Source organism: Ahaetulla prasina, chromosome 16 (genome assembly GCF_028640845.1).
Source record: "Ahaetulla prasina isolate Xishuangbanna chromosome 16, ASM2864084v1, whole genome shotgun sequence".
NCBI lineage: Eukaryota > Metazoa > Chordata > Lepidosauria > Squamata > Colubridae > Ahaetulla > Ahaetulla prasina.
The window spans coordinates 7,181,999-7,317,500 of NC_080554.1; the positions used below are offsets into that span (position 1 = coordinate 7,181,999).

General features: G+C 43.9%; 1 protein-coding gene across 5 annotated transcripts; it reads right to left on the reverse strand.

Annotated features, from left to right (window-relative positions):
• Window positions 1–40,471: 40,471 nt before the first annotated feature.
• On the reverse strand, window positions 40,472–121,429 carry TNC (tenascin C). Of its 5 annotated transcripts, XM_058159705.1 has the most exons (26): window positions 121,092–121,429; window positions 98,543–99,115; window positions 94,588–96,180; window positions 93,610–93,873; window positions 92,475–92,590; window positions 91,862–92,018; window positions 90,484–90,753; window positions 88,069–88,254; window positions 86,999–87,088; window positions 78,725–78,988; window positions 74,122–74,394; window positions 71,480–71,752; window positions 67,417–67,593; window positions 65,537–65,809; window positions 63,408–63,680; window positions 60,734–60,856; window positions 59,913–60,056; window positions 56,343–56,462; window positions 55,194–55,337; window positions 54,777–54,907; window positions 52,146–52,278; window positions 49,598–49,749; window positions 48,375–48,471; window positions 45,671–45,832; window positions 42,904–43,067; window positions 40,472–41,485 (listed from the first exon to the last, which is right to left on the reverse strand). In XM_058159705.1, exons 2-26 carry the CDS (start codon window positions 99,003–99,005, stop codon window positions 41,375–41,377), a joined length of 6,153 nt encoding a protein of 2,050 aa, XP_058015688.1. In that variant the 5' UTR covers window positions 99,006–99,115; window positions 121,092–121,429; the 3' UTR covers window positions 40,472–41,374. The 5 variants fall into 5 exon arrangements, with proteins under 5 accessions (XP_058015688.1, XP_058015690.1, XP_058015691.1 ...); XM_058159707.1 differs by lacking the exons at window positions 65,537–65,809; window positions 67,417–67,593 and having other exon boundaries at window positions 121,092–121,428; XM_058159708.1 differs by lacking the exons at window positions 65,537–65,809; window positions 67,417–67,593; window positions 71,480–71,752; window positions 74,122–74,394 and having other exon boundaries at window positions 121,092–121,426.
• Window positions 121,430–135,502: the final 14,073 nt, after the last annotated feature.

Sequence of the window (135,502 nt, forward strand, 5' to 3'; positions counted from 1 at the left end):
TGTGTTTGAGTTGGACCTGTGCTTATATCCTGCAATAGCTTTGTTTTATTTTCTGAGCTTCCTTTTACGAGTTTGTGGTGGCCACCGATAAAGAAAGAAAGGATCGAACTGTAGTTTTCATTTTTAATATCTCTCTGTTTCCGTCTTTCTGTAGGTCCCTTTCTCCCTGTCTCTCTATCGATAGAAGGATAGAATAACAGAGTTGGAAGGGGACCTTGGAGGTCTTCTAGTCCAACCCCCTGCTTAGGCAGGAAACCCTACACCACTTCAGACAAGTGGTTATCCAACATCTTCTTAAAAACTTCCAGTGTTGGAGCATTCACAACTTCTAGAGGCAAGTTGTTCCACTGATTAATTGTTCTAACTGTCAGGAAATTCCTCAGTTCTAAGTTGCTTTTCTCATTGATTAGTTTCCATCCATTGCTTCTTGTCCTGCCCTCAGGTGCTTTGGAGAATAGCTTGACTCCTTCTTCTTTGTGGCAACCCCTGAAATACTGGAAGACTGCTATCATGTCTCCCCTAGTCCTTTTCATTAAACTAGACATACCTAGTTCCTGCAACCATTCATCATATGTTTTAGCCTCCAGTCCCCTAATCATCTTTGTTGCTCTTCTCTGCACTCTTTCTACAGCAGTGGTTCTCAACCTTTATAGTGCTGCGACCCCTTTAATACAATTCCCCACGATGTGGCGACCCCTTTAATACAATTCCCCACGATTATTTCCGTTTTGAATTTATCGCGCCTGAAGCCATATTGGCTAGCGATCTGAACTGCTTGCGATTGCCTTGAGGACGGAGGCATTAAAGCAGAGACTCCTCCCCTATTAAGTTTATCGCGCCTGAAGCCAGATTAGGCTAGCGATTGGGGTGATTGCAGCTGGCTTGAGAGGGAGACATCAGAGCAAAGATTTCTCTCTTTTTTAATTCATCATCACGCCTGAAGCCGAATTCGGCTAGCGATTTGAAGAGCCTGTAGCTGGCTTGTGGAGTCAACCGTTGGAGCGCGATTCTTCGACTCGCAAGTATACTTCCCATATTTCCGATGGTCTTAGGCGACTCCTGGCAAATCGTCATTTGACCCCCAACGGGGTAGCGACCCACAGGTTGAGAACCGCTGTTCTAGAGTCTCCACATCTTGTTTACATCGTGGCGACCAAAACTGAATGAAGTATTCCAAGTGTGGCCTTACCAAGGCCTTATAAAGTGGTATCAACACTTCACGTGATCTTGATTCTATCCCTCTGTTTATGCAGCCCAGGCCTGTGTTGGCTTTTTTTGGCAGCCGCAGCACACAGCTGACTCATATCCTCTCCTTGGTTAGTTTCCATCCATTACTTCTTTGCCCTGCCTTTCGGTGCTTTGGGCTACTGTATTTCAGCAAAAGTATTTACACTCCCTTTTTCCAAAGAATGATGCCAAAAAACCATGTTTTGGAAGGCATGCCCCCCCGCCCTCCCCTCTCCCGGAACATGAAGTCAGTTGCAAGTACATGTTTCCAACATAAAAGTGCTATTTTTGTTTTGGTGAGAAAAAAAAACACACCATAACACAATAGGCTGATGTGTTTTTCTGGGCACCAAATTAATAAGTCGTAGGTTTGGTGAGCCAATTCCTGCACGCTGAGTCACACGCAGGAAGTTCGGATAGATGGTGACATAAATCTGGCGATGGGAACGGAGAACTTGACATTGAAAACATGGACTCTGCGTGCAATTCAACATGATCGACTCGAGTAAAAGATTCTTTTGGGGGGGGGCAGAGGGGGAAAACCACCTCTTTAGCAGAGCAGTGGTAGAAATGTCTACATACCCACCCCCAAAAATAAAAAAAAAAGAAAAAAAAAGAAAAAATAACTGCTACCAACCTGCCTTTCATTGAGGACCTGTATACTGCACGAATCAAGAAGAGGGCCATGAAAATATCTACCTCTCACATCCTGGACATAAACTGTTTCAACTCCTACCCTCAAAACGACGCTATAGAGCACTGCACACCAGAACAACTAGACACAAGAACAGTTTTTTCCTGAAGGCCATCACTCTGCTAAACAAATAATTCCCTCAACACTGTCAAACTATTTACTAAATCTGTACTACTATTAATCTTCTCATCATTCCCATCACCAATCTCTTTCCACTTATGACTGTATGACTGTAACTTTGTTGCTGGCTATCCTTATGATTTATATTGATATTTTTTTATTATTATTATTTTTTTACATTTATATCCCGCCCTTCTCCGAAGACACAGGGCAGCTTACAGTGTGTAAGGCAATAGTCTCATTCTATTTGTATATTTACAAAGTCAACTTATTGCCCCCCCAACAATCTGGGTCCTCATTTTACCTACCTTATGAAGGATGGAAGGCTGAGTCAACCTTGGACCTGGTGGGACTAGAACCTGCAGTAATTGCAGGCAGCTGTGTTTTAATAACAGGCTTCTTATAGCCTGAGCCACACCGCGGCCCCTATTGACCATCATTTGTGTTGTAAGTGTTGTACCTTGACGAAGGTTTCTTTTCTTTTGTGTACACTGAGAGCATATGCACCAAGACAAATTCCTTGTGTGTCCAATCACACTTGGCCAATAAAAAAATTCTATTCTATTCTGTTCTATTATGACTGTATGACTGTAACTTTGTTGCTGGCAATCCTTATGATTTATATTGATATATTGATCATCATTTGTGTTGTAAATGTTGTACCTTGATGAACGTATCTTTTCTTTTATGTACACTGAGAGCAGATGCACCAAAGACAAATTCCTCGTGTGTTCAATCACACTTGGCCAATAAAAAATTCTATTCTATTCTAATTCTATTCTAAAATGAATCCTGCTGAGTTCAATGAGTCCTTGGATATTATTATTTCATTATTATTATTATTGGTATTATTTCAATTTCCATACCGCCGGTGGTTTATGACATTGTGATCTAAAAAAAAAAAGCCATCCGTCTCGGCACAAGCTTGAATTGAGGTTGATCCAGCCGGCTGCTTGCCCGCTTCTGGAGTTGATGGATGGCGTTTTCTGTTTCACGGCACCGAGGGGACAAGAGGTGTTTTTCCTTTTCCTTTTTCCACCCTCGGCCAAGGCTTCTCATGCGACTTCTGTAGAAAAAGCATTGCATGAATCACTTTCACCAAAGGGAAGATCACGTCCACTTGAGTCACTCACGGGGGAGGGGGAGGGGGGAGGGACACACACACACACACACACACACACGAGTCACTCGGGATGACCACAGTGCTGACGATGTTGATTTGCAGTTTGTCCTTATAGTGAATTGGAGAGCTTGCCGTCAACTCTTTTACAATTTATACGCGGATGAAATCAGTCTTTCCATAAGTTTAGCTGTTGGGTTGAAAAGCAAGAGTTCTTTGCATTGAATAGTTATGAATAACATCTTGATCTATCTATCTATCTATCTATCTATCTATCTATCTATCTATCTATCTATCTATCTATCTATCTATCTATCTATCTATCTATCTATCTATCCTCAAAACGACGCTATAGAGCACTGCACAGTAGAACAACTAGACACAAGAACAATTTTTCCCCGAAGGCCATCACTCTGCTAAACAAATAATTCCTTCAACACTGTCAAATTATTCACTAAATCTGCAATTAATCTTCTCATCGTTCCCATCACTCATCTCCTCCCACTTATGACTGTATGACTGTCACTTTGTTGCTGGCAATCCTTATGATTTATATTGATATTGATTGTTTCCTGATTGCTTATTGTACCCTATGACTATCATTAATTAAGTGTTGTAAGTGTTGTACCTTGATGAAGGTCTCTTTTCTTTTATATACACTGAGAGCATATGCACCAAGACAAATTCCTTGTGTGTCCAATCACACTTGTCCAATAAAAAAAAAAATTCTATTCTATTCTGTTCTATTCTATTCTATTCTATTCTATTCTATTCTATTCTATTTTCTATATTCTATTCTATTCTATTTTCTATATTCTTTTCTATTCTTTTCTTTTCTATTCTATTCTATCATGACCTATTATCATCTATCTATCTATCTATCCATCCATCCATCATGATCTATTATCTATCTATTATCTAAGATTATCTATTATCTATCTATCTATCTATCTATCTATCTATCTATCTATCTATCTATCTATCTATCTATCTATCTATCTATCTATCTATCATCCAGCTATCATCATAATCATCTTTCTATATCGATCTATTATCATCTCTGTGTGTGTCTATCATATTTCTATATTGATCTATTATCATTTATTATCATCTGTCTGCCTATCTATCATCATCTTTCTATATTGATCTATTATCATCTATTATCATCTATCATTATCTGTCTGTCTCTCTATTATCTATCTATCTTTTTTTTTTATTCAAAAAGTTTTTATTAGTCAAAAAATAGGTTTATACAAATACATATCAGGTATGGTAAATTTTCATTTTTCTTATCTAAAATAAGAATTTTACTCAAATTTTTTAACACATACAACAGCCATATGGCAAGCAGGTAACACGAAGTAGCTAAGTTTACAAATTTTAAATACGTAATAAAGAAGGGTCAAGAATAAACAGAATATCGTACTAAAGAGAATAAGGAAAACCAACACAATCCCAAATATCTTTATCACTTCCTAGTTTTGGATCTCAGAACTCTGGGTTCAGCCTGACCCAACTCCAGGGCCGCAACAGCGGCAGCCGCTTCCGCCCCATGATCTATAACCTTCCCTTCTTCAATTCCTGGGTCATCTGATTCCAGGAGGGCTTTGTGTTCCTCCACATAGGCCGTAGCCTCCGCAATTGTACTGATTTTTCTCGTAATGCCCTCCCGGAAAATCATCAATCCCTCTGGCATCAGCCATCTGAAGCCCACTCCCTTCTGGTACAATTTGCTTGACAAAAAATAATATTTCTTTCTTTTTTCACGTACCTGTCTGGGAATCTGCCTCAGAATGGCTATCTCCTGCCCCTGTAAATCAGTGCCCCACTCCTATGTTTTCTAAGAATTTCATCTCTCGTCTCTCTTCTCACAAATTTGACATGAACCTCTCTGGGAACTGCATGCGTGCGTGCATATTGCGAATTAACTCTATAAACTCGATCCACATCCCAATTCATGAAATCAACACCTCTCCCAAGAAATTCTCCCAACAATTTAGTCACAACATCTCTCAAGTCTTCTTGGTCCACTTCTTCCAAATTTTGAAACCTAAGGAAATAAGACATTTTATCCATCTGTAGTCCAAGCACAGCATTGCCTGTCGTCTCCTCTCTTTTCTGCACTGCCCGCATCTCACCCTCCAAACCTTCCACTTTCTGCTTGTTTTCTGCTGAAACTTGTTGAGTATCCTTTAAATCCTTTTGGATAGTCACAATTTCTGCTCTTATTTCATCCAATTTCTTGTCCATATTAGATAACTTTTCCAAAATTCTCCATCTCTCCAGCAGTTGGTCTCTGACCTTTTGCCATTAAGGAAAAAAAAAATACAAAATCCTCAGGCAGGCACAGTATCCTTGTAATTTCCTCCGGATCCACCAGGGGGCACTCACAGGAGCAACGAGTCCAGAGTACAGTTAGTCAACCAGGAAGCCGAAGGGAAGTGATGTCATCAAAATTCTCATAGTGAAGGCGGAAGCTGGACGCCACCACTGTTCCCCAGAAGGAGGGGGGGCCTCAAACCTTCCCTCCTAAATTTCTCCATCACCTCTTCTCTCCAGAGCTCCACAAAACCGGTAATCTTCTTATTTTAAGTTCTCCTCTCTCCAGAATAACTCGTGCTCCTTCCAACCGCAGGGGAGAAAACCCCCGCACTCGGAGCACTCCACTCACGCCACCGATATTCCCTTCCCTTCTCCTCCTCAATTCTTCTCCGTTCCCTGTTCACCACCAGGCTGCTGCAGTTATAAATCCAATGCCCCGGTGTCACCGGGCACAGCGGCCCAGGCGACGACCAAAATAAAGGCCGCGGCCTGTGGCCTCCAAACCCCGCCAAGCCTAGGACGCGCCAGCATCGGTCCCCACAGTCCTGTATGTCGGCTGGGAGACCCCTGGCGAGCCGTCCGTGCGGCAGGTGTCCTTTTCGGAACACCTGGCCCCTGAGGGCCTCGGCGGCGGCCGGATTCGGGCGCTGGAGGCAGGAGAAGCCTTCCAGACGTCCGTTGCCGCTGGACACCGGAAGTCGTCTCTATTATCTATCTATCTATCTATCTATCTATCTATCTATCTATCTATCTATCTATCTATCTATCTATCTATCTCTTTTCCTGCATTCGGAAGAATAGAATAGAATAGAATAGAATAGAATTTTTTTATTGGCCAAGTGTGATTGGACACACAAGGAATTTGTCTTGGTGCATATGCTCTCAGTGTACATAAAAGAAAATACCACCAAGAATTCTAAGGTACAACACAAGAGACTGCACCTGTTTTCTGCCTCCTGGGGTTGCATGGTCTTTTTTCAAATCTCTGACTAGGGCATTTCTCACCAGTCACCAGAGAAAACTATAAATCATGTGGATCAATGCTCTGACCTCAGCGACCATTGCTCCGTAATAGTTCCCCAGAACCCTTTTTGCTTCCTTGCCTCTTCCATGCTCTCACAAAGACATGCCTGGCCCATTCATTAACCTTTTATGAGGAACCTCATATTACTTAGGACCTAATAGCTGCTGTCAATCAAGTGAGATCTCCATTTAGCAAGAAACATTGAACCCAAAGCTCCTATTTTAACATACATACCCATCAGGTGGACTCCTGATATTTATCTAGTCATTCATTTATCCACTGGGGTTTATCCACTGTTCTCCTGCATGAAGATGCTAAGCAATTCCCCTCTTACCAGACGAAACTTCAAAACCAAGGATAAACCATATAACCGCTCACATAGAGCAGTGGCCAGAATTGTGGAAACCTTTTGGGAAAAGTGTATTTTATAAAACTAGCGAATAACACCACTTTTGTTTTGGAATAGTACCATAAAATTATATATCAATGGAAAGATGATTTAATCAAGACTTTGAAGGGTTTGCTTTTAGAAGAGTGGTTACAGTATGAAGAAGAAAAGTGAAATACGTAGAAAAAATGAGATTATACAAAACTGATCACTCTAGAAAAAACGAGATATACAAAAATGATCCCCATGTCAGTGAATACTTAGTTGGGTAACCTTTAGCATGAATGATGGCCTTACAACATCTTCCCATGGAGTGAACCAAGTCTTTGAGTTCTGCAGCTGTCATCATGTGAAACCAAGATTGAAGGATGGCTTCTATTAACTGGGTTTTATTGCTGGGTCGCTTCTGACTAGCAAGTTTCTTTAGTCGGCTCCATAGAATTTTCCATTGGGTTAAGGTCTGGCCTATTCCCAGGCCATTCCAGCAGTGGAATAGGATTCTTTTGAAACTCCAGAAAAAAAGTGGTGTTATTAGCCATCAGACCTCAAAAATACACTTTCCCCAAAAGGTTTCCACAATTTTGGCCACTACTGTATATCATTTCAAAACTAACCCCCCAAAAATTGTTGGAACTGAGACACAGCTAAGCAGAAAACTCTATTCCTAGCAAGTTCATTGCTGGGGGCCTCTTAAGAAGCCAGTTTATCCCAGGGGTGAAATGCTACCAGTTTGCCCTGGCTCAGGCGAACTGGTAGCGGCGGTGATGTGTGATTCGGTGAACTAGTAGTCGCGGCAGCGCGAAGATCCGCCCACCCGCCCAGACTCCATTATTTCCTCGTTTTAACCAGGAAGTAACTTGTTTTTGATTGTCTCCGCATGTGCAGAAAGCTTTGCGCATGTGCAGAGGGTCCAAAATCAGATGTGGCGATGGCGCGTGTGCAAGTGGAGTGTGCGGCGTGTGTGCGGCGTGCATACTTCCGAACCAGTAGGGAAGGTAAGTAGATCTACTTAGAATTCACCCCTGGTTTATCCCCAAGGTAAAGAGGATGGCTAGGTGGCTCAGTGGCTAAGACACTGAGCTTATCGATCAGAAAGGTCGGCAGTTCGGCGGTTCAAATCCCGAATACAGGTCTCTTGCGGGAGCAAGAGGGGGGGTTGGACTAGATGACCTCCAAGGTCCCTTCCAGCTCTGTTACTGTATAGAAGGCCCTCTGTTACAGAGAAGGTAGGTTTGAGGTGACATACGAAAAGAACGCGAAAGCAAATATTAGGTAAGTTAGGAAAGGAAAGTGGATAGCAGAGGAAAGCAAAGGAAAAGTGGGGGGAAAAATCGACTTCCGACTCCTTTGGTGCAGTAAAATAAGGCATTAAGATCTACCCTCAACTTTTTTACTTTTTCACAGTAATAGAAACTAGCCCTGTCTATAACAAGGTCTACGTAATTGGTAAAACCCAAAATAAAAGTTTCATTTTATTTTTCCACCTCCAGCACAAAATCCAGAAGTGGTTTCTAAGGAGAAATGAAAGTATCTGTATTTGCAGTCGACGTAGCCGTCTCTGCTAAAAGCCGGATAGTTCCTGAAGATGTCAAGATCTAAGAGAAAGGACTGGAGTGAGGCAATTCTTCATCCCTGGAGGCCTTCAAGAAGAGACCGGACAGCCACTCATCTGAAATGATACAGGGCCTCCTGCTTGAGCAGGGGGTTGGATTAGAAGACCTCCAAGGTCCCTTCCAGCTCTATGATTCCATGTCAGGGATCTCCAATATGTTCTGGTGAATAGAACAGAACAGAACAGAACAGAATAGAATAGAATAACAGAGTTGGAAGGGACCTTGGAGGTCTTCTAGTCCAACCCCCTGCCTAGGCAGGAAACCCTACACCACTTCAGACAAATGGTTGTCCAATTTCTTTTTAAAAACTTCCAGTGTTGAAGCATACACAACTTCTGGAAGCAAATTGTTCCGCTGATTAATTGTTCTCACTGTCAGGAAATTACTTCTTAGTTCTAAATTGCTTCTCTCCTTGATTAGTTTCCACCCATTGCGGCTTCTTCTTCTTCTTTATTTATTTATTTGTCAACAAGGAACAAGGAAACAAGACATTGACATGGACACATGAAAAAAATTGGCACACAAAAAAAGGATATAAATAGGCAAAACATAGCCATAAACACATAGAATGATTATATATAATTGGGAACAGTAGGACAGGGACGGTAGGCACGCTGGTGCGCTTATGCACACCCCCTTAGGGACCTCTTAAGAAACATGAAAGGTCCACAGTAGACAGTTTAAGGTGAAAGGTATGGGGATTAGCGAGACTAACAACAGGATCAGGTAGAGCGTTCCAGGCATTTACTACACTATTGCAGAAGTCATATTTCCTACAATCACGATTAGAGTGAATTACATTGAGTTTAAATCTATCGATAGCCCTTGTGTTATTGCAGTTGAAATTAAAGTATTCATTTACCGGTAGAATGTTTTGGTAAATAATCTTATGAACTAAGCATAGGTCGGAACATAGATGATGTATTTCAAGGCTACCTAGACCTAAAATTTCAAGCCGTGGGTGGCTCAGGCTGGTAAGACAGCCTGTTATTAAACACAGCTGCTTGCAATTATTGCAGGCTCGAGTCCCACCAGGCCCAAGGTTGACTCAGCCTTCCATCCTTTATAAGGTAGGTAAAATGAGGACCCAGATTGTTGGGGGGGGGCAATAAGTTGACGTTGTATATAATATGCAAATGAATGACGACTATTGCTAACATAGTGTAAGCCGCGCCCTGAGTCTTCGGAGAAGGGCGGGATATAAATGTAAATAAATTTTTTTAAAAAAAGCCTGGTGGCATAGGGAATTTTATTTCGAGCAGAAGATTTGCAAAATCTCCATTCCCACCCCCACTCTGGGGCCAGCCAGAGGTGGCATTTGCTGCTTCTCCGAACTACTCAAAATTTCTGTTACCGGTTCTCTGAATTACTCAAAATTCCCATTACCGGTTCTCTAGAACTTGTCAGAACCTGCTGGATTTCACCCCTGCCCCTAGTCCTTCTTTTCATCAAACTAGACATATTGGATGGAACAAAGCCCCCGGCAGTCCTATAATTTTTACGACCTCTGCTTCCCTGAATCCTGATTTTGAAGGCCACAGCAGCCATGAGTTGGTAACCCTCTCTCTTCGTTCTCTTCATCAGTCTATGCTGGCTAAAATATAAACCTTTGGTTCGATGTATCGAGGTCCTTCTGAAATTCTGAGTTTCAAAGGATTATTCCACTCTTCTGAAACTAGCTGCGTGTCTTACCCTGATCCTAGCCTCGGGTGAAGTTGCAAAACTCATGCGATGAAAGATTCCTTTTGCTCATCCAGCGAGTGTAAAAGAGCAGCATCAGCGTTTTGAGCTCAGAGGTGGGAGGAAGCTCCATAGGGAACGAAGGAACATCATCCAATGGTTGACTAATTCTTCCTGCATGGAAACACTGCAGAAAGCCTACTTTGAAGTTGTTATTCCACTTAGCGCTTTCATAAGGAAATCTTGCTCGGATTGATCTGGAGATGGCAGAGATAAAACTGAAATAATTGTCACCAAGGATTATGTCGCAATGGTTTTACTGACTCCAACATAGCTCCCATGTGACACCTCTCCTGCGCAGACTGCACTGGCTTCCCGTTGCCTTTCGGGTGCATTTCAAGGTTTTGGTTACCACCTTTAAAGCGCTCCATGGCTTGGGACCTGGGTACTTACGGGACCGCCTGCTGTTACCTCATGCCTCCCACCGACCCGTACGCTCGCACAGAGAGGGTCTTCTCAGGGTGCCGTCTGCCAGACAATGTCGGCTGGCGACCCCCAGGGGAAGATCCTTCTCTGTGGGGGCTCCCACACTCTGGAACGAACTTCCCCCGGGTTTACGCCAAATACCTGACCTTCGGACCTTTCGCCGCGAACTGAAAACATATCTGTTTGTTCGTGCGGGGCTTTCTTATATTGTTTAGATTTTAAATTTTAAATTTCATTTAGTTTTAATTTGGGGTCTTTTAGATTTTTAACTATTTTAATTTCGGCCACACTGTATAATAAGTTTTTTAATTTACTTTTAACTGTGCATTGTTTCTTTTTTACCTTGGCTGTACACCACCCTGAGTCCTTCGGGAGAAGAGCGGTTTATAAATCTAAAAAAATAAATAAATAATAAATAATAGAGCAGAGAAGATCTTGACCTATTTTCCATAGCACCTGAGGGCAGGACAAGAGACAATAGATGGTAACTTATCAAAGACATTTCCTGAGTGGAATGGCTTGCCCCCAAAAGTTGTGGTGTTCCATCACTGGAGGTTTTCAAGAAGAAACTAGACAGCTATTTATCCAGAATGGCATAGGGTCTTCTACTTAAGAAGGGCATTTGATTAGATGACCTAGATGATGGTTGCTGGAACTGGATATGTCTAGTCTTATGAAAAGAAGGATTAGGGGAGACATGATAGCAATCTTCCAATATCTCAGGGGCTGCCCCAAAGAAGAGGGAGACAAGCTATTCTCCAAAGCACCTGAGGGTAGAACAAGAAGCAATGAGTGGAAACTCATCAAGAAGAGAAGCAACTTAGAACATAGGAGGAATTTCCTGATAGTGAGAACAATTCATCAGTGGAACAACTTGCCTCCAGAAGTTGTGAATGCTCCAACACTGGAAGTTTTTAAGAAGAGTTTGGATAACCATTTGTCTGACCTGGTATAAGGTTTTCTGCCTAAGCTGGGGGTTGGACTAGAAGACCTCCAAAGTCCCTTCCAACTCTGTTGTTCTATATTCTTCTATATTCTACCTCCAAAGTCCCTTCTAACTCATACAATGATATGACCAGGCTGAGCTGGACAGAGATGTCAGAGGAGTCATAAGTCATGAGTCTCTATGCACCCGCAAAAGATCTAAGTCCAGCCCACCTAGAATGCCTCTCTTATCTCCCGCTCCTTTCCCTTGACCGTTAGTTGGCCAGATTCTTTGTACAGAGCTGTGACTAAAAGTCTATGGAGATTCTCAGTCATCCAGGTTGTCCCAAAGGTGCTTTTTTTCAAGAGACAATTGGACTTTCTTTCTTTTTCTTTGAAGACGTTTCGCTTCTCATCCGAGAAGCTTTTTCAGCTCTGAGCTCTGTTATTCTGTGAGAATAGTGATTTTCCTCTCATTTCAACAGGGCCGCGGTGTGGCTCAGGCTGTAAGAAGCCTGTTATTAAAACACAGCTGCCTGCAATTACTGCAGGTTCTAGTCCCACCAGGTCCAAGGTTGACTCAGCCTTCCATCCTTTATAAGGTAGGTAAAATGAGGACCCAGATTGTTGGGGGGGCAATAAAAGTTGACTTTGTAAATATACAAATAGAATGAGACTATTGCCTTACACACTGTAAGCCGCCCTGAGTCTTCAGAGAAGGGCGGGATATAAATGTAAATTAAAAAAAAAAACATTACCCCTAGAGTGCCAAATCTAAGGTTTGTGAGCTAAGAACTTGAAGAGAGGTCAGGAGAGAGGAGTAATTAGGACTAGAAGCATGAAAAGCATCAGCAATAGGAGGAGAATAAAAACTCTCTCATGTTATGTCATCTTTTTCTGTTCGCTCAAGGCTGGGTGGATGGAAGGGCCCCAGGATGGAAAGGGACAAAAAGGAAATAATAAAGAATTTTTATCAGGGACTCTTTTATTGCCCTTCAGTTTTATAATTCCACGTAATCCAGAAGGCGGAGTTCATTTTGGACACCTTGCCTCGATCAGCAGAAACGTGGCCTTGCAAACCCTTTCCTTTCTACCTTGTCTTCATCTCATCCCCAATTTGTGACTGAAGGTGGCTGAAATGGGTAGAATAGAGTAGAGTAGAGTAAGTAGAGTAGAGTAGAATAGAATTAGAGTAGAGTAGAATAGAGTAGAGTAGAGTAGAGTAGAATTAGAGTAGAGTAGAATAGAATTAGAGTAGAGTAGTGTAGAATAGAGTAGAGTAGAATAGAGTAGAGTAGAGTAGAATAGAATAGAATAGAAAATACGGAATGGAATGGAATGGAATGGAATAGAATAGAATAGAATAGAATAGAATAGAATAGAATGCATTTGAATTAATAGAATAGAATAGAATGAATTAGAATTAGAATTAGAATACAATGAATTAGAATTAATATAGAATGAATTAGAATTAATAGAATAGAATTAGATTAGAATAGAATGGAATAAATTGGAATTAGAATTAGAGTTAGATTAGAATAGAATACAATATAGAATAGAATCAATTAGAATTAATAGAATTAATTAATTAATTCATATATAAATATGAATAATAAATAAAATAAATAAATAAATAAATAAATTAGAAGAGAAGAGAAGAATGTAAAAATAGAATAGAAATAGAATATGGAATGGAATAGAATGGAATGGAAGAGAAGAGAAGAGAAGAGAAAGAGAAGAGAAGAGAAGAGAAGAGAAGAGAAGAGAAGAGAATAAAGACAGTTGGAAGGGCGCTGGAGGTCTTCTAGTCCACCCCCCCTGCTCAGGCAGGAAAACCTGTGCCATTTCAGTCAAATGGCTGTCTCTCTAAGGCCAACCTCATGATGTGTAAAACCTGTTTGGCTTTGGCCCTTGTTACCTGCGAAAGAAGTCAGTGATTTGTCAGCTCCTGGAAAGAGAGCCAATAGAAACAGAAAGAGCCCACCTAAGGATGAGCAATAGGCAAGGTGGATTGACAACTTCTCATCAAGCAGTAGTTTCACTTCACCTTGTTTGGAAGGTGAAGTGAAATTCATTGTTGCTGATTGCTGGGTTTGGTATCATGCTAGGCACATTTCTACTGGGTAGGAAATAAATAATTTACTTGTTTCGAATTGCTTTTTTTTTTTTTTTAATAATCCCCGGAGGGGAAGAAACTATAAGTGAAGGTGCTTTTTCCAAGAGGCAACTGGACTTTCTGGTTTTTTCTTTGAAAATGTTTCCCTTCTCATCCGAGAAGCTTCTTCTAGGATGAGAGCTGCAAAAGCTTCTTGGATGAGAAGAAGCGAAACACCTTCAAAGAAAAACCAGAAAGTCCAGTTGCCTCTTGGAAAAAAAAGCACCTTTTGGACAACCGTGACCTGGATGACCGAGAATCTCCATTATTTATTTTATCACATTTTATCACATTTATTTTATTTTATTTATTTTATTTATTTTATCACATAGATGCTGAGTATGAGACTCTCCTGTTTTTAATTGTACGACCTTCCCGCCAGTGATCTGCATGCTGTATTTCTTACATTCTTCTATTTGATATCCTTACTGCCTCCTTTCCTTCTTTCCTTCTTTCCTCCCTCCCTCCCTCCCTCCCTCCTTCCTTCCTTTCTCTCACTCTCGCCCTCCCTACTTTTCTTTCTTTCTTTCTTTCTCTCTTTCTTTCTTTCTCTTTCTCACCCTCCCTACTTTCCTTTTCTTCTTTTCTCCCTCCCTCCCTCCCTCTTTCTTTCTTTCTTTCTTTCCTTCTTTCTTCCCTCCATCCCTCCCTCCTTCCTTCCTTTCTCTCACTCTCTCTCTCGCCCTCCCTACTTCTTTCTTTCTTTCTCTTTCTTTCTTTCTCTCTTTCTTTCTTTCTTTCTTGCCCTCCCTACTTTCCTTCTTTTCTTCTTTCCTCCCTCCCTCCCTCTTTCTTTCTTTCTTTCTTTCTTTCTTTCTTTCTTTCTTTCCTTCCTTCCTTCTTTCTTCCCTCCTCCTCCCTCCTTCCTTTCTCTCACTCTCTCTCTCGCCTCCCTACTTCTTTCTTTCTTTCTTTCTTTTCTTTCTTTCTTTCTCGCCCTCCCTACTTTCCTTCTTTTCTTCTTTCCTCCCTCCCTCCCTCCCTCTTTCTTTTTTTCTTTCTTTCTTTCTTTCTTTCTTTCTTTCTTTCTTTCTTTCTTTCCATCCTTCTTTCTTTTTATCTTTTGTCCTCACTTCTTCTTTCTTTCCTTCTTCCCTCCCTCTTTCTTCCCTCCCTCTTTCTTTTTTCTTTCTTTCCTTTCTTTCCTTCCTTCCTTCTTTCTTTCTTTCCTCCCCTCCCTCCCTCCCTCCCTCCCTCCCCCCCTCTCTCTGAGCAGGATATATCTAGGCTGTTGTTGAAAGCTTAAGTATCCTGCAACAACAGTTATTTTTAAACAGGGAGCTTACATCAGGGGTGTTTCTATTTTAAAAGTCGGTACTGAATAATGCCTGAGTCACTGAATGTCAGCCAGAAAAATCACATAACAAAGAATTACTTTTGCACAATTGCATCACTCATGTGAACTTGCAGCACTCGTACTTTTTAAATCTGTGGATAGCAATAGTAAAATGGGCTAAACTCTCTACTATTATTGACAATAATGTGGGCAGTTGTGGGCAGTTTTGGGCACTTAGCTACCACACGCCACCTGTTATCACATGCTACGTGCGAACTCTTTGAACCAACCCTTATGCCAGGACCAATATCCAATTATTATTTCTTCTGGCTTTGCTTTTTTTTTTTCCTCCCCAAAATCTTTGCTTTTCAGTAATTCTAAAGTAATGCTACTATTGATAGCAAAAAAAGTTTGGATGCAATTTTTGGATGCAAGTGCATACACAGTTAGAAAAAAAAAAGTTAAGGCAGCCTTTAAAGTATAAGCCGGAACTATTTTTGTTAGGTATGATACCAGAAAAATATGATAAATATATTTAATATTACATGTTTTGGTGCGTAATATTTGCACAATACTGGAAAAACACTTACAGAAGAAGAGATAATTAAAAAAATATTAGACCGTGCAGAAATAGACTAACATTGTCTAAATGGATACACGAACACCGAAGATAAAAGATAAAGAAGAAGAACACGGAATATTTTCGAATTTGGAACTTGTTTTATCAATGGTTGGACAACAGAGGTAGAAATTTATATTGCCACACCTACCGGTATTCGTCCATGGCGACTCGAGGCGCCTTACGGAATATAAAACCACATTTAATACAATAAAACTAATAAAAAGAACCAAAGAAAATAATATAGTATAATATAATAAAATCAGCCCACTCCATTCTGCTCTGGGTTCCCCAGGGCCGCTGGCAGAACCAGGTCTTCAGCGCCTTCCGGAAGAGTATTAGAGTGGGGACCATTCTAATCTCTGGGGAAATGATATTCCAGAGAAAGGGAGCCACCACGGAGAAGGCCCTTCTTCTGGGTCCCACCAGGTGTATCTCCCTCGAGGATGGGACCCGCAGCATTCTCTGCCTCCCCTATATATATAAAATCTATGTATATATAAATGGGTCTCTCTGTGTGCGTGTGTATGTTCCAGCATAACTCTGGAACGCCTTGAGCAATTTCAACCAAACTTGGTACACAGATGACTTACTCTCTGGAAAAAAAAATACCGTGGGGTAAAACACCCCTAACACACCTTGGTGTGTGTCTGTGTCTCTGTGTCTCTGTGTCTCTGTGTGTTCCAGCATAACTCTGGAACGCCTGGGCTGCTGAAATGAAAAGGAATAAATTATATCTATAGTGTCAAATCACAGTACTTTTGACGGTGATAGTGTGCATTTTGGATTCAAGTTCTGTTAAGATACAGCCTGTTGTGCCTTAAAAAAGGCTTCTACTGTACAGCACAGTGGAGTTGCCATGGTAACGGCTTCACAGTAACTCACGAGGGGGCTCCCTCTGGTAAGGGGGATGGGTTCTTAAATATCTGGGCAATGCCGGGCTATCAGCTAGTATATACTATGTTTCCCCCAAAATAAGACCCTGTCTTATATTTTTCTGAACCCTGAAATAAGCGCTTGGCCTTATTGCCATGCGCTCAAAAGCCTGATTGGGCTTATTATCAGGGGATGTCTTCGGTGTAAACTGTGAACAGGTTCTTATTCCCCTTGTTGCATCTCTACTTTTAGATGTTTTAATTGGTTTTAGCAGAACATTTTCGAAGCTCAGGGCTGGAGGAGAAGGGGAAAAGAGAAACACCTGTTGTGTGAACTTTACACTCTTTCGGGGGCCGCATTACATGTTCTGTGGTTCTTTGGAATGAGTTCAAGACAACTTCCGGCCATCAAAATTGACTTGAGAGAAAATATGATATAGTCTGTTTGTTCAGCTCTAGAAAGCAAACAATTTGATTGGGAGGACTGTGATTATCTCGTAAAGCTGGAGAGTAAACTGGACACAAAACAAACCTCTACCTAAGTATCAAATGACTTTTTAGGGCACCCACTGATGCTTTTGAACCAACAGGCAATCCTTGATTTATGACCACAATCGAGCCCAAAATTTATGTCGCTAAGTGAGTTTTGACCCGCTATACAACCTCTCTTTTCACAGTTGCATATCGATTTGGCCAAAGGGAAGAAAAATCCCGAATCTCCCTAGCTATTCCACAAGATGTCCCAATAGGTGCTTTTTCAAGAGGCAACTGGACTTCCTTTGTTTTTCCTTGAAGACGTTTCGCTTCTCATCCGAGAAGCTTCCTCGGTTCTGACTGAATCAGAAGTGAAGAAGCTTCTCGGATGAGAAGCGAAACCTCTTCAAGGAAAAACAAAGTCCAGTTGCTTTTTGAAATATATTATATATAATAAACTAATTATGAACTAAGATAAGAGCCGTGGTGGCACTGTGGTTAGAATGCAGTACTGCAGGCTGGCTCTGCCTACTGCCAGCAGTTCGATCCTGGCCCTCAAGCTTGATTTGTCCTTCCATCCCTCCGAGGTCGGTAAAATGAGGGCCCAGATTGTTGGGGGCAAGAGGCTGACCCTGTAAACTGCTTAGAGAGGGTTGCAAAGCACTGTGAAGTGGTATATAAGTGCTATTGCTATTGCTATCATCATTGCTACTCCTTCCTTCCTTCCTTCCTTCCTTCCTTCCTTCCTTCCTTCCTTCCTTCCTTCCTTCCTTCCTTCCTTGGTGGTGCAGTGGTTAGAATGCAGTATTGCAGCCTAACTCTGCCCACTGCCAGCAGTTTGATCCCCAACCAATTCAAGATTGACTCAGCCTTCCATCCTTCCGAGGTGGGTCAAATGAGGACCCAGATTGTTGGGGGAAAGAGGCTGACTCTGTAAACCGCTTAGAGAGGGCAGTAAAAGCACTGTGAAGCAGTATATAACGGGCTATGGCTATAAACTATAAGCCGGAACTCCACACAGTCACTAAATGAACTGCTAGCTATACGGCACCTGCATTAGCCAGCCAGCTCAAGTGGCTTTGGGAGCAAAGAAAGGCACTGAACAGTTGGGAATTCAGGTGGAAAAAGAAAATATTGGGTGTGATCGGAAAAGAAACCAGATCCTGTATCTGAAGGATGGGCAGGTAGCCAACCACTCCTTTCTCCGGTTGTTCTGAATTATTTTGTGTGGGTGGTTTATGATTCCTCAGTAGGAGCTCCTTCTCAACATTGGGCAGAGGAGATAACATCAGTCTGTGCTAAAGTTGTGGAGTAAGAACAAGCCAATTTACAAGCTGGTGCAGGAAACTGCACCTCTGAGAGGTGAGGAAGAGCACAGAATCACACGTCTGGAAGGGACCTCAGAGGTCTTCTAGACCAGACCCTGCTCAAGGCAGGACCCAATAGGGCAGGAGTCAGCAACCTTAAACACAAAGGTCCTAACTGGAAGCCCCCCCCTCCCCTGCTCAATTCTGGAGCCAACCGGAAGTCCGGTTCACCCACTATAGAGTCTCCTCCTAGCACAGCGTCCTTTTTCCTCTGCCAAAGAGAAGTCCGGTTTCCCTCACCATAGAGTCTCCTCCTAGCGCAACATCCTTTTTCCTCTGCCTACTGGAAGTCCGGTTCCCCCCTCCCCACCATAGAGTCTCCTCCTAGCGTGACGTCCTTTTTCCTCTGCTGACCGGAAGTCTGGTTCCCCCACCATAACCAAATTTGTAGCAATGTGTTCCTTAATATGTGCCTTCTAAAATAGCTGTGGGTTTTGTATTTTTCATCCCAAAGGAATGCATGCCATCCTACTTGTAGGTCGTGAATGAATGCTTTTACCGTATCCCATACATTTTTATTTACCACGAAGAATAGTGTTAGCTCTTTTTTTAAACATTTGGCTATATCCTTTATCCCTACATATACCTTGATACATTGTCCACCTTTTAAGCCGTATTTGTCCTTTCCATTTTATAATTATTGGATTGTGGTTAGCCGAGTCATTGATTCCTATCTCGAGCTCTTCTAGTCCTGTTCTAATTTCTGCTGTCATCCAGACCATATCTATCCTGGACCAAGATTGATGTGGATGCGAATAAAATGTGTACTGTGCTGTCTCTCCATATGTCTAGAAGTTTTAATTCTGTTGCCATATCAATAAAATTTTTTGGTAATATCTCTTTCTTCTTTTTATTTTTCTTGTTACTTTTATAATCTTTTTTAATGTCCACTATTGCGTTATAGTTCCCAATGAGGCAAATATTTTCTTAATCTAATTCTATTATTTTATTATGTACCTTTGTGTTGGTTTTTATTAGGTGCATATATTACCATAAGCAAGATTTTTTTTGTTCAACTTCTAATTCTACCATTAGGATTCTACCCTTTTCGTCCGAATAGATTAATTTTGATTTTATTCTTTCTTTTAGATATATGGCGATTCCTCTTTTCTTTTTTTGTATTAGTGCTGTATACAATATCCCTAACTTTACATTCTCTAACAACTTGTGGTACTCCTTTTTAATATGTACTTCCTGCAGACATATCACATCTGCTTCTAGCTTTCTCAGTTTGATAAATATTTGTTTTCTTTTTCTTGGTGAATTTAAACCGTTTATATTTACAGAGAAGAGTTTGATTGGCTCTTCCATTTCTTACTGAGTTTGTTTTTTTGTACTTCTTGTCTCTATTTGTACTCTCCCTTTCACATCCTCTCTTGCTTCTCGTTCTTTTTCTTGCATCTTTTTTATTTCTCTTCCTCTTTCTATTTCCTCTCTTTGGTCTTTGTCTTGAATTTTACTCTCTGATTCTTCCTTACTTTCTTGTTCTTCTTCCTGCGTAAAATACTGTTCATAGAATTCTTTTGTTTTCTCTACTGAATCCACCTTATATTTCTTCTCCTGCCATGTTATAAGAATGCCTTCTGGTGTCAACCATTTAAACATGACTTTATATCGTGGTAGTTGAGTCGTCAAGAATTGATATTGCCATAGTTGGTTCCGGATCCTGCGTGGTATTTGTTTCAGAATTATAATTTCTTTACCCTTATATGTTATTGATTCTTCTCTTGATTTTTTTGTAAATTTCATCTCTAATTGTTCGTTTGGTGAACCTTACATGTACCTCCCTTGCCAGCCGGTATCTTTGTGTATAATTTGTGTGTACACAGTAAATTTTATCTAAATATTCTCTTAAATCTGTCTTATCTTTTTGAAATAATTCCGCCAAAATCTCTACCATCTTCTCTCCCAATTCCTCATCTTTTTCCTCCAAAATATTTTGGAACCGTAAAAAATACAAAGCTTTCTCCATCTCCAAAAACGCAATAGATTCTGTCAGCTCCCTATTCAATTGCAAAGCTTTCTGCTGCATCAATTCTATGTTATTGTCCACTTCTTCCATTTTCATTTCCATTTTTTAAAATTTTTTGTTCATTTTTCCATCATTGCCTGTTGGATAGTCCCTATTTTATCATTCATATTTTTAATATCATCTTTCACTTCTCCAATTTCATTTTTAATGTCTTTGTGATATAGTTTTGTCTCTTTGTGATTATCAGCTATTTTCTCTTGTGTTTTCATTAATGTTTCTTGGATCATTTGTAGCATAGTTTCCATATTTTGACTGTTTATTGTCAGTTCGGATTTTGCTTTTCCCAGCATACTTTCTATCATTTTCTGGTTTGATGGTGATGCTGTTATAGATTTGTAGCTGGTTTTTTATGTCAGCGCAGGAAGCTATTCTATTCTATTCTATTCTATTCTATTCTATTCTATTCTATTCTATTCTATTCTATTCTATTCTATTCTATTCTATTCTATTCTATTCTATTCTATTCTATTCCACTCCACATTCTATTCTATTCTGTTCTATTCTATTCTATTCTATTCCATTCCATTCCATTCCATTCCATTCCATTCCACTCCACTCCACTCCATTCCACTCCACTCCACTCCACATTTTGTTCTGTTCTGTTCTGTTCCTTCCGTTCCACTTCACTTCACTTCACTCCACTCCACTCCATTCCACATTCTATTCTATTCTATTCTATTCTATTCTATTCTATTCTATTCTATTCTATTCTATTCCATTCCATTCCATTCCATTCCATTCCATTCCATTCCACATTCTATTCTGTTCTGTTCCGTTCCATTCTGTTCCGTTCCAATCCATTCCATTCCATATTATGTTTTATTCTATTCTATTCTGTTCCGTTCCATTCCATTTCGCTCTGCTCTGCTCCGCTCCGCTTCACTCCACTCCACTCCATATTCTATTCTATTCTATTCTATTCTATTCTATTCTATTCTATTCTATTCTATTCTATTCTATTCTATTCTATTCATTCCATTCCATTCCATTCCTTTCCATTCCATTCTATTGGTTATGACTTTTAAAACCTTTGAGGGTAGGTTACCTGTGGAATCATCTTCGCCCCATTACATCATCCCTTCCCACCTGGTCAGGTAGGGATGAACAGGATAGAACAGAATAACGGAGCTAGACGGGTCCTTGGAGGTCTTCTAGTCCAACCCTCTGCTCAAGCAGAAAACTCTGTACTATTTCAGACAAATGGTTGTCCAATCTCTTCTTAAAAACCTTCAGTGTGGGAGCATCCATAACTTCTGGAGGCAAGTCATTCTACTGATTAATAGTTCTCACTTGTCAGGAACTTTCTCCTTAGTTCTAGGTTGTTTCTCTCCTTGATTAGTTTCCATCCCTTGCCTCTTGTCTTGACTTCTGGTGCTTTGGAGAAGAAGTTGACCCCCTCTTCTATGTGGCAAGCCCAACGACATGGACAACATGTTGCGGACCCTGCCAGTTAAACAATTAAACAATTCCAAAGTAAAGAAAGAAGAGGGAAGGAAAGGGGGAGAGGGAAGAAAGTGATGGTAGAGCAGAGAATAAGAAAGGAGGAGAGAAAACACAGAAACAGAAGGAGGAAACAGTAAATAGAAGAGTAAGAAGGAAAGTAAAGAAAGAAGGAGGGGGAAGCAAAAGAAGAAGAACGTGATGGTAGAGGAGAGAATGAAAAGGAGAAAGGGAAGGAAAAACCATAGATATAGAAGGATAGAAGGAGAAAAGAGTAAACAGGTGTAAGACATGTGAAAAAAATAAAAACAGAATAGAGAAGGAAAGCAAGAGGAAAGAAAGTTATCATAGAGGAGAGAATCAGAAAAAAAAGGAGGAAGAAAAATATAGAGATGGAAGGAGAAAAGAGTTAATAGAGTAAGAAGCAAAGAAAGAAGGAGAGGGAAGGAAAGGAAGGTGAAAGAAAGGGATGGTGCAAGAAAGATGAGAAGAAAGGGGATAGGAAAAAAATAGAGAAAAAAGGAGGAGAAGAATTCAGGTAATCAGTTACAACAGTTCATTTAGTGACAAGTAAATATTCGAAGTTACAACAGCACAGAAAAAAGTGTCTTATGACCCTTTTTCACACTTGTGACCATTGGCAGCATCCCCAGGCTCACGTGATCCAAATTCAGACGCTTCGCAACCGGTTCATATTTATGACGGTCACAGTGTGTATATGTGTGGCACGTGATCCCCTTTTGTGACCTCCTGACAAGCCAAGTCAATGGGGAAAGATGGGTTCGCTTAACAACCGTGGCCAGAAAGGTCGTAAAATGTTGCAAAGCTCACCTTGATGAACGTATCTTTTCTTTTATGTACACTGAGAGCATATGCACCAAGACAAATTCCTTGTGTGTCCAATCACACTTGGCCAATAAAAATTCTATTCTATTCTATTCTATTCTATTAAGCCAACGTCTCCGCTCAGTAACAGACATTTCGGGTTGTGGGTTATGGGTCAACTTTGCTAGACGAGTGAGGAAAGCCAGAGAGCAAGGAATGCTGAGTAAAGAAAGAGAACGAAGGAAAGAAAAAGGTTTGAGTTATCAAAAAAAAAAAAAGAGTCGAGCAAAGAGGAAAACACCGAAACCGGCATAAAGAAGCTTCAACTTTCATTTCCCCTAAAATCCTTCTCTCTACACACCAATGACTCCATCTCAAAAGATCCATCTGTTAAAATACTGAAGTTTGCAGATGACACAACTGTAGTTGGTCTCAATGAAGTCAATGATGAATCTGCAAAGAAACGGGAGGTTGAACAACTAGCCTCGTGGTGCAACCAGAACAATCTTGAACTAAATACATTCAAAACCGTAGAAATGGTGGTGGATTTTAGACGAAAACCTCCTATACTACCACCTCTTACAATACTAGACAACACAGTGTCAACAGTAGAGTCCTTCAAGTTTCTAGGTTCTACCATATCACAAGACTTAAAATGGACACCTAACATCAAAAACGTCATCAAAAAAGCACAACAAAAAATGTTTTTTCTGCGCAAACTCAGTAAGCTCAAACCGCCCAAGGAGCTGCTGATCCAGTTCTGCAGAGGAATTACTGAGTCTGTCATTTGCACCTTTATAACTGTCTGGTTTGGTTCTGCAACCCAACAAGACAGACACAGACTTCAGAGGATAATTAGAACTGCAGAAAAACCAATGGCTACCAACCTGCCTTCCATTGAGGACCTGTATACTGCACGAGTCAAAAAGAGGGCTGTGAAAATATTTACAGATCCCTCACATCCTGGACATAAATTGTTTCAACTCCTACCCTCAAAATGACTCTATAGAGCACTGCACACCAGAACAAGTAGACATAAGAACAGTTTTTCCCGAATGCCATCAACTCTGCTAAACTATTAATTCCCACACCACCGTCAAACTATTTACTAAATCTGCAGTACTATTAATCTTCTCATCATTCCCATCACCCATCTCTTTCCATTTATGATTGTACGACTGTAATTTTGTTGTTTGTATCTTTATGATTTATATTGATATTGATTGGTTCCTGATTGCTTATTTGTACCCTATGACTATCATGAAGTGTATCTTAGAATTCTTGATGATCTTTTCTTTTATGTACACTGAGAGCATATGCCCCAAGACAAATTCCTTGTGTGTCCAATCACACTTGGCCAATAAAGAATTCTATTCTATTCTATTCTATTCTATTCTATTCTATTCTATTCTATTCTATTCTATTCTATTCTATTCTATTCTATTCTATTCTATTCTATTCTATTCTATTCTATTCTATTCTATTCTATTCTAATTCTATCCTATCCTACCCTCTGCTTAACTAATTCCCACAACACTGTCAAATAATTTACTAAGACTGTATTGCTATTATTCTTCCTTACTAGTACCTATCTCTTCCCACTTATGACTATAACCATGTTGCTTGTATCTTTCAATTTATACTGTTTTTATTTGATTCCTCATATGATTTGATAGCTTATTAGTAACCTATGACTATCACTAAGTGTTTTATCTTTTTATTCTTGATGAATGTATTTTATTCTCCTTATGTACATTGTGAGCATAGACACCAAAGACAAATTCCTTGTGTGTCCTATCACACTTGTCCAATAAAGAATTCTATCTTCTATCTTCTATTTTGCTCAGGTTTCCAAGGGGAGTAGGAGACCTTCCCCATGTCTGGAGGCATCTGAGGGATTCAACCCAAGCTACCCATGTGAAAATGGACTATGATTTACCCCATAGGGTTCTTGAGCCATCTACCGCCTTGCTGACGTCTCCACCCGTTGCAGCTTGTGGTAGACTTCCTGCATCATCAAGTGATGCAACTTCTCCGTTCACACTTCCATCATAAATCGAAACTGAGATGCTGCCAGTGAAAATGAACCTCTCTCATCTTCCCTTCAGATAGCGAGAGTGACGAGGAGGAAAAGGAAGAGAAGAGAAAAAAGAAAAGAAAAGAAAAGAAAAGGGGAAGAGAATATTTTAGGAACGGCATTCAAATTGCGTGGTTGGCTAATACATTCTTTGCATGCCATCGGAACAAAAAACTCTAAAAGGAAGACATTTCCTCCTCTTTGTCAGATGGTTTAAGGTAATATCATAAAACCTCAGCTTTTCACTTTTATAATAATACATGCTGGCCATTTCTATAATGATGAATCTATCTCATCAGCAAAACCCCAAATCAAAGTACTGCATCCAGTGTCAGCTTTAGAAGCCATATTAGGCTGGAAGCTTCCGTGCTGCCATTTTTTCAGTCCAAATCACCTTGTTCCCTCCGCTGTCATCCAGCTTTGGTCACCACACTATAAAAATGAGGTTGAGACTCTAGAAAGAGTGTAGAGAAGAGCAACCAGGATGATTAGGTGACTGGAGGTTAAAACATACAATGAATGGTTGCAGGAACATGACCTGGCTAGTCTAGTGAAGAGAAGGACCAGGGGAGACAGGATAGCAGCCTTCCAATATTTGAGGGGCTGCCACAGAGAGGAGGAAGGGGGTCAAGGAGAGGTTCAACCTAGAAATAAGGGGAAATTTCCTGATGGTGAGAACAATCAACCCATGGAACAGAAGTTGCCTTCAGAAGTTGTGGGAGCTTCATCCCTGGAAGCTTTCAAGAAGAGACTGGATGGCCATTTGTCAGAAATGCTGTAGGGTCTCCTGCTTGTGCAGGGGGTTGGACTAGATGACCTATAAGGTCCCTTCCAACTCTGTTAATCTTTAAAGGATATTGAGATTCTAGAAAAAGTGCAGAGAAGAGCAGCCAGGATGATTAGGGGACTGGAGGCTAAATCATATGAAGAACGATTGCAGGAATTGGGCATGGCTAGTCTAGTGAAGAGAAGGACCAGGAGACAGGATAGCAGCCTTCCAATATTTGAGGGGCTGCCACAGAGAGGAGGAAGGGGGTCAAGGAGAGGTTCAACCTAGAAATAAGGGGAAATTTCCTGATGGTGAGAGCAATCAACCCATGGAACAGAAGTTGCCTTCAGAAGTTGTGGGAGCTTCATCCCTGGAAGCTTTCAAGAAGAGACTGGATGGCCATTTGTCAGAAATGCTGTAGGGTCTCCTGCTTGTGCAGGGGGTTGGACTAGATGACCTATAAGGTCCCTTCCAACTCTGTTAATCTTTAAAGGATATTGAGATTCTAGAAAAAGTGCAGAGAAGAGCAGCCAGGATGATTAGGGGACTGGAGGCTAAATCATATGAAGAACGATTGCAGGAATTGGGCATGGCTAGTCTAGTGAAGAGAAGGACCAGGGGAGACAGGATAGCAGTCTTCCAATATTTGAGGGGCTACGGTTAACGGTTCAAAGACGCTTCAACATCCGTAATAAAGTTTTCACAGATGTGGAATGCAACATCTAGAAATATTGGCTAAAAAGAAAACAACAAGTAATAATGAACAGGCTGAAGAAACTGTTCCAAAACCTGAACAAACTAACCAACCAGTGGAAGAAACCAACTTACAGGATGAAAATATCGAAAGTGTAGAGCTAAGTGATCTAACAAAAATGCTGAAAAAAAAATTGAAAACCACATCAAAGAAAACATAGAAAGAAAAAGACGACCTACCATTCGCGAAGTGCATAGCAAACGAGTGAAAGATCTAACAGATGTGAACAGCATTTTAACATCCATCCCATTCAGTACACCATATTAAACCAACCAACTAATGTGTAGCACAGCTGCCATTATAACTGCAGAACTGGGTTATAAAATGCCAGAAAAGAAACCCACTAGAACACCAAAGTGGAAAATTCGACTTAAAAATAAAATTAAAAAAAAACTACAAGGGGATGTCAGCAATCTGAAGTACTTGAAAGAAGGAAAACATAACAAAAAGCTGAAAAATAGTTTACACGATAAAGACAACCTGGAGGAAAAAACAATAACGGAAACCATGGAAGAACTAAAACAACGTGTAATAGCAACAGCAAAGAAAATTGAAAGATACGAAGGACGAATTAAACGATATCGTGAAAATGTCCAGTTCAGAAGAAACCAGCATCTCTTCTACCAGTCCCTTGATGAAAATCGAGTCCAAACTAATGTTCACCCATGTAAAGAAAAAAACTTTGAAACTTTTGGAAAGAACTGTGGGAAAACCCAGTGGAACACAACAAAACTGCCTCCTGGATCAAAGATCTTCAACAACAAACAACACGAAAGAAAATGGAAAATATTGTAATAACAACTGACATGGTTGCAAAACAAGCGAAGAAGGTCAAGAACTGGAGTGTACCTGGCCTGGATGAACTGCAAGGATACTGGCTAAAACACCTGACCAGCCTCCATCATCATGTGGCCACTCAATTTGATCAAAATGCTTCAAAATGCAACAAGCGAAGAATGGTTAACAGCTGCTCGAACATACTTGATAATGAAAGATCCAGAAAAGGGCACAGAGCCAAGCAACTATTGCCCAATTACTTGTCTGCCAACAGCATTCAAACTTTTTACAAGAATACTGGCGAATTCAGTATTCAATCATCTGATGGAAAACAGTTTGTATCCAGTAGAACAAAAAGGAAATTATAAAAATCAAGAGGAACAAAAGACCAGCTGCTCATTGACAAAATGGTACTAAAAAATGCAAAACGAAGAAAAACAAATTTAAATATGGCATGGATTGATTACAAGAAGGCATTTGACTCATTACCCCACAGCTGGATTAACACCTGTCTGGAAAACTTTGGAATTAGCAAAAATATGTGTACATTTTTGAAAGCAAATATGCAAATATGGAAAACAGTTCTAACAGCAAATCGGGAGAATATTGGTGAAGTCAACATCTGATGAGGAATCTTCCGGGGGACTCACTTTCACTACTACTGTTCAACATCGCACTAATTCCATTGACAATAATCCTACGAAACACAAAACTGGGATACCAAATCTCAAGCCAAGATGGCAAGATAAACCATCTACTATACATGGATGACTTAAAAAGGTATGTGAAAAACCCCACTGAACATAAATCAGTACTCAACGCAGTTCAACTGTTCAGCAGCGACATCAAAATGAACTTCGGACTTGAAAAATGTGCAGCAAGGGAAAATGGAAAAAATAGAAGGAATAGAACTGGGAAACAGAAACATAGTAAAAGCATTAGCAAAGGATGCTAATAGGCATATTGGAAGCAGATAATGTCCACCACATGTGGAGTCTGATGACATTGCCAACATTTTTCGAACACATCCATAAACATCTTTGCTAACCTTGAGGGTGGAAAATAATTAAAAATTAAAACCACCATCCAGAGAAAGTTGGCCTTAAAAATGAGGTTCACCAGGAATTAACTCCATCAATGGAGTAACATTCTTACGAAGAATGAAGGAATGAAGGAATGAATAAATATGAATGCAGTCGGAAGTTCAGGCTATGGAAAGGAGAGTAGGCACGAAAGGAAAGGATTCTGAGAAAAGGTCGGACAGGTTTTGGCATAAGGTGGCAATTGGAAGCCGGTCCTGAAGAGGAAATTGCAGTGACATCAGGACTCGGAGAACTGAATCTGACTCAGTCTTGTCAGTTGGCATACTAGATAATCAAACGATATTAGCTCACTGTGAAGAAATTTTCAGCAAGTACACAGCCAATAGGAAACTATGATTGTGTGCCTGGTTTTTGGCTTCTCCTTCCTTTTCTGACTTTATCTTGACCGTTCCAAAGATTCTATCTTGGTAGATTCCTCCTCCTCCTCTTCCTTCTTATTCCTTCTCCTCCTTCTCTTCCCCTCCCGTCCCCCTTCCTCTTCTTCCTCCTCCTTCTCTTCTTCTTCCTCCTCCCTCCTCCTCCTCCTCCTCCTTTTCCTTCTTCTCTCCTTCTTATTCCTTCTCCTCCCCCTTCTTCTTCTCCTCCTCCTCCTCCCCCTCCTCCTTATTCCTTCTCCTCCTTCTCTTCCCCTCCCGTCCCCCTTCCTCTTCCTCCTCCTCCTTCTCTTCTTATTCCTCCTCCTCCTCCTCCTCCTTTTCCTCCTCCTCTCCTTCTTATTTCTTCTCCTCCTCCTCTTCCTCCTCCCCTCCCCCTCTTTCAATGGTGAAATCCAATTTTTTTATACTGTCGGTTCTGTGGGCGTGGCTTGGGGGGACAGGGTAGGGGAAGGATACTGCAAAAATCCCCATTGCCACCCCACTTCAGGGGGGAGGAGATTGCAAAATCTCCATCTCCACCCCATTCCTGGGGAAGGATACTGCAAAATCCCCCTTCCCTCCCCACTCTGGGGCCAGCCATAGGTGACATTTGCCGGTTCTCCAAACCACTCAAAATTTCCGCTACTGGTTCTCCAGAACCTGTCAGAACCTGCTGGATTTCATCCCTGCCCTCCTCCTTCCCTCCCTCCCTCTTTTCCTTCCTTCCTTCCTTCCTTCCTTCCTTCCTTCCTTCCTTCCTTCCTTCCTTCCTTCCTTCCTTCCTTCCTTCCTTCCTTCTAGTTGGGGAGGCCACACTTCCAAGAAATGAGCCTGTGAAAAGCAAAACTGGTGCGTCAGCTTTCCTGATCTCCTTTTCAAGAGAAATTCACGATCCCAAACCGAGGCCAAAAGCAGGAGAGGAGAGAGATACCTACACAGGAGAAAAGGCTGTGGGACAGACATTCTTGCATTCCTGCTTGCAATTACTTCCTCAATGGAAGAATGCTTTTGCCAATGACCAGCTGCAACGCCTGTGTGGGAATGACCTTGTGGAACAGGGTGAGCCAAAGAAATGCAGCGGATCTGAAGCTGTATCAGGAATGTGGGTAGGGCAAGCAGTTCAGAAGGCATCTTCCCTAGTTTCTTGGACTGTCATAAAGGGATGACAGCCGTGAGAGTTTAAACTTTCATCTTACTTTCACCTTGCAAGATCAATCTTGCATCTTGCAAGGTAAACCAAACAGGAAACACCATCTGACGAGGCAGTTCTACTGTGTTGTAAGATCACATTAGCAGAATCTTGCAAATATGAAACTATGTCTCTCCACCCTCCCCTTTACAGCCTAAGAAACTAGGGAGAGTCTCTTCCAAGCCACACGTCCTTCTCATATTCCTGCTACGGGAACTGCTTTTATCTGCATCTTTCCTTGATTGAGTGTCCTCCTCCTATCTCCAGATACCATTACATTAGCCTTTCTGGATTGCTGGACTACAGCTTCCATTATCCCCAGGGGGTTGATGCAGGCTGTTGAATTCGGAGCATCGTTCTGGTTTTCTGAGACAATGTTCTGGGTTTTTTTAGGACTAACGTCTCTTCTGCAGGGGGGCCGAATGTCAGCCTCTGCTTCTATATTGCTTGCTTGCTATGGCTGCCATTGTAACGGGGCGGAGGGGGAAGTTGTCTTGGTTGTTGTGGGGGGAGAAGCAAGCTGGTGGAGATGTCTTGTAACAGGGAGTGAATTGGAGGAACTTTCCCTTAGCATCTTCTCTGCAGCTGGGAGGTGTGCTGATAACCAGTCAAGGTCAACCATCTGTGCATACCAGAGTCAGGTTTTTTTTTTTTTCTTGAGTTCTGAAAGGAGGCATACCTGACAGTTACTGAACATTGGATATCCATTCATCCAGAATCAGAGGTTGTTTCAGCCAGTCCAGACTGATTTGGGCGAACCGGTAGCACTGACGATCAGCTGGCCCTGCCCCTGCCCTATCCTGTCCTTTATTTCCTGCTTTCTAGCTCATCTCAATCATGCAGCGCATGTCGTGTCCCACTCCTCCACTGACGGCCGGGTCAGGGAAATCCGAATCAGGTGTGCCTCTGCAGCTCTGCCAAAGTCCTAGCAAAGTCCTCAAGGCAGGCAGGAGACCAGAAAGTGACTTCAGCAAGATATGTTTAGACTTTGCCTGACTCAGAGAATGCCAGAAAGCAGTTCCTTTATATAGGCCATGGGGTGTGGCTCCATGACTCAGCACTTATCCAGGCCTGCCCTCCCTTCCTTCTGTTGCCTCCGCCTATCAAGTCTTCTGACGCGAGGGTCACTCCAGTCGGCAGCTGTTGGTAATAAACCTTCCTCAGGCTCACATGCTGTGGAGGAGGGGGAGGGGTCTAGTTGCTCCGTTTGCCTGGGCATGGAGCCAGAGCTGGGGGCTGGAGGTATTTCTTCTTCTTCAGCCTGTCTGGGCATGGAGCCAGGGCTGGGGGCTGGAGGTATTTCTTCTTCCATGTTCGGAAGCAGATAAGAAGACCCCGGCTGAGGTGAGATTGGACGAGACACAACAGCGCAGCTGATTTCTCCCCCTCGCTGTTCTACTTACCATTGCTGATTTGGAAGGTAAGCAGCTGAGCTTCTAAATGCTCCATTTTCAGCACAAAGCATGCGCTCACCGAACCGGTTGTTAAACCGACAGCATCCCACCACAGACCAGGATAGTACAAGGACTCCGGACTTATACACCTGTGTTGGAGTAGAAGGCCTTCACAGTTCCTTCCAACCTTAAATTCTATGATTCTATGAAACAGAAGATCAGGGTTCTGAGAAAAAGATGTGGAGAGGCCTGGCCCATAGGATCAAGAGTCAAACATGACTGAATGTCTAGGATCTAGTGAAAAGAAGGACTAGGGGTGACATGAAAGAAGTGTACCAATCTATGAAGGGCTACCATGAAGAAGAAGGAGTCAACCTATTCTCCAAAGCACCTGAAGGCAGGACCTGGAGCAAGGGAGGGAAACTAATCAAGGAGAGAACCAACCTACAAGAAGGTGAAATTTCCTGTTAGAACAATTAACCAGTGGAACGACTTGCTTCCAGAAGTTGTAGGTGTGCCAACCACTTGAGGTTTTTAAGAAAAGATTGGACATTCGTTTTGTCCAGAATGGTATAAGGTCTCCTGGTTGAGCAGGGACTTGGACTAGAAGACTATCAAGGTCTCTTCCAACTTATTCTGTTACACTGTTATTTCCAACTCTGGATTTTTTTTATTCTGAATGAATAACATCACCATCACAGTTCTATGGTTTTATGGTTCTATGGTCCTGTGGTCCTATGAATCTATAGTTCTATGGTTCCATGGTTCTATGATTATATGGTTCTATGGTTCTGTGATTCTGTGGTTCTATGATTCTATGGCCTATGGTTCCATGAGTCTATGAATCTATGGTCCTATTGTTCTATGGTTCCACGATTCCATGGTTGTATGGTTCCATGGTTGTATGGTTCCATGGTTCTTTTTTTTTATTTTTTATTACTTTTTTCCAACAAACAAAAAAAAGAAAATACATTATTACACCCTTGTGCTATACATAAAAAGGAAGATTTGGGTCTTTGGATATATCCTCATGATTGCCAAAATCCACGTTCTCGAGGTACAGGTACCGAAGCGTCCAATGTTCCAAGCGCATAGTCCACGAATGGTTTCCAAATCTTCCAGAAAATATCTTCTTTATACACACCACTTCTAATTTTAATATCACATGTCATTTTATCATTTAAAGCCAATTTCCACATTTCAGAATTCCACTCTTCTATTCTAAAAATCACATCTAGTTTCCAATATCTAGCTATTATAATTCTACCTATTATAATCATAATTCTAATCAATTCTTTTTCATATTTTGTTAATTCTATTTCCTTAATTACCAACAATAATATAGTTTCCACTCTCAATATTATTACTTTCCCCATCATTTCAAATATCATTTTCTCCAATTGTTGCCAAAACTTTTTAACCTTATCACATTTATACCACATATGTTCATAAGTCCCCAATTCCATCTCACATCTCCAACATTTTTTACTAATTTTTTTATCCATTTGTGACAATCTTACTGGAGTCAAATACCATTTCCAAACAACTTTATAATTATGCTCTTTAATCCTTATAGATAAAGTTCTCATAATTCTACTATTCCAATTCACATTCCAATCTGACTCTGGTATTTCAATATTAAGATCTTTTTCCCAATTTGTCCTCATCACTCTTTGTAATTTTTCATCAGAATTTATAATCTTATAAACCCTACTAACGAGTCCCTTTAGCCCAATTTCATCTTTCATAGACCATAGGATCATGGTTTTATTATTCTATGTCCTATGGTGCTTTGTATGATTCTATAGTTCTATGATTCTATAGCCTATGGTTCCATGAGTCTATGAATCTATGGTTCTATTGTTTTATGGTTCTATGGTTCCATGAGTCTATGGTTCTATGGTCCTATGATTCCATGGTTGTATGGTTGCATGGTTCCATGGTTCTGTGATTACATAGACCATAGGATCATGGTTCTGTAATTCTATAGTTCTATGATCCTATGGTTCCATGAGTCTATGGTTCCATAGTCCTATGGTCCTATTGTTCTATGGTTCTATGGTTCCATGAATCTATAGTCCTATGGTCCTATTGTCTTATGGTTCCATGATTCTATAGTCCTATGGTCCTATTGTCCTATGGTTCCATGATTCTACGGTTCTACGGTTCTACGGTCCTATGGTTCTATGGTCCTATGGTGCTGTGTGTGGTTCTGTCACTCTACGGTTCTATGGTCCTATGACCATAGAGGTTGGCAGCTGCTTTATCGCTCTTTCCCGCCCTGAAAATTCTTCCTGCTTCTCTCCGTACTTTCTCCATCATTAAACACGAATGGAAACGGGGATCGGATTGTGGTTCATTTTTTCCATGCTCCGTGGCCACATTCACTCGCACTGTTTCACAATGACTTCCCCTCAGCAAGTTAAGCGAAGTTGTCGTGTTCTCCTCAATCTTTCTTTCCATGCGTGTGGCTTTCTCTTTTAGCTTGACTTTTCCTGGTGAGCCGTTGTGTGTGTATCTATATTCTATTTATTCTTATTATTACTATCGTCAATATTTGTTGCACGTCTGTTTATTTGTTTTTAAATAGACGCGTCTGAGCCAGTCACCAGGGTATTTCCCTTTATTACTCTTTATTTACTCTAAACTTACCGGCTATATTTTTGAAACTGAGAGTCAGAGAGAAATACACACTGTCTGATAATACGCAGCAAATGGGTGTATTTAGCATCGGCTGAGAAATCTCAGTCGGTTCAAATCTCACAAAATTCATCCGTTCAATTCATTTGTGTTCTAAACACGGAGAAAGCAGAAACACATATGATTTTACAAGATTATAAACAATTTTTATTTATTTTTTGAGCTATGCTTTGGCATCTGTAGCCTGAAACAACCTCCGAATCCAAAATCATACTGACAAAGACTTCCTCATTTTCCACCCTTCCAAAGTCTATTTGCTTTGTTCCTGGTCTGTCTTTTGGGGTGGAGAATTATAGACATCTTTCTCTCTCTCTCCTTCTCTCTATCTCTCTCTTCGTCTTTTTTCTCTCTTTCTCTTTGTCTTTCTCTCTCCCCACTCTCTCTCCTTCTCTCTCTCTCTCCCCCTCCCTCCTTCCCCCCCCTCCTCGCTTGCTCTCTCCCATCTCTCTCCTTCTCTCTCTCTCCCCCTCTTTTTTCTCTCTTTCTCTTTGCCCTTCTCTCTCTCCCTCTCCCGCTCTCCCCTCTTTCTCTTGTTCCCTCTCTCTCCTCTCTCTCTTTCCCACCTGTTCCCCTCTTTCTCTCCCATCTCTCTCCTTCTCTCTGTCTTTCTCTTCCTCTTTTTTCTCTCTTTGTCTTTCTCTCTCTCTCTTCTCCGTCTCTTCTCTTTTCTCTGTCTTCCCTCTCTCTCTTCTCTCTCTATCTCTTTCTTCTCTTCTCTTCTCTCTCTCCCACTCTCTCCGTCCCCCCTCCCTGCCTCCCCCTCCCTACGCCCACCCTCCCACACGTATTGGAAAGAGGAAGGTTGAGAGTTCACAAGATAGACACCACATGGAAAAAAGCTGTGACTGAATCTGGATGTTCTGCTTCACATACCACGAAGCTCCTCCCAGAAGGGAACAAGGAAAACAGGTTGCATAGAGAATGTGTACTGTGATATTTCTGTGTCATATATGTGGGTATATGCATAATGGTTAACTTTTGAGAACTGAATGGAACAAAATTTTATTTTAATGTATGTGATTACTGTACATTTAAAGTGACTATAAAGATTCTATTCTATTCTATTCTACATTATCCTATTCTATTCTACATTATCCTATCCTATCCTATCCTATCCTATCCTATCCTATCCTATCCTATCCTATCCTATCCTATCCTATCCTATCCTATTCCATTCCATTCCATTCCATTCCACATTATCTATTCTATTCTATTCTATTCTATTCTATTCTATTCTATTCTATTCTATTCTATTCTATTCTATTCTATTCTATTCCATTCCATTCTATTCCATTCCACATTATTTATTCTATTCTGTTCTATTCTATTCTGTTCTGTTCTATTCTATTCTATTCTATTCTGTTCTATTCTATTCTGTTCTGTTCTGTTCTGTTCTGTTCCGTTCTGTTCCATTCCGTTCCGTTCCGTTCCATTCCATTCCATTCCACATTATCTATTCTATTCTATTCTATTCTATTCTATTCTATTCTATTCTATTCTATTCTATTCTATTCTATTCTATTCTATTCTATTCTATTCCACAATATCTATTCTATTCTATTCTGTTCTGTTCTGTTCTGTTCTGTTCTGTTCTGTTCCGTTCCGTTCCGTTCCGTTCTGTTCCATTCCATTCCACATTATCTATTCTGTTCTGTTCTGTTCTGTTCTGTTCTGTTCTGTTCTGTTCTGTTCTGTTCTGTTCTGTTCTGTTCTGTTCTGTTCTATTCTATTCTATTCTATTCTACTCTACTCCACATTATCTGTTCTGTTCTGTTCTGTTCTGTTCTGTTCTGTTCTGTTCTGTTCTGTTCTATTCCACTCCACTCCACTCCACAGTCTACTCTATTCTATTCCAAATTCTATCCAAATTCTATTCCTATTCCCTCTATTGTACGATGCAACCACCGTAAATATATGCCAATTGCAAAGAGCCCAGTTTTGGTCACTTGAGCATGGGGATGCTATGATGGTTCTAATGTAAGTACCCGTCATATGTCACCTTCTTCAGTGCTGCTGCAATTTCATCTGGTCACTGAATGAATGGTTGTAAGTAGAGGACTATCTGTAAGTCAGATTGAAAACCAGAGTTACATGTGAGTCCCTGTTAGCCCTGGAAATCTTAGGTATTTGGGAAACTTGATAACTGTCTTCCAGCACTTGAGGAAAGAGCTAGAAGATACACTTCTTTGTATCACGAAGAAGAGGGAATTGATTTATTCTCCAAAGGAGAGGAATTATTATACAATTCTACAGAGGAATTATTGAGTCTGTCATTTGCACCTCTATAACTGTCTGGTTCGGTTCTGCAACCCAACAAGAAAAACACAGACTTCAGAGGATAATTAGAACTGCAGAAAAAATAATTGCTACCAACCTGCCTTCCATTGAGGACCTGTATACTGCACGAATCAAGAAGAGGGCCGTGAAAATATTTACAGATCCCTCACATCCAGGACATAAACTGTTTCAACTCCTACCCTCAAAATGACGCTATAGAGCACTGCACACCAGAACAACTAGACACAAGAACAGTTTTTTCCCGAAGGCCATCACTCTGCTAAACAAATAATTCCCTCAACACTGTCAGACTATTTACTGAATCTGCACTACTATTAATCGTTTCATAGTTCCCATCACCAATCTCTTTCCACTTATGACTGTATGACTATAACTTGTTGCTGGCAATCCTTATGATTTATATTGATATATTGACCATCAATTGTGTTGTAAATGTTGTACCTTGATGAACGTATCTTTTCTTTTATGTACACTGAGAGCATATGCACCAAGACAAATTCCTTGTGTGTCCAATCACACTTGGCCAATAAAAATTCTATTCTATTCTATTCAAAGCACCTGAGGGCAGGACTAGACATAACAGGTAGAAAATCCTTAAAGAGAGACCCAACCTAAAATTTAGGAGAAATTTCCTGATATGGAACAATTCAATCAATGGAAGGGTTTGCCTCCAGGCACTGGGTGCTCCAACAGTAGAGGTGTTCAAGAAGAGACTTTGTCTGGAATGGTACAGGAGATTTCCTGCTTGAGCAGGGGGGTGGACTAGATGACCTCCAACTCTGCTATTCTGTAATTTGCTACCTGTGGCTCATTTTTCCAATTTAGTACTCTGTATTCTTTTTTTTTTGGTTACCGATGGCTCGTTTCTCAAAAGTGGTGTTACAGTGCCATCTAGTGGTTCTGAGTGGACATTTCCCACCAAGGCGACTTGGCAAAATAATTATAGTTACAGGTGAAATAATAAATGACGGATCACACATGAATCCAATCCATTGTTTCTTGTAGATGTTTCATTACCCAAGTAGGTAACCTCATGCTAGGTGTACTCATTCACCTTTCTTCTGTTCTGATAATTCTACACCTCAATTATTGTGCATGATTTTGGGATTATTGACTGATTAAAACAAGAAAAATAATAAGTCCTTCCTGTTAAAGACTACTTCAGCTTTAACTGCAACAATACAAGAGCAACCAACAGATTAAAACTTAATGTTAACCGCTTTAATCTAGATTGCAGAAAATATGACTTCTGTAACAGAATCATCAGTGCTTGGAATACTTTACCTGACTTTGTGGTCTCTTCCCATAATCCTAAAAGCTTTAACCAAAAACTTTCTATTGACCTCACCCCATTCCTAAAAGGGGCGTGCATAAGCACACAAATGTGCCTACCGTTCCTGTCCTATTGTTTTTCTTTTCTTCTTCATATATATATATAGATGCTTATACCTCCCAATATTTACTCATATATATGTTTATATATATATATAACCTTTTTATAGGATGTTGTGACAAAATAAATAAATAAATAAAATAAAATAAATACAGGGCCTTGGAGACATTCTCTATGTGGGTAGACTGACAAAACAAACAAACCCTGGTCTGTTTGTCTGGAGAAACTCATCCATGCATCAGGATGGAAGGCAACTGTGATAACCATATGTTCAGGTGCATGAAAAAGTAGTGCAAGAAAAATGCCCCCAAATCAGGACCAGAAATAATGGGTGTAAATTACAGTCAAATAAATTTTGTTGAACAAAGCATTCATAGGAATCACTGCACTTAGCAACTTTGAGATTTGTGGACTTCCAGAATTCCTCAGCCATGCTGGCTGAGGACTTCTGGGAGTTGAAGTCCACAAGTCTGGCTGAGGACTTCTGGGAGTTGAAGTCCCCTAATCTGTCTGAGGAACACTGGGAGATGAAGTCCCCAAGTCTCAAAGTTGAGAACTGTCTTCATTACTTCAGGGGTTTACCACAGTGAAGAGCGAATTGGACAATTGGAGTTGGGTCTCCAACTTTGGCAACTTGCAGACTTCAACTCCCAGAATTCCTCAGCCAGCCATGAAGTCTTAGGGTTGAAATTCACATGCCTGGCTGAAGAATATCTGGGAGTTGAAGTCCACAAATCTGGTTGAGGAACTCTGGGAGTTGAAGTCCTCAAGTCTTAAACTTGATAGCTATCTTCCAGTAGTTGAAGTGGATATCACAGAGAAGATGGATTTGACTTATTGTCCAAAGCACTTGAAGGTAGGACTAGAAATAAAAAGTGGAAAATCCTTAAAGGGATAAGGAGAAATGTTCTTACATGGAACAATTAATCAATGGAAGGGTTTGCTTTCAGAAATTGTGGGTATTCCATCACTGGAGGTTTTCAAGAAGAGACTGGGTGGCCATTTGTCTGGAATGATATAGGGCAGTGGTTCTCAACCTTTATAGTGCTGCGACCCCTTTAATACAATTTCCCACGATGTGGCGACCCCAACCATAAAATTATTTTTGTTTTGAATTTATCGCGCCTGAAGCCGTATTGGCTAGCGATTTGAAGAGCCTGCAGCTGGCTTGAGAGGAGACATCAGAGCAAAGATTCATCACGCCTGAAGCCAGATTAGGCTAGCGATTTGAAGAGCCTGCAGCTGGCTTGAGAGGAGACATCAGAGCAAAGATTCATCACGCCTGAAGCCAGATTAGGCTAGCGATTGGGAGTAATTGCAGCTGGCTTGAGAGGGAGACATCAGAGCAAAGATTCATCACGCCTGAAGCCGAATTCGGCTAGCGATTTGAAGAGCCTGCAGCTGGCTTGTGGAGTCAACCATTGGAGCACGATTCTTCGACTCGCAAGTATACTTCCCATATTTCCGATGGTCTTAGGCGACCCCTGGCAAATCGTCATTCGACCCCCAACGGGGTCCCGACCCACAGGTTGAGAACCGCCGATATAGGGTTTCCTGCCTGAGCAGGGGGTTAGAAATGACCACCAACTCTGCTATTCTGCATTTTGCTACCGGGGGCTTATTCAAAAGTGGGCTTGCAGCGCCATCTAGTGGTTCTGAACAGAACTTTCCCATCAAGGCAATTTGGCAAAATACAGGTGGAATAATAACAGTGGATCACACATGAATCTAGGGCATCTTGATTTTAACCACCTTCAAATGAACACCACCACCTCTGTATTTGGATGCACAGGGCATGCGCCTTCTCGGTGCTGTTTTTGCTGCTGACGCAGTTCTGAACAACATCGAAAGAAGTTTCACGTGAAAGTGATACTTTAGTGTTCTCTGAACTTGTTTGTTTCTTGCTCTCAGCCAAGAGCTTCCATTATGGTTAACCAGATCCATTCCAGTTTCACCCGCCGTTACATTGTTCTTCTCCAAATACTGTAGGTGGCTTAAGATTTTCTTTTCTTCTATACCTTTATATACTATATAACCTTTCTGTATGATAGTTACATATATTGTTGTGACAAAATAAATAAAATAAAATAAAATAAAGATTTCAGCACGGGTTGAAGCCATTTCATGCTGTTTCATGAGATGAATACTGGGAGACTTTAGACCTGGGCCATGCCGCTGCCTCCAAGGAAAGCTATCATTGTTTTAAAGGACCCCAAGAAACAAGAGAAGAATCCATGAACCTTTCACTCGGCTGCCCGCCTCAATTCTTTGTCCAGCTAAGCCTTGCTTTACCGCCACCCCCTGTTAAAAAATAGTGTTGGAAAGGCGGAGGAAGACAAAGTAAACTCTATAAGTTGGAAATAGTCCAACTTCTTCCAAATGGCAGTATGTAAGGGCGGGGGCCGGGGGGAAGAGAATGTCATTTTCTTCTAGTTCTTCTTCCCACCCTACCCCCTATTTCTCTTGGCTTTGTTTAGTTGGAGACAGAAAAAGAAAGAAAGAAAGAAAGAAAGAAGGAAGGAAGGAAGGAAGGAAGGAAGGAAGGAAGGAAGGAAGGAGAAAGAGGAGGGAAGGAGGGAAGGAAGGAAGGAAGGGAGAAAGGAAGAAAGAAGAAAGATGAGGGAGGGAGGACTGGGGAAGGAAGGGAGGAGAAAGGAGGGAGGGAGGACATGAGGAAAGAAGGAAGGAAGGAAGGAAGGAAGGAGAAACAGGAAGGAAGGAGGGAGAAAGGAAGGAAGAAGAAAGATGAGGGAGGGAGGAAGGGAAGGAAGGTAGGAGCCATAGTCCAAGAGAAAATTAAAGCTGCTGCTTTATGTCTGAGTGAAATCAGTGTTTTTGAATCAAAACTGACCTGCATCCATTTAATACACAAATACACACACACACACACACACACAAGCCCATAATTGCACTCCTATTCCAACCCCGGCTTTGCACAACAAGAGTACAGCCCTAGGGCAAAAAAAACCCCCAAAAAACAAAAAACCCAAACCAGAAATGTCTATAAAAGTAAACTTGTGCTTTTATTTATTAATTTAAAAAAAATTACAATCAGACACCGTCCCGTTGGGTTTCAGAAAGCATGGGCTTCTATTTTTTTATTTTATTTTTTTTACAAAATGACACAAATTTAGCTTATTATTATAATTTTCCTTCCCTCCCCCAGCGCCATTTTATATTAATAATATTAATTTTTAGGCTGAACTGTTTCCTCCTGTTCTCCCGGTACTGAGAAATGGACGGACGGACGGATAAAAGGGATGGAGACGAAGAGAGATTCCGGAGTGTGAACTACTAGTTTGGAATGGACGCAAACACACATTTTTTTTAAAAAAAATTTTGTCGTTTGTTCTGGCTGGTTTGTTAAGCGAGGAGAGAGAAACAAAAAAGAGAGGAGTCCTCCCATTCTGCAGCCTCAGCTCCTGTTTCTCTGAGCCACCCAGAAAAAGTTTCAAGTCAACAAAAGCCGTCTTGAGAGCGAGAGGAGAAAAAAAAAAAACTGTATAGAAATATGTTCCTTCCCTCCCCCGTTCCAAGATTATCTTCTTTGGTGCAAAGAAAGCCATCTATGGACAACGCAAAAAAGAAAAAAAATGCTCCACTGAGCATGCTACGTTTTGAATAAGGCTTTCCCAGCCCCAGCCCTCCCCACAAAAAAAAAAAGAAATAAAAATAGAAACCGGTCAAAAAGAGCCAATTTGGACTCTCACACAACCCAGATGCTTTGGTACATTTTCCCAACTTTGTTGCCAATTTCTCTCTCTCTCTCTTCTCAATTTTTCTTGGGGTGAGTGGGAAGAAAAGCTCTTTTTTTATTATTATTATTATTTCCCACTCTTTTGTTCTGTTTTTCTCGGTCAAAGCCAAAAAAAAAAAAGAGGGAAAAAAAAAAAGAGAGATCCTTTATGCTCTCTTCTGCCTTCCTTCCAAATTCCTAAAGTTGGAAGGCCGTAGCTTCATCTCCGCAAACGGAATGGAATGCTCGTGGCCTTTCCAATGAAACCAGTTGATTCCCTGCAAAAGACAAAAGCGGTAAGTTGAGGTCGGAGTTAGGGATGTGTCGATCAGACCAGAAGCAGGGCGGAGAGAGTAATGGGACAACTTGCCACAGCTAATTGGCCAACTCATCATGGCCAACTCATCATGGCCAACTCACCATGGACAACTCACCATGGACAACTCACCATGGACAACTCATCACGGCCAACTCACCATGGACAACTCACCATGGACAACTCGTCATGGCCAGCACATCATGGCCAACTCACCATGGCCAACTCGCCATGGCCAGCACATCATGGCCAACTCACCATGGACAACTCGCCATGGCCAACTCGCCATGGCCAGCACATCATGGCCAACTCACCATGGCCAACTCGCCATGGCCAACTTGCCATGGCCAGCACATCATGGCCAACTCGCCACGGCCAACTCACCATGACCAATTTACTATAGCCAACTTGCCTGTTGTGGTTCACCAGCAGCAGGCAGAGCTAGCAGTGGAGTCGGACAGTGAGGAGGCTGGGGAGGACCATGGGCCAGTCCTGGACTCTGGGGAAGGCCCGGATGAGGGCTCTGCATTGGAGGCAGAGATGGGGCCAGGGCCATCTGGGAGCGATGTGCAGACTCCAGAGGGGGACAGCAGAGAGGCAGAGGAACAGGAGGAGCCTGTTCCTAGTGCGTGCATGCGAAGAGCTGCCAGAAGGCAAAAGCAGCTAAAGCAAAAAGGATGACTCAGGAGTAAGGCCAGGAGATGACTGACCCCTCCTATAAGGCTTAATTGAGCAGCAACGGCTCTTGGGCTCTTTGTAGGAAAGCAACGTTGCTATATTGATTTCTAGTTGGCGTCTCTTGTTTCTGAACTTCATGGGGCTTTGCCAAGAAAAGCCTTTGGCAGGATGCCAAAGAAGACAAAGGTTTGTGATAAGGCTGAAGGACTTTTTCTGAAGGACTTTGTTTTGGAATTAATTTGGACTAAGCTGAGAATGAAGTAATTCTAAGCTGTTCTAATAAACTACGTTTGTTTAGGACTGATTGTGTCTGGTAATAACTACTTGGGACTAGGTCACAACATCGCCATGGCCAACTCACTGTGGGAAAACTCGCCACAGGACAATTTACCAATTCTATTTGATTACTTAAAATGAATAAAACTTAAGTTTAATTTTTGCCATTCACATTTCATTCTGTTCCTCGTTTTGCATCCTTTCTTTAACGATTCTTGATATTAGTGTAACTCTTGTCCCGCAGCGAGTTGTTCTGCAGAGCGAGTTGGTCATGGCAAGTTGGCTGTAGCTAGGCAGCCATGGTGAGTGATGTGCAGTCCTTGGTGGTCTCTGAGCTTGGTTGTTGTTGTTGTTGTTTTTGAAGACAATTCTAGGGGATGTCTTCGAGGCTAATGGATGCACATGGACTCATCCACGACAACTCACCTGGCTGTGACTGTTGTCTCCGTACCGACCCATAAGGTTGACTCGGTGGCAGTTTCTGTACCAGAACGCCCCTTTGTAGGATAAGGCACAATTTGTGATGGCGGAGTCATTGTCCTTGTCAAAGGTGGAGAACGCGCGTCCGTTGTGGTAACTCATGGATTCACCTGTATGATGGGAAGAGGGGAATATTTTTGACGCACAAATAAAGATAGTCATATAGTTAAGGGGATTATTATGGCTATTAGGTCATGGAGCACTGCATTTTCAGAACAAGAGACAGAAGTAGCCAGCACAGGGGTTGGCAACCCGGGGCTCTGGAGCCGTTTGTGGCTCTTTCATCCCTCTGCTGTGGCTCCCTATCACTAGTCAGCTCAACAATTGATAGGGCTTTCATTTAGGACAGGTAGAAGGAAAAGGATACCAGTTTAGGAGGAGAATCTATGGTGGGGGAACCAGACTTCTGGTCAGCAGAGGAAAAAGGATGTCATGCTAGGAGGAGACTCTATGGGAGGGGGGAGAACCAGACTTCCAGTAGGCAGAGGAAAAAGGATGTCGCGCTAGGAGGAGACTCTATGGTGGGGGAACCGGACTTCTGGTCAGCTCCAGAATTGAACGGGGGAGGGGGGGGCTTCCAGTTAGTACCTTTGTGGCTCTTTCAGTGTTTAGGGTTGTTGACCCCTGAGCTAACAGAAGAGTATATTTCTCACAGATGTTGCATTTCCCAACTAAGTAACATCATCAGTGCCAGAAGGAAATGGGATTTGCAGAGCGTAGTAGTAGTAGTAGTAGTAGTAGTAGTAGTAGTAGTAGTAGTGAGACTGTGCAGTCTTTGGTGCTTTCTAGGATGAGTTGTGTTCTCCGTGTAGAGTCGAAGAAGACTGATTGCTTGTCTGGTATATGTGCCTACCACGTGTATGTCTGTTTATAGAAGTCTTGTATATAAAAAGGGCCGTGGGTGGCTCAGGCTGTAAGAAGCCTGTTATTAAAACAAAGCTGCCTGCAATTACTGCAGGTTCTAGTCCCACCAGGTCCAAGGTTGACTCAGCCTTCCATCCTTTATAAGGTAGGTAAAATGAGGACCCAGATTGTTGGGGGGGCAATAAGTTGACTTTGTAAATATACAAATAGAATGAGACTATTGCCTTACACACTGTAAACCGCCCTGAGTCTTCGGAGAAGGGCGGGATATAAATGTAAACAAAAAAAACAAAACAAACCACTATTTGTAATGACAAAACCTCTGTGTCCTGTATTTTGCTCCTGGGTTGTCTCAAACTAGTAATCACGCTGTAAACACTCTGACGCAGACAAACATTTTATTACCCAACTAGGTAACATCATCAGTGGTAGAAGGGAATGGGGACTGTGGAGAGAAGGAGAAGAAGCGGGGAGGAGAAGGACTCTGGGATCTTCAGGGCTATCCAAGCTTGGTTGTTTTCTTGCAGATGTTTCATGACCCAATTATTTTTTTTTATTTTTTTTTAAATTTATTTACTTTCGTCAAGCATGTATTTTACGACATATACAAGTGTAAACATAATTATAAATACATATATAGGGTATGAATAAAAAGAAAACATTAGGACAGGGACAGTAGGCACGCTGGTGCGCTTACGCACGGCCCTTACAGACCTCTGAAGAATGGAGGTCCTACAGTAGACAGTCTAAGGTTAAAGTTTTGGGGATTTGGGGAAGAAACCACAGAGTCAGGTAATGCATTCCAGGCGTTGACAACTCTATTACTGAAGTCGTATTTTCGGCAGTCTAGTTTGGATCGGTTTACCACGAGTTTGTATCAGTGGCGGGATTCAGCCAGTTCGCACCACTTCAGGAGAACCAGTTGTTAACTTTTTGAGCAGTTTGGCAAACTGGATGTTGGAAGAAATCATTAGGGCAGAGAACCGGCTGTTAAATTACTTGAATCCCACCACTGGTTGGTATCTATTGTGTGCTCTTGTATTGTTTTGGTTGAAGCTGAAGTAGTCATTGACAGGTAGGACATTGTAGCAGATGATTTTATGTACTATGCTTAGGTCAGACCGAAGACAGCGAAGTTCTAAGTTGTCTAAGCCCCAAATTTCGAGTCTGGTGACATAAGATATTTTGTTGTGAGCAAAGGAGTGGAGGACTCTTCTTGTGAAATATCTCTAAAAAGGTAAAGGTTCCCCTCGCACATACGTGCTAGTCGTTGCTGACTCTAGGGGGCGGTGCTCATCTCCGTTTCAAAGCCGAAGAGCCAACGCTGTCCGAAGACATCTCCATGGTCATGTGGCCGGCATGACTCAACGCCAAAGGCACACAGAACGCTGTTCCCTTCCCACCAAAGTTGGTCCCTATTTTTTCTACTTGCATTTTTACGTGCTTTCGAAACTGCTAGGTTGGCAGAAGCTGGGACAAGTCACGGGAGCTCACCCCGTTACATGGCAGCGCTAGGGATTCGAACCGCCGAACTGCCGACCTTTCGATCGACAAGCTCAATGTCCTAGCCCCTGAGCCATCGCATCCTTTATCTCTGGACACGTTCAGTTGTATTCATGTATTCATTCACGTTCAATTGTATTCATGTCCGATATGCAGTGTGGGTTCCAGACAAATGAGCTGTCTGAGGTAATATCACCAATGCTGATGATGCACTAGTGGGATACTGAAGATGTTACCTAGTTGGGTCATGCAACGTCTGCAAGAAAACGACCAAGCTCAGAGAGCACTGAGGACCCCAAAGGAATAGCTGCCAATCCTTTTTCACAAATCAAACAGAAAGACCGACCTGCATTACCACTGTAGCCATCTACTTTTAACCGATAGCGTGTCCTGGCATCCCCCACGCTGAACTTGTTGTAGAGAGCGTACGCAGTCTCTCCGCGATCGCGCAGGTCCACCCTCAGCTCATACGGGCCTTGGGAAGTGATTTTGTGAAGTTTCTCCAGTCCTGCAAAAAAAAAAAAAAAAAAGCTGTCAATTAAATGGTTGGATTGTCTGAGGGCCATTTTTTGCATTACTTGTCTCCAACGCTAAGGGTTGTGTTTTTAAGGAAAACACACGTTTGAATTCAAACATTCGCCTGGACTACTGCAATGCTCTCTACATGGAGCTCCCCTTGAAGAGCACCCGGAGACTTCAGCTAGTTCAGAACGCGGCTGCGCGGGTTATTGAGGGAGCGTCTCGGAGCTCCCACGTAACACCTATCCTGCGCAGGCTGCACTGGCTACCTGTTGTTTTCCGGGTGCGCTTCAAGGTATTGGTTACCACCTTTAAAGCGCTCCATGGCTTAGGACCGGGCTATCTACGGGACCGTCTACTGCCGGCCTCTATCTCCCATCGTCCGGTGCATTCCCACAGAGAGGGACTCCTCAGGGTGCCGTCAGCCAAACAGTGTCGACTGGCGGCCCCCAGGGGGAGGGCCTTCTCTGTGGGGGCTCCGACCCTGTGGAACAAACTTCCCTTCGGACTTCGACAATTACCTGACCTTAGGACCTTTCGCCGCAAACTTAAAACCTATTTATTTCGTATGGCTGGACTAGCTTGATTTTTATCTTTAGATTTTAATTGAATTCAATGGGTTTTTAAATTTTTGTAATTTTATAGGGGTGTAAGTTATTTTAATACTTGGGCTAATTTAATCAGTTTTTTAAGGGTTGTTTTAACTATTGTGTATATTTGTATTTTACCTGCCTGTTCACCGCCCTGAGTCCTTCGGGAGAAGGGCGGTATACAAATTAAATTATTATTATTATTATTATTATTATTATTATTATTATTATTATTATTATTATTATTATTATTATTATTATCTGTTGGGTTTTTTTTTTTAAATGAACATTCAAAATCTGCAACAGAACGGCATGGATGAATTGCGCACAAAAAAAGTGGCATCATTTTTGTATTTAAGTGGCGGAGCGTAACAATCATATCTCTGTCCATTGACCTTTCCTGATTGAGAAAGACCAACTGAAGTTTTTTTCCCCCATGTATATGGAGCCCACCAATGATTTGGACAGCATGTATTATGGGTTCTAGTCAGTGGCGGGTTTCAAAATTTTTTACTACCGGTTCTGTGGGTGTGGCTTGGTGGGCATGGCAGGGGAAAGATAATGTAAACTCTCCATTCCCACCCCACTCCAGGGGAAGGATTTATTTATTTATTTATTTTATTTATTTATTTTATTTTGTCACAACAATATATGTAGGTATCATACAAAAGATTATATAGTATATAAACACATATAAGAGTAAATATAAGGAGGTATAAGCATATATATAGGAAGAAGAAAAGAAAAAACAATAGGACAGGAACGGTAGGCACGTTTGTGCGCTTATGCACGCCCCTTATGGTCCTCTTAGGAATGGGGTGAGGTGAATAGTAGAAAGTTTTTGGATAAAACTTTTAGGATTATGAGAAGAGACCACAGAGTCAGGTAAAGTATTCCAAGCACTGATGATTCTGTTACAGAAGTCATATTTTCTGCAATCTAGATTAAAGCGGTTGACATTAAGTTTAAATCTATTAGTTGCTCTAGTATTATTGCAATTAAAGCTGAAGTAGTCTTTAACAGGAAGGACATTACAATAGATGATTCTGTGAGTTAAGCTTAGGTCTTGTCGAAGGCGACTGGAGTTCCAAGTTTTCTAAGCCTAGGATTTCAAGTCTGGTGGGATAAGGTATTTTATTGTTTTCAGAGGAATGGAGAACTCTTCTTGTAAAACATTTCTGGACACGTTCAATTGTATTGATGTCAGAGATGTGGTGAGGGTTCCAAACAGGCGAGCTGTATTCTAGAATTGGTCTAGCAAAATCCCCATTTCCTCTCAATCAGCTGGGACTCGGGAGGCAGAGAATAGATGGGGGTGGGGCCAGTCAGAATTTTTACTACCGGTTTTCCAAACTACTCAAAATTTCCGCTACCCGTTCTCCAGAACTGGTCAGAACCTGCTGAATAACCACCTCTGGTTCTAATCTGCCCAGCCACAGGTCGGAAATGAGTGAAACTGTAATCCAAGATATCTACTCCCCACCCCACAGTCGGAAAGCCTGAGAATCACAGGTGGTGTTCACCTGGTTCAGACCGGTTTGCCCGAACCGGTAGCAGAAATTGTGGGCGGGTCTGCCCACCTGCCCTAGCTCTATGCCATCCTATTTAGGCACGTTTTTGAGGCTGGATGCATGCGCGGGAGACGTTGCATGCGAGTAAAACACAGGCACGGAAGGCCGGGCGCATGTGTAGAAGGCAGGCATACGCACGAACCGGGCGTGTGTGCATGGTAGTAACATAATGTGAAACCCACCACTACTGAGAACGTGTCTTTGGAAACATATCTGGAAGACTTTACAAAGTAAGCTTGGGAGAAGTAGTAACACCATGGCAGGAAACCATATTGGATGTTACATGCCATACAGGAGTTTGAAGTTTTGCATATTAATTTAGAAGAACCAACTGACCTTGACTGACCCAATAAACTTTGTAGCCACCTACCTAGCCAGAATTCATTGTTGGGGTCTCCGAAGCCACTCTCGTAAGTCCTCCAATTCTGGTAGAAGTTAACTTCGCCATTCTGCCTTCTCAAAAAGACCTGGGAAAATCACAATGCGATCACCGTCATTTTAGAGGATTGTAAACGGGATCTGAACAAGATGCTGGCATGTACAAGTTATTTAATCTTCTTTAATATGGGTTCTTAATAGAATAGAATAATAGAATAGAGCAGAGTGGAGTGGAGTGGAATGGAATGGAATGGAATAAGAGAAAGAATGGAATGGAATTGAGTGGAATGGAATGGAATGGAATAAGAGAAAGAATGGAATGGAATGGAGTGGAGTGGAATGGAATGGAATGGAATAAGAGAAGGAATGGAATGGAATAGGGAATAGAATGGAATGGAGATTAGATAGGAATAAAATGGGATGGAATGGAATGGAATAGAGTTGGAAGAGTCCCTGGAGGTCTTCTGGTCCAGCCCAGGGGTGAAATGATACCGGTTTGGACTGGTTCTCCTGAACCGGTAGTAAAAAATGCTACCGGTTCGGGCGAACCAGTATTGCCGACAATCAGCTGGGAGACGATCAGCGGTGACGCGCGATTGATATTAGCTAGTATCGTTGGATTTCCTGCTTTCTAGCTAATCTAAATCGCGTGGCACAGCAGATTCTGCCCCACTCGCTGTTCTACTTACCTTTGCAGACTTGCAAACGTTCCTTTTTTTTAGCGCTGCGCGGGCACGTCTCAAACATGCAGGCGTGCAAAGCGCGCGCTCAGTAGCGGTCTCACAGAACCGCTAGCAGACTTTAGAGGATTTCACCGCTGGTCCAGCCCCTTGCTCAAGCAGGTGAACCTATATTCATTTCAGACAAGTGGCCATCCAGTCTCTTCTTAAAAGCCTCCAGGGACTTTTTTGCAGGGGAAAACAGAACACCAGCACCCCCAGGGGAAATTGAGGCAAAGCACCCCAAGATGTATTGGCTGGCTTTGCCAACCCTTCGGTGATCTGAAAATCCAACCCAACCTAAACACTCTACTATATGGGTTTCCTATACAGAGAAGCTAAGGAATGGCAGGAGTAACCTCTGAGGCATGGGATAATCTTCTACCCTCTCCTGGGTTCTCCATGCACTGGTGCAAATCACCAAAACCCAACAAAAAACAAACAAAACACACCACATTGAAGAAGGGAAGAAAAAGCCGAAGAGAGAAATACGTACAATCCATCCGCCTCCGTCAGAACTCATGTCGCAGTAGACTTCAACAGGCTGTGACTGATTGCCGTAGAGATAGATGGTGTACAGTCCAGAAGCGATTTCCCCATTCAGCAGAGTTTGGGAGCAATCTTTGGGGTAAGGGTAGAGAAGCCCAGCTGCAGGGAAGGGAAGGGAAGTCAAGGCAGGTTGCAAATATGGAGACTTGCATTCCCCTCCTCCTCCTCCTCCTCTACCACCACCATCTCCTCCTCCTCCTCCTTTTTCCTTCTTCTTCCTTCGTCCTTCTTCCTCTTCCTCTTCTTCCATCTCCCTCCCTCCCTCCCTCTCCTCCTCCTTTTTCCTTCTTCTTCCTTCTTCCACTTCCTCTTCTTCCATCTCCCTCCCTCCCTCTCCACCTTTTTCCTTCTTCCTTCTTCTTCCTCTTTGTCTTCTTCCATCTCCCTCCCTCCCTCTCCACCTTTTTCCCTCTTCCTTCTTCCTTCTTCTTCCTCTTTGTCTTCTTCCATCTCCCTCCCTCCCTCTCCACCTTTTTCCTTCTTCCTTCTTCCTTCTTCTTCCTCTTTGTCTTCTTCCATCTCCCTCCCTCCCTCTCCACCTTTTTCCTTCTTCCTTCTTCCTTCTTCTTCCTCTTTGTCTTCTTCCATCTCTCTCCCTCACTCCTCCTCCTCCTGCTTTTCTTTTTCTTTCTTCTCCTCCCTCTTCCTCTTCTTCCATCTCCCTTTCTTGCTCCCTTTCCTCCTGCTTCCACTTCCACTTCTCCTTTTGATTTCTTCTTCCCAGTGGTGGGTTGCCCCCGGTTCGGACCAGTTCTATCGAACCGGTAGTAAAACCGGCAGGAGGCTCCACCCACTGACCCAAACGTCATCAAAACTCTTCTGCGCATGCGCAGATGAGCGCACATGCGCACAAGTAGAACGCACACATGTGCGGGCACGATGCGAACCAATAGTAAAGGTAACCATAACCCACCCCTGCTTCTTCCTCTTCCTCCAACTCCCTCTCCCTCCTCTTCCTCTCCCTCCTCCTCCTTTCCGTTCTCCCTCTCTCCCTCCTTCTCCTCCCTATTGACATTCTCGGTCTCTTCCCTCTCTTCACACAATCTTTGCATTACAACCATTTCTTTAAAAAAGAAAGCTAGACATGGGGGCTGCGGTTCAAACGTGTCCCTCCCGGTTATTTTAATTTCTTTGACTCTTCTCCAAGCGTCTTCTGGCCCGCTTATGAATTGGCATCGCTATGCATCGTTGTCCTTTTGCAAATCTATCATTCCAGGCCTGTGCCAATGGGGAAAATGGGAGGATTTGCTTTACATAATGTCTGCCTCTTTCTCCCACGGCCACAAAATCAGGCTCCCTGCACAACACAATACTCACAGAAAAGAAGGAATTGCGTTCTATCACACACACCCCTCATTCAGAGGCTGCCGAGACGCTTTTGAAAAGCAAATTTCATTTCAGCTCATCATTTTTGCATCATGCTTAAGACACATCTTTTCATTTGCGCAGGACTGGACTAGGATTTTAAATTTTTAATTGGGTTTTAATGGGGTTTTTATTATTCTATTGGGGTTTTAATATTCGTCCGTATGTAATAAGTTTTTTAATTGGGGTTTTAACTTGTATTTATGTATATTTTACGTGGCTGTTAACCGCCCTGAGTCCCTCGGGAGATAGGGCGGTATATAAATTTGATTAAATAAATAAATAAATAAAAAAAATAAATAATAAATAAATTTTCTAACTCCTCCCTTCCTTTTTTTTTTTTTAAAAATAAATAAATTTATCCTCCACCCACCCCAAACAGGGCCTCTGGTGGCTCAGACTGCTAAGACAGTCTGTTATTAACAGCAGCTGCCTGCAATTACTGCAGGTTCAAGTCCCACCAGGCCCAAGGTTGACTCAGCCTCCCATCCTTTATAAGGTAGGTAAAATGAGGACCCAGATTGTTGGGAGCAATAAGTTGACTTTGTATATAAATATACAAATAGGATGAAGACTATTGCTAACATAGTGTAAGCCGCCCTGAGTCTTCGGAGAAGGGCGGGATATAAATGCAAATAAAAAAAACAAAACAGAATTTCCCACTATAGATAGTCCTCGACTTCTGACCACAATTGAGCCCCAAAGTTCTGTTACTAAGTGAGACAGCTAAGTGAGTTTTGCCCTATTCTATGACCTTTTTTTGGCCACCATGGTTAAGCAAATTACGGTTATTAACTGAATCTGGCTTCCACCCCCCACTGATCCTTGCTTGTCGGAAGGTCGCAAAAAGGGATCGCGTGGCCTCCCCAGGATACGGCGACCCGTCATAAATACGAGCCGGTTGCCAAGCCTCTCAGTTTTGATCCCATGACTGCGGGGGATGCTTCCGCCAATCGTGAAAAAAAGTTGTCACAATTCTCTTTTTTTCAGCGCCGTCGTAACTCCAGACGGTCACTAAATGAAAGGTCGTAAGTCAAGGACTATCTTTCTTGGCAGCTATGCCGTTCCCCCATATCGCTGCATCGAAAAGAACGTGGATACGCCTTTCTTTGGAAGCGCTCGTCCCTTACTTGTGGTGAACGTAGTTTGGATGAAGTTGCTTTTTAAGGTGTGGAGCAGGGCCTGCAGCTTTGCTGTGTACAACGTGGAGGAACTCAAGTCCACCAAGGTGTAAGAAGTAGATTCGGGCCCCAGGACCACTTCCTGCAGGAGAAATAAAAGCAGAAGACAAAAAAAAATAAAAAATGAAGCTGGAAGCTGGTTGAATACGGTAGTGGCCAAAATTGTGGAAGCCTTTTGCGAAAAATGTATTTTCTAAAACTAGCTAACAGCACCACTTTTTTTTGTAACTAGTACTATAAAAAGGGGACGCGGTGGCTCAGGGGCTAGGACGTTGAGCTTGTCGATCGAAAGGTCAGCAGCTCGGCGGTTCGAATCCCTGGTGCTGCCGTGTAACGGGGTGAGCTCCCATTACTTGTCCCAGCTTCTGCCAACCTAGCAGTTTCGAAAGCACGTAAAAATGCAAGTAGAAAAAATAGGGACCACCTTTGGTGGGAAGGAAACAGCGTTCTGTGTGCCTTTGGCGTTGAGTCATGCCAGCCACATGACCACGGAGACGTCTTCGGACAGCTCTGGCTCTTCGGCTTTGAAACGGAGATGAGCACCGCCCCCTAGAGTTGGCAACGACTAGCACATATGTGCGAGGGGAACCTTTACCTTTACCTTAGTACTATAAAATTATATATCGATGGAAAGATAATTTAATCAAGAACGTAATGCAATAACTTTTACTAAGGGTTTGCTATTAGAAAGGGGGTTGGACTAGAAGACCTCCAAGGTCCCTTCCAACTCTGTTATTATGAACAGCAGTATAAAGAAGAAAAGTGAAACACATAGAAAAAACGAGATTACACAAAAATGATCACCATGTCAGTGAATGCTTAGTTGGGTAACCTTTAGCATGAATGACGGCCTTACAACATCTTCCCATGGATTGAACCCAAGTCTTTGAGTTCTGCAGCTGTTATAATGTGAAACCAAGATTGAAGGATGGCTTCCATTAACTGGGTTTTATTACTGGGTCACTTCTGACTAACCAGTTTCTTTTAGTCGGCTCCATAGATTTTCAATTGGGTGAAGGTCTGGGCTATTCCTAGGCCATTCCAGGAGCGGAATAGGATTATCTTGAAACTCCCCCTAAAAAGTGGTGTTATTAGTCATCAAACCTCAAAAATACACTTTTCCCAAAAGGTTTCCAACAATTTTGGCCACTGCTGTAATTTCTGTAAATTCGTGCAACAGGCTGATGAAATCAGGGCTGTAATTTTCTCCCAGGTTTACTTCGTTCCCATCCTTGGATCCAGAATGGTACTTGTCCAAAAATTTCACGTGAACGTACCGTGTCTCAAACGTCTGTGTGCTTGACCTGGTCACTAATAAACATGGCTTGTTTGGAGCTAATCAAAATACTCAGACCTGTGAAAATGACTGCACCGATTGACAAGATGGACTGTTTCCCAGAAGGTCTTGTAACTTCTTACAAGTCCTTCTAAAATAAGGATTGCTTTGGAGGTTCACAGAAAAGCAAACCCATCAGGACTAGATCCAGCGGTCCATCTCCGTTTAAAAGACGAAGGGTACTCTTTTGAAGACAGCAAAGTCCACGTTTTGGACCTCTGGCTTGAAAGAGGGGTCAAAGAGGCCATCTAGGTCCAAATTGGACAACTCTCCCTCAACAGAGGGGTAGGGATACCACATCATCGCTCTCCAGTCTACAACACAGTCTTTTCAACAGTTCCAAGAATGCGCCACACCACGGGTGGGCTTCAGAAATTTTACCAAGGGGTCCTCTGCCTGGTTGCTGGATGGGCGTGGCCATGGTGGGCATGGCCTAGTTGGTCTTCTGCACCACTGTGGGGGACGTTTTTGCCCTCCCCAGGCTCTGGAGGCTTTCCTTGAGCCTCTGGGAGGGCAAAAACGGTCTCCCCAGGCTCCGGAGGCTCTCTGGAGGCCCCAAACTGGCCCATTTCCAGCCTTCCTGAACTTCCAGTAGGCCTGTTTTTCGCCCTCTCCGAGCCTCCATGCGCGCCCTGTACTTACCTGCATCCAAAATAGGCTGCGTGGGGACTCCTGAGAGGGGCGCGGTGGGATGGGTGGGCCAGCCAGCAGTTGGATTTGGGGTTTCTTCCAACTGCACAGAATCTTAGCTAGAGGTTCTCCTGAATTCCTGCAAGCCCCCAGCAGCCCACCCCTGTTCTATATCCATTTGCACCACTCAGGTGATCCTGAGGACACAGATAAACTTTCAAGTGGCCCCAAGGACTCTCTAAAAGGATGCAAATAACCAACTGTCTGCAAGGGATATATAAATACTTCCATTCCCCACCATCCAGTCGGAGCTGAAGAAGCTTCTTGGATGAGAAGGGAAATGTCTTCAAACCCCACCCACTCACCCACCCGGAAAGTCCAGTTGCATCTTGAAAAAGCACCTTTGGGACTCTGGAGTTGAGTTTCATTACCGCTGCTGTTTTTTTTTTTTTCACAACACCATGGAAGCATCATTGTCTTCCATTTTGTCCCTTTTCTTCCCAGTCTAGCCACTGGGAAATGGACAAGTCAGGAGAAAGTTCTTTAAATGCTGCAGATAGAGCAGAGATGCTTCTGCATGTAAGAGAGGACCAATTCTGGGCCCAAACACTTACCTTGATTTTGCCATCAGCGGATTCATAGATCAGGAGGTAGCCTGTGATAGAGCCCTGGGGTGGCTTCCAAGTGAGCAGGGCTGTTTCAAACTGGACATCAGCAGCAGTCAGAGATCTGGGAGCATCAGGACCTAATATTGTGAGACAGGTTACAGGAATCAGATTAATGGAACCTCATCGGCACAAATCTAGCTGGAAACAGGTCACCAAGATCTGGCGAAGTAGAGATGATGTATCAACCACATCCTTACCGATCCCCAAGAACTAGGAATGAGACATATAATTACTTTAATAGTTCCCTGTATTGTTCCTCACCTACAGACAGAATCTTGCCAGACTAAAGCAACTGGATGAGATGTCATAATTTGATCCAACTTCAGGGATCTCAGCAAATGAGACAAAACCCAGCCAAGTTACCTGTGATGAATTTGGTAGAGAGGATCCTGCTTCTCTGAGGGCCTTTGATGGCTTGAATTGTGAGGGTGTATTCAGTAGCTGGCCGAAGGCCAACGAGATCATATTCCATGGTGTTGCCAGAAACCCTCTGAGTCACTTCTGTCTCTAAACGACCAAGAAGGAGAAACGTATGAGAAATGAGCAAAGCGTGAATTGTTCCTCTTGCTTTGCTTCTTTTAAGAGACATTCATTCATCCAACGCTTGTGGATGTTGACAAATTTCATGCTGGAATGATCTGTGGCATGGAGAGTAGAACTCTGGTGGGCTCAGTTTGGTCTATCATCTGTAGAAGATGGCGTTGGAAGGTTGGTTGGGGTTTTTTGGGGGAGAGGGAGAGAGAAGAAAAGAGGGAGGCAGGGAGAGAGAGAAAGAGGAGGGAGGGAGAGGCAGGGAGAGAGGGAGGGAGGGAGAGAGAGGAAGGGAGACAGGGAGAGAGAGGGAAAGAGGGCCCGTGGATCTGGCAGCAGATTCGGACAGTGAGGAGGTTGGGGAGGAACATGGGCCAGTCCTGGAGTCGGGAAGGCTCTGATGAAGGCTCTGCGTCAGAGGCAGAGAAGAGGCCAGGGCCATCTGACTGTTATCAGCTGCCTCCAGAGTCTGACATCAGTGAGGCAGATGAACAGCTGGAGCCTGTTCCCAGTGTGCGCATGCACAGAGTTGCCAGATGAAGGGAACAGCTAAAGAACAAGGGTCGACTTGGGAGTAAGGCCACAGGTGGACGATGAATGGCCCCTCCCAGAGGGAATGAAAGAGGAGCAAAAAGGGAGTGGAGTTTGCAGGAGACCATTAATTCATTCCTACATTCTTGGTGTCTGAAAGGTATCGGCCTGGCCACTCCCCAAGCCTGATAAAGGTCGGTAATTGTAAACTATCTTGAAAGATTGTGGGACAGGAAATACTTTTCTGGAGAGGAATTCCTTGAAAATTAAATAAAAGGGGTTTATTGGGACGAGGACTAGGCTTTGTGCTGATGGGGAAGCCTAGGTCAGAACACCTGGTCTTACGGCTGTCAAAAAATGATCTGATTGGACTTGATGCTCAATTTTCCCAGAGTGGCTGGCCAGCTTGGAATATAACTGCAGCCTTTCTCCAGAGTGATCAGAACTCACCTCCTTCTGCAATATAGGAAACCAGGTATTCGTCTACTGCGGCGAGGGCTGGTTGCCAAACAGCTAAAGCTTTGGAGTCCGTGATGTTTACCACCCTCAGTCCAGACGGACTATCCAATTCTAGAAAGAGAGGAACACCATTACAATAGACAACAACTCCCAGGTTGAGCACATAGAACATACAATAAATAAGTCCCAAAGGTTTTTTTTCAAGGGGCAACTGGACTTTCGGGTTTTTCTTTGAAGATGTTTCACTTCTCGTCCAAGAAGCTTCTTCAGTTCTACAATAATGTTTCCAATAAAGAAGACAGAAGGACCCACGTAAAGGTAAAGATTCCCCTTGCACATATATGCTAGTTGTTCCTGACTCTAGGGGGTGGTGCTCATCTTCTTTTCAAAGCCGAAGAGCCAGCGCTGTCCAAAGACTACTCTGTGGTCATGTGGCTGGCATGACTCAATGCCAAAAGCACACGGAGCACTGTTCCCTTCCCACCAAAGGTTGTCCCTATTTTTCTGCTTGCATTTTTTACGTGCTTTCGAACTGCTAGGTTGGCAGAAGCTGGGACAAGTCACGGGAGCTCACCCCGTTACGCGGCACTTGAACAGTTCAACTGCCGACCTATCGATCGACAAGCTCAGCGTCTTAGCCACTGAGCCAACTGTGTCCCTGGTGGGCTTTCTGGTTTTTCTCTGAAGATGTTTCGCTTCTCACCCAAGAAGCTTCTTCAGTTCTACAATAATAAGGTTTCCAATAAGGAAGATAGAAGGACCAACATAGTCCCTCCTAAATTTCTCTTTGGCTGCCTCAGAAGTCTATGAGGTCTGTAAGGGGTGTGCATAAGAACACAAACGTGCCTACCGTTCCTGTCCTATTGTTTCCTTTCATTATATCCAATTAATATAGTTATTACATACTTATGCTCATATATATGCACTGTCAGACTATTTACTGAATCTGCACTACTATTAATCGTTTCATAGTTCCCATCACCAATCTCTTTCCACTTATGACTGTATGACTATAACTTGTTGCTGGCAACCCTTATGATTTATATTGATATATATGACCATCAATTGTGTTGTAAATGTTGTACCTTGATGAACGTATCTTTTCTTTTATGTACACTGAGATCTTATGTACCAAAGACAAATTCCTTGTGTGTCCAATCACACTTGGCCAATAAAAAATTCTATTCTATTCTATTCTATTCTATTCTATTCTATTCTATTCTATTCTATTCTATTCTATTCTATATATGCTTATATATTATATAGTTATTTTCATGCTTATGCTTATATATACTGTTGTGACAAGTAAATAAAATAAAAAATAAAAATAAATAAGAATGTGCAGAAGTTCAAGAAGATGCAGTATATGGACATGTAGTCCAATTTTTAAAAAAAATAAAAATAAAAATAAAGGAATGTGAGAAGGGACTTTAAAAAAAACATGTTAAAACAAAGCAGCCTGGCTTATTTTCCCTTGTAAAAAAAGGCCCTTTGGCTTAAAAAAAGTTCAGACTGAACTCATCAATCTGTCTTTGCAGGACAGCTCCCCTGTTTGTCTTTCCAACCCTAAGCCATTTCTTGGAGGAAACAAAACAGAGATTGGAGAAGGTTGTGGGAAGGGTTGAACAGAAGGCCAAAATTCAGTGGCGATTTTTCATCCACGCTCCCAGCTTGGTTGGTGCTCAATCAAAGGAGCTGTCATACTTTGTTCTTTAAGGCCGGGTGAAATCTCTGTCTGGTTTCGGGCCGGAATCAGTTTGGCAAGAAGGTTGAGTTACGGCCTCCCTGTCAAGGGAACAGCTTATGGCTTAAGCTATTCCACATCTGTATTGCCGTCCGCTCTGCAAACGGATAGGAATGAAAAGTGTTGAACTGCTGACGTTTAAAGAGGGCAGAGAAGAGCAAGAAAGATGGTTAGGGGACTGGAGACTAAAACGTATGAAGAACGATTTCAGGAATTGGGTATGTCTAACTGGGGTGAAATTCAACCGGTTCAGACCGGATCGGGCGAACCGGTAGGGACGATTTGAATCGGTTTGCTCCACCTCCGGTTGGCCCGTCCCATGACTGCCTGCTTTCCGCTGACCCCTTCTGGCCGTCTCGATCCATTCAACATTAAATGCTGCAGCGGAGAGAATCTGAACTTTTCTCCCTCCATTCACAGCGGAGCTGCTGCAGCCTGTCCCTTTAAGGTACTTCGACCCCCGGGAGGGAGGGGGCCAGGGAGGGACCACAAAGGGAGCAGCAACTCCTCTGTGAATGGAGGGAGAAAAGTTCAGCTTCTCTCTGCCACAGCATTCACTATGAGCCCTTATTTATTTATTTATTTATTTCGATTTTTATACCGCCCTTCTCCCGAAGGACTCAGGGCGGTGTACAGCCAAGTAACATACACTGTATACAAATTAAAAGAAATGTAAAAGGAAACATATTATGATGTGGCCGAAAAATTTAAAACAATTTAAAATCTTAAAATATAAATAAACCCAATAAAATTTTAGTCCAGTCCCGCTTGAATAAATAGGTGCGTTTTCAGCTCACGGCGAAAAGTCCGAAGATCACCTTCTGGTGCTCATGCACACATTTTTTCTTACCGGGTTCTGTGGGCGTGGTTTGGTGTGTGTGGGGGGTGTCCTGTGACTGAGTGCACCTGGCCGTGAGTAACATCGAGTTGGCCACGCCCACTCAGTCACAGGACTCCAGCCACCAGGCCACGCCCACAGAACCCAGTAGGGAAAAAAATTGAATGTCATCACTGATGTTTAGTTTAACAAAAAGGAGTTGCCCTCTTCCTTCTCCTCTCCTCCTCCTCCTCCTCCTCCTCCTCCTCCTCCTCCTCCTCCTCCTCCTCCTCCTCCCCCCCCTCTCCACAGACCCCCTCCCTTCTAGCACTGATGATGTTACCTAGTTGGATCATAAAACATCTGCAAGAAAACATTCAAGCTCAGAGAGCACTAAGGACCCCACAGTCCTCCTTCTTCTCCTCTCTCTAAACACCACTCCCTTCTAGCATTGGTGATGTTATCTAGTTGGGTAATGAAACGTCTGCAAGAAAACCACTAAGCTCATCGAGTACCAAGGACCACTTAGTCGTTCTCCTCCTCCTCCTCCTCTTCCTCCTCCTCTCTCTAAACTCCACTCCCTTCTAGCATTGATGATGTTACCTAGTTGGATAATGAAACATTTGCAAGAAAACAACCAAGCTTAGAGAGCACGAAGGACCCCACACTCCTCCTCCACCACCACCACCTCTTCCTCCTCCTCCTCCTCTTCCTCCTCCTCTCTCTAAACCCCACTCCCTTCTAGCACTGATGATGTTACCTAATTGGATCATAAAACGTCTGCAAGAAAACATCCAAGCTCAGAGAGCACTAAGGACCCCACAGGATAAAACACACGAAGAAAGGATGCAGAAATTGCATATGTCTAATTTAATGAAAACTTAAGAGGCTCCCTCCTCCGCCTCCTCCTTTTCTTTCTTCTCCTCTCCCTCTAACTAGACCCCATTCCCTTGTAACACCGAAGATGGATAAATCATAGTAATTTCTTCCCTATATGTACCTGTAAGCAGAAAGCCAGAGACAGGGTCACTTTCTTCAAATCCTTTGATAGCCACAACATTGACGATATATTTTACGCCAGGGATCAGGTCTACTAGCTTGATTCTACTCCGGTTTCCATCCACAGTCAGAGATTTGAGATCATCTGGGATAGAGGGTGAATAAAACTGTCAGTTTGGGATTTCAAAGAGGGGTATTTTTTTAAAAAATCCTATCCTTTCAGTTGCGTGTAAACTTACATCTTTAAAAAAGGCAGAACAAAACAGAACCCAACCGGCAACATCCTTGGAAAATGCTCAAATGCATTTCCCTCAATTTACAGATACTTTCCTCTCAAGGCCTGTTAGAATAACAGGGTTGGATGCAGAGGTGGTTTTCAGCCGGTTCAAACCGGTTCGCGTGAACCGGTAGCGGCCCACCCACCCCCGGCTCTATGCCAACCTATTTAGGTAAGTTTTTGAGGCGGGGCACATGTGCGGAAGGTGCGCACAGGAGCAAAGCACATGAGCGGAAGGCCGGGAGCATGCCTGGAAGGCAGGCACGTGTGCGAACCGGATGCGTATGCACGAACCGAGCATGTGTACACACCTCAAACCGGTAGCAACATAATGCGAAATCCACCCAACGGTGAAATTAATTTTTTTTTACTACTGGTTCTGTTGGTGTGGCTTGGTGGGCATGGCAGGGGAAGGATACTGCAAAATCTCCATTCCCACCCCACTCCTGGGGGAAGGATTCTTCTCCAAACTGCACAGAATCTTAGCTAGAGGTTCTCCTGAACCCCCCCAGCAGCCCACCCCTGGCGCCAGTCCCATTACTTACCTCCAGGTTCTGGAACATAGGAAATCCGGAAACTGTCGACCCGTGTCAAGGGAGGCTTCCAACTAACCACAGCTGAACTTTCTGTTATTTCTGAGAAAGAGATTTCCTTCGGGGATCCCACTGCTATATACACAGAGTGATAGAAACAAAGAAAAGGCATTAACACACATTTTCAGTAGCTCGGTGAGCTGGGAAAAACTCACAGAGAATCTTGGGAGCAGGAGCTACAGTGAAGATTGTGTTAAATCCAGTGTTATGACTTGGAACGAAAAGCTCCATAAAAGAAAAGTCTTTTGTTTGCAAACAAATCCCTTTGACAGCCCAGCTTTGACTTTTAATAGTAAACTTTTTGGCAAGGGGAAATACCGGGGCTGAATAAACACTACAGACAAACAAATAATCTTTATTTTGGACAACGAGTAATCTCAATTCTGAGCGTTATGTCATCCCCAAGGTGTAGAGAGGCAGCTTAAATATCATAGCTGTACATTTAAAGATGCGGTTTTTAAAAAAATAATAATAATATGTTTGCTTGAAGATTCTTAGATTTCTTCTACCCTCTTTCCTAATTTGTCTGCCTCCAAATGCAAATTAAGGTTTTCTTTCAATGTCCCCCACAATGAAAGTTAGAGACAGACAGCGTCAGCAACAGAGACACAGACAGACAGACAGACGAAGAATTAAAATCCTTGATCTGGAAATATTTGCATTTCAAATGGAAGTATCTTGATTACTAAAAAAATAAAAAAAAATTGCCAGGAAGAAATAAGGTTGAAACATCTACATCCAATTTAACGAGGGGTTAAACAGGCTGTTTACTGTTAGCTTGTTTGTTTATTGTTTATGATTCTAAAGGACAAGTTGGATGTGCACAAAATGTCAACCTTTCCATAAAGTAAAGGATCCCCTTGCACATATGTGCTAGTCATTCCCGACTCTAGGGGGTGGTGCTCATCTCTGTTTCAAAGCCAAAGAGCCAGCGCTGTCCGAAGACACCTCCGTGGTCATGTGGCCGGCATGACTCAACCCCCAAGGTCCATGGAACGCTGTTCCCTTCCCACCAAAGGTGGTCCCTATTTTTCTACTTGCATTTTTTACATCCTTTCGAACTGCTAGGTTGGCAGAAGCTGGGACAAGTCATGGGAACTCACGCGGTACTAGGGATTCGAACCACTGAACTGCCGACCTTCTGATCGACAAGTTCAGCATCTTAGCCACTGAGCCACCATGTCCCTATAAAACCTTTCCATAGTCCATCTCTAAAATTACCATTACCCACCCCCTATAGGAAATAAGCTTTCCAAGCCCACCGATTTAATAACAATAAACACACTCTGGATTGGTTGGTTGTGTGGGGAGTGGATTTTCCACAAAATTATTCCACAGGGTTTTCCTAAACCGGTGATCACTTCTATGTATGCCGCTCAGCCTAGACAAGGATCCCATTTGGCGCCCATTTTTTCCCCCCGTACATCAAGAAAGAAAAGAAAACCGTATTAGAAACTTTGAAATATAGATGATTAAGAAGGGTTAGTTCGGTCAAGAGACATAAAGAGGGAGAGAGGAAGAAATAAACCCTAGGAAAAAAATGCTTACAAGAAAGCTTGGATTATTTGTCACTGTAAGCACAATACAACAGAGTCTCCAACACACAAGTCTTGTTGAAAAGATTGGGAGGTGAGCCAGAGCATCTTTGGCTACTTAAACCATAGCACACATTAAGTGAAAGTTAGAGCAGACAGTTACAAAAAGTGGATTTTCTGGGTTGGAAAACAGGACAATTTTCTCCCACAAAAAAAAGGAAGAAGTTAGATAACTGAGGGTTATACGGGAAGCATCTAAATTTGAGAGTTAAAATAAATAAAAACGAACACCCCACAATTCTATGTTTATCCTTGTATACAAGGAGCCTTATTGGAATTCATAGTTGGAATGTATTTTTATGCAACAGTAGGTGGCAGCGTTTACAAGTTTGGAGCTATGGTATGTACTCTATGCTCTTTTGTTCTCAGTAGAATTTCCTGTTTCCTGTTACAGTAAAAACAGTTGAGCAGTAAAGAACATGGTGACGGTGCTCTTTGTTTGCTCTGTGGTGCTTTATATAAATAGAATTCCTAAGAGGCCTGCAATGAGAGGTTATCTGAGGATTGTGCTCAACATTATCGCTTGGAAAAATACAAGTAGTTCTCAACTTATGACCACAATCGAGCCCAAAATTTCTGTTGCTAAATGAGGTATTTGAGTTTTGCCCGATTTTATGACCTTTCTTGCCACAGTTGTTTAAGCAAATCACCCTATTGCTAAATTAGTGACAGTTATTAAGTGAATCTGGCTTCTCCGTGGACTTTGCTCATCAGAAGGTCACAAAAGCTGTTCACATGACCTCTGGGGTACTGCAACCATCATAAATATGAACCAGCTGTTGAGCGTCCAAATTTTGATCACGTGACCACAGGGATGCTGCTGAAAAAAAAATGATTGCAAATCACTTTTTTTTTCAGCGCCATTACAGCTTTGAACAGTCACTAAACAAACTGTGGCAAGTCAAGAACTACCTGTAAACACAATAGACAAATACACACACACAAATGCAAACACAGATATGTATATAGTCATGCATGTGGCCAAACAATGTGGTTGTGTCCTTCGACAAGCCAGAGGCAGACCGAGGTACCTGTCATAGCAATCGCATTTACAGGCTGTGAACGCCGTCCGCTGGTAACTCCGTAGAGATCTACATAATATTCGGTCCCTTCTTTCAGCCCTTGGATGTCCTGAGTTCGTTGATGACCTGGCACGATCAACTCCAGAGGATCTAAAAGCCTGTTGGAATCCCTGATTTTAAGGACAAAACTGTCAAAGGCTCCTTCGTCCGCTGTCCAAGACAGACGGAAACCATTGGGGGTAGCGTCCGATACCAAAAGGTGATCTACTTCCGGTTCAGCTTCTGCAATGGCAAAGGATGGTTTGTTTGTTTTTTAATGTCCTTTTTGGGGGAAAAAAAAGAGAGAACAAGAAAGAAAAATATCCAATAGAGAATCTAGTCCAGGTTAGCTTAGGAGGTGAGCATTCCGATCGCAAGTCCACTCTGCTATTTGGAAAGTGGAGAGGAGAAGGCATTCAGTGATTAATAGAAAGATACATTCCAAACCAAAGAAGGTCACATGGCCGAGCTTCACACGATTCGAACTTGCACGAGTGTGTAAAAACCCACACTTTCCTCTACCATGCAAAATGAAACATGCTGGTAGTAGTAAGAGTGATGTTCATTTCATTCCCGAAGGGAGACATGATAGCGGTGTTCCGATATTGGAAGGGCCCCTAGGAAGACGAGGGCTTCAAACTATTTTCCCGAAGCACCTAAAGGCAGGACGACGGATGGAAACTAATCCAGGAGAGAAGCAACCTAGAACCGAGGAGAAATTTCCTGGCAGGGAGAACGATTAAGTCGTGGAACGGCTTGCCTTCAGAGGTTGTGGGCGCTCCACCACTGGAGGCTTTTAAGAAGAGACTGGGCATCTCTTTATCTGAAATGGCATAGGGTCTCCTGTTTGAGCAGGGTGTTGGACTATATGACCTCCAAGGTCCCTTCCAAGCCCTTTTTTTTCAGTGAGGTTGCAACTTCCAACGGTAACTAAATGAATGATTGTAAGTCAACCTATACTAATCACCTCTACAAGTGTGTGGAGAGTTTGATGCTTGCACTTAAGGAAGCAGTAAATTCTTATATGTGTCCTCAGCTAGGTTGCACCTCTGATCCTATAAAGCTCCATCAGGAATGAGAGTTAAACTTTGGAGGAGTGATCATGTACAGGGTTTAACTTTGAAAAAGGTTGTCAAAATACGCTGTGGGATTGAGGCTCCGTGACGAAGCATCTGAGATCCCACATTCAAGTCTTTAAGTTGCTTGCTTTGTGATAGAAGAACAGTTGAAGATCAGAGAGGTCAATGCCAAACTAGAAAAAACTGAGATGGCATGATGAAGTTTTCCAAAAGTAAATTCTTCTTTAAAAACGGGCCAGACAAGAGCTGACACCTTCTGCAACGCACAAGTAACCTGTCCTTTTGATGCTGTTCAACTTTAGATGATCGTGAGCTTGCCTTTATATTGGAAACAATGATGCTAAAGGAAGATGACACGATGATGGATCCCAAGGTTGTTTAAAAGATGGAGCCCTGAATTTTGGAAGTGCGTCCCCAAGTTTAGCCAGCTATCTAATATAACGGTAAAGAAGTTTAGGAGCTAACCTAAACATCAGCTTGATCGTTCTGGATTATATCATTTTCTTGACCTTCTTTTATAGACATTGCTTTTTCAAAGACAGAGTTGAGATATTCAACCCAAGGACTGATAAAATAAGTTTACTTTTTGGCTAGGATGACAAAGATATCTGAAAGGAACAATGGAAGAACTTGCCTTCAGATGTTGTGGATGCTCCATCACCGGAGGCTTTCAACAAGAGACTGGACAATCGTCTATCTGAAATGGTATGAGGTCTCCTGCTCAAGCAAGGGGTTGGACTAGAAGACCTCCGAAGTCCCTTCCAACTTTACTATTCTATGTTCTATGAATGATTTGACGCGTCTCCACCTTCTGATGCTCTTTAAAATATTGGTCCGTTGAGACACAGGAAGGAAAAGGAGGAAGAGGTGACAAAGGAGGTACATATTAGTGAAAGGGTCAGTAAGGAAAGTCACGGTTCCACGGTGAATGGAGAAGACATGAAAGACCTTCCAGAGGAGGAAGACCATGGTGAAAAGGGACGAGCATTCCAGTTTCATGATTTAAAAAAAAAATAATACCTGTTAAGGCAACAATGCTTAAGGGTCTTGTTTGGCGGCCATGGATCAAGCCGTAAAGAAGGACTTCATACCCAATGCCTGTTATGAGCCCTTTAAGGGTTAATTGGCGCTGGCTTCCAGGAAGAAGGAATTCTTGGGGATCTAGCAGCTTGCCAGAATCCACCACGATGACCAGAAAGCTTTCAAAGGCATCTTCTGATGCCATCCAGGATACCGTAAACCCGTACGGATTAATCCGGGAAACCGTGAGGTTTTCCAGTGAGGGCAATGCTTCTGTGAAAGGGGAGAAGGGATAAGAACGGCTGAGTTAGACCGAGTTGCGGGTGCCACTTGATACAAATCACAGGTCTTCCAGAACCCACCCACCAAAAGAAGGGGTCAATTAAAAGTAATGATATGCAATGCCTAGGCTGTGGGATTCCCTATGGGAAGGTCATTGGTTGTGCATGTCCCTTGTTATCTTTGCGGGTTGCCAAGTGTGTGAACTAGCACACTACAGCCTCCGTTGAGCTCATTTATAATTAGGAGGAGTCTGGTATAGCGGCTGTACACAGAATTTGGTTCGTGTTATTCTTGGCTAGGTTAACACGTTGTGTTAACCAAGGCTTCTGGCCAGATGAGGACATTATAATTAGGGAATCGATTGAGTAAATTCCAAAATGAGTACATTTGGAAGCCAGAGTAAGCATATATTATTGCAAGGGCTACCATGAAATACCAGGATCATTAATGGCCGTGGTGGCTTGATCTCTGAGCTTGCTGTTTCGCTTCTGAATGTTTCGCCACCAGGTTAGGTAACATCCTCAGCGGGACTTCGGTTGAAGCGTTTTGTTCTACCGAAATCCCACTGAGGACGTCAACCAGCCTGGTGATGAAACGTTTGGAACTAAACAAGAAGCTCAGAGAACGAGCCATCACCAACATCTACCACCCAAGCTACAAATATTTTTCTATTGTTTCTAATAGGATCACAAGAGTTGGTGCGGTGGCCTAGAAGTGGAGCTCTTGCCTGAGAAGCAGAAGGCTGTGAGTTCGATCCTACTGTGTTTCCCTGAAAATAAGACCCTGTCTTATATTTTTTTGAACCCTGAAATAAGTGCTTGGTGTTATTGCCATGCATTCAAAAGCCCGATTGGGCTTATTAGGGGATGTCTTATTTTGGGGGAAACAGGGTAGGTAGAAGCTGATATTTCTCTCTCTGGGCACAATAAGAATATATCTGCCGAACAAAACTCTGCACTGGTGACAGGAAAGGCATCTGGCCAGTAAACACTCGGCTCCATTCAGTTGCCTCGACTCCACCCCGCAAGGGATTACGAGGTCATTAAGTGATGGGAAAAAAAAATTCTAACAGGATCATTAATCTTAGCAGAGGAGACTTACGGCCCTCAGATGTGCTGGGATTGTTAATGCCTAATGGAAAACAAATTGAAACAAAACCAGCCATGATTTTTTTTTTGCAAGGATACCTGTCAGGATCAAAGACAGGAGGGTCTCCTAGTGGGCCCCACCTGTGGTGAGATTCAATTTTTTTTACTACCGGTTCTGTGGGTGTGGCTTGGTGGGCATGGTGTGGCTTGGTGGGCATGGCTTGGTGAGTGTGGCAGGGGAAGGATACTGTAAAATCTCCATTCCCTCCCTACTCCAGGGGAAGGATGCTGCAAAATCCCCATTTCCTCCCGAACAGCTGGGACTCGGGAGGCAGAGAATAGATGGGGGCAGGGCCAGTCAGAGGTGGTACTTGCCGGTTCTCCGAACTACTCAAAATTTCCGCTACCGGTTCGTCAGAACTGGTCAGAACCTGCTGAATAACCATCTCTGGACTCCACCTGTTGTTGTGCCCTGCATGTTAACCTCGTATTCCGAATAATCTACCATGCCTGAGATGAAGGTGTCGTGAACCTCTTCTGAGATTGCCAACTTCAGAGGCGCCTGAGATCGGCGGAGACCTCTAACGTTGACTGTCAAGTGTGCAAAAGCTTCCTTTCTTGTAGTCCAGGAGAACTCGCTCAAACGAGCATTTGTGAGTGTGAATGTGCCCAACTGTAGCTTGAGTTCTGAAGAGAGAAGGGACATAAAGGGAGGAAAAAAAGAAGAGACAACCATTATGGGTGGAGATCTGGCTGACAAAGCTGATGGAGGTGTCCTACAGAACTGCCACAGGCCGTTCTTGGGTCTGCTTTTGATTGGCTGTGATCATCATCAGGCTGATGTAGGATTCAACTGGAGTTGCTTCGAGAACATTATCCATGTCAAGATCAACCAACCAGCGGAACAACTTGCCTTACGAAGTTGGCAACTTGCCTTACGAAGGGATTGGTCTGAAATGGTCTAGGGTCTCCTGCTTGAGCAGGAGGGTTGGACTAGAAGGCCTTCAAGGTCCCTTCCAACTCCATTGTTGTGTTATTCAGGGCCCACTTATGCCAAAACGTTAAACGCGATTTCACAGGGATCTTCAGAGGCTTGTTTGACTTATGGAGAGGGACCTTTTCCTTTCCAAGATCAGGGGGAAGGAGACCAGGGGAAGAAATGTTCAGTACTACGTAAAGATGTATGTGGCTGTTTTGGGTGAAGAGTGCTGGAGTGGCCTCAATTAAGGAGACATGCAAGACATTCAGGTTGTCAGAAAATGACCAGCCAAAGCCAGCAGGTGAAGGTTTCCCGCTGTAACACTCAAGGTCCATGGAAGCGTGAACCCAGCAAGATGGCTAGGGTTCCTTAAAAGAGAAAGAACACATAGATAGAAGACGTGTTCCCATCAGACAGACGGTCATGCGGTCTGAAGCTGGCTTTCCCGGAATTCATACTCTTGATGGCTTTGCTCGAAGCATGCGTTTGCATTCGGATCAGGCATCATCCTTGGGCCTCCAAGATTCTGACATGCAATCGGATTTAAGAAAATCTCTCTCAAGAGATACCAACGGTACCGCAAAATTGTCTGGAATCCCCCCACAATCTTGTGTCACAATCCCACTTGACGGTTTACGAGACAACCGTGAAAGCCTTAAGGAAGAAGGAGATTTGGTTTTTCTGTTCTGGAGACATTCTGGTATCCAAAAGTATGCAGAACGCCCAAACAGAGAAGACATTTGGGAAAAACGCATGCAAGGTTTTTTTCTTTTTCTTGATAGGTTTTGCAATACTGAAAACGCGGAGGCCTCCTACGCTCTGTAGCAGGTCTTTCGTTCGGACACAAAGCGCAAAGAACATCGCATGCAAAGGACCATTTCCCAGGAAGTCAAGATCTTTGGGAGAGCCCGACTTCACGATGTGGGGAAACAAGACAAGCAACCAGAAAGAAAACCAAGATACAGTAGATGTAGGACGATGGATGTTGGAATCAACCCCAAGCATGTTCCACAGAGATGCCAAGTAGAAGAAACATCGATACATATATTGTCCTAGGCATTATGTTGCACATAATCCTTCTAGATATATGTATCTAGAAAAAGAAAACACATGTTGATTGAAATGAGAGCATCCATAAGAGAAGAAAAGTTCCATCCATCCAACTGCCTTAATTGTGGGAACGCAAGCACTATTTTGCCTGGTAAGCTCATTCAGATCCCTCGATTTTTTTTTGATCCTCGAGTCAAGAGGAACTAGATGAGATGGTCTTAAAAGATTACACATAAAGGCAAAGGAATCACGGAAAAAGTGGTGATAATGACACCTCCTTAAAAGTTGGAATTGTCAACGTCTGTTGAGTTTGCCCATCAACCTGGCCATGAGATGGAGCATTATAATTACACCTGATCCTATATTAGTAATAGCAAGTTGTCACATGGCTTCTTGGAACAGTGTGCAGCTGAGACATCAGCCACTGGTATTATTGTTATTATTTGTCTACATTTGAAGTCTACATCTGAAGTCTCCCTCAGCCACGGAAGCTTCTCTGAGGAACTTTGGGCCAGTCATTCTCTCTCTCCATCCCAAACTCAAAAAATGTCTTTATGGGGGGGGGAGGGCAAAAAAAGAGGAGCTTTGAGTTTCTGAGGAAAAAGAACAGTATAAATTGACATGAGAGTGACCGGAAGCAGAAATTCATTCAATGTCTCTTGAGTGTACTCATTGCGCTTATCACACACAGAAAAATATTTGGACGGGGGGGAGGAAAAACAAATCTTCTCTATCTTTCTCCTAACGTGTTAGATGTCCCGTGTGAACTGATGGATCTGCATTTTGTGTGGAGGGTAATATTTTATCATGGAGTCCATCCACTTACCGTTTTTTTCAGACTATAAGATGCACTGTTTTGTCTCTCAAAAGGGATTGAAAAAATCTGTGCGTCTTATAGAACAAATATTGCCGAAGCCCCACCTCATCCGCTGGCTGTTTTTTTTTGACCTCCACACGTCCTGTTTGTGGGTCATTTTTCTGCCTCTTTCAAGCTTTTTTGGCCCGGTGTGGCTCAGGCTGTAAGAAGCCTGTTATTAAAACACAGCTGCCTGCAATTACTGCAGGTTCGAGTCCCACCAGGCCCGAGGTTGACTCAGCCTTCCATCCTTTATAAGGTAGGTAAAATGAGGACCCAGATTGTTGGGGGGGCAATAAGTTGACTTTGTAAATATACAAATAGAATGAGACTATTGCCTTACACACTGTAAGCCGCCCTGAGTCTTCGGAGAAGGGCGGGATATAAATGTAAATAAAATAAAAATAAATAAAATAAATTTTTGAGGCTTTTTTCAGCACGTTTTCGAGACTTATTTTGACAGTTTTTGAGGCTTTTTTTTCTGGCACGTTCTTCAGAAAAAATGGACCAAAAAAACCCTTGAAAATGGACTGAAAAAAGCCTCGGAAACAGGCCAAAAGCCTAAAAACAGGTTGAGAAAAGAGCCCCCCAAAAAAGGCCCAAAAATACGGTGCACGGAGGCCAAAAAACTTTTTGTTGTTGTTTTCCTCTTCGAAATTTAAGTGTGTCTTATAGTCTGAAAAATACGGTAGCTCAAAATGAGATAGTCCAGCACCACATTGACCATCCCTGTCAAACCCAAACTATTAGTGGGTAACTTGCAGACTCATCTAATTGTAACTAAGAATAGACTTTCTGGAGGCTAACGGGAATTTATGTGATCATAAAATTCACAGACGCATCTTTTGAGGTTGCCAGTAGGGCCCCAAATATATGTTTTCTCAATTTTCCCAAAGCTTAAGCTGGAACAAAAACAAAAAGTTACTTTTCCCCCCCTCAAGTCTTCATGAAAATCCACAATACAGTAGTGGCCAAAATTGTGGAAACCTTTTAGGAAAAAGTGTATTTTTTAAAACTAGCTAATAACACCGCTTTTTTTTGCTCTTTTGGAGTAGCACCATAAAATTATATATCAATGGAAAAATAATTTAATCATGAATGTAATGCAATAACTTTTATGAAGGATTTGCTATTAGAATAGCAGTCATGGTATAAAGAGGAAAAATGAAACACGTAGAAAAAACGAGATATACAAAAATGTTCACCATGTCAATGAATACTTATTGGGTAACCTTTAGCATGAATTACAGCCTTACAACGTCTTGCCATGGAGTGAACCAAGTCTTTTAGTTCTGCAGCTGTTATCATGTGAAACCAAGGTTGAATGATGGCTTCTATTAACTGGGTTTTATTGCTGGGTCGCTTCTGACTAACAAGTTTCTTTAGCCGGCTCCAATTGGGTTAAGGTCTGGGCTATTCCCAAGCCATTCCAGCAGTGGACTAGGATTATCTTGAAACTCCAAAAAAAAAACCCAAAGTGGTGTTTATTACACATCAAATTTCAAAAATACACTTTTCCCAGAAGGGTTCCACAATTTTGGCCACTACTGTACAAGCCGTTGTGAGAAGATCTAGACCAGAAAGCAAGGGTCAAGGAGAAGTTGGAACGGTGGAGTGGCTGAGCTGCAAAAGAAAGTTGAAAATTAAGAAACGGGTGATTAATTTTTGAGGTTCGTCATAATTTGTACCTGTTACGGCAGTTATGCTTAATGCCTGAGTGCGGAGACCACGGGTGATTCCGTAGAGGTAGACAATGAAACTGGTTTGAGGGGGAAGCCCTGAGATATGGGCAGTCCTTAAACTGCCCGAAATGTTGTATTCCATGGGTTCAAGCAACCTGTTAGAATCAATGATTTCAAGGGTAAAGATCTCAAAATCTCCTTTGGCGGTCGTCCACGAGAGGTTGAAGCTTTCTGGGGTCACAGCCCGAACGGTCAAGTTTCCAACTTCGGGTTTCGCCCCTGGGGAAAAGAAACAACATTTGGGGTGATTTTTAAGGAGCGCTGGAGACTGGTAGAAGGTTTGGTTAAAACATCGACGTCCCTTGTCCGTGTGGTAGAAGAGGACCTCAAACCAAAGCGAAGAAAGCCCAGAGCTGACCATGCAAAGCTTAAATGCATATTAGGAAGGGAAAAGGGCTGAAGTAGCACGTCTGCTTTCTTGGGGTTGGAAAGGAAGAAAAGTTGGATCATTCCAAGTTTAAGGAAGCGAGGGGTGGTGGGGAGGTGGCAACTTGTGTTTTCAAGGGGTATCCAAGAGAGAAATGCAAGCATAGATGGACTTTCAAGCAGAATAAGGTGAAGGTTCCCCTTGCACATATGTGCTAGTCGTTCCTGGCTCTAGGCGGCGGTGCTCATCTCCATTTTAAAGGAAGGAAGGAAGGAAGGAAGGAAGGAGAAAAGGAAGGGCAATAGCAATAGCACTTAGACTTATATATCGCTTCACAGTGCTTTACAGCCATCTCTAAGCAGATTATAGAGTCAGCCTGTTGCCCCCAACAATCTGGTTCCTCATTTTACCAAACTTGGAAGGATGGAAGGCTGAGTCAACCTTGAGCCAGTCAGGATCGAACTCCTGGCAGTCGGCAGAGTTAGCCGGCAATACTGCATTCTAACCACTGGGAAGGAAGGAAGGGAGGGAGGGAGGGAGGGAGGGAGAGAGGAAGGGAGGAAAGAAGGAGGAAGGAAGGAAGGAAGGAAGGAAGGAGAAAAGGAAGGGCAATAGCAATAGCACTTAGACATATACTACTTTACAGTGCTTTATAGCCCTCTCTAAGTGTTTACCAACCTTGGAAGGCTGAGTCAACCTTGAGCCAGTCAAGGATCGAACTCCAGGCTGCGGGCAGAATTTACCTGCAATTCTGCACCTAACCATTCCACTACCAGGGCTCAGTGGCAAGATGAGAACCCAGCAACGGTTACCAAAAAGATTGGTTTTTGCTTCCTTCAAGAAGACAGAAGGAAAGTGCGCTTCCATCGTTCTGGCAGACGCACAATTTCCCGCTTGTCTCCCAGAGAGGAAAGAAGCTAGACAAAGAATGCAAAAATCACACGCAGAAGAACCGAACGAGGGTTGCCTCTTGATGCGTTTTGCAACAGACCTAGTTTTGCAGACTGCTCAGTCTTTACGTCTCCATCCCAGGATTAGTACTGCATGTTAAATGATGCAAGAAAGAGGATGGAAAGCAGAACCCAAATCAATTAATTGCAGGACAAGCAGAGTTGAAGCTTTAAAGTCAGGCGAGCATCTTCAAAAGTTAGAAGCAAAAAGGAAGTGATATTCAAGAACATCTCAATGGCAATTTTTTTTTTTTTTACTTTTCTAATACCAATGATCCTTTTGGAATAAATCGAAGAAAGGCAGCATGTAGTAGAGGAATTAAATTCAATTCCCCATTCAGCGATGAAGCCGAACAATCAAGCTGGCTTACCATTTTTCAGACTATTAAACCTCTGCACTGCCCAAAGTTCATATGGAGGATAGATAAAGGTAAAAGTTCCCCTCACACATACATGCCAGTTGTTCCCGATTCTAGAGGGCGGTGCTCATCTCCGTTTCAAAGCCGAAGAGCCAGTGCTGTCCGGAGACATCTCCGTGGTCATGTGGCCGGCATGACTCAATGCCAAAGGCGCATGGAACGCTGTTCCGTTCCCACCAAAGGTGGTCCCTATTTTTCTACTTGCATTTTTTACCTGCTTTCTAACTTTGGTTGGCAGAAGCTGGGATAAGTCATGGGAGCTCACTCCGTTACGCGGTGCTAGGGATTTGAACCGTTGAACTGCCGACCTTTCGATCGACAAGCTCAGTGTCTTAGCCACTAAGCTACCGCATCCCAAGCAAAAAAAAAAAGCATATAATGAGCCAAGCAAAAAACATATAAGTTGGCACGGAAGCTGACTCTAAATAAAATTAATTGAACAAAGGAAAAGGAGGATGTTTTTGAGCACAGTCTTTGCAGACTATTCATGTTAGAAGATGTTATTTTTCTTCCCCAGACAGTTCTTTTCAAATGAAAACGTTTAGCATACAAAAGCATTTCCCGTTTATTTCTGTCCCATTTCCTCCTCTTCCAGGGAGCAAATCGTGTATGAGTTAATATCTTTTCTTAGCAAGCTTTGGCTAGATGCACAAAAAAAAAAAAAATTTGCCATGAGATGCAACCTTCAAACGGTGGAAAATTCGCTGATTAGTTAGAATAATAGGGGGGGCAGAGGAAATTCCGATGCAGGATTGAATGTGGACATGGGTTTTCCTGAAAAAAATAATAATAATGATGATGAAGAAAGCAAGGCGGGAACGTGAACCGGAAGAAGAATCTCAGAAAGGATACCTGTGGTAGATTCAACAAAGATGGGTTTTGTTTGGTAGCCCTGAGTTATTCCATAGATGGTGATTGTGTAAAGAGTACTTGGTGACAATCCGGAGAGATTTATGGACCGTTGTGTGCCCGGAAGAGTGAGAGTCCTTGTATCTTCTGGTTGGTTGGACTCCCGCACCTGTATGACAAAACTCTCATAGGCCCCATCGGCTGCTGTCCAGGTGAGGTAGAATCCATCCCAGTACACTTTTGCAATTGATAAATTGCCCAGCTCAGGTTCGTCTTCTAAAAAAGGACAAAGAAGTCAATTGGATGTTCAACTCTATGGTTCCAAGTAACCAAGGATTGACCCTTTCGGCTTGTCAATTGGTTAAAAAGGTGAAGGTTCCCCCTCGCGCATTGATTGTTTCCTGATTGCTTATGTGTACCCTATGACTATCATTAAGTTTTGTACCTTATGATTCTTGATGAACGTATCTTTTCTTTTATGTACACTGAGAGCATATGCACCAAGACAAATTCCTTGTGTGTCCAATCACACTTGGCCAATAAAAGAATTCTATTCTATTCTATTCTATTCTATTCTATTCTATTCTATTCTATTCTATTCTATTCTATTCTATTCTATTCTATTCTATTCCATTCCATTCCATTCCATTCCATTCCTTCTCTTATTCTATTCTATTCTATTCTTTATATTCTATATGTGCTAGTCATTCCCGACTCTAGGGGGCAGTGCTCATCTCCGTTTCTAAGCCAAGGAGCCAGTGCTGTCCGAAGACGTCTCCGTGGTCATTTGGCCAGCATGACCAAATGCCAAAGGAGCACGGAAGGCTGTGATGTTCCCAACAAATGTGGTCCCTATTTTTCTACTTGCATTTTTTTAATGTGCTTTCGAACTGCAAGGTTGGCAGAAGCTAGGACATGGGAGCTTACCCCATTACGTGGCGCTAGGGACTTGAACTGCTGAACGGCTGACCTTTCGATCCACAAGCTCAGCATCTTAGCCACTGAGCCACTGAGTCCATATCGTTTACCTATTTATAAACCCGTCTCTACTTCAGAAGCATAAGGCCGCTTCCAAGAGAGCTCCCAGCATCAGGTTTCCTCGCAACTCCTTGGCAACGTGGAACGAGAAGGCGAATCTACACCTGATATTAAGTTACGGCATCAATAAAAGCAATCGGGAGACTTGGCTTCTGCCGAAAGTCCCTCTTTACAAGCATTTCACGAGGTCTTTCGGGGTTTCATCAGGCCTGAGGATGGGGGAGTGTAGCCGGTACATTGTTCCGGGGCCCATGGAACTCAAAGGCTACCTATGAAGGGGACAATTTTGCAAAAAACGATTGATATTGATGATACGATTCGCAAAATGCGAAGTTTGGCACTCGTGCAAGCAAAGCGAGCACACAGTGCTCGCGCACAAAGCGCATGCACGACGCGAACTGGTGGTAAAACTGGTTAGAACCCACCATTGGTTTGAACCAATGAAGTAATTAATAAATGTATGATTATGTCATTATTGATTTATGTGTCCATGTGTAGGTGATGGAGGCCCATATTAGTCTTGTTCCAGTGCTTAATAATCCTCTCGGCGGCCCTGGGTTTCTCTTCTGCTTTTGGTGGTGGTGGGGGCTGTTCCCGCTGCTTTGGGGGCAGCCATTAACCATGCACTGCTGGCTGGTTCCAAGCGGTTATGGTATTGTAATAATGAGCCTACTATGCCAAGGAGGGATGGACAAAGCTCTAGTCGTCGTGTTACCTCTGGGATTTTTCTTGGAAGCACAACTGTTTTTTTCATTCCCCGTCTGCTTAATCGCTGACTGCGCAGATCTAGCCAGAAAATGGTTTTTATCTTAAATCTAAGGAAGGAATGGGCTCTTCCTGCCTTATGTAGAGAAGCCAGATACATCAGCTAACACCTCATTGTTTAATCCAGATGTTGGGAGAGTATCTGGACAGAGCAGCAGGTTACTCTAGGAGACCCAATATAGGCTGTCTGGCATACAGTGAGGAGGAGGAGGGAGGAGGAGGAAGAGAGGTGGGAGGAGGAAGAGGGAGGAGGAAGAAGAAGAGGGAGGAGGAGGAGGTGAAGGAGGAGGAGGAAGAGGGAGGAGGGAGGAGGAGGAAGGAGGAAGAGGAGAGGAGGAGGAGGAGGAAGAGGGAGGAGGGAGGAGGAAGAAGAGGGAGGAAAGAAGGAAGGAAGGAAGGAAGGAAGAAAGAAAGAAAGAAAGAAAGAAAGAAAGAAAGAAAGAAAGAAAGAAAGAAAGAAAGAAAGAAAGAAGATTGAGCTGAGGTTTAGCTAGATCATAGAAAGGAAACTGAAGTCAGTTCTTCTACAGTTGGCCTTCAAATTTTTAGTGTGTGTGTGTGTAGAAACGGATCCCTCTGTAAAGATTAGAACAATCTGCTTTTCCATCTGGAAAGCAAGCAAGCTTTCAAAAAGTTTGTGCCCATTAAAAAGAAAATTAATCTGGATCTCCTTCACCTAAAACGGACATGTCTGGGGGGGTGAAAAAGCAATGGAAAAGAAGGGAGACGAATCCCACCTCCGACAACTCTGTAGGTGTGTGGTTATAAAGGCTTGCATGTTTTCTCCTCCAAACTTTTCCCTTGGCTATAAACCTCCTGCACTCATCCAAATCTTTCTTTCATCTGTTTTTTTTTTAAATAGAATATACTGTTTTGGATTCAGGTCCGGGAAAGTCATTAAAAGAAACATTTCCTTCTTGACGCTTTGTAGAACTCAAGACAAGAAACACTGGATGGAAACTAATCCAGGAGAGAAGCTTCCAGCTGTATTCCAATTCCGGAAGGCCGGATTGAAAATTTAGGATTAATTGGGATGTTGTGTGCACATTGGAACTACCCGTTCCAATGATCATTGTTTACATACACACACACATATAATTTGCTGAAATATATAACATAAAGGCACGAGATGAGAGGGGGGGGGAAAAGTTAACATCCAGATGTTAATTTGCATATTAGCACATAGCTCATAAACTCTACAGAGTAAAGCTTTGATCTTATTTCTCCTTCAACTATGAAAACTCCTAAAATTGAGACAAAGGTTTGGGGTCCCCCCCCACTTTTTGTGCATAGATACGCTATTTTTTTTAAAAAAAATTTTTTTGCAGATTAAACCCACAATCAGGTTCTTCTGACATCTACATCCCAGACAATGGGCTGTTGCACGATTAGCTCAGAATGTTGTTGATTTTCCTCCAAAAATACAGAAGAAGTTTCTCCAAAACGTATAGCGTTACGGTATGTTGACTCTACTTTCTTGGCAACGGTTTGGAAGGAAAGTAGGAACCAGTTTTCAAACTAACAAGATTTACTGAGAGATGCAAAATTTGGGGGATTCCATCCCAGGCGCGGAGCGGTTGAACTGAAGGGTGAAGGCATTTGATGGAATGAGGTGGCAATTCCCCAAATCTTACGCCTTTTCGATAAATTAAAAAAAATGTTAGTCTGCTACACTCTTTCTATTTTGGGGTTACCATAGATTCTGCTCTAGAGAAAAGTAGACGATTAACAGATCTACCAGTGGACATAAGTGAGGACAAAGAATCCCACCTACCTTAGAATTACGCCACCTTCAGTCTGACCTAAGTGTTGTACACAAAATTATCTGCTATAACGTCCTACCTGTCAATGACTACTTCAGCTTCAACCACAACAGTACACGAGCAAATAATAGATACAAAGTCAAGGTGAACCGCTCCAAACTCGATTGCAGAAAATATGATTCTAGCAACCGAGTGGTCAATGCCTGGAATGCACTACCTGACTCTGTAGTTTCTTCCCCAAATTCCCCAAACTTTAACCTTAGACTGTCTACTGTTGACCTCACCCAGGAATGAAATGTAAAATTTGTTACTACGGGTTCTGTGGGCGTGGCTTGGGGTGTGTGTGTGTGTGTGGGTGGGTAATGTGACTGGGTGGGCGTGGCCAACTTTTTTTAAAAGCATTTTTTCTACAACTTCTTCGGCCGAAGAGGTTGCAAAAAAAATGCTTTTAAAAGCCTGTGATGATCAGGCAACTCAGCTGGGATTGCCAGAGGGAAAAAAAAATCTTTTAAAGGGTTCTGACAATCCCAGCTGAGTTGCTTGATCACCAGAACCTTTTAAAAACATTTTTTTTTTACAACCTCTTCGGCCAAAGAGTTTGTAGAAAACATGCTTTTAAAGGGTTCTGATGATCCCAGCTGAGTTGCCTGATCGCCAGAACCTTTTAGAAGCTTTTTTTTTTCGGCTGAAGAGGTTGTAGAAAAAATGCTTTTAAAAGTAAAAAAAAAAACACAAAACAACCCTCTGATGATCAGTTGGGGCGCGGAGGGGGAGGCAGGAATTTTTGCTACCGGTTCTCCGAACTACCTGCCGCCATCACTACCGGATCGGGGTGACCGCATTTCACTGGTGACCTCACCCCATTCCTAAGAGGTCTGTAAGGGGCGTGCATAAGCGCACCAGCGTGCCCTATCGTCCCTGTCCTAATGTTCCCTTTTTTCCTTACTCTTTTCGTGTATCCAAATTATGTTTATACTTTTACCCGTTATCTTATATACGCTTGACAAAATAAATAAATAAAATGAAATAAAATGAAATACCTGTAGAACCGGTAACCGTGGAAGGCTTACTCTTGAGCCTGCCTTTTTCAGCCACGAGGATAATGGTGTATTCCGTCCCAGCATCAAGTGACCGGAGGATGTGGGATGTGCTATCGGCTGGAATCTCAATTTCACTCTTCTTCCCAAGTGGGGTGACGTAAGTAAGGTGGTAGCGGTCAATTTTGGCCAAGGGTCTCTTCCAACGTAAAGTAAAAGCCGTTTCGGTAGGGTCAATGATTTCTAAGTCCTTGGGACTATCCAGATCTGCGTGTGAGAAGAAAGGGTATTTTTTTCCCCTTTACTTTTAAGTCCCTGTAATGGAAAAGGCTAAAGGCCAGGGGGTCCCCAACCTTTTCTGGCTGAGGAATTCTGGGAGTTGAAGTCCACAAGTCTTCACGACCGTGTTACTAACTTAACAACTGCCGTGATTCACTTATCAAACTCACTTAAAAGGGGTCTCGCTTAACAACAGAAACTTTGGGCTCAGTTGAGGTCATAAGTCGAGGACTACCTGGGTTATGGACAGCCAGAGCAACCAGCAAAGAGGTGCTGCATCGTATCAAACCTGCATCGTATTAAAGCTGCATCCTTAGAAGCCAAAATCACAAGATAATGCTTGATTTGCTTTGGCCATGTCATGCGTGCAAATTCATTGGAGAAGGCAACGATTCTAGGAACGGTTGGTAGAACACTCATCGGAGCCTGAGTTTGCAGGGGAAGACAAGCTGGAACTGGAGCCGACAGAGATTGAGGGGGTGACTTTGTTGGCTTCAGAAGAAAACAAGGAAGGCCAGGGCCTTTCAGGATTCGGACGGCATGTAGGTAGATAGAAACAGGGATAGGATGACCAAGAGGTGCTAAGCAGTGAACATGAGAGACAGAGCTCAGGCGATGAACAAGGACCACCCCCTCCTGATCCTCGAGCATGGAGAGTGGAGAGAAGGCGAGAACAGTGTACACTGAGCTGGCTACTCAGGAAGAGAATGCCCCGCCTCTCTTCACAAGGCACATCTGGAGGACTGAGACTTAAGGAGACTTAAGGAGGGGCATTTGTCGGGAACAAACATTGAACTCCTGAAGTGTTGAGTGCTGACACCTGAACTTTCCTGGATGCCTTCCATTCTTTTCTGGCTTTCTGGACTAATTGCCTGGATCCTTTGCTTCCTGAACTCCCTGATTTGCTCTGCTGGATTTATTGCTGTGCAGCCTTGGTGTACACAGCGCTGGACTGGACTATTTACAGCCAGAGGCTGCTTGAGGTTTGTGCGGATGTTTGTCATCACTTTGTTCTGGGGCTGGCCAGAAACGTGGGAGCGTTTGGAGGAAATTTAGAGCAATAAAGGGGTGTTTTGAACTGCCAGTGGCTTCTCTTATCTCTGTGCTGTCACCCTGGGTTGATATAACATCAGAACTTGGACAAAGACGAACGTCCAACTATCAAAAGAAGCTGTGTTTGATAGGGTGGCCTGGAAAACATTGGCCTGTAAAGTCTCCAAGAGTCGGACACATTGAATGGTTGAAACTATACAGGCTGCCCAGGAAAAATAAATCCATCAGGAAACCCACGGCCGCCGAGCATCCTGTGATTTGGTTCCCCCCCGCATTATGTGCACCACATGGAACATGTTCTCTTACGCAAGAGACAGCGGTGGGGAAATGAAAGTCCACGAGCTCAAAACTGGCTCATGGACGCTCCATGGTTAGCCACAACTGGACCGGTGACCTTTAGCTCCATCCAAATGACTCTTAGAAGGTGGCCTTTATGTGGGAAGAAGATGTGCATTTCCCGTTCAGGTCCCAGTTGTCTCTTTTCCCTTTCCCACTCCAAATTAGGTGGTGGTGGGGGAAAAAGCTGATTTAATTCTTTTTTTTGTTTCAGTCTAAACTGCACGTTCAGGCTTAACTCTGGCTCAGCAACGCAACTCTGCCAAGATCCTCCTCTTTCTTTCTTGTCTTTCCACCAATATTTGCTGGTTTGGCTCACTTGGGTTTTTTTGTTTTTTTTTTCAGTTGTCCAATGCGTTTCCCCCTATAATTATCTTTCGACCAATCAGAAAAAAAGTTCTCTTAATTGGAGCCTCTGGGCCAATTTTGCGAATTATGTCAAAGAGGGGGGGAAAAAAGAGAGAGAGGATAGGAAGGAGGAGGAAGGTTTGGGTAACCTTAATGAAAAGCATGGAAACATCACTCGTTTGCCCACACAGCTGTGGATCAAAAGTTTTGGCTGCTTCTGCCAAGTCTTGAGAACAGACGCTAAGCAGAGGAAAGAGGATAAATGTGTATTTAATTATCTCCAAGCCTCTCTGAAAGAACTCCATGGTGCATGCTACCTTTTCTTGCTCAGAGCTTGGGATGAGTATCTGTCATCAATATTTCCCATTCTACGCAGCGGATAAAAGACTACAAAGAGCTACGCTTGAATCGAAGGTCTGGAGAACATGTTCTCCATCTTATTAACAGTAGTACCCAAGGGATAGGGTTGGGACATTGAAGCATAGAGAGCTCTTCTCCAGGTTTTTAGAATTTATGCCTGGACTAGATAAGGAGCAAAGGAAGCTCCTGCTATGAAAGAAAAGAATATTTGTAGCTCAGGATTGAACTGTGAGGTCCTTGTGTTCTCTGAGCTTCGCAGTTTTCTTGCAGATGTTTCATAGCCCAACTAGGTAACATCATCAGTGCTAGAAGGAAATGGGGCTTGCGGGGAGGAGGAGAAGGAGGCAGAAGAGGAGGAGAGGGAGGGGAAGGACTGTGGGTCCTTGGTGCTCTTTGAGTTTGGTGGTTTTCTTGCAGACGTTTCATGACCCAACTAGGTAACATCATCAGTGCTAGAAGGGAATGGGGCTTATAGGGGAGGAGGAGGAGGAGGAGGAGGAGGAGGAGGAGGAGGAGGAGGAGGAGGAGGAGGAGGTGGAGATGGACTGTGGGTCCTTGCTGCTCACGGAGCTTGGTGGTTTTCTTGAAGATATTTTATGACCCAACTAGGTAACATCATCAGTGCTAGAAAGGAATGGGGCTTGCGGAGAGGAGGAAGAGGATAAGGAGACAGAAGAGGAGGAGAGGGAGGGGAAGGACTGTGGGCCCTTGGTGTTCTCTGAGTTTAGTGGTTTTCTTGCAGACGTTTCATGACCCAACTAGGTAACATCATCAGTGCTAGAAGGGAATGGGGCTTGCAGGGGAGGTGGTGGTGGTAGTGGAGGAGGAGGAGGAGGAGGGGGAGGAGGGGGAGGAGGGGGAGGAGGAGGAGAAGGACTGTGGGGTCCTTGGTGCTCACAGAGCTTGGTGGTTTTCTTGAAGATATTTTATGACCCAACTAGGTAACATCATCAGTGCTAGAAAGAGTGGGGTGTGTGGAGAGGAGGAAGAGGATTGCAGGTTTCTTGGTGCTCTCTGAGCTTGACTGCTTTCTTGCTGATTTTTCATGACCCAACTAGGCAATATCACTGCTAGAAGGGAAAAGCGTTTACAGAGAGGAGGAGGAGGAGGAGGAGGAGGAGGAGGAGGAGGAGGAGGAGGAGGAGGAGGAGGACTGTGGGTCCTTGGTGCATTCTGAGTTTGAGTTTTCTTTCATTACCCAACTAGGTAACATCCTCAGTGCCATGCTTAATGACATCACCAAAAACTATCTTTTTGGCCACTTTTCGACCCCGCATCACAATCCAACATTCTTTTTGGTGCCTTAAGTATGCTTCTGCGCATGTCCAAGATGGCGCCGCCCTGCTGATCGGGGACGCGGCGACGGGCCTTCCAGGCTCTTTTGGGTCTGGGGGGCCTTAATACCATCATAGGCCCCGCCTGATGGAGGAAGATCCAGCCACCCGTAAATAGGGTGGCTGGGCGCTGTCGACTCAGCGGGCGTTGGGAGAAGCCCGAGTCACGCGGAGTCACGGCGCCTCAGAGGAATCCTGGCGGCCTAGCGGCCTGCCGAGCCGCCGCCAGCCTTTTTCGGCGGTTTGGCGGCGGCGGCGGCGGCGGGGGTAGGGGCGTTGGCAGCGCCCCTGGACCCCTGCCTGGAAGACTTGGCCAGTGGAAGTTGAGGTTTGGAGTTTGGGCGTCTCCGGTGGCGATGGGAGGAGCCCGGAGGCTGCGCCCAATGAAGATCTGGAGGCCGCCCGGGCTCCATCGGCCCTTGAACCTGCGGTGGCGGCGGCCTGGCCCTTCCCTCTCCGTCGGGCGTTGTCACTGGTGAGCCCTGGGTCTGCTGGCGGATTTGGCGACGGGTGTCCCCTCTCATCTGGGGAGCTCCAGTGGCCTGCTCGCGGTGGCGATGGGGCGTTCCAGTGGCGATGGCCTGGCGGAGGCGGTGGCGGCGGCCTGCCCGGTGCTGAAGTGGCGGATGGCCCGATAGGCCCAGGGTGGCTGTGACCTTGCCCTAGTGGCGCGGATATGTGACAGCGCCGGAGGAAGACCCGCGGGTCCAGCGGACACCCCTCCACTATTTACCATCTTTATAACATCCCTACCATCGTGCCTCTCCCCTTTCTTCCTTAGCCCACCCCAGGTCGTTTGTATGGGGTGGTGAACTGACTGAGTCAGCGGTTTTGTCATCTACCGCACATGGATTATCTCGAACTATTTCCCATCAGGACAGACTGGTCATGGTCATTTTATCATCTGTTATGACTTTTGCTGCCAACTTGACCAGCCCAGGATGGGCCTTGCCCGGACCGTCTCAGTGATGCGAACATTTACTGCGGCTGACCTTCTTGCCCTGCGAGATGCCCCTCTCATGGTCTGGCCCTCAGATTATCGAGGGCCCACCTTGAGGACGGGCTTTGGAGTCCCGAGAGGTGGCATGAAAATAGGAGGCTTAGGGTTTTTAATTGGCTGTTTTAATAGATTTTTAAGGGAGTTTTAAAGGGATTTTAAGGGGAAGGAAACCGGCGGGCTTGGGTTGGGGGTGGGAGGAAGGGGTGGGTGTTGGGGTAACCCGTCGGGGAGTCCAGTTCCTGCACATGCTCGTGGCGGGGTTGGTGGGTCCGAGGTCATGGGGAGTCGGTGTTCCATTGGTGGAGGGTGGTGCTATTTCCACGGTAAGGGGAGGGGCAGATATGGCGGAAGTGGGGCTCATATCGTGTTAGGGGGGTGCACTCGATGCTTACAGGCGATCGCGCGCCCCGAGCCCTCAAACTTCTCCCGTTCCCCGGATGGTCAGGATCCTCAGGGCCCTGGCCTTCGGCTGATGTTATGCAATGCACGGTCCGTGGCCAATAAGGCCCCCCTAATTCACGATCTTATTCAGGGGGGTGCCGCGGACCTTATGGGCGGTGTGGGGACCTGGTTGGGCCCAGAAGGGGCGTGCCCTTGTCCAGATGTGCCCACCGGGTTTCCGAGCATCTCATCAGCCGAGGGGCCAGGGTAGGGGTGGTGGGGTGGCGGTTGTGATTAGAGAGAGTCTAGAGCCGAGGGAGACCACTGTACCTCAGATTGCCGGGTGCGAATCCCTCTTTGTGAGATGGGGTCATAGATGTCAGATGGGCTTGCTGGTCGCGTACCTGGCTCCTTGCTACGTGACAGCTGCCCTGCCCGAGCTCCTGGAGGTGCTTGCTGGGGTGGCAGTTGAGACCCCCAGACTTTTAGTCGTGGGGGACTTTAACTTGCCATCGTCCGGCTCGTCATCGACGGTAGCTCGGGAGTTCATGGCTTCCATGACGGCCTTGGACCTGACCCAAGTAGTTGATGGCCCTACTCACGTTGGGGTGGCACTCTGGACTTGATTTTTGTCTCTGGTCAGTGGTTGAGAGATCTGGACTTAAAGGAAATAGTCATTGAACCTTTGTCATGGTCAGATCACTCTCTTCTTCGCCTGGACTTTCTGACCGCCATTCACCACCGCAGGGAGACGGAGCCGACACGTTGGTTCCGTCCCAGGCGCCTGATGGACCCGGAGGGGTTCGGACGGAGCTTGGGCCATTTCCTGAGGGTCTGGCTCACGGCTCGGCTGAGGAACTTGTTGCGCCTGGGAACGGGCCGCGCGGGGCCTTAGACCGGTCGTGCCTTTGCGACCTCTGACCCAGCGCAGGTCCCAACCAGCCCCTTGGTTCTCCGAGGAGCTGAGAGGATGAAGCGCCGGAGAAGACGCCTAGAGAGTTCCTGGAGGTCTAGCCGTTCAGAAGCTGATCGGACACTAGTGAAGTCCTATACTAGGGCTTACCTAGTGGCAATGAGGGAAGCGAGGCGTACCTACGCCTCCTCCCTCATTGCATCGGCAGATAACCGCTCAGCCGCCCTGTTTCGGGTGTCCCCCTCCCCCCTACAACAGGGGGAGCGGATGACCCGCTGCAGGGACGCTGAGGAGTTTAACGGTTATCTATACGATAAAATCGCTCAGCTTCGGGATGGTTTGGACCAAGATTGCGGTGATAGGGGTGAGACGGCGGAGGGCGGTCTTGGTGACATTGTATGGGATGAGTTTGACCCTGTCGCTCCCGAGGACATGGACAGGTTGTTGGGGAGGCTAATGCCACCACATGTTTATTGGACCCGTGCCCCTCCTGGTTGGTGCTGGCCACGCAGGAGGTGACACGAGGCTGGCTCCAGGCGATTACGAGCGCTTCTTTGGTGGAGGGAGTCTTCCGCCGCCTTGAAAGAGGCGGTGGTGAGGCCCTCCTCAAGAAGCCTTCCTGACCCGCTGTTTTAGGTAATTATCGTCTCCAACCCGCTCGCGGGCGAAGGTTGTAGAGAGTATGGTGGCATATCAGTTTCCTTGCACCTGGATGAAACTGTCTATCTAGACCTGCTCCAGTCCGGTTTCCGACCCGGTTACAGCACGGAGACGGCTTTGGTCGCGTTGGTGGATGATCTCTGAGGGCCAGGGATAGGGGTTGTTCCTCTGCCCTGGTCCTATTAGACCTCTCAGCGGCTTTCGATACCATCGACCATGGTATCCTGCTGCGCCGATTGGAGGATTGGGAGTGGGAGGCACCGTTTATCGGTGGTTCTCCTCCTATCTCTCCGACCGTCGCAGTCGGTGTTGACAGGGGCAGAGGTCGGCCCGGGCGCCTCACTTGTGGGGTGCCGCGGGGTCGATTCTCTCGCCTTCTGTTCTTTATCTACATGAAGCCGCTGGGTGAGATCATCAGTGGTTTCGGTGTGAAGTACCAGCTGTATGCGGATGACACCCAGCTGTACTTTTCTACACGGACCACCCCAACGAAGCTATCGAAGTGCTGTCCCGGTGTCTGGAGGCCGTCGGGTCTGGATGGGGAGAAACAGGCTCAAGCTCAATCCTCCAAGACAGAGTGGCTGTGGATGCGGCATCCCGGTACAGTCAGCTAAATCGCGGCTGACCATCGGTGGCGAGTCACTGGCCCCGATGGAGAGGGTGCGCAACTTAGGCGCCCTCCTGGATGAGCGGCTGTCTCTAGAAGATCATTTGACGGCCGTCTCCAGGAGAGCGTTCTACCAGGTTCGCCTGGTGCGCCAGTTGCGCCTTTCTGGACCGGGAGGCCCTATGCACGGTCACTCACGCCTCGTGACGTCTCGCCTGGATTACTGCAACGCCTCACATGGGGCTCCCTTGAAGGGCATCCGGAGGCTACAGTTAGTCCAGAATGCGGCTGCGCTGGTGATAGATGGAGCCCTCGTGGCTCCCGTGATAACACCCATCCTGCGCAGGCTGCACTGGCTACCTGTGGCCTTCGGGTGCGCTTCAAGGTTTTGGTGACCACCTTTAAAGCGCTCCATGGCATAGGGCCGGGTTATCTGGGACCGCCTACTGCGACCAGATACCTCTCACCGACCCGTGCGCTCTCACAGGGAGGGACTCCTCAGGGTGCCGTCAGCTAGGCAGTGTCGTCTGGCGGCGCCCAGGGGAAGGGCTTTCTCTGTGGGGGGTCCCGCCCTCTGGGACGGGGTCCCCCCAGGACTCCGTCCACTTCCGGACCTTCAACCTTCCGTCATGAGCTCAAGACACATTTATTCATCTGTGCAGGACTGGCTTAGATTTTAAATTTTATAGGGGTTTTAAATTGATTTTAATATTTATATTTCTATTTTTAATGATAGGGCATTGGAATAAGTTTTTTAAAGATTATTTTAATTTTGTGTATCGATGTTTTATATGCCTGTGAACCGCCCTGAGTCCTTTGGGAGATAGGGCGGTATATAAATTTAAATAATAAATAAATAAATAAATAAATTAAGCTGGTTATAGTCCAGGCAAAGTCTATTTTAGCTCGCTAAACTAGATTCAATAAATCTTCCTAACTGAGCCTCCAGATCCTTCACAGATGGTTTCCTTTCTTCCTCTCCACATAACGAACAAATATTTCTTACCAGTTCCAGCATTGATGGTGGAAGGAAAACTCTCTTTGTCCTCTTTCACCGAAGTTACTCCAATCCCATATTCTGTGCCCGGTCTCAGGCCTTAAAAGAATGAATAATTATTAATATCGCTTCTAATAAACAATCTTCTCCCCCACAAAAAAAATAACGGGAAATATGCAGACATCAGTTAAGCAAGTTTCAGTAGTAAAAATGTCAATAAGTACCAGAATGCCAAAATTGAAACAGAACAAGATGCTTAGATCTAATATCGCCTGGATTTAAAACAAATTTAAACCAGGAAAAATAACTGGATAAAACAATAAGGGAGATAGGGGCCTGGGCAGAAATTTTGGGAACTAGGAAGAGGGTAAAGGTGGGAGAAATACCTAAATTGAATAGTCAGGAAGCAGATTCTGACAGAGATAAAGATCCAGGAGGGGAATTTGGGAGGCAAGTTAAAAAAAAATGCATAGCAATTAAAGTATTGAAGCGGGCAAGAGATGATGGATAGATGATTTCTCTTTTCGGTAGTTGTTCTGATTTGCTTTTCCTTTTCTCTCTCTCTCTCTCTCTTTTTTTTTTCAGGTAGGTGACATGACTAGACGTTAGGTAGGATAGAAAGAAAATGTTTTTTAGTAAAAGGCGATATGATTAAAAGTTAGAATAAGTGATAGAAATAAGAGAAGGGGGAATGTTAATGTATACATTTTTATATAATAAAACAAAAGCAACAATAAGAGAAAACATGGAATAATTGAATAATGACAGATTGCAATTTATTATAATTGTGTATCATTATTAGAAATATATCAGTTGATTGAATCTAATGACTATGATTAATTTTACTAGTTTTATTTGTAATTGACCACCATGGCCACACCAGCCCATCAACTGGGCAGGGAACCAGTGGCTAAAACTTTTGAATCCCACCCCTGCCTTTTGATCTCATTCTATGGACAGCTTGCTCAAGGAACATTCCATTGTGTGATGGAAGCAACACCCCTCAATTGCCTGCCCTCAAAATCATGAATGGATTTAGGTTGGCAACAGTAGCTTCAGTGGATCTCCTGAAGTCCTACCGGAGAGTGTAACTTTGGAGGTGGCCTGGGTGCTTCTGGGCACGGTGACCTCAGCGTGATCTCCACCAGAGAGAGGGGCGTATTTGATCCTGTAGACATCTGGCATCGCTTGGCTGTTTTTCCACTCCAGAGTGATTGTGCGGTCCGTCTGAGAAATGCGCCTCAGATTTTGGGGAGCATCCAGATCTGGGGAGAAAGAGAGAAAGAAATTGAACATTCTCTGTTAACATCAGGGACACAGATGGGTACGCATCAGCCCCAAGCCCCAAATAAACTCCACAGGAAAGCTAAAACTACTTTTATTGAAGCTGGCTAGGATAACAGAATCTAGAAATCTGATTGTGCTCCTTATAGTTCAGTGGGTCAGAAAGGTCTCTGCCTAAGCTTCTTCTGAACATTATCTGGATTTGAGAGGGATCTTGGAGTTTTAGTGGACAACCAGTTAAATTTGAGCCACATTGTGCGGCAGCAGCCAAAAAAGCCAACGCAATCCTAAATTGCATGAACAGAGGGATTCAATCAAGATCAAGGGAGGTACTGATACCACTCTATAAAGCCTTAGTAAAACCACGCCTAGAGTACTGCATCTACTTTTGGTCACCACGCTATAAGAAAGATGTTGAGACTCTAGAAAGAGTGCAGAGAAGAGCAACCAGGATGATTATGGGACTGGAGGCTAAACTATACGAAGAACGGTTGCAGGAACTGGGTATGTCTAGTCCAGTGAAGAGAAGGACATGGGGGACATGATAGCAGTGTTCCAATACTTGAGGGGCTTCCACAGAGAGGAGGAAGGGGGCCAAGCTATTCTCCAAAGCACCTGAAGGACAGACAAGGAATAATGGATGGAAACTGATTCAACCTGGAAATAAGGAGAAATTTCCTGACAGTGAGAACAATCAACCAAAGGAACTGGACTGTCATTTGTCAGAAATGGAGTAGGATCTCCTGCTTGGGCAGGGGGGGTTAAACTAGATGACTTACATGGTCCCTTCCAACTCCGTTAATCTGTTAATGTTCTGGACATGACAATGTTTTACCGCTTGTTGCCTTGGCCATGTACCTTCACCATGGACCTCTTTCCTTACCCTCTACAACACTTAGGTTTTGTTAAGACATTGTAGGTGACCATATCAGCTATCACTTCCAAGAATTGGTATTGACATCCTATAGCTGCTAAGATGCTGGGCTTGTTGACCAGAAGGTCAGCAGTTTGAGACCAAAGCACTGTGGGATGGGTGAGCTCCTGTTCTTATCCCAGCTTCTGGCCAGCATGAATATACATCAAAGTGCTGCTACCTTCCCACCAAAGTGGTACCTATTTATCTACTCACATTTCTCAAGAAGCACTTGGACTTTCTGGTTTTTCTTTGAAGATGCTTCACTTCTCATCTAAGAAGCTTCTTCAGCTCTGATTGGATGGTGGAAAATGGAAGGATTTAGTCAGAGCTGAAGGAGCTTCTTGGATGACAAGTGAAACATCTTCAAAGAAAAACAAGGAAGTCCAGTTGCCTCTTGATAAAGCACCATTGGGACATTCAAATGTGAGTAGATAAATAGGTATCACTTTGGTGGGAAGGTAACAGCATCGTGGCGTATATTCATGCTGGCCCACACAACCACAGAAGCATCTTCAGACAACATTGGTTCCTCCAGCTAAGAAACGGCCCTGTAAAGCGGTATATAAGTTTTGCTATTGCTATTACTCTGTCTGTCTGTCTGTCTATCTGTCTGTCTGTCTATCTTTTTGTCTATCTATTCATTTCTCCATCTACCCATCTAGCTATCAAAGCCACAGTGGTGCAGTGGTTAGAATGCAGTATTGCTGGCTTACTCTGCCCACTGCCAGCAGTTTGATCCTGACCGGATCAAGGTTGACTCAGCCTTCCATCCTTCTGAGGTGGGTAAAATGAGGACCCAAATTGTTGGGGGCAAGAGGCTGACTCTGTAAACTGCTTAGAAAGGGCTGTAAAAGCACTGTGAAGCGGTATATAAGTCTAAGTTGTATTGCTATTGCTATTATCCAAGAAACCTAACCAGGAAATTAAATGCACTCCTTAAAATGACCGAGAACAGCAGTTCCCAATTTTGGGGGCATCAGGGACTGTTTCCATGGAGAGAGGTTTTTCCACGGACCGAAGGGGGCATGGTTTCATGTGCTGCCTGCATCTCATGGATGGGACTTCACTTCTTTGCATGGGCCAGTTTCTGGCATGTCATGGACTGGTGCCAGTTCACGGACTGGGGGGCTGGGGACTCCTGATTTAGAATGAATCTCAATGTGTCAGGTTTCTAGATTTTTAATGGTCCAGCTCCATAAATCACCAACATCATTCTTCAAAGTCTGAAAGCTAGTAAACCTAGGAGAAACATAGTCAAAAGCAAAGCAAAAAACAACCGCAAAAATTCTCCTACCTGTGACAAAAGTTTCAGTGATGGGGTCACTCGTCATAAGTCCACGCCGAGACACGAGGGTCACTTCATATTCCACGTGTGGCTTTAGATTTCCAATGGAATACTGGATTTCATCTTCGGAGAGGTCAATGGAAGTGCGGTCTCCTGGAGTATCCTTGGGGCCGTAGGTCAGCTCCAGCCCGTCAAGCTCAGCTAAGGGTCTGAACCACGTTATGAGGACGGTAGTGTCTGTAACATCCTTCGCTTCAATCTGGCTGGGGGCATCCAGTTCTTGGGAGAGAAAAGAAACAAGACAAGGCAAAGATTTAACGCACCTGAAAACAGAACAATCCCATCCTTGAAATAAAAGAGTTGGAAAAAAGTTGTGCAGTAGAGCAAAGTTTCTTTGAAAGAAAATCCACGAATTTTCACCTGGAGTAAGTTTCCCTTTATATCGGGAGTCCCCAAATTCTTGAATTCATGGGCTCCTTCTTGAAACTTAAGATTCCTCATTGACACCTCCGGACATTTATTACATGAAAACGATTGAATAGATGCTATCTTCACTAACCGCACTGTGAATAAAGACAACAACTAATGGTCGCTTGGATATTCTCATTGACCCTTGGGGTCACTGCTAACCACTTTGAAGAACTCTGCTCTACCTTTCTTTCCAGGTTTTCTTCTCTTTCCTTTTTAACAATTAAATAGAGTCCTTTCTCTTCCAAATTACACACTGTTCTATTTCTAAAAATGCAAAGAAAAGGAAGGGACTTCAGGTGTCAAACCAGGAGTGGGCTGCTCAGGGTTCACAGGGGTTCGGGAGAACCTCTAACTAAGATTCTGTGCAGTTCAGAGAACCCCCAAATCCTACTCCTCTCTGGCCCTGCCCACCCCTCCCCACCCCTCCCAGGAGTCCCCACGTGACCCGTTTTGGATGCAGGTAAGTGCAGGGCACGCACACAGGCTCAGGGAGGGTGATAAAAGGGCCTACTGGATTTTGAGGAAGGCCAGAAACAGGCCCTTTCCAGCCTCCAGAGGGCCTCCGGAGTCTGGGGAGGCCATTTTCGCCCTTCCAGAGGCTCAAGGAAAGCCTCCGGAGCCTGGGGAGGACAAAAATGCCTTCCCCCCCCACCGCACCATGGTGCAGGAAGCTGGCTAGGCCACGCCACCATGGCCACGCCCACCCAGCAACCAGGCAGAGAACCCCTTGCTAAAATTTTTGAAGCCCACCCCTGTATCAAACCAAACTGATGATGCTTTGAACGGAATTGGGTGGGGTGGGTGGGGCCAGCCAGGAGTGGGATTTGGGGTTTCTCCGAATTGCACAGAATTCTGCAATTTCTCCTGAACCCCTGCGAACCCCCAGCAGCCCACAACCCTGATAATGGCTACTTACTTGTGGTCACGATTTTTGACACAGCAGGTCCTCTGATCTCATTTTTCACGACAACCAGAGACACATTGTACTGTTGTCCTGGTGCAAGACCTTGTTGTAGGTAGGTTGTCTGAGGGCTCTTCAGACTGCTTCGGATGGCCCCGTTCTCTTCCTCTTTCTGCAACACAAAGCATCGAAATGAGAAAATAGGAAGGTAGCCAGAAAAGGAAAGCAGTATATCCCAGGGCAGAATCCTTCTTAGACGTAAAGGTAAAGGTTCCCCTTGCACATATGTGCTAGTCGTTCCCAACTCTAGCGGGCGGTGCTCATCTCCGTTTCAAAGCCGAAGAGCCAGCACTGTCCAAAGACGTCTCCGTGGTCATGTGGCCGGCGTGACTCAACACCAAAGGCGCATGGAACACTGTTACCTTCCCACCAAAGGTGGTCCCTATTTCTCTACTTGCATTTTTTACATGCTTTTGAACTGCTAGGTTGGCAGAAGCTGGGACAAGTCACAGGAGCTCACCCCGTTACGCGGCACTAAGGATTCGAACCGCTGAACTGCCAACCTTTCGATCGACGAGCTCAGCGTCTTAGCCCCTGCATCCGTTATTGGACAAGAAATCCTTCTTACCATGCTTCTAAAGATGATCTCCCAGCCATGGAAAGGGAAATTAAAGGCATCCCATTCAACATCCACAGAAGTTTCTTTCACTGATTTGAACTTCAAGCCATCGGGGGCAGGCAAGTCTGAAAACCAGAAGCAGAAGGAAAAAAGCCTATTTCAGCACAGATCCAAATGATTTTTAAAAATATCTTCACCCTTTCATATGTCTAACGAAAAGAAGGACTCGGGGTGACAGTCTTCCAATATTTGAGGGGCTGCCACAAAGAAGAGGGAGTCAAGCTATTCTCCAAAGCCCCTGAAGGCAGGACAAGAAGCTATGGGTGGAAGCTAATCAAGGACAGAAGCAACCTGGAATTAAGGAGAAACATCCTAACAGTGAGGACAATTAACCAGTGGAACAGCTTGCCACCAGAAATTGTGGGTGCTCCATCAGTGCAGGTTTTCAAAACTATATTGGACAACATTGATCCAGAATGATATAGGGTCTCCTGCTTGAGCAGAGGGTTGGACTGGAAGACCTCCAAGGTCCCTTCCAACTCTTTTATTCTGTTAAGGACTAGGGGGTGACATGATAGCAGTGTTCCAATATTTGAGGGGCTGCCACAAAGAAGAGGCAGCCAAACTATTCTCCAAAGCACCTGAGGGCAGGACAAGAAGCAACGGATGGAAACTAACCAAGGAGAGAAGCAACCTGGAACTTAAGGAGAAATTTCCTGACAGTGAGAACAATTAACCAGTGGAACAGCTTGCCTTCAGAAGTTGTGGGTGTTCCAACACTGGAGCTCTTGAAGGAGAGATTGGACAACCATTTGTCTGAAATGGTATAAGGTCTCCTGCTTGAGCAGGGGATTTGACTAGAAATTCTCTTGGAGGTCTTCTAGTCTCTTCCAGTTCTGTTATTCTGTTATAATTGGAGTCGTCTGGTAAATCATGATTACGTTAAGTAGGGTGAAGATGTCAATATGAATCACACCCAAAATCTGGAATTAGTTTAAGCCTAGCTTGTGTTGGAGGTCAATTTTTGAGTGTCTCAATCTCCTCTTATCAACAATTGCTTCAGGCAACACAAAACTTACAGGCTAACTGATGTAGCATAATTATCAACAGCTTAAATTACTCACTTGTTTTTTAAAGTACTTACAAGTAGCAATCCGGGCATTAATTGGGATGCTTTTTTTGTTCCTTAGGATGGCAAAAACACGGATGAAGTATTCCACACCAGGTTCCAGCTCCCGGATGGTGGCTGATGTTTTGTTTCCAGGTACACGGAACTGAAGTTCTAAGCCATCGGTGCCGGTCGGAATGTAGCTGATGAGATATTCATTGACGACATTTTCATTCGCCCATTCCAAGTTAATGGTCTTATCTGTCACTTCGGTAACCGTCAAATCCTTTGGAGGAGATACTGCCGTGAAGATTTAAAGGAGAAGACGAAAAAAGGTCATCCGAGAAGTCCAAGAAGCAAAGGAACTTGTCTTTCTAGAACCAAAACCCAACTTATGAAAGACTGACCTACGGACCCAGCAAAAAATTATGGAATCTACCAATGGGAACTATAAATGTAGAGTTATCCCCAAGGTGATGTATTTATCTACAAGTGCCATTATTCTCAAGATGGTATGAACATGTTGGATGAAGATTATAGGACAGTGGTGGCTAACCTTTTTGGCACCAAGTGCTGAAAATGTGTGCGTGCGCATAGATACCTATAATGCAATGCACGTGTGACACACATGCCACATGTGCACCATGCCCCCCATGCATGCATGCATGACCCCCCTCTCTGTATGCCCTGCCCCCTGTGCCTGCGTGCATGACCCTCTGCACATTGCCCTGCCCCCTGGGCATGTGTGTGCAACCCCCGTGGATACACGCATGACCCCGCATATGTACATGTGACCCCCTGCGTGTACCCCACCTCCGTGTGTGCACACGCAACCCCTGCACATGTGTACTACCTCCCGCACAAGCGCGGCAGAGACCCGAAAACCAGCTGGCTGGTGGGAGATGCACATGCACAACGCTATAGGTTTGCCATCACGGTTACAGGAACTGCACAAGGGATTCACGTCTACATTCTCCATGCATCCTTTCAACTCTGTGATTCGGTAGAACTTACCATCTGAACAGTCGGCACCTATGAAGCCTTCTTCGCAGACACATCGCCCGGCTACACAATGACCAAGATCATTGCAATTGTTGGGGCAGGACTGTTCAGCACAAGCAGGGCCTTTGTATCCTTCATCACACAGACACACACCATCAATGCACTGCCCTCTGTTGTTGCAGTCGTCGGGGCATTTCCGTTGACCACAGTCTACGCCAGTGAAGCCCTCGTCGCAGACACACTGTCCATTCAGACAACGGCCTCGGTTGTTGCAGTTGTTGATGCAAGCTAGCTCCCCACAATCCTCCCCAAGGAAGCCTTCGTTGCATTCACATACCCCGTTGACACAGCGTCCGCGACGGTTGCAGTCCTGGGGACAGGTCAGTTCTGAGCAGTCTTCAGCGGTGTACCCTTTGTCACATATGCATTGCCCATCAACGCAGCGCCCGCGGTCGTTGCAGTCATTGGGGCACCGCAGTTCATTGCAATCAAGCCCAGTGAAAGCTTCTTCACATACACACCGGCCATCCACACATTTCCCCCGCTTGTGGCAATCGTTGGGACACCTGCGCTGGCTGCAATCCTCACCCACAAAGCCTTCATCGCACACACACTGCCCTTTGACACACTGGCCACGGTAGTGGCAGTCATGGAGGCATCTCAGATCCCCACAATCCTCCCCCATATAATCCTCATCACACTGACATTTCCCGCCAACACACTGGCCATGGTTGTTGCAATCCTTGGGGCATCTTAGTTCACTACAATCCTCCCCCATGAAGGCTTCATCACACACACACTGGCCATTCACGCACTGCCCCCGATTGTGGCAGTCATTGAGACACCTCACCTCCCCACAGTCTGGTCCCAAGAAGCCTTCATTGCACACACATTGCCCGTCGATGCAGCGTCCCTGTTTGTGACAGTCGTTGGGACACCTCTGCAGAGAACAATCATCTCCAATGAACCCTTCATCGCACACGCACACCCCATTCTCACAGTGACCGTTACGGTGACAGTCATTTGGACAGGCCAGGTCCCCACAGTCCTCACCAGTGAACCCAGGTTCGCAGTAGCAGGTGCCGTTGATGCAACGACCCCGGTCATAGCAATCGTTGGGGCAAATGAGCTCGCTGCAGTCCTCTCCCGTGTATCCTTCATCACACACACACTCTTCTTCCACACAGCGCCCCCGATTATTGCAGTTGTTAAGGCAAAGGGGCTGGCTGCAGTCCACCCCAGTGAAACCTTCCATGCAGATGCATTGCCCATTCACACAACTGCCATACTCACTGCAGGGCAATAAGCAGACCTCGAGGCTGCAGTCATCCCCAGCGTAACCATCAAAGCACACACATTTCCCATCCACGCATTTGCCTTGATCGTTACAGTCCCCAGGACAGGCCAGCTCTCCACAATCGTAGCCTGTGTAACCATAATCACAAATACATTGGCCATTGATACACTGGCCCCTTTCGTTGCAGTTCTGTGGGCATTCTGGTTCTGAGCAATTTGGTCCTTTCCATCCCTGTTCGCAGATGCAACCACAAATGTCATTGCTGTAGTTTCCACGGCCACTGCAGTAGGGAGTAGCATCGATGGTACCTGTCCGAATAAAACAGCACTTGGACTTGTATACTGCTTTACAGTATATAAATACAAAAGTATTTATGTAAGTGTATAGATAAATATACTTTACAATACTGCTTTAAAGCTGGTCATTTGCATCCTTTTAGAGCAAGGATATCAAACTCAAGTCCCGCGGGGCGTATATTGCCCATGGGGTGCTTAAACCTGCCCCACAGGGCCAGCCTGGAAATAGCAAAGGACCAGCCCGTGGTGCCTCTGGGAGCCAAAATAAGGTATGGGGAGGCTCGTGCAACCCCCTCTGCACCCCATTTTTAGCCTGGACGGCCTCCTGCACAGTTTACTGGCCAAAATGGGGCACAAGGGGCCTCATGTGGCCCCTCGCACCCTGTTTTGTGTGGCAAAGTGCTACAGGAGGCTGTCCAGGCTGAAAGTGGGATGTGGGGGACCACACAAGTCCCCTGCACCCCGTTTTGGATAGCAGGGTACTGCAGGAGGCATCTGTTCCTCCCCCAACAACCCCACGGCCAACCCCCGGAGGAGAACTACAGCACTGATCTGGCCCTCGAAGAAATCTAGTTTTACACCCCTGTTTTAGAGGGTTGTTGAACCACTTGGAGGTGTTTCAGCTCTACAATTTGGGTTGAAGACCCTTGGAATGGTGTGGGAGTAGGAATGGATTTCTAGAGGACAAAATTGCAGACTATAGGAACCAGGAGCACCACTCAGGTGACTTGCGGGGACCCAGATAAACTTCCAAGTGCTTCAAGGCCCCTCTAAAAGGATGCAAATGACCAGCTGTCTGCAAGGAATAGAAATCCTTCCATTCCCCACTATCCCGTCAGAGCGGAAGGAGTTTCTTGGATGAGAAGCGAAATGTCTTCAAAAGAAAAACAACAACAAGAAGAAAGTCCCATTTCCTCCTGAAAAAGCACTTTTGGGACCTGGTTTCTGAATGACAGTCAGGAACCACCAGGACAATACCTGTAGTGCTGTCCAGGATGCTGAAATGGAATGTTCTAGAGAAGTTTATTTATTTATTTTTTTTAAAGTCCTTTGCCTGATGGAGACAATCAAATCCTTGGTGAACAAGGCAAGCTGTAAGGGATGGTTGGTCAAAAGGCCATATATCACCTATAAGATCTCTGTGGTTCTTGGTCAAGGAATCAAGGAAATCTTTCTGCATCTCTGCAAGAAATGCAGAGCTCGACATAATGATATGAAAGAAGATGGGGAAAAAATCCTTTTTCTACAATCTTGGTGGCATATCTTACTGGGGAACTTGGGGCAAAATAGGAAATATAGAATATTGAGTAATAGGCCTATTTAAAGGGATGCGGTAGCTCAGCGGCTAAGATGCTGAGCTTATCGATCGAAAGGTCGGCAGTTCAGCGGTTCAAATCCCTAGTGCTACGTAACGGGGTGAGATCCCGTGACTTGTCCCAGCTTCTGCCAACCTAGCAGTTCGAAAGCACGGGGAAAAAAATGCAAGTAGAAAAATAGGCACCACATTTGGTGGGAAGCTAACAGTGTTCCGTGCACCTTTGGTGTTGAGTCATGCCGGCCACGTGACCACGGAGATGTCTTTGGACAGTGCTGGCTCTTCGGCTTTGAAACAGAGATGAGCACCGCCCCCTAGAGCTGACAATGACTAGCAAGCATGTGCGAGGGGAACCTTTACCTTTACCTAGGCCTATTTAATTTATTTTATTTCTGTTCTACCTCTCTAACGATGTTATCACATCACTGTGGTATTTGGCTTCGCCCTCCTAAAAGCTTTAATAATCAAGTGTAATTCTCCAGCTATAAGCTAAACAACATATTCATTTTATTGTATACACTTAAATTTGGATAATACGGTTCAGAATGATTTTGTTGAACTGTGTGTGTGTGCGTCTGTGTTTGGTTTTGAATATCTTCAGGAAGCAAAATTATTGATGCCTTTTTTACATTTATTGATTTATTTCTCATCTTTGAAAGTAATGAAGGGAGGGGATTTAAATACAAATGGGACATGAACAAAACGTGATCTACCACAAAAGGTTCAAAGGATAGATATTTGCGAATTCTAGTTCTTCTATTTCTTTGGGTATTCTAGTTCTTCTGTTTTTTTATTTGGGAATTCTAGTTCTTTTATTTCTTTGGGAATTCTAGTATTTCCATTTTTTTATTTGGGAATTCTAGTTCTTCCATTTCTTTGTTTGGGAATTCTAGTTCTTCTATTTCTTTGGGAATTCTAGTTCTTCTATTTTTTTGTTTGGGAATTCTAGTTCTTCTGTTTCTTTGTTTGGGAATTCTAGTTCTTCTATTTTTTTATTTGGGAATTCTAGTGCTTCCATTTTATTCCATCCCACCTTGCTTCTGGGTTCTCCTAACTTACCTTTCGCCGTTTGAGCACTGGAACAGCACGTTGACCCACTGCCACACTGTTCCTGCAGAGAAGATACCAGCTCTTCCAATTCTTCCAGTCGGCTTAGTAGCTCCTTGATATCAGGGGCCGCCACACAGCCGCAAGCCCGTCGCGGGATGTTGATTCGGTGCGTGAACACAATCTGATTGTCTTCATTCAGTGTGTGCTCCTGGTAATGTTTGCCTGGCTCGGATGGAAGTTTGAATTCTGAGTCTCCACTGGGAGTATCCAAGTCCACAGAGCAAAGGGACCCCACAGGGACATTGATATTGTAGACGTGGTTGAAGACCACGGGTTGGTTATCCTCCGGCAGCGTCACGTTAATTCCCGTTTCCCTCTTCTGCCGAATAATTCTCTTGATGAGTCCACCACTAGCATCTTGATGGAACAGAAAGATGGCCACTGAGGCCACGACCCACGCGGAGAGGGCCATCCTCAGTTCCTCCGGAGGACTCTTTGTAGTCAAAAGGCTGTTTTATGTTGCAAAGAAGATACTCCGCTCGGTTGCAACAGAGAGGTTCAGGACTGCCTCTGCTTCTGGTCCTGCAAGAGTTAACGCCCGAGAAATAGACTCAGTTCATTTGCTGTGAAATCGATACCACCCAATGCTGGAATGACCTGCGGGGAAGGGATCAGCACTGAATTGGGAAACGATCAGTTTGCAACACAACACAAACCCCGGGGATCTGTAATGAAAAGAGGTGGAAGAAGGAAAGCAATACTTCAAGTCCTCCCCGGGACCCGCAGCTGAAATCAGGATGTGATAGCAAATCAAATCCTGGGTTTAGAAAATTTAGAACTCCGCCGCCTTCGACATGACCTGAGTTTAACTCATAGAATCATCTATTACAATGTCCGTCCTATCGAAGACTACTTCAGCTTCAATTGCAACAATACACGAGCACACAATAGATTTAAGCTTAATGTTAACCGCTCCAATCTTGATTGCAGAAAATATGACTTCAGTAACAGAGTTGTTAATGCTTGGAATACACTCCCTGACTCTGTGGTCTCTTCCCAAAATCCCCAAAGCTTTAACCAAAAACTATCTACTACTGACCTCACCCCATTCCTAAGAGGTCTATAAGGGGCGTGCATAAGAGCACCAACGTGCCTACCGTTCCTGTCCTAATGTTCCCTTTGATTGTATCCAATTTCATATAGTTATTACATACTTATGATTATATTTATGCTTATTTATCATATAGTTATTTCATGCTTATGCTTATATATACTGTTGTGACAAATAAAATAAATAAAAATAAAAATACTTCAAGTCCTCCCCGGGACCTGCAGCTGAAATCAGGACGTGATAGCAAATCAGTTAGGGACTAATGAATTGGCTGTCCAAAAGCTGGGAAAGGGGCGTGCATAAGAGCACAAGCGTGCCTACCGTTCCTGTCCTATTGTTTCCTTTCGTTATAGCCAATTAATATAGTTATTACATACTTACGCTTATATATATGCTTATATACTGTATAATTATTTCATGCTTATGCTTATATATACTGTGTGACAAATAAATAAATAAAATAAAATAAAAATAATCTCAGCCTAAGCCGAAGAAGGAAGTTGCCTCTCATGCCAGCTTCAGCACAGTACAGAAACTGGCATCTAATGAAACAAACGCTTTCTCTTTTACGAGACAACTCCTAGCTCCTTCCTCTGGTAAATAAAAGTTTTTATTGTGATTTTTACAAGACTGGATTGATTTTTTTTTTAAATTCTTCGAGACCCAAACTAAGTGTGGATGCAGACAGAGAGAAAGAGAGAGGCGATCTGAAAGAAAGAACGAGTGATAAAATTCCACATTCTCTACTGGCAGATTTCCCCCCCCCTTCCTCATTCAGATAATCCCTCTCCTCTTGCAGTTTCCAGGAACCTTTCCACCCTCCCCTCCCCACCACCAAAAAAGGGCTCCAGACAACTCTTATTTTAAATAAAAAAACAACAACCATAGATTAAAAACAGCAGGTCCTCAGTGGAGTAAAAGAAGAAAGAGCTTGTTCTAAAAATGGAAATCAAGCAGAGGAAATAGGCCACTGGAAAAGACTCCTGGAAAGTAAGAGGGGGATGACTTTTTAATTTAAAATTTATTTCTCTTGCTCTCGCTGGCTGCTCTTTGGAAACGTAGCATGGGGGTTCCGAACTGTTCTGAATGTGTCCTTCAATCAGTGCCCATTGAAGGTAGGAGGACTTCAACTCAGCTGCTTCTCTTTGTGATATTCCCAACCTAGGAGCGTTCAATTTTCTCATGCTGAGAGCACCTGTCTCATCAGGCTGAGATGAATGGTTAGAGCAAGTTATTCCAAGAGTTCAAGTCCAGCTAACCTGAGCTTTTCTCCAACGGTTTTATAGCCGTGGCTCAGTCTTTCTCAGCCCAACCTGGCTTCTATGGCAGAAACTGGATATATGAGATTCTCAATAAACACCATAACCATTAGATTTTTTATTTTTTATTTATTTATTTGTCAAACACAACAGTATATATAAGTATAAGCATGAAATAACCATATGAATTGGATACAATCAAAGGGAACATTAGGACAGGAACGGTAGGCATGCTGGTGCTCTTATGCACGCCCCTTACAGACCTCTTAGGAATGGGGTGAGGTCAATAGTAGATAGTTTTTTATTAAAGCTTTGGGGATTTTGGGAAGAGACCACAGAGTCAGGTAGTGCATTCCAAGCATTAGCAACTCTGTTACTGAAGTCATATTTTTTACAATCAAGATTGGAGCGGTTCACATTAAGCTTAAATCAATTGTGTGCTCGTGTATTGTTACGATACTTATTTATCTGATAACTGGAACTCCAGGGTTTACCCACAATCATCTACATCAGAACAACAGAGTTGGAAGGGACCTTGGAGATCTTCTAATCCAACCCCTTGCTCAAGCAGGAGACCCTATAGCGTTCCGGACAAATGCTGTCTGATCTCTTCTTGGAAACCTCTAGTGATGGACCACCCACAACTTCTGGAGGCAAGTTGTTCCACGGATTGATTGTTCTCACTATCAGGAAATTTCTCCTCAGTTCTAGGTTGCTTCTCTCCATGATATGTTTCCATCCATTACTTCTTGTCCTTCTCTCTGGTGCTTTGGAGAATACGTTGACCCCTTTTCTTTGTGATAGCCCCACAGATACTGGGAGACTACTATTATGTCAACATTAGTCCTTCTATTTGTTAGACTAGACAAGCTTACTTCCCTCAATTGTTCATTGTGCTATTTTAATCTCCAAACCCTTTCTCATCTTTGTTGCTTTATTGGAAGGCTATCATGTCACCTTTAGTTCTAGGCAGTTCCAGGCATAAACAGAGGGATAGAATCAAAATCATGTTAAGTGTTAATGCCACTTTATAAGGCCTTGGTAAGGCCACACTTGGAATACTGCATCCAGTTTTGGTCACTACGATGTAAAAAAGATGTGGAAACTCTAGAAAGAGTGCAGAGGATTAGGGGACTGGAGGCTAAAACATAGGAAGAACGGTTGCAGGAACTGGGTATTTCTAGTCTGATGAAAAGAAGGACTAGGGGAGACATGATAGCAGTCTTCCAATATCTCAGGGGCTGCCACAAAGAAGAGGGAGTCAAGCTATTCTCCAAAGCACCTGAGGGCAGGACAAGAAGCAACGGGTGGAAACTAATCAAGGAGAGAAGCAACCTAGAACTAAGGAGAACTTTCCTGACAGTGAGAACAATTAATCAGTGGAACAACTTGCCTCCGGAAGTTGTGAATGCTCCAACACCGGACGTTTTTAAGAAGAGGTTGGATAACCATTTGTCCGAAGTGGTGTAGAGTTTCCTGCCTGGGCAGGGGGTTGGACTAGAAGACCTCCAAGGTCCCTTCCAACTCTGTTATTCTATTCTATTCTATTCTATTCTATTCTATTCTATTCTATTCTATTCTATTCTATTCTATTCTATTCTATTCTATTCTATTCCAATCCATATTTTCTATTCCATTCCATTCCTAATTATTCTATTCTGTTCTGTTCTGTTCTGTTCCGTTCCGTTCCATTCCGTTCCGTTCCATTCCATTCTTTCCATTCCGTTCCGTTCCGTTCCATTCCATTCCATTCCATTCCATTCCATTCCAATGCAGTCCAGTCCAGTCCAATCCAATCCAATCCAATCCATTCCATTCCATTCCTAATTATCCTATCCTATCCTATCCTATCCTATCCTATCCTATCCTATCCTATCCTATCCCATTCTATTCTTCTCTGTCAGCTAAAAGAGGCAGAAAGAGCTCTGTTCACTCTACTAACTCTGCCCATGGCTCGGGATGGAGATTCAAATCAGCATTCCTAGCACCATGACACGGGATGCAAGTTTCCCATGGTCTCCTACACCCCATCTCAGTTTCTTTAGGGAAGACATATGTCTTGCTGGCAAATATCAATGACTTTGAAAACTTTAGGTTTCGGAAAGTTCTCCTGCCAAGTTACACATCGTTGGGAGCTCATTTTTTTCTTTTTGTTTGCAATGACTTCACAGCGGATCGGGCCAACACGGTTAGACCCTCTGTTTCATACTTACAGAGCTTGTAATTCTTTCAGTCCCTACCCCTCCCTCAAATAAATCAGAGCCATGAATGCAAAATTTAAACATAAGGCTGCTGTTCATTTCCAGGAACTTTCAGGGTTTTGCCAAAAATACTCAAGCTTCAATTCAGAATAGCCCTTTCTGGAAAAGATTTCTTTTCTTAAAAAAAGAAGAAGAAAAAAAAAATCTATTAAACCTTCTTTGTTGTTGAATGGCTGGTCTACTGTATAAAACTCACATGGCTTCTTTGTAGGGTCAATAGAGAGAGTCTGTCTGCTGTTTGTTGCTCATGGAACAGAAGTGGGGGGGAAAAGACTCCACTAATGAGCGATAGAAAGTCTATATTTGGCCATGCTAAAAATGGGGAAATGGGATGGATAGAAGCCAAGGATAATGTGAATCTAGCAGGATTTGATATTATACGTTTTGGAAAGAGGAGAGTAAGTAGTGCGATTGGGTCCATTAGTACTCGGAGGATTTCCCCCCTCCCCCATCCTATCCAAGTCATGGGATGGTCCTAAAACAGTTATCAGGGCTTGATGAAAAGGATGTCAGGAAGGATCTTCGAGGTAAACCGCTGCAAACTTGATTGCATAAAATACGACTTCAGCAACAGAGTGGTCAATGTCTGGAATGCACTACCTGACTCTGTAGTTTCTTCCCCAAACCCCCAAAACTTTAAGCTTAAACTGTCTACTGTTGACCTCACCCCATTCCTAAGAGGTCTGTAAGGGGCGTGCATAAGAGTACCCACGTGCCTACTGTCCCTGTCCTAATATTCCTTTTTTTACTTACTTAACTCAATGAGAGGGGCACAGAGAAACAAGTTTCACAATTGCTTCTTGCTTAACACTAAGCCATAAATTAATCAAATGGGTAGGGTTTGTACAAAGCACTAAGAGAAGGAGGAGGAGGAGATAGACAATGAGGAGAAGGAAGAAAAGGGGAAGGGGAAGACAAGATAATGAGATGAAGGAGAAGGAAGAAAAGGAGAAGGGGAAGGGGAAAAGGAGAAGGGGAAGCTAGACAATGAGGAGAAGGAAAAGGAAGAAAAGGGGAAAGGGAAGATAAGACAATGAAGTGAAGGAGAAGAAAAGGAGAAGGAGAAGGAAGAAAAGGAGAAGGGAAGATAGACAATGAGGAGAAGGAGAAGGAAGAAAAGGAGAAGGAGAAGATACCGTAAGACAATGAGGAGAAGGAGAAGGAAGAAAAGGGGAAGGGGAAGATAAGACAATGAGGTGAAGAAAAGGAGAAGGAGAAGATAGACAATGAGGAGAAGGAGAAGGAAGAAAAGGAGAAGGAGAAGATACCTAAGACAATGAGGCGAAGGAGAAGGAAGAAAAGGAGAAGGGGAAGGAAGAGAAGATAGACAATGAGGAGAAGGAGAAGGAAGGAAAAGGAGAAGGGAAGCTAGACAATGAGGAGAAGGAAAAGGAAGAAAAGGGAAGGGAAGATAAGACAATGAAGTGAAGGAGAAGAAAAGGAGAAGGAGAAGGAAGAAAAGGAGAAGGGAAGATAGACAATGAGGAGAAGGAGAAGGAAGAAAAGGAGAAGGAGAAGATACCGTAAGACAATGAGGAGAAGGAGAAGGAAGAAAAGGGAAGGGAAGATAAGACAATGAGGTGAAGAAAAGGAGAAGGAGAAGATAGACAATGAGGAGAAGGAGAAGGAAGAAAAGGAGAAGGAGAAGATACCTAAGACAATGAGGCGAAGGAGAAGGAAGAAAAGGAGAAGGGGAAGGAAGAGAAGATAGACAATGAGGAGAAGGAGAAGGAAGGAAAGGAGAAGGAGAAGGAGAAGGAAGAGAAGATAGACCATGAGGGGGAAGAGGAGAAGGAAAAGATAGATAAGGAGAAGAAAGATAAGTTATGGGCACCCAGTAACAAGTTGCATGATCACTCCTTGCTTTGCACTAAAACATACATTAATCAAATGAGCTGGATTTGCATATATAGCATTAACAGAAGAAGGAGAAGGAAGAAAGGAAAAGATAGACAAAGAAGGGAAGAAGAAGGAAAAAAACAGATAAGGATGAGGAGAAGACAGACAAGGAGGAGAAGGGTGAGATCTTATTTTAGTCCCCAAACATAAAATTAATCTATTTGCTGATCATTATTAATCTGCAAATAAATAAAAAACTAGGACACAGAAATAATAACATAGATGGCATTGGTTCAGTTTGTAATTGGAAAGGAGGGCATGTTAGAGAGCCGAGGTGGCGCAGTGGTTAGAGTGCAGTACTGCAGGCTACTTCAGCTGACTGCTAGCTACAGTTCGGCAGTTCAAATCTCACCGTCTCAAGGTTGACTCAGCCTTCCATCCTTCCAAGATCAGTAAAAAGAGGACCTAGATTGTTGGGGGCAACAGGCTGACTCTGTAAATCGCTTAGAGAGGGCTGTCAAGCACTGTGAAGCGGTATATAAGTCTAAGTGCTATTGCTATTCCTTCCTTCCTTCCTTCCTGACGCAATGGTTAGAATGCAGCCTTGCAGACTGACTCTGCCCACTGCCAGGAGTTCGATCCTGACTGGCTCAAGGTTGACTCAGCCTTCCATCCTTCTGACGTGGGTAAAATGAGGACCCAGATTGTTGGGGGCAAGTGGCTGACTCTGTAAACCGCTTAGAGAGGGCTGTAAAAGCACTGTGAAGCGGTATATAAGTCTAAGTGCTATTGCTATGTTATATAATCTGAAACAACTTCTTGCCTTAATTATAATTGATTTCCATCTGTCACTTTTTATTTTTATTTATTTATTATTCAAATTTTTATACCGCCCTATCTCCCGAAGGACTCAGGGCGGTTTACAGCCTTATAAAACATAAAAACATAAGAATAAATACAAGTTAAAACAACATTTTAAAAAAACTTATTACATTAGGCCAAATTTAAAAATATCGATTAAAATAGTACAAAACCCCATTTAAAACTAATTTTTAAAAACTAAACCCTAGGCCAGCCCCGCACAAATAAATAGATGTGTCTTAAGCTTGCGGCGGAAGGTTCGAAGGTCAGGAAGTTGGCGCAGTCCTGGGGGGAGCTCGTTCCAGAGGGTGGGAGCCCCCACAGAGAAGGCCCTTCCCCTGGGTGTTGCCAGTCGGCACTGCCTGGCGGATGGCACCCTAAGGAGTCCCTCTCTGTGAGAGCGTACGGGTCGGTGGGAGGCAGTCGGTGGCAGCAGGCAGTCCCGTAGATAACCCGGCCCTATGCCAGGTTGGCCTGGTGGAGTCATTCCTGAACCTTGATGGGTGGTTCTGCTGCACATGGAGATCCTCCCTCATTCTACATTCTAGTTTCCCTTGGAAAAATAACTTAAGTGAGGGAACTTTTGGCAAGGTGCCCAGGCAATGAAATCCCCCCTTCACTTTAATTGTAACTCAAGAGAATAATTAACACATTTTGGGTATCCATTTAGAAGTGTTCGATAAGGAAATGGCCCAATGTTCAATGCAAAATAGAATTGAGGAGAGCAGTTATAAATTAGTCTATTCCTCCCCAAAGAACCATCTGACACCAGAAATGGTGGGGGGTTTTTTTGTTTTTTTTTAAAGATAGCTATGGCACGGAATATACCGCTTTGTGCTCTTATAGGTCTCCAAAAGGTCTAAATAAATTTATCCTGAAGAGATTTTTTCCCCCCCTCTGGCTAAATAATCCCCATCACTACTCAAAATCTCCTGTTCTTGCGCCTAACATATTTAAAATTTGAAGGCGAGCTAAATTTCCCAGCTATCGTGAGGCCACTGAGATGCTTCCTAAATGGCTTCAATGTTAATGCTTCCCTCGGGCCTCACAGTTTGATGGCTGACTGACCTACTTCTGTCAGAACTTGTGAAATCAAGATCTTACCTTCTTTTTTGAAGGAGGAATGGAAAGTCAGCCATTTGGTGGAGAAAGAAGGGAAAGGAAAGGAAAGGAAAGAAAGGAAAGGAAAGGAAAGGGGGGAGGGGAGGAAGGAAAAGGAAAGGAAAGGAAGAAAGGGAAGAAGGGAAGGGAAAGAAAGGGAAGGGAAAGGAAAGGAAAGGAAGAAGGGAAAGGAAGGGAGGGAAAGGAAAGGAAAGGAAAGGAAAGGAGGGGAGGGGAGGGGAGGAAGGAAAAGGAAAGGAAAGGAAGAAGGGAAGAAGGAAGGGAAAGAAAGGGAAGGGAAAGGAAAGGAAGAAAGGAAGAAGGGAAAGGAAGGGAGGGAAAGGAAAGGAAAGGAAGAAGGGAAAGGAAAGGAAAGGAAAGGAAGAAGGGAAAGGAATGGAGGGAAAGGAAAGGAAAGGAAAGGAGGGGAGGAAGGAAATGGAAAGGAAAGGAAGAAAGGGAAGAAGGGAAGGGAAAGAAAGGGAAGGGAAAGGAAAGGAAGAAGGGAAAGGAAGGGAGGGAAAGGAAAGGAAGAAGGGAAAGGAAAGGAAAGGAAGGGAAGAAGGGAAAGGAAGGGAGGGAAAGGAAAGGAGGAAAGGAAAGGAAAGGAAAGGAAAGGAAGAAGGGAAAGGAAGGGAGGGAAAGGAAAGGAAAGGAAGGGACGGGAAGGGAAAGGAAAGGAAAGAGGGAGAGGTCCCAGATGGTTGGTGGCAATATGCTAACTTTGTACACCACTTAGAGAGGGATGTAAAGCACTGTGAAGCGTTATATAAGTCTAAGCGCTAAGCATATTCTTAGCAATCTTCTCACCGAATCCTCCTCCTTCTTAAAAACGAAGAAGAAAAATCAACTAAGTTGGAAGCAACCAACCAAAGCTGGGACTTCCTAAACCCTGCCAATTAGCAACGGTGGAACCAGACTGAATAGATTAAGAAATCCGATGATGCAAAAAAATACGTTTGGGCCAATCCATCATGGATGGATCAACACTGAACTACTTCAGCAGCCGAAGTCAGGTCTCCCGGGGCTGTGGAATGAACGTTTCGGGTCTTACTCAGCATCAAAGATTTTGTTTTATTTTTTTATTTTTGCCTCTTTTGGTTTGTCAATTGGCAAGCTGGAAAGGATTCAGAGAAGCACTCTAGACGTTGAGCCTCTCCAGCCAAGGAATGTAGTGAAAGGATGCGATGCCGAGTCATATTTTTCAAAAAGGTTGTGAATAAGAATGAGGGAATGGGAAGGAAAACGATCCATCTTCTGTTTGACAAAGATAAGACACCACGGCGGAACATCTACAGATCTTCCTAAGGCCGTGATGGCGAACCTATGACACGGGTGCCGGAAGTAGCACGCAGAGCCATCTCTCTGGGGAAGCCAGCTATCACCTGTAGCTCTTCTGGGTTCTGGCACACCGACTAGCTGATCTTTACATGCGCAGGAATGCTGGAAACCAGAACAGCCTCCTAGTGCGCATGTTCTGTCCCCCTTAGCCTCCGTCCAAGCGAAGGCTTAATTAGCTGGCACTATCAGCTCTGGCAGCAAAATAGCGAGTGTCTGCCAAGTGTTATCTCCCTCGACGCCGATGAGTCACCCAGGAACAAACTTCAGCTCTTAGTTAAGCAGTTAATTTGCCTGCTACGAAGAGGCACAGCAGCTCTTGCTGCCTTTATATCCTGTGGGGTGTGGCTCTATGACTTAGCACTTCCTAGGCCTGCCCCACCCTTGCTTCTGTTGTTTCCGCCTCTCCTGCCTACGAAACCTTGGGTCCAGCCAGGCCTGATTGCCATCAGCTGGATCTGGAGGTGTGGCCTGGGGAGAAAGAGTCAGGGGACGGAGGCCTTGTTATCTCTTCCACCTGGCCTGCCTCTGGCTCCTGGAGCTGAGCCAGGGAAGCCGGTGCTCCCGAGGTAAGTCCTGACGGCCCTTCCCCCTCACTTTCCAAGTCACTTTCTGACAGGAGGCCCGGCTCAGGAGGCGCAGACACAACAGCGCATGTGCACACCGGGAAGATGATCTTCCAGTTTTTGGCACACGCATGAGCGTGTGAAGACCAGCTGACCAGTGTGTATGCGCACACCGGAAACTGAAAGGTTATCTTCCCAGCGCGTGCATGCATTGCTCTTGGCTGTTCTTCCAGTTTCCAGCCTGTGTGCATGCGCCTGTGACCCTCAACTTCCAGAGCTAAGATAATAATAATAACAGAGTTGGAAGGGACCTTGGAGGTCTTCTAGTCCATCCCCCTGCCCAGACAGGAAACCCTACACCACTTCAGACAAATGGTCATCCAACATCTTCTTAAAAACTTCCAGTATTGGAGCATTCACAACTTCTAGAGGCAAGTTGTTCCACTTATTAATTGTTCTAACTGTCAGGAAATTTCTCCATAGTTCTAGGTTGCTTGTCTCCTTGATTAGTTTCCACCCATTGCTTCTTGTCCTGCCCTCAGGTGCTTTGGAGAATAGTTTGACTCCCTCTTCTTTGTGCCAGCCTCTGAGATATTGGAAGGCTGTAATCCTTCTTTTCACTAAACTAGATATACCCAGTTCCTGCAACCGTTCATCATACGTTTTAGCTTCCAGTCCCCTAATCATCTTTGATGCTCTTCTCTGCACTCTTTCTAGAGTCTCAGCATCTTTTTTACATCATGGCGACCAAAACTGGATGCAGGATTTCAAGTGTGGCCTTACCAAGGCCTTATAAAGTGGTATTTACGCTTCACGTGATCTTGATTCTATCCCTCTGTTGATGCAGCCCAGAACTGTGTTGGCTTTTTTGGCAGCTGCTGCACACTGCTGGCTCATATCTAAATGGTTGTCCACTAGGACTTCAAGATCCCTCTCACAGCTAGTATTATTGAGCAAGGTACCACATAGACGGTGCCTGTGATATTCCAGTTTCATTCCTCTTTTGTTTTGTGCCCACTACGGATGCCAAATCCATCCCAATTCGCTTGTCTCTCTCTCTCTCTAATCAACAGTTTCCATTTCTCCCAGCATCTGACCTGTTTTACAGCACGGGTGAGTAGACCTAGAAGCCCTCAACACATAAATAATTTGGTGGAGGAAAAATACTAAATAAAGGGTGGTTGTATTCTTTCTGAAATGCTACTCTGGATTTTTTTGGAATGTGAAATGACGAGAGCTTTTCTGCGCTAGAACCTGTAGTTGATGTTTTGCACGCTCCACGTTGAAGAGGTATTTTGGAGCAATAGGGCTGCAGCTTTGGTCACACAGCGATGCTTCACAAAGGCATGGATGGGGACAGATATAGGATAGGGGGTGAAAATAAAAAAACAAACTACCAGTTACAATGACAGTGCTTACCACCTGACTGTCAAATGCATATATCTCCAGGGTCAACATTCTTACTGCCTAAGATTATTTCTACATGTTGACCTAACAATGTGATAAGAAACTTGACCCAGATGTTACAAGCACACAGTGTTTAACCTTCCCCCCAAAAAATGTGCCCCATGAAACACACAAAAACGGCACAATTCTAGTCACTGCCATGTTACAATGTTTCCTTCCTTCCTTCCTTCCTTCCTTCCTTCCTTCCTTCCTTCCTTCCTCCCTCCCTCCCTCCCTCCCTCCCTCCCTCCCTCCTTCGATGTCCTTACTGCTCTCTGAGCTTGGCTGCTTTCTTGCAGAAGTTTCATTACCCAACTAGGTAATATCATCTCCTTTCTTTCTTTCTTTCTTTCTTTCTTTCTTTCTTTCTTTCTTTCTTTCCTTCCTTCCTTCCTTCCTTCCTCCCTCCCTCCCTCCCTCCCTCCTTCCTTCCTTCCTTTCTTCCTTCCTTTCTTGCTTCCTCCTTCCCTCCCTCTCCTTCTCTCATCTCTCCCTGCCACCTTCCATCCCTCCATCCCTCCTTCCCTCCCTCCTCCTTCCTTCCTTCCTTCCTTCCTTCCTTCCTTCCTTCCTTCCTTCCTTCCTTCCTTCCTTCCTTCCTTCCTTCCTTTCCTGCAGCAAACAATTCCATCATACCATTATGTGTCCCATCTTAACTGGCAAATATATATTTGCTAATGGAAATTGGCTACATGGATAATTCAGATGATTTGAGATGAACTTTCTGTGAAAACTTCATCAAGATATCCCGGGAATCTTGATCAAGGATAAAGTCAGCTCTATGAATAGAGGAGATTTTTTTATGTCTTGTCCCCCAGTTGGATGTTGCATGTGGGTCTCTGTGTTATTATTTTTTTTTAAAGAAAAGCAATGTAAGGTTTTCTACTGACGGAAGAGACATGCCCATGAGAAACAGAGGTGGAGTTCCTTCAGAATAGAATGTATATTTTAATTTTAATGAGATGGATGGGTGGGTGGGCGGGACTCTCCATAACTGCTTAGGATACATCAAGTTTTCCTTCCATTTCTGACAAAGCAAACTAGGAGAGCGGGGGCACCTGGTTTTCCTTGTGCATCTACCCAACACCTCCTATTAGCCAGACAAACACCCCCTTGTCAAGGAAAGGAACGCCCCATTCCCTATTTACATCATACTTGAGAAAGTGGGGGGGCGGGGGGCAGATTCCTTGTTTCTTGGAAGCATGCCCAGGTTTAATTTTTCCCACATGTGGAACAAATTCACCCTGGACAAGGAGCGTCTAAAGGAAGAAAATGCAGCAGACAGACTGAGAGTTTCCTTGAATACATTAAAAAGGGTCTTTCCCCTCCCACCCTCCCTCCCTCCCTCTCCCTCCCCCTCTCTCTGTGTCTCTCTCTCTTTCTCTCTTTCTCTGTCTGTCTCTCTCTGTTTCTCCCTTCCTCCCCCCTCTCTCTCTGTGTCTCTCTTTCTCTCTGTGTCTCTCTCTCTTTCTCTCTCCCTCCCCCTGGGTCTCTCTGTCTCTGTCTCTCTGTGTGTGTGTGTGTGTCTTTCTCCTCCCTCCCCTCCTCCCTCCCCTCTCTCTGTCTCTCTGTCTCTTTCTCCTTTCTTCCCCCCTCTCTCTTTGTCTCCTTTTCTCTCTCTCTCTCTCTGTTCATCTCTTTCTCCCCCCTCCCCCCCTCTGTCTCTCTCCCTGTCTCTCTCTCCTGTTGACAAGGGGAAATGTAAAGAGAAACTTAATGGGATTCTTTGCTTGCTCTGTCTGGACCATTCTCAACCTTCCTATCCTTAATTCATAGTGCTTTCCACTTGGGTTGTGAACCGCAAGAGTAGTCCTGGACAGAGACAGAGGCAGAGAGAGACAGAGAGACAGGGAGACAGGGAGAGAGAGAGAGAGAGAGAGAGAGAGGAAGAGGAGAGGGAGGGAGGGAAAAAGGGAGAAGAGCGAGGAGAGAGGAAGAGAGAGAGAGACAGACAGGCAGAGAGGCAGAGAGATAGGGAGAGAGAGAGAGAAGAAGAGAGGGAGGGAGGGAGGGGGGGAGGGAGGGAAAGAGAGAGAGAGAGAGGAAGAGACAGAGAGGAAGTGACAGAGAGACACAGAGAGAGACAGAAAGATGGGGGACAGGGAGAGAGAGAGAGAGGAAGAGGGGAGAGGGAGGGTGAGAGAGAGGAAGAAGAGAGAGGGAAGGGGAGAAAGAGAGAGGAAGAGGAGAGAGAGGGTGGGAGGGAGGAAAAGAGGAAGTGGAGAGAGGGAGAGAGAGAGAGACAGAGAGAGAGGAAGATGAGAGGGATGGAGAGAGGGAGGGAAAGAGGGAGAGGAGAGAGAAGAGGGAGGGAGGGAGGGAGGGAGAGAAATGTGGAATTTGCACAGATAAGTTGAATCTTTTAACTTAACTTTAAGGGGCCAAGAAGCATGACGAGCAGCCAGCCTTTCATTGAACAGCCATCTCTCTAGTTGCCTGCAGCCTCCTTGACTTTCCACATTTCTATTCCACCTCTACCTTCTTCTAGACTGAGAATGGAGTTGTCATCCGAGAAGACCCCGGAAGGTACAGCAGAAAGAGAGAATGGAAATACTGATTCCAGTGGTGTGCACACCTCCCACACTTTCATTCAAACCCAAGGAATGTCCTCTGGATGGAAACATTCCAGCAAGTGAAGCTACGGAAGCTAACCATTGATGGAGAGAAGAACAGAAGATAGCTATCTCAGCAGGGTTTGGTTTGCCGGCATGAAGCAAGATAGTTCAAAACATGATCCCAAATCACTTGTCTAGCCGTAGGGTTAATTAGAAGGATAGAAAACCAGAAAGGAATACTGTTATCTCAGGTCAAAGTCCATGGAGATTCTCAGTCATCCATGTCATGGTTGTCCCAATGGTGCATTTTCAAAAGACAACTGGACTTCCTTTCTTTTTCCTTGAAGACATTTAGCTCCTCGCCCAGGAAGCTTCATCTCGGGAAAAAACATAGAAAGTCCAGCTGCCTTTTCAAAAAACACCTCAGGCCAAGAACAACTGTGGAAGGTAGTGTCCTGTCCCCCTCCCCCTCCGACGACCAGGTCTAGGAAGTCCGTATCAAGCGTGGCAACGAAGGCTCTGCAGCTTTGCCAAATTCCTTCCAGGTTTCTCAGGGCAGGCAGGAGTCCAACTTGTGACTTCAGCAAACTAGATGAGACTTTGCTTGACTCAAGGTTGGAATGCCAAAAGCAGGTCCTTTATATAGGTTGTGGGGTGTGGCTCCATGACTCAGCATTTATCCAGGCCTGCCCCACCCTTCCTTCTGCTGGCGTCACCTCTCAGATCTCTGGAAGCGAGGATCCTCCCACTCTGAATTGTCTTCAGCTGTCTCTACTGTTGGCATCTGGGAAAGGGAGGGGTCAGAGGGAGCAGGTCCGGGTAATTGCACCACTTGGCTGACTTCCTGCTCTGACAGCTGTGTCGAAGGAACACACACAGCATGAGTGAGCTGTATTGGATTTCTGTTTTCACTCCTTGACTCCTTTCCGGGCATGGGGCCAGGGCCGGGGCTGGAGGCATGACACACCGTTCATCTTCATTATCAGACTCGGAGTCTGATAACAGGCCCGGGAGGAGACGGGAGGGACCCGGCTGAGGAGGACGAGGCACAACAGGTAGAATCGGTGCACATTATTTCCAAGTAGAAAGAAACGGTCTTGTGGAGTTGGAAGTTCTCATCCACCATATGTCCCAACCATCTTCTGAAGCCAAGTCCGTCTCCGTCTCCATCCATCCCACAAAGTCAAAACTATTGTCAAGAACTTTTGAGAGAATGCAGTTGAGGTATCAAAAGACACTAGTTGGTAGGCAATTCTTCATAGCACAGGTTGGGATAATCTGGTGTGACTGTCCATCTCCAATTACAAAATTGTGGCCAAAATTGTGGAAACCTTTTGGGAAAAGTGTGTTTTTGAGGTTTGATGGCTAATAACACCACTTTTTTTTTTTTTTTGGAGTTTCAAGATAATCCTGTTCCACTGATGGAATGGCCCAGGAATAGCCCAGACCTTCACCCAATGGAAAATCGATGGAGCCGACTAAAGAAACTTGTTAGTCAGAAGCGACCCAGCAATAAAACCCAGTTAATAGAAGCCATCCTTCAATCTTGATTTCACATGATAACAGCTGCAGAACTAAAAAAACTTGGTTCACTCCATGGGAAGATATTGGAAGGCCATAATTTATGCTAAAAGTTACTCAACTAAGTATTAACTGACATGGTGAACATTTTTGTACATCTCATTTTTTTCGGCGATGATTCATTTTTGTATATCTTGTTTTTTCTACATGTTTCGCTTTTCTTCTTTATCCTGTAACTGCTATTCTAATAGCAAATCCCTCATAAAAATTATTGCATTACATTCTGGATTAAATTATCTTTCCATTGATATATAATTTCATGGAACTACTCCCCCCAAAAAAGCGGTGTTATTAGCAAGTTTTAGAAAATACACATTTCTCCAAAAGGTTTCCACAATTTTGGATGCTACTGTATTTCTACCAGTCCAGTAAAATCTGATAGGTGCAGCTTGCTTTGGCTGCCATCACTTAAGCAATTCCATCTGGCAGGACCTCCGAGATGTATTTTCTCCATTGCTCTTTGGAAGAGCATGTCCTGCCTTCCTGAGATGTGGTTGGCCCATCCTTGCTTACCTTTTAAAAGGCATTAAAGATCTTTCCCCAGGTGGTCTGATCCATTTGAATTATTTATTTCTGGCACGTTGTACCCTAACGTTTCCATGTTTTGTTTTTTATTATTTGTTGACGCTTTTTTTAACAGAGTCCATTGCTGTTCATCGATAGATAGCCCTGTGAGTCAAGGAGGTACCTGTTGTGGTCTGCCAACAGCCCGTGGAGCTGGCAGCGGAGTTGAACAGTGAGGAGGCTGGGGAGAACAATGGGCCAGTCCTGGAGTTTGGGGAAGGCCTGGACGAGGGCTCTGCGTCAGAGGCAGAGATGGAGCCAGGGCCATCTGGGAGCTATGCATGGACTGGAGCCTCCAGAGGCAGACAGCAGAGAGGCAGAGGAACAGGAGGAGCCTGTTCCTAGTGCATGCACGCAAAGAGTTGCCAGAAGGGAAGAGCAGCAAAAGGGACGACTCAGGAGTAAGGCCAGGAGATGATTAGCCCCTCCCATAAGGCTTAAAAGAGCAGCAATGGCTCTTGGGCTCTTTGTAGGAAAGCAACGTTGATTCCATTGCTTCCTGTCAGCATCTCTTGAACTTTGTGGGGGGTTTGCCAAGAAAAGCCTTTGGCAGGTTGCCAAAGACATCAAAGGTTAGTGATAAGGCCGATGGACTGGTTATTAAGAATTTTGTTTTGGATGAAGCTGAGAATGAATTAATTCTCAGCTGTTTTAATAAAATAAGTTTGTTGAGGACTGAATTGTGTTTAGTAATCACTACTTGGGCCTTGGTCACATTAGCACCTATATAATGTAAATTAACTAACAAATAAACAAAACTCTGGCAAATAAGAATAACTCCATCCAGACTCCAAATATGGTGATCTATTTGATCTTGATGACTATAAGGAAAAAATCAACTCACTTCTCTCAAGTTAGTCCTAACTCTGGCTATACTCCCTTGTGCATATTCATCTCCACAACTCCTGATAAGCCCAGACTCTTAACTTCTAGGCTTTCTCTTCTTGTTTTTCTCTCAAGTCTTCAACTTTCTCAAGAACTTCGTGAAAGCTAGTTAACCATCTTGCTAGCCAAACCGCATGGGAAAGAACTTTTAGTTGTAGAAACAAGTGTCAAATGTAGTTTATAGTTCTGCAAATTCTGTACGCCAGATGTGATTGACTCCTGGAAGCCCTCCAAATATTGTTGAAGTTTAACTTCTTTTTATGGATAATCAAGGGGGGGAGACTGGGAGTTGTAGTTCTCAAATTATACTTCCTTGTGCATACTCGTCTCCAGAACTCCTGATAAACCCAGAAAGTCTAACTTCTAGGCTTTCTCTTCTGGTTTTTCTCCCAAGTCTTCAACCTTCTCAAGAACTTCATGGAAGTTCACCATCACGCTAGTCAAACCGCATAGGAAAGAACTTTTAGTCGTAGAAGCAAGCCTTAAATTCCATTTATAATTCTACAAGTTCTGTAGGCCAGATGTCAGTGACTCCTGGATGCCCTTCAAATATTATGGAAGTTTAACTTCTCCTTATGGATAATCAAGGAGGGGAGGCTGGGAGTTGCAGTTCTCAAATTATATTTCCTTTTGCTTATTCGTCTCCAGAACTCCTGATAAACCCAGAAAGTCTAACTTCTAGGCTTTCTCTTCTGGTTTTTCTCCCAAGTCTTCAATCTTCTCAAGAAGGTTCATGGAAGTTAACCATCACGATAGTCAAAGCGCCTAGGTTTGAGTACTCCCCACCTCACCTCCTAGCTCTGTTTTCACTGACAGGCACAGCGGGTCAATCCTTCGCTGTTTCCAGGGTGGGTCCCTGGGCCAGATCTAAGCACCCCGCAGACTGGATCTGGCCCGCAGGCCTTGAGTTTGACATCCCTGTTCTAGAGGATCACAAGAAAAATACCTAAAGTCAATGTTTTGATGATCGTATATGCCTAGAGATCAGTGGTGGAATTCAATTTTTTTTACTGAATTTTACACTGTGGGTGTGGCTTGGTGGGCGTGGTGTGGCTTGGTGGGCATGGCTTGGGAGCGGCAGGGGAAGGATACTGCAAAATGTTTATTCCCTCCCTACTCCTGGGGGAAGGATATTGCAAAATTTCCATTCCCTCTCCACTCCAGGGTTAGGATACTGCAAAATCCCCATTCCGTCCCCACTCCAGGGGAAGGATACTGCAAAATCCCCATTCCCTCCCCACTCCAGGGAAAGGATAGTACAAAATCTCCATTCCCTCCCCACTGCAGGGGAAGGATACTGCAAAATCCCCATTCCCTCCCCACTCCTGGGGAAAGGATATTGCAAAACCCCCATTCCCACCCTACTCCAGAGTTAGGATACTGCAAAATCCCATTCCCTCCCCAATCCAGGGGAAGGATACTGCAAAATCTCCACTCCCTCCCCACTCCAGGGGGAAGGATATTACAAAATCTCCATTCCTACCCCACTCTGGGACCAGCCAAAGGTGGCATTTGCAGGTTCTCCGAACTATTCAAAATTTCTGCTACCGGTTCTCCGGAACCTGCTGAATAGCACCTCCTGCTAGAGATCTTTCTCCTATCATTCAGCTGAGGTCAAACTAGGGTTACCTTAACAGATGACGGATGTAGTACTCCTGTTCAACCTTTCTAAGGAATACAAGAGTAGCTTTCTTTTTACGCTTATATTCTGCTGCTGCTAATAATCTCTAGAGGGTACATTGAATCAAGGCAATTCAAGATTGTAATTCAAGGCAAGTAGACTGTCTACTGTTGACCTCACCCCATTCCTAAGAGGTCTGTAAGGGGGCGTGCATAAGCTCACTAGCGTGCCTACCAACCCTGTCTTAATGTTCCCTTTAATTGTATTCATTTTAACGTATTCAATTCATGCTTATACTTATATAGATTATCTAATACGTACTCAACAAAATAAATAAATAAAAGAATAAAAATAAAAGAATATAACTCAGGAACTGTTCTCTCAATTCCTTCCGTTGCATGGTAAGAAATCCAGGGAGGCGTTTTTCACTCTCTCAAACAGAACCTTTCCGAGTCATTCAATGGATTCTAAGCGTACATCATAAATAAATTACTACTTGCCTGCTTTCAGACAAAGGGCTTTGGAAGACATGCCAGCAACTGTCTTCAAGGGAGAGAACAGGATTTAGTTGATAAAGGAGGGATAGGAGAAAAAGAAGTAGCAAGCCCATTTCCCTCCACATGTAAGAGTTTCTTGGCAGTTCTAATCCTCACCTCCTTACTCCCATTCGATCGGAGTTATTTCTAAGTCAAATAAATTCAACAGTGCTGCAGCTAAGTATCATTGTAGTTTTTATTTATTTATTTATTCATTCATTCAGGCATTCTCAGAAAACACTGAAGAAAAATAGTGACAAGCTCCATCTGCCCAGGATAGGTAAGCCTCATGTCTCCATGCAGGAAGATTCAGGTAAGAACAAGGTGAGCTAACCTCTCCCCTTCTAATCTCATTCTAATAGAGAAAAAACTTTCATCAGAAGGACTGGCAGAATGGGAGGGCGACCAATGTAGAGTCCTTCGGACGTCGGATCAAAAGTTAATTTTTGGTGGCGACAATGTAAAAAAAAAATGATTGCCATATTGGAAAAAAGATGTGGAGACTCTAGAAAGACTGCAGAGAAGAGCAACAAAGATGAGGGGACTGGAGGCTAAAACGTATGAAGAACGGTTGCAGGAACTGGGTATGTCTAGTTTGATGAATAGAAGGACTAGGGGAGACATGATAGCAGTGTTCCAATATTCATGGGGTTGCTACAAAGAAGAGGAAGTCAAACTATTCTCTAAAGCACCTGAAGGCAGGACAAGAAGCAAAGAAGCAATCTAGAACTCAGGAGAAATTTCCTGACAGTGAGAACAATGAATCAGTGGAACAACTTGGCTCCAGAAGTTTTGAATGCTCCAACGCTGAAAGTTTTTAAGAGTATGTTGGATAACCATTTGTTTGAAGTGGTGTAGGGTTTCCTGCCTAAGCAGGGGGTTGGACTAGTTGACCTCCAAGGTCCCTTTCAACTCTGTTATTCTATTCTATTCTTTTCCTTTCCTGGAAGGTCCATCAGTTGTAACCACTTTTGATACAATGATGACCTGAGAATCTTCACAGACATTTGGCCATAGGCTTTGGGATGAACATCCTTCAGATGTTGGATTATCTCGCTCATCAGCCTTGACTATTGGCCAGGACTGATGAGACTTGGAATCAGATAACCTCTAGAAGGATACAAATTCTGAACTTAGTGTTCCTTTGAAGCAAGAAGCCAAATCTCTCTACACTGTTCCCTAACATATTTGCAAGAGCAGGTAACTGTCTGACTTCAGAGAGAGGCAAAATCAGATGGCCTTTCCCAAAGTGGACGACACATAGAACGGTTTAGCCCTGGGCATTCCTTCTAAATTAAAGGCTGAATATTGCAGACATTCACTCAAGAACAAGTCCTGCTGGATTCAGCTGCAGTTCCTTTGTACATCACTGTTCTTAGCGTCTGCACCGTGTAATATTACATTTGAAGCAGGGGTGAAATCCAGCAGGTCCTGACAGGTTCTGGAGAACCGGTAGCGGAAATTCTGAGCAGTTCGGAAAACCGGTATGTGGAAATTTTGAGTAGTTCAGGGAAGCGGCAAATACCACCTCTGGCTGGCCCCAGGAGTGGGGTGGGAATGGAGATTTTGCAATATCCTTCCCCCAGGAGTGTGGAGGGAATGGGGATTTTGCAGTATCCTTCCCCCTGGAGAGGGGTGAGCATGGAGATTTTGCAGTATCCTTCCCCTGCCACGCCCACCAAGCCACACCACACCCACCAAGCCACGCTCACAGAACCGGTAGTAAAAAAAAAAATTAGATTTCACCACGGATTTGATTAAGTTCTTCGGGGGGAAGAAAATTGGAAATGTTCTGCAGATACAATCCACCGTCTGTGCCACGAAAGCAGAAAACTCATGTCTGGCGAGTTTAGAAGCCGAGCCAAACGCTACACAGAATAGAATAATAGAACAGAATAGAATTTTTTTTATTGGCCAAGTTGAGCGGGTTCTTCCTTCCTTCAACTCATCCTCCCCGGCCTTGTCCGAGCCCACATTGGCACGGATAAACCATTCAAAACAAGGAGATGGGATCAGATAGCGTGGATCCTAACGACTTGCTCTTTTTTTGGGGGGGGGGAGGGGTGTGCGAGTGGGTGGGCGTGCCCCGTCTTTTCACCCTCTCCGAGAACTCATTTCTCTGGTTTTAATTGAAAAGAAAGAAAAGAAAAACAAAAGGAAAAATGAAAGAGAGAGGAGTTGAACTGCCTCTTTTAATCTCTTCAAGGCGGGACACCTTCCGTTCTGAAACCGATACCCATTTCCAAGCACAGGAAGGAAAGCGGCTACCGAAACACAACTTCGCACCAGAAGCCAGTGTCGTTCTGGCATCGCACCACCCACCTTTCTAAAAAACCGAGGAAGACCTTCGGGTCAGAATAGCGGGGACGGATTCATAGCATCCCCCCCTCTCTTAACATCAGCGTCCTCCTTAGTGCGTGGCTCGTTCAAACATCACAGCAGCAACCCGACAACCGAGGGCTAATCCCATCCAACGTGACAAAACAAAACACACAATCGGCGGGTGGGGAAGAAGACAGGAGGAAATCGTGTCTTCGCTTGTCCCAGACAGAAAAACAGAAGAACAAGAGTTGGTCTTCTAGTCCAGCGGTCACCAACCGGTGGCCCGTGGACCACCGCTGGTCCCGGAGGAAATGTTGGTGGTCCCCCAGAAAAATTATGTGCATTTTTTCTATCGAACTAAATACTATTTATCTTTAAAAAAAAAAAAAATCATATTAGTGGTCCGGGGGATTTACAATGACGAATTTAGTGGTCCCTGAGGTCCGAAAGGTTGGTGACCCCTGAATCTAGAATCTAGTCCAATGTAGACTGCATCTCATCAAAGATGCAAAACCTGAATCGCCTTTATGCGCGAGTCCTATTCATTCCATACACCCCCCCCCCCAAAAGAGGGCATTTTTAATAAAATTATCCCCACGTCCCACAATCCTAAAACTCACAACGTTGCGGGGTGTGTGGGGGGAGGGATGGATGGGTGAGGAAGAGGAGGGAAAGGGAGAAAGGAGAGAAAAAAAATGAAAAACCTTCTTGCCTTTTGAGATATTTGTTCTTTCTTCTTCTTCTCCTTTGGGTCAGATCTTCACGGGATGTTATGGTTCCTTGGTCGGTCCCGAAGTCAGCCGAGTTGTCCCATCATGCAGACGAGCAAGCAAGCAAGTTTGAGAGCCACAGAAACGGCAGCGAAAGCTCCCCAGCCTTCGGTCGGTTTCTGTAACCGAGGTCTTTCTTACCGCGTTCCCACTGTAATGGGATGCCTTGGAGACACAGGCAGCCGGTTAAATTAAAGGCACAGTTTCCCTCTGAAAATTACACAGCCGCATGCTTTATATATATATATAGGGCCAGACACCCCAGAGGATTTGCATGTAGTTTATGGGCAGAAGGAAAAATGACCACACCTCCCCCTTTGCCCCCCCTCCCACCTCCCCTCCTTCAGCACCAAACCATGTGCGAATAGGGAAATCATTTTAAGTTTGTAAGTGACTCAAGGAGGAGGAGGAGAAAGAATTCCCCCCCCCCGGGAGTTTTTTACCAGTGGGTGTTCTCCACACCACGCAGCGTGGTTTAAGTTTGGAATATTTGATGATCCTTCCCCAGGAAAGGGAAGCAGGATTTCTCCACCATAGGGATACTCCAACACCTTCTGAATTGACACCGCTATCCACACGTGTGATACATATGTGGGTTTCCTCCTCCCCCGCTCACCACATGCCTCTTTCATTTATTCTAAGGATGAAAAAAAAATTCCACCCCATTTTCAGGCTTGTCCTATCTTTGGCTGGTAGGCGCTTTGTGAAAAAGGATGCGGAATTCTGGATGGATTTTTTTTTTAAAAAAAGAATTATTTAGAAGTTATATGAACTGCCCTGGAGGAAATGTATGTTAAGGTCAAGACTAAATCTATTAGGAGGAAGAGGAGGAAGAAGAAGTGGAAGAGAAAGAAGAGGAAGAATGTGAAGGAGGAAGAGGAGGAGGAAGAGAAGAAGAGGAGGAAGGGGAAGAAGAGGAAGAAAGGGGAGGAGGAGGAGGAAGAGGAAGTCATGGAGGACGAAGAGGAGGAGGAGGAGGAGAAGAGGAGGGAGGGGAAGAGAAGAAAAGAGGGGAGGAGGAAGTCATGGAGAAGGAAGAAAAGGAGGAGGAGGAGGAGGAGGAGAAGAGGAGAGGGGAAGAAGAAAAGAGAGGAGGAGGAGGAAGAAGACATGGAGGAGGAAGAGAAGGAAGAGGAGGAGGAGGAGGAGGAGGAGGAGGAGGAGGAGAAGAAGAAGAAGAAGAAGAAGAAGAAGAAGAAGAAGAAGAAGAAGAAGAGGAGGAGGAGGAGGAGGAGGAGGAGGAGGAGGAGGAGGAGGAAGAGGAAGAGGAAGAAGAAGAAGAAGAAGAAGGGCTATGTCTCCCTTTTCCTTCAAATATCCGATAAAAGGAGTTTCATTCATATGCTCTTCTGCAAAGGATGCAAGAACAATACCATGTAACGTGATGCTATGATCCAAATCTCACCTATGCATCCTTGGATCCAGGTGGACCTGGTGCATGATAGAATAGAATAGAATAGAATAGAATAGAATAGAATAGAATAGAATAGAATAGAATAGAATTGAATTGAATTGAATTGAATTGAATTGAATTGAATTTTTTATTGGCCAAGTGTGATTGGAACACAAGGAATTTGTCTTGGTGCATCTGCTCTCAGTGTACATAAAAAGACAAGATACGTTCATCAAGGTACAACATTTACAACACATTTACAACATCACTTGATCCCACTGTGCAAACTCCCGGGCTACCCCCTTTGTATTGGACGACAGAGAAACCCAGATTTAGCGCTTGCGACTGAACTGGTGACCAGGAATTTACTCTTCGGACATCCTTGAACAGGAAGCCGTCCATCTGCGCTGCTAGGAGACATCTTTTCAATGTGCAACTTAACATAATGGGGATGGGATGAATCACACATCCTTCAGGGTTGATGGATGGGCAGTTGGGGAAATATTGTAAGGGGGTGTTTTGACATCTTTGCTGTTAATAACTCTTTTCCTTTTTCTGGGCACGAGGGCGCCATAGAACTGAATGAGACACAACATCCACAGGGCCAGGTTTAGGTTCCAATTCCTGAAGGTGCTTCTGAGATTGTCCTTATCCGCGGCTTAAAAAGTCCAATGTCACACTGGGGAAGACAATGGCAATCGAATTTGGATATATGTAGCCCTTAAACCTGAAAGGGATGCCGTGGTTCGGTAGCTAAGACAGTTGTCAATCAAAAGATTGGAAGTTCAGTGGTTCGAATCCCTAGTGCTGCCGTGTAACAGGGTGAGTTCCCGTGACTTGTCCCAACTTCTGCCAACCTAGCAGTTCGAAAGCACGTAAAAAATTCAAGTAGAAAAATAGCTGTAGGTGGGAAGGTAACAGCGTTCCGTGCCCCTTTGGCATTGAATCATGCCGGCTACATGACTACAGACACATCTTCGGACAATGCCGGTTCTTCGGCTTCGAAACAGAGATGAACACTGCCCCCTAGAGTTGGGAATGATTAGCACATATGTGCGAGGGGAAGCTTTACCTTTAACCCTAAGGCACAGCAGTGTTTAGGATCACATGGGCTATATCAGTGGTGAAATCCAATTTTTTTTACTACTGGCTCTGTGGGTGGGCGTGGTGTGGCTTGGTGGGCGTGGCAGGGGAAGGATACTGCAAAATCCCCATTCCCACCCCACTCTGGGGCCAAACAGAGGTGATATTTCCTGGTTCTGCAAACTGCTCAAAATTTCTGCTACTGGTTCTCCAAACTGCTCAAAATTTCTGCTACCGGTTCTCCAGAATCTGTCAGAACCTGCTGGATTTCACCCCTTGGCTATATATACTAATTCTATCTATCTATCTATCTAGAATAGAATAGAATAGAATAGAATTTATTGGCCAAGTGTGATTGGACACACAAGGAATTTGTCTTGGTGCATATGCTCTCAGTGTACATAAAAGAAAAGATACGTTCATCAGGGTACGACATTTACAACACAATTGATGGTCAATATATCAATATAAATCATAAGGATTGCCAGCAACAAGTTATAGTCATACAGTCATAAGTGGAAAGAGATTGGTGATGGGAACTATGAGACGATTAATAGTAGTGCAGATTCAGTAAATAGTCTGACAGTGTTGAGGGAATTATTTGTTTAGCAGAGTGATGGCCTTCGGGAAAAAACTGTTCTTGTGTCTAGTTGTTCTGGTGTGCAGTGCTCTATAGCGTCGTTTTGAGGGTAGGGGTTGAAACAGTTTATGTCCAGGATGTGAGGGATCTGTAAATATTTTCACGGCCCTCTTCTTGATTCGTGCAGTATACAGGTCCTCAATGGAAGGCAGGTTGGTAGCAATTGTTTTTTCTGCAGTTCTAATTATCCTCTGAAGTCTGTGTTTTTCTTGTTGGGTTGCAGAACCGAACCAGACAGTTATAGAGGTGCAAATGACAGACTGAATAATTCCTCTGTAGAATTGGATCAGCAGCTCCTTGGGCAGTTTGAGCTTACTTATCTATCTATCTATCTATCTATCTATCTATCTATCTATCTATCTATCTATCTATCTATCTATCTATCTATCTATCTATCTTTTATCTATCTATCATCTGTCATAGGTGCCCCATAACTGGAAGCTTTTAAAAAAAGACTGGACAGCCATTTGTCCAGAGTGATGTAGGTTCTCACTGCTTGTGCAGTGAGTTGGACTAGAAGACCTCCAAGGTCCCTTCCAACTCTGTTATTCTGTTATCTACAGGCAGAAGGATCCAGATTTCATTTCCAGATCTTCTGGAAAGACTGAGGAAAAACTCAAGAACAGTTGCTATATAACCAATGTTCACATTACTGAGCTTAATGGAACACTGGTAAAGCCAAATTCTATGTTCCATTATTAATCTTGACCTCTGCTTGAAAATGGCTTTCACGCACTGTCCTTGCTTTGGAATGCCTGCTTCGTATGCAGCTCAGTTGCTTTTTTTCGCCCCTTCAACTCACCTTCAACGAATCAAAACATACTAATGAGCCACCAAGTCTCCTTTCAAGCTTCCCCACAGTTAAATATTTTATGTGCAGCTCCCATCTCCAGCTTACGAGCACATCTTGGAATCATTAGCTATAGCTACGAATTCATCGGGGCACATGACTTGCGACATGCACGTGTGCGCGTTTGTGTGTGATCATGCGTGTGGGAAGGTGGGGATTATGACCCAAGGAAAAATCATCAAAGTGGAATGATGAAGTACGTTTTCTGGGAATCAAATTCTCATAAGAACGTTGCAAGATTGCTTGCGCAGCTTTGATTATACGGGATGTGTGTCATCTTTCGGAAGGTCTGCCAGTTTCCTGTTTGCAAAGCTTCCATGAAGCTTCAAGAGAAGTAAGGAGATTGGTCTTCTTCTAATCAAGAAAATAGAGATGTCCAAGCAAGTTGCAGAGGAAAGTAGATCTCTACCTTCCACCACCTTTTAAGGGTGAAGATAACCCACTAAAAGACAAAAAGAAAGAAACAGAAGAAAATATTGGGAAACTACAAGACCTATTTTAGCATATATTCATTTGGATTCCATTGCTGGATTCATTTAGTGGCCGGATTCCCTGATAGGAGAGGTCTTACAGGACCAAGGAGAGTTCCAGTGAAATACAGATGTTGCTTCAACGATATTCTAAACTGAGCTCTTAGTGTTAGTAGTTTGCTAAGTATTTACATTAACTATGGTTTCCATTTTGTATGCTTTTTCCACAAATGTGCAGAAGAATTGAATATTCATGGATGAAGTATAGGTACGCATTTCTCATTTCTGTCTACTTTCTTGCATCTATCACTTTCTATGAGCCGTGGTGGCGCAGTGGCTAGAGTGCAGTACTGCAAGGTATTTCTACTGACTGCTGGCTGCCGTTGGGTGGGTCAATCCTCAGCAGTGTCAAGGTTGACTCAGTCTTCCATCCAGGGGTGAAATGCTCCCGGTTAGATCTGGTTCGCCTAAACCGGTAGTAAAAAAGGCTACTGATTTGCCGAACCGGTAGCAAAAAATATAAAAACCAAAGTTCTGATGATCAGGTGAGTGAAGTGCGATCTTCGGAACTTCTTTTTTAACTTTTTTAGCATTTTTTTACTACCGGTTTTGGAGAACCGGTAGTTAAAAATGCTTTAAAAAGTAAAAAAAAAAAAAGTTCCAAAGATCACACTTCACTCACCTGATCACTGGACCTTTTTTTTTTTTTTACTTTTTAAGCATTAAACATTTTTTTTACTACTACTTAAAAAGTGTTGTAAGTGTTGTACCTTGATGAACGTATCTTTTCTTTTATGTACACTGAGAGCATATGCACCAAGACAAATTCCTTGTGTGTCCAATCACACTTGGCCAATAAATTCTATTCTATTCTATTCTATTCTATTCTATTCTATTCTATTCTATTCTATTCTATTCTATTCTATTCTATTCTATTCTATTCTAAAATGCTTTAAAAAAGTTTTTAAAAAAGGCTCCGACGATCACAGCTGAGCTGCTCGATCACCAGAGCCTTCTTCTTTTTTTTTTACTTTTAAAAGCATTTTTTTTACAACCTATTCGGTCGAATAGGTTGTAAAAAAAATGCTTTTAAAAGTAAAAAAAAAAATCGCGTGTCACAGTTGATCACCCTCCCCCCCGGTGCGCTGTTTTACTTACTCCGTGCCTCCTTTTGATGTGCACTGCACACGTGCGCACCTCAAATTTGGTGTGTGGTGTGCACTGCGCATGCGCGCGTACAGCTTATGTTTGGCGCGCAGCACGGATGTGCAGCCAGTGAACCGGTAGTAAACTGTTTCAGATTTCACCATTGCTTCCATTCTTCCAAGGTAGAAGGGCCTCTGGTGGCTCAGCAGACTAAGTCTGTCTGTTATTAACAGCAGCTGCTTGCAATTACTGCAAGTTCAAGTCCCACCAGGCCCAAGGTTGACTCAGCCTTCCATCCTTTTTATAAGGTAGGTAAAATGAGGACCCAGATTGTTGGGGGCAATAAAAGTTGACTTTGTATATAATATACAAATGGATGAAGACTATTACTTGACACGGTGTAAGCCGCCCTGAGTCTTCGGACAAGGGCGGGATATAAATTCAAATAAATAAAAAAAATAAATAAAAAAAAATAAAGTCGATAAAATGAGGACCCAAATTGTTGGGGGCAAGATGCTGACTCTGTAAACCACTTAGGGAGGGCCGTAAAGCACTATAAAGCAGTATATAAGTCTAAGTGCTATCGCTATAATGAAACATCTGCAAGAAAACAACCAAGCTCAGAGCTACTGTGAATAAACAGGGAGCAAGTCGCATGCACCAGCACTGATGATGTTACCTCGTTGGGTAATGAAACGTCTGTGCGGAATCAACCCAGCTCAGAGAGCACCAAGGAGCCCTCGCTTTCTATCTGTATATATGTAAAAACAAAAATATCCATCTGCTGACAACTCTACGTACACGGATGAACGATTCAGTTCTACAGAGGAATTATTGAGTCTGTCATTTGCACCTCTATAACTGTCTGGTTCGGTTCTGCAACCCAACAAGAAAAACACAGACTTCAGAGGATAATTAGAACTGCAGAAAAAAGAATTGCTACCAACTTGCCTTCCATTGAGGACCTGTATACTGCACGAATCAAGAAGAGGGCCGTGAAAATATTTACAGATCCCTCACATCCAGGACATAAACTGTTTCAACTCCTACCCTCAAAACGACGCTATAGAGCACTGCACACCAGAATAACTAGATACAAGAACAGTTTTTTCCCGAAGGCCATCACTCTGCTAAACAAATAGTTCCCTCAACACTGTCAAACTATTTACTAAATCTGCACTACTATTAATCTTCTCATTGTTCCCATCACCAATCTCTTTCCACTTATGACTGTATGACTGTAACTTTGTTGCTGGCAATCCTTATGATTTATATCGATATATTAACCATCAATTGTGTTGTAAATGTCGTACCTTGATGAATGTATCTTTTCTTTTATGTACACTGAGAGCATATGCCCCAAGACAAATTCCTTGTGTGTCCAAACATACTTGGCCAATAAAAAATTCTATTCTATTCTATTCTAAAAATTCTATTTAGGCTACATTACGCAACCAGATATCTAGAGAGCGCCTTAAATACGTTATGAACCACTTCTGAACGATCAGAGATTGAAATGGATTTATCAATTCAATATTTTTTTGCTCGTCGGAGCCATAGGGAAAACAAAGGCCCAATTTAATTTTTGGCTACGGCATTTTTGCGACTCACTTTGTGGGGTGAAACATTTTAAATACGCAACTGGGTTGAAAGTTATATGAAGAAATACCTTTGAGAATTTCTGCAGTGCTGCTAATAATTTGAATCGGTATTAGATATTCTTGGAAATATATATATATATATATATATATATATATATATATATATATATATATATATATATATATATATATATATATATATATATATATATATATATATATATATATATATATATATATATATATATATATTGGAAGTGTCTTGGCGACATTTCGACGAAGTCTCATTCGTCATCTTCAGGCTTCAGCTGCGCTTCTGGGAGCAATGTGTGATCGCAGCTGCACGGCTGAAGCCTGAAGATGACGAATGAGACTTCAAACGCCGCCAAGACACTTCCAATTTTACACGGAGAAAACCCGAACAACTAAAGACCTATATATATATATATATATATATATATATATATATATATATATATATATATATATATATATATATATATATATATATATATATATATATATATATATATATTAAGAACAGTGGAAACATTCTCATCACTCAACAGAGGCAGACAATCTCCTATGGAATTTTTTCTTCTGAATTATGCACGGTTCTCCAGTAAATATAATTACGTTGAAAGGACACAGCTGCTAAACTTACTTCTAGCCAGCAAAGAGAGTACACGAAGGTATAAATGCTTGAGTTTCTTTCAACATTTCCATCATAGCAATATACTCATCTCTACTCATCCTCACAGAGGTGCAGTGGCTCAGTGCCTCAGATGCTGAGCTTGTCGATTGAAAGGTCGGCAGTTCAGCAGTTCAAATCCCGAGCACTGCCTAACGGGGTGAGCTCTCGTTACTTGTCCCAGCTTCTGCCAACCTAGCAGTTCGAAAGCACGTAAAAAAAAAATGCAAGTAGAAAAAATAGGGACCACCTTTGGTGGGAAGGGAACAGTGTTCCATGTGCCTTTGGCGTTGAGTCATGCCGGCCACATGACCATGGAGACGTCTTCAGACAGTGCTGGCTCTTCGGCTTTGAAACAGAGATCAGCACCGCCCCCTAGAGTTGGGAACGACTAGCACATAGGTGTGATGGGAACCTTTACCTTTACTCATACCTTGCCTGGTCTTCTTTGGGGACCTAAGGAAAATCTCCAAGTAGATGGGGTTACTCTCTGTGTGGCTGATTCTCCTTCCCCTCCAATTTAAGGCAGCTGCCGTCTTAAAGCCTTTCTGGGCGAGTTGAGCCCCACAATTACATCCATGAGAAACAATATCCCAAATTTGCTCCATCGGTTGTTACAAGTGCAAAGATGGACGAGTGAGGAAACACCTCTGAATTAATGGGTCCGTTTCTCCACCCTCAAAGGAGAGGATTGGAAGAACTTCCCGAAACCAAGAACTTGGGCTTTTCCCTACAGTGCCAGACCATCTCATCATACCTGGAACAGGTAGTTAGTAAAGAAATCTAGCCAAAAGCTTGACACAGGTCATGTGCCCATTAAGATGAGCATAAATGTCATGTACAACGAGATATTTCACTGAGGCCCTTTGGCTAAGCAAGAGAAAGGAGGGTGAAGGTTCGTTCTTTGGACTTGTGGGTTGGTTTCCGAATGTTTTGTTACCAGGCTAGGTAACATCTTAAGCGGAATTTAGGGAATGTCAGTGTCTGTATTTTTCTGTTTATAAGGGCTTATAAGGGACAGATGGACAGGCGGACAGGCAGACAGACGGACAGGCAGACAGATGGACAGATAGATGAGAGAGAGAGACAGACAGACGCAGACAACAGACCCAGAAGATATAGATTGATACAGTAGATGAGAGATGAGAGATGAGAGAGATGAGAGATGATGGATGGATGGATGGATGGATGGATGGATGGATGGATGGATGGATGGATAGAAAGAAAGAAAGAAAGAAAGAAAGAAAGAAAGGTAGAAGATAGGTTGGATAGATAGATGAGAGAGAGAGAGAGACAGGCAACAGACAACAGACAGACAGAATATTTAGATTGATACAGTAGATAGAGATGAGAGATGAGAGAGATGAGAGATGATGGATGGATGGATGGATGGATGGATGGATGGATGGATGGATAGAAAGAAAGAAAGAAAGAAAGAAAGAAAGAAAGAAAGAAAGGTAGAAGATAGGTTGGATAGATAGATGAGAGAGAGAGAGAGAGAGAGACAGGCAACAGACAACAGACAGACAGAATATTTAGATTGATACAGTAGATAGAGATGAGAGATGAGAGAGAGAGATGATAGATGATGGATGGATGGATGGATGGATGGATAGATAGATAGATAGATAGATAGATGATAGATAGATAGATAGATAGATAGATAGATAGATAGATAGATAGATAAATAGAAGATAGGATAGATAGTTGAGAGAGAAAGAGAGACAGACAGACAGTCAGAGACAAAGTGTTGTCTCTGAGAGAGATATGGGTAGTGCCTGGGTGGATGGATGGATGGATGGATAAATTGAGATAAATAGTTAGGTAGACAGACAGAGATACAGAAAGATAGATGAGTCGTTGGTTGGTTGGTTGGATGGATGGATGAATGGATGCATGGATTGAGATAGGTAGACAGATAAATAGGTAGAATAGATAAATTAGATTGGTTGGTAGGTAGGTAGGTAGGTAGGTAGGTAGAGATAGATAGATGATATAGATAGATAGATGATAGATAGATAGATAGATAGATAGATAGATAGATAGATAGATAGATAGAGATAGACAGATGATATAGATCGATAGATCGATAGATCGATAGATCAATAGATCAATAGATCGATAGATCAAATGGTTGTCCTGTCTATATTTTAAAACTTCTACTGATGGAGCACCTACAATTTCTGGAGGCAAGCTGACACATTTTGTCTTCCCACCAAGAAGCTGTTTCTTCTTGGTGGGAAGGATGAGAGCACCCTATCCCTGCATTTTGTTTTTTAGTCCCCTTTCAAATCTCTCAGCATTTTCCCAGACATCACGTTTCCTATTCTTAACTCCTCTGGGAAGACAGGGAAACTTATGCCCTTCTGCTGTCTATGTGCCCCCATCGTAGTACATTCACACATTATTTTCCTTTGGAACCACCATGCGAAGGCATGAGTAGCCCACCAGACATCAGAATAAAAGAATAATAGAGTTGGAAGGGACCTCAGAGGTCTTCTAGTCCAACCCCCTGCTCAGGCAGGAGACTCTATACCATTTTCCTTAAAAACCTCCAGGTTTTTAAAAAAAACAAAAACAAACCAGAGGCCACTGAGCCAACAAACCATACCAATGTCTTGAGTGTAGAGCCTCTTGCACGGAAATCCAGTTTCCCCACGTGTGCTAAAGGCATTCAGCAAACGGTAAGGGATCGGATAACATCTCTGCCATTGTTCCTGTAAGAGATGAATAATTCTGACGCGGTAAATTTCACCTTTGTTCAAATGTTTTCAATTAAACGTCGGTCTGGTCCTCATCCACGCAGTCTGGCCAAGATGGGCTGCAACCCATCTTTGAGGCGACCACAGCTGAATCATTCTTCAGCAAAATCTCTTTGCCTTTGGTAATTGCTGGCTTGCAAAACGGAGCTGATTCTCATTCGTTCTCTCTCTCTCTCTCTTTCTCCCTCCCTCCCTCCTATCTATCTCTCCTTCTCCCTATCTATCTATCTATCTATCTATCTATCTATCTATCTATCTATCTATCATCTTTCTCTTTCTTTCCTTCCTCCCACCTTCTTCCTCCCTCCTCCCTCCTCCCTCCTCCCTCCCCCATTCCTTCCTTCCTTCTTCCTCTCTCCCTCCCTCCTTCCTTCCCTCTCTTTCTCGCTTTCCTTCCTTTCTTCCTCCTCCCCTTCATTCATTCATTCATTCCTCCCTCCTTCATTGATTCATTCCTCCTCTCTCCCGCACTCCTTTCCTCCCTCTTCCTTCCTCCTCCATCTCTTCCTTCCTTCCTTCCTTCCTCCTCTCTTCCTCCTCTTTCCTCCTGCCTTATCTATCTATCATCTATCTATCTATCTATCTATCTATCTATCTATTTATCTATCTATCTATCTTATTCTCTTTCTCTCTCTCTCTCTCCCTCCTGCCGTCTTCCTTCCTTCCTTCCTTCCTCCTCCCTCCCTCCCTCCTCCTCCCTCCCTCCCTCCCTCCTCTCTTCCTCTCTCCCTCCTTCCTTCCTTCCTTCCTTCCTTCCTTCCTTCCTTCCTTCCTTCCTTCCTTCCTCCTCCCTCCTCCCTCCCTCCTCCTCCCTCCCTCCCTCTCTTCCTCTCTCTGTCTTCCTCCTGCCCTATCTATCTATCTATCTATCTATCTATCTATCATCTATCTATCTATCTATCTTATTCTCTTCTCCTCCCTCCCTCTTCCTTCCTTCCTTCCTTCCTTCTTTCCTCCCTCTCTCCCTCCCTTCCTCTTCCTTCCTTCCTTCCTTCCTTCCTTCTTTCCTTCCTTCCTTCCTCTGTCCCTTTCCCTCCCTCCCTCCTTCCCTCTTCCTTCCTTCCTTCCTTCCTTCCTTCCTTCCTTCCTTCCTTCCTTCCTTCCTTCCTTCCTTCCTTCCTTCCTTCCTTCCTTCCTTCCTTCCTTCCTTCCTTCCTTTATTTCCTCTTTCTCTCTCCTCTCTCCCTCCTGCCGTCTTCCTTCCTTCCTTCCTTCCTCCCTCCTCCTCCTCCCTCCCTCCCTCCCTCCCTCCTCCCTCCTCCCTCCTTCCTTCCTTCCTTCCTTCCTTCCTTCCTTCCTTCCTTCCTTCCTTCCTTCCTTCCTTCCTTCCTCCTCCTCCCTCCTCCCTCCCTCCCTCCTCCCTCCTCTCTTCCTCTCTCTGTCTTCCTCCTGCCCTATCTATCTATCTATCTATCTATCTATCTATCTATCTATTTATCTATCTATCTTATTCTCTTTCTCCCTCCCTCCCTTCCTCTTCCTTCCTTCCTTCCTTCCTTCTTTCCTCCCTCTCTCCCTCCCTTCCTCTTCCTTCCTTCCTTCCTTCATTCCTTCTTTCCTCCTCTCTCCCTCCCTCCCTCCTTCCCTCTTCCTTCCTTCCTTCCTTCCTTCCTTCCTTCCTTCCTTCCTTCCTTCCTTCCTTCCTTCCTTCCTTCCTTCTTTCCTTCCTTCCTTCCTTCCTTCCTTCCTTCCTTCCTTCCTTCCTTTATTTCCTCTTTCTCTCTCCCTCCCTCCCACCTCCTTCCTCTCCCCTCCCTCCCTCCCTCCCTCCCTCCCTCCCTCTCTTCCTCAGATCCATGTTTGGGGTAATACCCAGGAGACACACCATTGACTGCCCTCAGAATGCACTGAGTCACAAATGGAAGCAAAAACTTCAGTAGTTTCTGTGGAAAAGCCAGGTGACCTCACTGCTCAAGCATTCCAGCTCCCGTCTCCAAGTAAGAGGGACGCCGGAGAGAGAAAGGAGTTCAGCTGCGAGTAGACTCAGCTCCGAATTCCTCAAGCTGGACTTCGTCTTCCCTCCCACAATCCCTGTCATCTTGGGTCAGATGAAGAGAAGTTTTCCATTTGTTCCAAAAGGTGCATATCTTGGAGAGTGAGAAGGTGACTGATCTCATCATAGAGAGAAGCAACCAAAAACTAAGGAGAAATTTCCCGACAGTCAGAACAATGAACCAATGGAACAACTTGCCTCCAGAAGTTCTGAATGCTCCAACACTGGAAGCTTTTAAGAAGAGACCAGACGGCTGTTATTAAGTTCATTATTAAGAACTTAATAACAGCCGCAAGACTTTTGATTGCTCAGTATTGGAAGAAAGAAGAATTACCTACAATTGAAGAATGGACACTCAAAGTATCAAATTTGGCAGAGATGGCAAAAATCTCCGCTTACTTGAAAGACTATACACTAGAAAAATATATTTTAGAATGGAAAATGTGGATTGATTATATTCAAAATAAGTATCAGATAAAAAAATATCGAATAGCATATGAGTAAATTTAGGAAATATTTTGTATTAGATATATTTTTGAAGGAGAGGGGAATTGAGAGTGTGACTAAGTGTGGTGTGACTAGAGATTATAATTTAGGAATTATTTTAGATTATGATTGTTAGTTTTGATACCCTGCATTTTGTTCTGGGAAGTCGGGGTGGGGGTGGGGGTAAGGGGAGGGAATGGGGGTTTGGCAGAGATGGAGTGATGGTTAATGTACAGGGTTAATTGAAGATGTATAAATATAATTAATGCAGGGTCGGGTCTGCCCAGTTACCATTTTAGAACGGTGGGGAGGGAGAAAAGAGAGAGTAGGAGGTAGGAAAGAGGAGAAGAGGAAGGAAGAGGGGTAGAAGAGGGAGAAGGAAGGTGTAGGGTGGAGGGAGGAGAGGATGTAGATAAGAGAAGGAGAGGAAGGTTGGAAAGTAGAAGAAGGTAGAAGAGGGAAGAGTGTTAAAAAGGGGGGTGGTGACTGGGCAAGCCCGACTAATTGTATATAACTGTACATTGGATGAACTATTTGATATGATTGTAAAAATAAAACTTTTGGGAAAAAAAAAAAAAAAAGAAGAGACCAGACGGCCATTTGTCTGGACTGGTATAGGGTCTCCTGCTTGAGCAGGGGGTTGGACTAGATGACATCCAAAGTCCCCACTCTGTTATTCTTAGAGGTATGGTCTGGGTCTATATTCGTGTTATTTTCAACAGAGACTGAACCCAGATGTGGCCCAGAAGCTGTAAAATGCACAGGACTGCACTAAGATATGTCTAGTCTAGTGAACAAGTAAAGGGACGCAGTGGCTCAGGGGTTAAGACAGCTGAGCTTGTCGATCGAAAGGTCGGCAGTTCGGCGGTTCGAATCCCTAGTGCTGCCGTGTAACGGGGTGAGCTCCCTTTACTAGTCCCAGTTTCTGCCAACCTAGCAGTTCGAAAACACTTTAAAAAATGCAAGTAGAAAAACAGGGACCACCTTTGGTGGGAAGGTAACAGCGTTCCGTGTGCCTTTGGCGTTGAGTCATGCCGGCCACATGACCACGGAGATGTCCTCAGACAGCGCTGGCTCTTTGGCTTTGAAACGGAGATGAGCACCGCCCCCTAGAGTCGGCAACGACTAGCATGTATGTGCAAGGGAAACCTTTACCTTTAGTCTAGTGAAAAGAAGGACTACGGGTGACATGATAGCGGTCTTTTCCTCAATTCTAGATTGGATTTTTTTTTTTACTG

Bases quoted from the DNA above. Each gene is read 5' to 3' on its own strand.
- TNC (XM_058159705.1), bottom strand. From the start codon at position 99,005: ATGGCCCTCTCCGCGTGGGTCGTGGCCTCAGTGGCCATCTTTCTGTTC. The intron at 88,255-90,483 runs GTAGGAGAATTT...CTTTCTCCCCAG, and splicing joins CACTGAAACTTTTGTCACAG to ATCTGGATGCTCCCCAAAAT. The intron at 49,750-52,145 runs GTAAGGGACGAG...CCTTCCCTGCAG, and splicing joins CCAAACTACGTTCACCACAA to CTGGGCTTCTCTACCCTTAC.